The 110,700-nt window shown below is 40.8% G+C and overlaps 2 protein-coding genes across 4 annotated transcripts; one reads left to right on the forward strand and one right to left on the reverse strand.

Annotated features, from left to right (window-relative positions):
* Positions 1-11,607: 11,607 nt before the first annotated feature.
* Positions 11,608-51,508, forward strand: NINJ1 (ninjurin 1). 2 transcript variants are annotated; one of them, XM_081318637.1, is made up of 4 exons: positions 11,608-11,804; positions 26,847-27,078; positions 46,538-46,693; positions 48,423-51,508. In XM_081318637.1, exons 1-3 carry the CDS (start codon positions 11,718-11,720, stop codon positions 46,687-46,689), a joined length of 471 nt encoding a protein of 156 aa, XP_081174763.1. In that variant the 5' UTR covers positions 11,608-11,717; the 3' UTR covers positions 46,690-46,693; positions 48,423-51,508. The 2 variants fall into 2 exon arrangements, with proteins under 2 accessions (XP_081174763.1, XP_081174762.1); XM_081318636.1 differs by lacking the exon at positions 46,538-46,693.
* Positions 51,509-55,534: 4,026 nt separating this feature from the next.
* Positions 55,535-107,450, reverse strand: CARD19 (caspase recruitment domain family member 19). Of its 2 annotated transcripts, none has more exons than XM_081318634.1 (7): positions 101,474-103,556; positions 88,338-88,480; positions 78,827-78,980; positions 72,361-72,420; positions 70,869-70,940; positions 69,371-69,482; positions 55,535-55,769 (listed from the first exon to the last, which is right to left on the reverse strand). In XM_081318634.1, exons 1-7 carry the CDS (start codon positions 101,478-101,480, stop codon positions 55,721-55,723), a joined length of 597 nt encoding a protein of 198 aa, XP_081174760.1. In that variant the 5' UTR covers positions 101,481-103,556; the 3' UTR covers positions 55,535-55,720. The 2 variants fall into 2 exon arrangements, with proteins under 2 accessions (XP_081174760.1, XP_081174761.1); XM_081318635.1 differs by lacking the exons at positions 55,535-55,769; positions 101,474-103,556 and adding exons at positions 61,454-65,377; positions 107,351-107,450.
* Positions 107,451-110,700: the final 3,250 nt, after the last annotated feature.

Genomic DNA, 110,700 nt, shown 5'->3' on the forward strand with positions numbered 1-110,700 from the left:
AGAGATATGCCTACCATTTTTTCTCTTTTGCCAGCAAGGGGGGAAAAAAGAAGGGAGATGGAGGTTGATTTGTGCCACAGACAATCCTGGCTTAAATCCTTCCCCAAACCTGTTATTAACCAAAATGAAACATGTAGGGGAACACAACAGAACTACAGTACTTCTAAACTGGCTGCCACCTTCACTGTTCTAGTATTGTATACCTTACTGGCTTTGACCTAGAAGCTAAGCAGAGTGAGGCCTGTTAGTTCAATGGGGACAGGGGAGGAAATCCAAAGCTATATTATGTAGAGGACAACCCTGAAGGAAATATGCAGAAACAATTTAAGAAACAAAAACACATGTTAAGCTCAGGAAAAAAGAAAGCATTAGAAAGAATTACAAAGTCACTGGAATATAACAGTGGGTGTAGAGGAGTGAACCCACAGTCAGGCTTGCAAGATTCTGTATCAGAATCTTTATATCAATAAAGTATATTTTGGTCAAACTTGTAAGGTCTGATTTTTAACCTGGCCTACCTCAAGGAGGTGACATCAAGCTTAAAAGCCCCCTACTCTGTATTGAGAGAGGGAGAGAATCAGAGATGGCAACTGGCCCTCAGGGGTCTGCATTGTCTGCAGAATACCTTGCTGCAGCATTATTACAATACCACCACCAAGTGGATTTACAATTAACTAATCAGCAGAATGCCAGGATGGAGCCAACACTGTATTCAGTCAGCAGTGGTAAAGCAACCAGCAATTCAGCTGGCATTTCTACACTCTCATGGGACTCTGCCAGAAAAGTCTGACGAAAGGAAATTTCTGGCTATTACAACTTAGTGGCAATTGTTTATGGAGAATCAACTAGTGGCATTTCTTACATATTGCACCAAGGTGACTTTCGTGCTAAGTTTACTGAAAGAAGTGGCAGCCAAGTGGGCTGCACTGAAAGCAATGACTAAGTACTGGACGATTTCCAGAATTTCAAGCAAAGATTTAAAGCATCCTTCAAGGATCTAACTAGGAGAGCAACAGCTGATTGAGAAGTTCCCTCAAGGTCATCATAAGAGTATCTGATTTGGCTCTGACTGACCAATTTCGAGAAGGATTTGCTGATGAACTGAGAGTTGAATTGGCGAGACAAGGCACCTAGATAATTTCGAAGACATGTTCTAATGGCGTTTGGTAATAGATGGCTGATTGGAAGAGTTAAATCACAGAATAGCCAGAAAAGGGGGGGGGGTGTTACATATTCTCTGCAGGAAAAGTGAGGGGGGGGAATAGAAGAAGAAGGCAGTGGCCAATTTTCATAGTCTTGCCAAATAAGCTTCATGGATATGACCATGATGTTCCTTGTAGTTAAGTTCAACTCAAGGGAATTTTAATCTTTACAGCATTATATGCAATCAGGAAAAGCTGCCGTCCGCAGCATAAAAAATTGCATAAACATCACTCATAATCAGTGAAAATGCTCTGAATGTCTTAGTGGAACAAAACAGCAATATTTGGGGGGGGGGGTTGAAGCAAATAAACAGGCTGAAAGATGATCTGGCTATCACTGGTCAGGAGCAATGCTGTAGCATTGGCCTCTCCTTGCACTCACCCAAAGCTGGAAGGAAGTCTCATGATATATTCAATTGTTCAAGAGCTATTATAGCTACATTACAAACATTCAGATAACCACTAAACGTCAACCAAGTGATCCAGAAAACCCTAATCAAGTTATGACAGCCCTGTTTATTAATCTAATTTAATGAGTCTACTGTGTTGGTGTTAGCTGTGAAGTCGTGTCCGACTCAGTGCGACCCTATGGACAATGTTCCTCCAGGCCTTCCTGTCCTCTACCACAGTGTTTTTCAACCACTGTTCCGCGGCACACTAGTGTGCCGCGAGATGTTGCCTGGTGTGCCGTGGGAAAAATTGAAAAGTAATTATAAAATACTTTCTTTGTGTTTATTTGATTCCTATTCAAGAGAATTACTTTATATATAGTCAATATAGGCACAGAGTTAAATTTTTTAACATTTTCTAATGGTGGAGTGCCTCGTGATTTTTTTCATGAAACAAGTGTGCCTTTGCCCAAAAAAGGTTGAAAAACACTGCTCTACCAGAGTCTACTGTATCTCCACCTATTATTTTAATTGCATATTGTGACTGCTAGAGGGCGCTGTGTTCTTTATTAAAGCAACAAAAGAAAAAAACTTTTAGAAAAGAGTACTGTACTATTTAAAAGTAATATGTGTTGTATATTGAATTAGAACGAGAAATGTGCACACTCTACAGGTAGGCAGTTCATAAATTATGCAGGCTCTCCCATGAAACACCAGATTAATACTGAATCTACCTGGAGGGAGAACTGCTATACTGTAATTATCAAATGCAAATGAAATGTAGCCATATCTTATCCAAGTAGCAAAAGTCTGGATAATCACTAACGCTTTGCTGCCCTCCAGTGGGCATCTGGATTTTTACAGCTCAGGGTACAATCCTGAAGTAATGAGAAAGTTTTCACATTCCAAAGGCTTCTGCTTCAGACAGGCAATTATTAAGAAAAACTACAGGACAAGAGGAAAATATTGTGTATAATTAGAGAACAATCTCTAACAAAATGCCATATTTAATAACACTAAATTGCAGTGGAATTAACACTATGCTGAAAAAGGATCTGATGCTGCCATCAAGAATTGCTGCTGAGGGGTTATAGCAGGGGTCTTCAAACTTGGCCCTTTTATGACTTGTGGACTTCAACTCCCAGAATTCCTCAGCCAGGCAGGCAGGCTGGCTGAGGAATTCTGGGAGTTGAAGTCCACAAGTCATAAAAGGGCCCCCTGTGTTATAGGGTATGAAAAGTGGTCTCTTAATCAGCAGAAGGGAAAATACCAGTGACGTTGCTGCAGTCATTCCACCAATGTAGGCCTATCAGCTCAAGAGACAAAATCAGGCAAGTGGAACATAATGGATGGAACAAGGCAGAAGCAGCTTAGGGAGAGTCCTATACGGTACTTCTGTATCTTGACCTGCCAGCCGATGTTGTAAGGAGAAATTTCCTGACAGTTAGAAAAATTAATCAGTGGAATGGCCTCCATTGTGGGTGCTCCAACACTGGTGATTTAAAAAAACAACCACCAATTGGACAACTATGTGTCTGAAATGGTATAAGATTTGCTGCTTGAGCAAGGGGTTGGACTAGATACAGGGGTCTTCAAACTTGGCCCTTTTATGACTTGTGGACTTCAACTGCCAGAATTCCTCAGCCTGGCTGAAGAATTCTGGGAGTTGAAGCCCACAAGTCATAAAAGGGCCAAGTTTGAAGGACTATATCTCCAAGATTCATGAGGTACCTTTCATCCTATCTCTTCCCAGGAGTCCTTCAGTAGGATCCATGATCAAAGAACCCAAGCTTTCTTAGTAGGATCATCTATGTATTTACTTACCTATTTATTCTTCTTAAAACACCACCCTCACCAGGAAGACTTAAGAAAACACAACTTGTCTTCCCATTTCCTTTATTTTCCCATGGTTTTCATAGCATCTGAAAATCCAATCACAGTCTCTTCTAACTTTTCTGTCCATTCCCACATGAATCAGGAGCAAGAAAAATTATCAGGAGGTTTGACAAGTCCCAGCAGCCTGTCCCTCGTATCCTGGATATCAGTGCCTAAATGCAGCCCATGGTGTCATATCATGCTGGGTTCCCATCAGCAGGAAGAAAAACAAGTGTTTTTTACGTGAGTTCAAAATTCTTGCTTTCCTATGCCAAGCTAAAATAATTGGAGAGGACAAAGCATATGACCACAGGAAGTTAAGAGAAGCACCCAGATAATCAAGCTTATTGAAATTCCAAGATGCTCTGAAAGTGCCAGCTGTATGAAATGTTACGGGTCCCAGAGTTCATTTGAATAGATGAATTAGGCTTTTGGTCTTCAACGAACCACCAATTTTATCTTCAGAGCCAAGGAAGGATATCTAAAAGGCTTTTGTCACCTCTCTATTATTAATATCCAATTTCAAAAGGGAGCAGCAACGAAGGAGATAAGGTAACTTTCATTCCCTGACTGGAATCCTCTACAAATAGCTATGTTTTTTACCAGGATACTAGAAGCAAATCTTCCCAACTAGTACCCTCCACGTGAATTAGACAAACTCCTACTTTTCCTAGCCAGCATGAGAACTTTAGAAGAGTTACACATTACTGCCACTAAGTTGAAATAGTCATCAATCATATGCAACTTGAATGCACCTAATTATGATAGCTGAAGCCCCACATCTTCCCAGGATCAGCTTTGAGCTTCACGTTGTTAGAACTTCAAGGGAGCCATTTTCCCACTCTGCTAATTAAAAGATGAATTTAAAACCTATATTGTATTACACTTGATTTAGACGAAAAGTGCGAAAGCCCTTTCCCAACATATGTACAATATTAAGCACCAGAAACTACTGTTTCAGGCTTAGCAGATCTGTTCACTTCTCAGTTATGATACAGATTTTGTTTTAAAACTCATGTCATGAGTTCTTTTGTACTGTATTCTTCATTGGAATATAAGAAAGGAACCTATAAAACTCCTATTTTTAAGATTCCCAAGAAGAGATGAGTTAAGTCAGACTTCACCAACCTTTCTCAGTTGGTGGACCAGAGGGAAAGGGAGGGGAAAGCATTTTACAGGTGCACACATATGCACGCATGTGCATGGGGCTGCGAGCACACCCGTGATGCAAACGGGGTGGGTCTAGCACTTGTGTGACACTTGCTAGCTCTGTACCATTCTTGTGTGACACAGTGCTCCATTTCCGCACGTGGTGGTGCCCATTTTTGCACCCCAAGGTGTGGTGTCGTTTTTGCACCCTGTGGCCATGGCACCAGCGTAAGTGGAGGGGTGTGCACACACGTGCATGCACTGGCCAGCCTGTCCCATAGCTCAGTGGCCAGCAGGCCTTGGCCCACTACTGGTCCATGGCCCACAGGTTGGGGACCCCTGATTTAAGTTATTACTGTCTTGCAGCTGTGTGTTCTGATTTAATTAAACAATTTCAGTTATTTTATATAGCTAGTAAGACAAAAGCTCAAAAGCAACAGACTACATCAGGTTAATTTTATTTATTTTAATTGTTGTTGTTCTGGTATTTGGCCAGAAAATATAATAAGATTCATTCATTCATAAAATCATTCATTCAATCAGTACCTGATTTATACATATACAGAATAAGTCCAGGTGGAGGCCCAGCATAATAACTCCATCAAATAGCTAAAGGCATTTTCCCACAAGCCCATTAGAGCTGCTTGTACAGCAGTATTTCTCATGGACTGCTAAAAAAATAACATTGGAAAATATTGGGAAGTCCTATTAAGCTATGTAGGAAAGTAACAGCATTCCATGAGCCTCACATATAATCATGCTGGCCACATGACCATGGAAGCATCTTTGCACAATGCTGGCTCCCTTGGCTAAGAAAACGGTATGAGCAGCACCCCCTGGAGTTGGACATGTCTGAGCAGATGAAATCTTTGCCATTTACCTTTGAGCTTGTCGATCAGAAGGTCGGCAGTTTGGCGGGTCAAATCCCGAGTGCTGCGTAACAGAGTGAGCGCCTGTTACTCGTCCTAGCTTCTGCCAACCTAGCAGTTCAAAAGCACGTAAAAATGCAAGTAGAAAAATAGGGACCACCACGGTGGGAAGGTAACAGCATTCCATGCGCCTTTGGTGTCTAGTCATGCCGGCCACATGACCACGGAGACATCCTCGGACAAGCGCTGGCTCTTCGGCTTTGAAACGGAGATGAGCACCGGCCCCTAGAGTTGGAAACGACTAGCACGCATGTGCGGGGGAACCTTTACCTTTACACAATGTAAGGATTTATTTACCATTTCAGTAGAGACTGAAGCACGGTCTGGCCAGCTGACCATTCCCAAAGGTGGGAGAAGGTCATTGAGGCCATGAGTGGCTTTGGTTTGGCCAACTGATTTGCAGTGAGCAGAAGTCAAGCCCTGCAAGTCTGCCAAACTCGGGAACAAGAACCACTTGAATTTCTGAGGCAGTCTTTATTGCTGGTAGGGTCACAAAATAATTTAGCAGCCTCTGACCAATCAATGGACTCCAGAAGATGGTAGAGGATAGGAAGGCCTGGAGGAACGTTGTCCATAGGGTCGCGATGAGTCGGACACGACTTCGCAGCTAACAACAACCAATCAATGTGAGAGGCTGAGGTAAATCATCTTCTGGACGTCCTTACTCATCACAAGTAAAGTTTGAAAATCTCTGCTCTAGTCATTCAGTTATCACAATACAAAATCTGATTTATACATATATGTAATAAATAAATAAAAAATAAATATATATAATATAGCAATAAAGGACAGCCTTGTATTGCTTCAGTGATGATTGAGTGTCCCAAAGGTGCTTTTTCAAAAGGCAACTGGACATTGTTTTTCCTTTGCCAGAACTGAAGAAGCTTCTTGAATAAGAAGTGTAATGTCTGCAAAGGGGAAAAAAAACCACAAGTTCAGTTGCCTTTTGGAAAAGCACCATGACCTGGATGACTGAGGATCTCCACAGACATGATTATTGAGTGGTTACAAAAGGAAGCAAAACATAAAGATTTTTTAAAATGCAAGCTCTACATTCATTGTATCTTTGTTTCTGCATCTGTGGATTGTGTAATGTCCTCAACTGAAAAGTATCTTCAGAAAAAAGCAACTTGTATAAGCAGCTTTAACAAAGCAGGCTCCAAATCTTTGTGGAAACTGTTCAACTCCTTTTTGCATGTTAAAATGGTAAAAACTAGTACAGTATAATCCTATAGATGTTAGTCAGAAAAAAAGTTCCATTTACATTAAATATTATTTATTTTCAAGTAAAATAGAGAGACAGTTTGGTGAGTGATTAAGACAGGGCAAGGCAAGGCAAGGATTTCAAGTAAATAATGCAATTTTGGTTATTACAGCACAAACTTTCAGCAAGTATTTGTTTCAAAGATATGAAAAATATAGGGAAAAGAGACATTAACCACAATCTGAATTTTTGTTATATGTTATGCAAATTATTTAAGCTGTCCTTAACATCAGGATACATTTGTAGAATTTCAAAGCTTCCTAAGGAAGAAATGGCAGATGGAAGATAGATCCACAAAAAGCCAAGCTAATGACTCTAATGGAATGAAGACCAGCAAATACACAGGTTTTTTTATTCCTTTGATTCTCCTTTATTGGTCTTTGATTCCCCTCTGGACAAAGAGAAGATTTAAGATTGCCCACAAGCACTCCAGGTCTCTGGCAGGTTTCAATCCTGGGAGATGAGGGAATAGCCATCTTGTTCAAACTGTACTTGGTGCTTTTGAAAGGACATTACATACTTCCTTTTCTAAACACTTTCAGAAATTGTTTTTAACTATTGTTCAGTTATTAGAGCAATAAGGTTGATAGCATCAAGTGAGGGTTTTTTTTAACTTTTCTGTCTTTTTTCTTTAGTTTGTATTTGCTTTTACTGTTGGAATTGTAATTCTTAATAAAATTATTATAGAAAAAGATATGGATGTGGAATTTCAACTGTTCTTAACTCCCCTTTCTGACTTTCCTCCTCTGCATCTTAAGCTATGTGGATTAGTATCTCTCCAGACTACATTATGCATTTATAAAATAATAAAGTTCTTGAATATCAAGAACCAAAACAGGCCATAGCCAATTAACTGACTGACAGTCCTAAATAGGATATTAACTTTTTTTTGCCACAGGATTCTATTAGCATTCTGTGTTAAACACTGTTTAATTAAGGAAATCAAAGTTCACGTGTTAAAATTGGGTTTGGGGAGAAATTAAAACCTTTGTACCAGGCTATTTTTATGTTTCTCTGGTACAAGATACTTATGACAGAATGCCACAAGTCACACTGAATATTCTATCACATCTTGCCTGTCCAACTGAAACATTTTTTAGCCCTTATAGCCAGGACTTGTCTTTTTAGCAAAGGGAAAAAAATGTATCAAAGTTGCTTTGGAGTTTTCTATTCAAAGCCCCCAAATAGAGATCAAGCTTGTGCCAGTACTGAAACAGGGTGGTTGTGGAACTGAGCAGCATTGCACATAGCAATGCTCTTAGTGAGAAATTACCTTCTTAAACCAGTGGAGATAAATCTCTCTATATAACGAAGGAGTTTATTGGGAGAGAGGAAATGGATGGGGAACAAGAGCAAGCAATCGACAGAGATCTTTTAAACAAAATCAATACAGTCAGCCTAGCTAAGCTAGTTATTTATTACCTCTGAAAAAGTTGTTGATTTTCAGCACTTGCTCAGGATTATTTACAAAGATAGTTGAAGAGTCTCCTCCTCCCCCCCTTCCCTTTTCCCTCCCCCTCCTCCTTCTTTACTAATTCTGCCTTTGTACAAATAGGTTTCCATGGAAGAGGCTTTTTTTAGAAAATCAAAGCTGGATTCAAGCTATTAAGCATAGGGTCAATTTACCAACTGTTTTATGAAGTACAATTATACCACATTTAATTTAAGACTAATATGGTCACCAACTAATACCATAAGCCTGCATGGATCACAAAACAACAGTATGGAAAACTAAGTGTCTGTCACAACATGACTGAAAATGTTATTTTGTAATAATTGTGCTCTCAGCTTGAACAAACCGAACAATAGTTCTTGAAAAATATTTAGTTCCTAGCTCATTACAATTGTTCTAATTATCTCAATAGCACTTTTACTATATTTTATTGATCCAGCTAATTGTTTGGAAAAAAAACATTATCACACAAATACAACTACTCTTATATACCATTACAAGAAAACAGATAAAAGAACCAAAGAATTATACTTACTAAAAATGAAAAGAGGTGAATATGTCTTCTATTGGATAGAATTGTATATTCCTAATTTTAACCTTAAGTCATGAACATCTTTTAAGGTGAGGTCATATCTTATACTGACCCAGTAAATCAAACATGTCAAACTTGTGACATCATGTGACGTTGTGCAATATATCGGGATGATTTTGCCCACCCAATGGGGTGGGCATGGCTTCTGCATGATGCATCCAGCCCACAGGCCGGCAGTTTGACACCCCTGCAATAAATGATGGTTGAGCTAGAAATTGTGAGCACTGCAATGATACAAATTGATTAAATCTTTAAAGATAAGAAAAACATGTATTTGAATGTTAAATATGATTTCTAAAATGTAATGAACATAAGGATGCTTAAATTGTACAATTAACACTAAGTATGGCCCCTAGAGTCGGAAACGACTAGCACGCATGTGCGGGGGAACCTTTACCTTTACCTTTTTATGCCATTAATAAACTGTTACAAAATGCATTGAATTATTTTATAATATGAGAAAGGTTTCTAACTTTGAGCTTAATACTTAATACTAAACTCTCTTCTGCATTATTTGTTATTTATAAATGTTAAAAGAGAAAAAACAAAACAGGAAAAATGAAAAAGATACTGCTTGGAAAGAGTAAGTAAATATTTAATTTCTATTTTCCTCCTTTATACTCCAACTGATTTACAGTGTTTATAAATATTTAGACCTCTGTTTAGACATTTAGAAAAAAAAGGAAGGGCAAGGATGATGGGGTAGATTGTAATTCTTTCATGGCCTGCCCCCAGAAACCTCTATTTCTCAAGCAAGCAAAGGATTGCAATGTTATATTATACTAGCCTGAAGTTGCTTTGTATTCTGGAATGCATTGCAGTATTAATATTTAGATTAAAGGGGACAGGGGCAAAACTTTGTATCAAAGAATAAGTGGGCATTTTGCAGCATTTTAAACTTTTCTCTTTATGTTATAAACCCTTCTGAATTCATCTGGCAGTGTTGCCTTCAAACTCAGGCACCCAAGTTTGGTGTGGAGCTAGTAAAAACTTGATTCCTGAATTTGTGAGAGACTTTTACCCTTGCAAAGAGGCTTCTTTGCATACCTGAAACTATGAACCATCAAGTAATTCAGCCAAATCAAAAAGCATTTATTAAGGATGATCAAGTCTTTTTATAGAAAACAAAAACAAATGATACATACCAAGGACCCCTCAAATGATGCACACATTTGGTATAGATGATATGTCAGAAAGCAAGTGATCAAACAATAAAAGACACTGATTACACCTGAGAGCTGAATAATAGAAAACGTTGATTCTAGATAACATTCCACAAGTGGCAAATTTATGGGTTACATTATTTTCCCAGCTGGGTTTGTATCTTTTTTAAAATTTGCAAGTATATTGAAGGACTTTCAGAATACACTCTCTATTGTGTACAGTAGTTGCTGAGAAAGCAAGGTCTCACATACCAAAGAAGTGGCCTTCACTAAGAGAAAAACATGCACTCTTAAATTTAAACAAGAGGCTAAGACTGCCATGTTAAAAGTGCCAATAATGAAGCCTAAAAATTGAAGCAATAGTGGAAGAAAGTATTTTTCTCATTGCATGGAGAAATTGGATCCCAGCGACTAACATAAGTTTTTCTGAAATTCAAGTAAGTAAACTTAAAATGTGCAGGTAGAGGTTCAAAGGAACCTCTTGTTAACTCTGAGGGTTATCTCTCGTGAAAAAATGTTTGATAACATTTAACATTGCAATACGGAGAGTATATTATTATTTTATTATGTGAGAATAAATCACACCTTCATAGGAGTGAAACAGGCAGGTGTGGGGTGCATTACAAGGGTTGTCCACACAACAAACATGATCAGGATCATTGTGGAAGATCCAAGAGAAACCAGTTCTCAGACATTGTTACTCTCATTTTTCTTGACTAATTTGTTTCTACACAAAGAGCAGAAAGAAGGGAGCAAAACAAGATGGTTTTCTATGCCATCATCTCTAGATATTTTTTTCTTTCCTATCATACATGACTGAAGAGCTCTAGTTAAAAAAAATGAGAGTGAATGCAATTTTGAGTGACCAAAAGGCAGAAAAAAGTATGAATCGATTCCCAGAGTTACTGATGGACTGTGTAGGAATTTGACAAATGAAATAAATAAATTCTCTGATTCCCCACCACCTTCCACAGTAATTCTGAAATAAAAGTTATGTGTAAAAATTATACCTTGGCACCCAAAAAGGTACCAATAGATGAGAAGAAGCAGAATGCAATAGCTGAGTCGACATGCCCAATTTCGCCATCCAGAAGGCTACAGGTTAATTCGTAAATTCCCATCTTGTAGTGCATTTAGTGCCCCTCAGCCCTAGGGAAAGAAATTTTTTTTAAAAAATCCCGAGTGATGCACAATATTTACTCTGGTCCCTTGAGGACGGTAGGAAGAGGAAAACCCCAGAGCTTACTGAAAGCTGTAAAAATACAGATTGGGAGAGCATCAAAGGAAGGCAGTCTCCGTCTGCTGTATTTCCCATAGGGCTCAAGGCATCACTTGGTTGGCAAGGAGTGTTGGAACTCTTGACGTGGCCCAATTCCCACTTTCCTTGCGAGGAACAGAGGGGGAGTGCACCCACCACAATCTCTCCCCGCCAGATGTCACTCGTCCGGACAAATTCCTCAAGCAAGCTAGGCAAAAAACGTCGCCACAGCAACGCCTCAGTATCCGCAGCCGCGCCGAGCGCTTCTCTCGGCCTCTTGGCGCTGCCGAGTCAAGAGGGGAAACCCAGCGCTCGCCCAGCTCTCTTCCCCTGAGAACCGCGTAACCGCTAAAGCACAAGACCTCCTAACACGCGTCTCCGCTCCCCTGCGCGCCTCCTCCTGTCTCATTTTGCACCCCGTCACAGCAGCCACCGCAGCCACCATGGACCCGACCCCCGATAGCCACGAGATGAACGGGCTGACCACGCCAATGGGGAACGGCAACGCCGACGCGACGCCTCCAGACGAGGTAAGAGGCGCTCTCTTTCTCTCTCTCGGCGGGCAGGCCAAGAGGAGAAAAACTGCCCCGACCGGGCGCTGCTTCTGGGCTGGAAGCTGGGCTAAGGCGTCCCCGAGGGCATGGGATTCGTCAGCCGGCGGCGCGGAGACCTGTGTATCCCAAGGGCCTGGTTTCCCTGGCAGAGACAATCTTGGGCAGAGATCTCCAGTTGGCGGGAACACTTCCGAAGGGATGAGGGGCCGTTTTTCCCCGCTTATTCCCGGCGCGGAGATTTCCCGTAAATCGCGTCTCGCTTTGGAATTCCTCCAAAGGCGAAGTTGGATCTTCAATCTAGACCAGGGGTAGGCAACCTCGGCTCTTTTATGACTCATGGACTTCAACTCCCAGAATTCCTGAGCCAGCTATGCTGGCTCAGGAATTCTGGGAGTTGAAGTCCATGAGTCATAAAAGAGCCGAGGTTGCCTACCCCTGATCTAGACAGCGAGGGCGAGTTTCCGGCTTTTGAATTGGGAAGGGTTGAGAATGCGTGAGGGTGGGCCCGCTCGGCGAGAGGCTGCTTGTTTTCCCTAGCACTGATGCCACTGGGCAGTGTGGTGGAAAGGGACAGGGGAAAAAAAAGCGATGGGAGACAGCAGATTTGGGAAGACTTCTCACCAATTTACTGGAAGAGACAAAGAAGTGGACGGATGACACTATGGCATGCGAGGGAGAAGAAACGCGATTGGACCATAACAAATTCACAGCCTCAGGCTAGGGAGAAAATGGACTAAGTAAGGCTGTGTACCAGCTGGAATCTGGTTGGCCCCAAGTGATTTTTCCAGGAATCTCTTAAAACTGGATTCTGTCAGAAGGCTTGGGGATCTCATGGAAATGGGGAGCCGGTGAAATGACTGTAATGCATGTAAGACTTCAAATGCCCTCTCCCTGTAATGCATATAAGACTTTAAATGCGCTCTCCCATGGTTTTGTTTATTTTTGTTTTTTATTTGTTTTCAGGCTTTGTTTTTAATTGTTTTGTTTGAACTGTGTGCTGCCTAGAAACACATGTTGTGAAATGGACAGATATATATATATATATATGTGTGTGTGTGTGTGTGTGTATATATATATGTATATCTTTGGTCATTCGGGTTTTTCCCCACGTAGAATTGAAGGTGTAAGAGCAACGTTTCAACGAAATCCTCAGGCTGGTGGCTTCAGCTTCGTTCTTCTATATATGACAAAGAAATGATAAATCTTCCTCCTCCCATTCTGCAATTTGAGAAAAAGTGACTACACTGTCAACAGAATTTTGTTCTGAGGTGTCTAAATGTGTCCTAAAATGTAGAGAATTTCGTTTTCATTTGCTTTATTTTGGAAGCAAATAATTTTATGTATACCTTGACTGACTTCAGGCAAAGTATTTTTCATTACACAGGAATTTGTTATGCAAGAAAGGGCCACAATCACTCATGCTTCTGTGTTTTTTCAACTTTAACAAAATCATCTGCCTCCCAAATTAAGGGATTACAGGATCATAAAAAAGAGAGTTTATCTGCCTTCTGTGAAACTGCTTTAGAACTCCTTCAGCAGTTTCATAGAAATCACATGGTTGAATTGAAGTGGGTATCCTTTATGCTGGGAATTACCCTGGCTCCATCCTGTCATCTGTGAAAATGGGTGGGAGAAATAACAGCACTACGTATCACGTCTATAAAAATTCCCCTAGCTAGTCAATCTCTGGGAACAATATCAACTTTCTATGTCTTATCACATCAGTACAGCAAAAGGAAATTAGGGAGACAAAGATACAAACTTAGTGCGAGTGAAATCCTTTAAACTTGCCACCAAGACAGGTTTTTCTCTCATTTGCTTTCCAGTTTGGAGATGGAAAGGAATTCCATCCAAGTTTCAATAGGAAAGTTCTCTGGGAAGAAGATGTGCACTTCTCAGTGTAATTCTTTCAGAAACATCAAGAATGTATATGGGTTGGTGAATTAATTTCCACACATGTGGCAATGTCTCTGAGTAGGTACAGAATGCCATCCAGTTATTACAGAGAAACTGGCAACAGTTTCCCTCATGTTTTGAGATAATTCCCATCATCCCTTCTGTATGGTTGTGGTGTTTGGTATAATAAATTCTAGCAGGGCCTGTTCTGGATTCTAAATCATTACTATATTACTCCATTAAAAGGATGGCCTTCAGAAGGCATGTTTCCAGATAGACTTTTCTTTTTTTTCAGAATAACATGAATCCCTTATTAAGGGGAGATCAGAAATTATTTGCTATTAGCTCTTGGTGCTTCATAGACATTGTACTTTAAGAGGACAGCTATGTGGTGCTGTTGGGGAAACATTGTGGTAAAACATCAAGACAAGTCTAGTACACTACTTTTTCCCATTAACTAATTTTAATAAAATGCATTAGCTGAAAAAGGTGCTACCAGATTCCTTCCGACTTTTTTGCTTTTAAATGAGGAGGGAAATTACTGACTGATGACAATCTCTAATTCCCAACTGGTTCTCTCTTGATTACTGGGATTTGCAAGGTGGAGGCTGTGGGTGCCATGTTATCCACAACACCCCAATTTACAATCCATCTCTCTCTCTCTCTCTCTCTCTCTCTCTCTCTCTCTCTCTCTCTCTCTCTCTCTCTCTCTCTCTCTCTCTCTCTCTTTCACACAGAGAGAGAGAGAGAGAGACATTAAATTTTTTAAAAAGCCTAAATCTCACGTGATCTTAGTATACTTGCTTGAAATCTAATGTGATATGCATGGAGAAAGCCAAGAGGCCATGGGATCTTGGAATGAGCATGCTGAAATCTTGTGAGATTTGATTATCTTATAAGTTTTAGGCTTTAATTTCTGTGGTTTCCATGCTATCTTCGTTCTTCATCAAGAAGTTTGTTTATTTCAGTTTAGATCCATGCCTCATAATTGCACATTAAATAATTTCCTTTTTCAAATGGAGGTAATCTGGAAGCAGAGGTAGTCCTCAACTTACAACAGTAATGGAGCCAGTATTGGTCATTAAGCAAACATGGGGGTCATTAAAGATGGTTTCTCTTTATTTACGATTTACTTAGTGACCATTTGAAATTAAAATGGCACTGAAAAAAATGACTTACCACCAATTCTCACATTTATAACCATTGTAGCATCGCCACAGTCACATGATCAAAATTCAGGGGTGCTTGGCAACAGGCATGTACTTATAACAGTTGCAGCATCCTCCAGTTATGTGACCAACATTTGCCATCTTCCCAGCTGGTTTTTGACAAGCAAAGTCAATGGAGAAAGCCAGATTTACTTAATGATCCCCTGGTTCGTTTAACAATTGCAGTGATTTGCTTAACAACTGTGGCAAAAAAGGTCAAAAAATGAGACATAACGCACATAACAATCACCTTGCTTGCAACAGAAATTCTGGTACCAATTGTAATCATAAGTTGAGGACTACCTGTAAGTTGACATGCTCATGAAATCATCAAGAGTCAAGTTTGACATGATAAGACTTTACTAAAATATCAGCCGTATTGAATATTGTAGAGACATTGAAAATACATGTTTGTCTTATAGCATGTCAGAATTTAAATGGTTCCACAAGAAGAGTATAATTCAGGTATTTGTTGTTGTTGTTAGCTGCGAAGTCGTGTCCGACCCATCGCGACCCTATGGACAACATTCCTCCAGGCCTTCCTGTCTTCTACCATCTTCTGGAGTCCATTTAAGCTCACGCCTACTGCTTCAGTGACTCCATCCAGCCACCTCATTCTCTGTCGTCCCCTTCTTCTATTGCCCTCGATCTTTCCCAGCATTAGGCTCTTCTCCAGTGAGTCCTTCCTTCTCATTAGGTGGCCAAAGTATTTGAGTTTTAGCTTCAGGATCTGGCCTTCTAAAGAGCAGTCAGGATTGATCTCCTCTAGGACTGACCGGTTTGATCGCCTTGCAGTCCAAGGGACTCGCAGGAGTCTTCTCCAGCACCATAGTTCAAAGGCCTCAATTCTTTGGCGCTCAGCCTTTCTTATGGTCCAACTTTCACTGCCATACATTGCAACTGGGAAGACCATAGCCTTGACTATACGCACTTTTGTTGACAGGGTGATGTCTCTGCTTTTTAGTGTGCTGTCTAGATTTGCCATGGCTTTCCTCCCCAGGAGCAAGCGTCTTTTAATTTCTTGGCTACAGTCCCCATCTGCAGTGATCTTGGAGCCCAGGAAAACAAAATCTGTCACTACCTCCATTTCTTCCCCATCTATTTGCCAAGAATTGAGAGGGCCAGATGCCATGATCTTGGTTTTCTTAATGTTAAGTTTCAACCCAAGTTTTGCACTCTCCTTCTTCACCCGCAACAAGAGGCTCTTTAGTTCTTCTTCACTTTCTGCCATTAGAGTGGTATCATCTGCGTATCTTAGGTTGTTGATATTTCTTCCGGCAATCTTAATTCCAACTTTTGATTCATCTAGCCCTGCCTTTCTCATGATGTGCTCTGCATATAAGTTAAATAGGCAGGGCGACAGTATACAGCCTTGCCGGACTCCTTTCCCAATTTTGAACCAATCAGTGGTTCCGTGTCCAGTTCTCACTGTTGCTTCTTGACCCGCATATAGGTTTCTCAAGAGACAAATAAGATGGTCTGGTACTCCCATCTCTTTAAGAACTTGCCACAGTTTGTTATGATCCACACAATCAAAGGCTTTAGCATAGTCAATGAAGCAGAAGTAGATGTTTTTCTGGAACTCCCTAGCTTTCTCCATGATCCAGCGTATGTTGGCAATTTGATCTCTAGTTCCTCTGCCTCTTCGAAATCCTGCCTGTACTTCTGGTAGTTCTCGATCCACATACTGCTGAAGTCTAGCTTGTAGGATTTTAAGCATGACTTTACTAGCATGAGAAATGAGTGCAATGGTGCGATAGTTTGAACATTCTTTGGCACTGCCTTTCTTTGGAATTGGAATGTAAACTGATCTTTTCCAATCCTGTGGCCACTGTTGAGTTTTCCAAATTTGCTGGCAAATTGAGTGTAGCACTTTTACTGCACTGTCTTTTAAGATTTTGAATAGCTCAGCTGGAATACTGTCACCTCCACTAGCTTTGTTGTTGCTCAGCTTTTCTAAGGCCCACTTCACCTCACATTCTAGGATGTCTGGCTCGAGGTCAGTGACCACCTCATTGTGATTATCTGGGACGTTAAGCTCATTCTTGTATAGTTCTTCTGTGTAATTTTGCCACCTCTTCTTAATCTCTTCTGCCTCTGTTAGGTCCCTGCCATTTTGGTCCTTTATCATGCCCATTTTTGCATGAAATGTTCCCTTCATCTCTCCAATTTTCTTGAAAAGATCTCTTGTCCTCCCTATTCTATTGTTTTCTTCTATTTCTTTGCACTGTTCATTTAAGAAGGCATTCTTATCTCTTCTAGCTATTCTCTGGAATTCTGCATTCAATTGGGCATATCTATGTTTTTCTCCCTTGCCTTTCGCTTCCCTCCTTTCCTCAGCTATTTGCAAAGCTTCCTCAGACAGCCATTTTGCTTTCTTGCATTTCTTTTTCTTTGGGATGGTTTTGGTTGCTACCTGTTGTACAATGTCACGAACCTCTGTCCATAGTTCTTCAGGCACTCTGTCTATCAGATCTAATTCCTTAAATCTATTTGTCACCTCTACTGTATATTCAACAGGGATATGATTTAATTCATACCTGAGTGGCCTAGTGCTTTTCCCTACTTTCTTCAGTTTAAGCCTAAACTTTGCAAGGAGAAGCTCATGGTCTGAGCCACAGTCAGCTCCTGGTCTTGTTTTTACCGACTGTATAGAGCTTCTCCATCTTTGGCTGCAGAGCATATAGTCAATCTGATTTCTGTGTTGACCGTCTGGTGATGTCCATGTGTAGAGCCGTCTCTTGGGTTGTTGGAAAAGAGTGTTTGCTATGATCATCGTATTCTCTTGACAAAATTCTATCAGCCTGTGCCCTGCTTCATTTTGTACTCCAAGGCCAAACTTGCCTGTTATTCCAGTTATCTTTTGGCTTCCTACTTTAGCATTCCAATCCCCCATGATGATAAGGACATCATTTTTGGGTGTTACTTCTATAAGGTGCTGTAGGGCTTCATAGAACCGGTCAATTTCATCCTCTTCAGCACTGGTGGTTGGGGCATAGACTTGGACTACTGTGATATTGAATGGTTTGCCTTGGATTCGAACTGAGATCATTCTGTCATTTTGAGGATTGTATCCCAGTATTGATTTTCCTACTCTTTTATTGACTATGAAGGCTACTCCATTTCTTCTGAGGGATTCTTGCCCGCAGTAGTATACCTGATGGTCATCTGAATTAAATTCACCCATTCCTGTCCATTTTAGTTCGCTGATACCTAAGATGTCGATGTTCAGTCTTATCATCTCTTGTTTGACCACGTCCAGCTTTCCTTGATTCATGGATCTTACATTCCAGGTTCCTATGGAGAAAAAATCTTTACAGCATCGGACTTTCCTTTCACCACCAGACATATCCACAGCTGAGCGTCCTTTCGGCTTTGGCCCAGTCGCTTCATTCTTTCTGGCGCTACTAGTACTAGCCCTCTGCTCTTCCCCAGTAGCATATTGGACGCCTTCCGACCTGAGGGGCTCATCTTCCAGCGTCATATCGTTTTGCCTTTTGGTACTGTCCATAGGGTTTTCATGGCAAAGATACTGGAGTGGGTTGCCATTTCCTTCTCCAGTGGATCACGTTTTGTCAGAACTCTCGGCTATGACCTGTCCGTCTTGGGTGGCCCTGCACGGCATAGCTCATAGCTTCATTGAATTACGCAAGCCCCTTCGCCACGACAAGGCAGTAATCCATGAAGGGGAATTCAGGTATATCTGAAACCAAATGGATGTTATCTTGCAAGAAAAAAAAGATATTTGGATTGGATCATAGTTACAAGAATTCTACAAAAGGGTCTTCGTGTCCATCATCTCTGAAGCAAATTCCAATTTCAGAAAAAATATTACTTATTTCTTAGATTCAATCATTCACTCCATTTAGCTTGTGTCACTCACAAAATATCAAGCTCAAGCTGAGATGTTATAGGTTATATTTCTCCAAACACCTTATCTACATCCTCACAGGTTAAATTTATTGCCTATTTGGTATTGAATAGGAAATAATTTCTCAGAGGTTGTCAACAGATAGGATGTGCCAGATGTGTCTGAGCATTTGACAGAACTGTGACATCTGTAAAAAGTTTGTTTATGTACTGCTTTTTTAAATAACTGGCTGCTTCTTAGTTGGGTGATTTTGATTCTCAGTGAATTATGCCAGCCAGAAGAGAAATTAGAAAATGCACATGTCATAGCATTATTAATCCTATGAATCAGACTCTTGTTTACTTTCTCCACTTACCCAGCTGTTTCATGTTCAGGCAGAAGTGATATTGTAATAATTGGCAAGCCACAACAAGATTCTACAGAATTTTTGTAATGTCTCCCAAGAGAATTTAATGATTGGAACTGAGGTCTCCTAATATCTGAAACAACATTTTTGAATTACCATTCCAACAAGGTGGCTTCTCTTTTTAAAACTGAATTGCTTATATGTTGCATCATCTCCTTGCTTTGGGAGTTCTTTTGATCACATGAGCAAATGGCAAAGATAGAAAAGGGAAAACGGTCTCCCTCTCATCTGATCTATTGTCAAACTAGTTAAATTAGTTCCATTAAGAATGCTGTATCAGTATTCTTTAATAAGAAAATACCTTGCACCTAAGTATATTTTTTTCTGTTTTTGAAGAGGGTCCAGCTGCGTTGCCAGTTAATTAAGCAATATATGTAAATATGCCAAAGAGCACATTATCTAACAAGGGCTCCCATTGAATTCAAATTCCAAATTTATAAATAGTCCAATTCTCATACTACATGCATTCAGTTTAAATGCCTTTGGGCTGGTCTATTTTGCAGCTTTATGTTTTATTTCAGGAAGCTGCGAAGGCCAAACTTGGGGCTGGGGATTACCAGCCTTCTAGTAAAAGGAGGACATGTCCTCCTTCTGGTTCTCATGTCCTTTGTCTGGCAGGCTTAGTCTTAAAATCAAATGTTGTCCAGCTGTCTGAGTAGGTTTTCTTCAGGAAAGTTAACAAGCTCTGATACGTGACCTTAATCAGTTCATTAGTAGGAGCCAGCCTACTTGTCCCTCTGCCTGAAGGTGACAGGATCTTAAGCAGTTACAAACTGAAAGCTTTTGCCTCTTACCTGGTCTGGTAGATTCCTATGATTGAAAAGCCAGCCTTTCTAATGTTGGAGAATATAAATTCATATATATGTAGGCCTAAGTACATTTTCTCAGTTTTTCACTATAATTTAATACCATGAAAGTTAAATACCGGTAGTTAGTGTGTGCTCTTTTCTCTCCCCATTTATTCTCCTTTCCAATTGTTGATGTTTTCCTTTGCCTGTTCAGACAGCTGATAATCCTATCCAAAGAGTATCTCCACTGTAATAGCTTTAACAGCTGGAAACAGTCTCAGTGAGATGGATTCTTCATGGAATATGTACTGTCATATAATGGTGGAACTGTCCTGTTTCAGGATGAAATGACTTAGTTCAGGCATGAAAATTGTCTCTGCCATGTGGAAAAAATCATACAAAAGTGATGCTTCATCTGTGGTGGAATGAATAATCCATCTTCTGAGGGCTACTTTCAACTTCCTTTTTGTGATGAAGGAGTTGTGTAGACAAATTGCAGATTTGGCATTTTGTACTAGAAGAGCTTGGATGTCCTCATGTCTTATAAAGCAAATTCTGCAGAGAGGAAAACATTAAAAGGCATTTTCTTTTGCAGAGTAGAATTTGATTAAACATTTTAATGGGTTTTTATGTAAATGAAAATGTCTGCCTCACATTTAACTATGGTGTTGATAGTACTAATTCCTAGCAAGAACCTGTTCTGTACCAGCCTACTACCGGCCCTGCAGAAAAGGCAGGGACAACCCCTTTACAAAACGGCAAGAAGCTGGAACTAAGCCTGCCAAATTTATTGACATAAAACAGAGCAAACAGAGCAAAACAAAAACACGAACCATGAAACAGGAGCTATTCAAATGGTTGCCTTCAGCAAACCAGCCCTCCCACACATTCCCCTTTTAAACAGTTCAAGGCGTGGCTTCTCTCTGCCTCCTTCCGAGGTGCCCCATTGCCTTCCTCTGTTTACTCCTGATTGACTGCCTCCTGCGTCGGGCGTCCTTGAACAGGGCCAGCTGTGGGTCATCTTCATCCCTCTGTCAGGCTCACACAGCTGGGTCTGCGTCGTAACCAGATGGGAGGGGCCTGGCTAAGGGCTCTGTGAAGCCTCAGGGCTGTTCTCTGCAGGCTCTCCAACACCCCCCTCCTCCTCCTCTGAATCGTCTGACTCAACTGCCGAACCCACAGGCTGACCCTGAATCACAACATAACCCTTAATTGCTACCATAGCATGTTAAAATATCTAAATGAAAAGTAGATATGAATGGACTTAAATTCTGAGAAGCAGTTCATTGTGGTAATTAGACAATTGAGATTTCCCATGACATAAAATGACATTAAGGCACTTAAAGATGTTTTCATTTAATTTGTCTTTTTTGAGGTAAGAATAAAGGAAGTAACATATAAAATAAAGGTAAAGGTAAAGGTTCCCCAGCACATGCCTGCTAGTCGTTTCCGACTCTAGGGGCCGGTGCTCATCTCCGTTTCAAAGCCGAAGAGCCAGCGCTTGTCCGAAGACGTCTCCGTGGTCATGTGGCCGGCATGACTAGACGCCAAAGGCGCACGGAACGCTGTTACCTTCCCACCGTAGTGGTCCCTATTTTTCTACTTGCATTTTTACGTGCTTTCGAACTGCTAGGTTGGCAGAAGCTGGGACGAGTAACAGGCGCTCACTCTGTTATGCGGCACTCGGGATTTGACCCGCCAAACTGCCGACCTTCTGATCGACAAGCTCAGCGTCCTAACCCACTGAGCCACCGCGTCCCTTTTAACATATAAAATATATACGCCTAAATTCTACAACATTGTTTACAATGGATGCTTTGTCTTAAACCAAAGGCCACATTGAAAATAAGCATAAAAAAACATTTCACAGATCATACTAAGCCAGAAATGATGGAGTCAAAAAATGTGATCCTTTGGGAGGAAAGTTGGTAGTGGTAACTTGTGTCTTTCAGGTACTTAAAACTCCAATTTCATCCACCCAACCACCCTATTTTCAGTGTTGCCCTCAGACTAGAGTCTTCAAGGCAATGTAACATACTGTAGTACTACAGTGGGATGAATCCAAAGAGATTGCTTGGTGGCTTAGTGCAGGGGTCCCCAACCCCCGGTCAGTGGACCAGTACCGGGCTGCGGCATGCCAGCAACTGGTCTGCACAAACAAGCAAAGCCCCATCTGCAACATGCAGGCAGCACACAAAACTACACACCCTCCGGTCCACGAAAAAACCTCTCTCTACGGAACCAGTGCCTGGTGCCCAAAATGTTGGGGACCTCTGGTTTAGTGGAATATATGAATCCTCTTTTGATGCCATTGCTTTGAGTTAAAGCTTCTTTCATAGAAGATCAGTATTTCATTTTGTGGCTCTTATTCAGTGACACCCAGTCATTTTCATCTTAACCAACAAAGTTACTATTCATACAGGCTAGACCTGAGTTGTTGTATAAACACCTGTAGTCTAGGAAAAAAAGCATTAAATGATGCTTTTAATATTGAAAGGGCAGTATTTACATTAGCAATAGGCTAAATGATGAAATCTCTCACTGTGGTTTAACACTTAAACTCCACCTAACCTAAAATATTAAATAAACAAATCCTTTCCTCACTGTTGCTCTTTTCTTACACCTACACCTCTTTTCTGAAAAAAAATATTAGAAGGATTTTTTTTCTGAAATGCTGCAGAGTTGTGGAAGTTGGGGAAATACTCCACTGAAGCTACATCTTGTGCAATTCTAAATATGTATCTTAAATAGGGAAACTATTTTCTGCATGTTCTGAATCTTATCTTGATTGCAAAAGCAGTCTTGTGAATATATACACTTACTTTTTGTGCATAATTTCAATAATTGCACTCGTGTTAAATTTTGAATGCTAAAATGCTAATTTTCTCAGTTCAACATGATTTTAATTGTGTTCTCATTAAAAACATGTTTGATGGAAACAAGCCTGATACCAATTAGAACCATGTCCTCTTACAATGGACTTTATCATAATGAAACTTGTGAAGCTTTAGAAGTAAAATATGGAAAATATGGCAAATAACAATAGGAATACTTTGAAAGGCAATAAAATAGTTATATAAAGTTACTGTTTCAAAAATGTTGCTAGTGAACAAGTGTAACCCCCCCAAAGTGAAAGTGAATTTAACAGAATAATAGAATAACACAATTGGAAGGGACCTTGGAGGTCTTTGTGTCCAACCCCTTGCTCATTTTAGGATTAAACTGGGAATGTTAAAAGGTAAAAAAGGTAAAGGTAAAGGTTCCCCCGCACATGCGTGCTAGTCGTTTCCGACTCTAGGGGCCGGTGCTCATCTCCGTTTCAAAGCCGAAGAGCCAGCGCTTGTCCGAGGACGTCTCCGTGGTCATGTGGCCGGCATGACTAGACGCCAAAGGCGCACGGAACGCTGTTACCTTCCCACCATAGTGGTCCCTATTTTTCTACTTGCATTTTTACGTGCTTTCGAACTGCTAGGTGGGCAGAAGCTGGGACGAGTAACAGGCGCTCACTCTGCTACGCGGCACTCGGGATTCGACCCGCCAAACTGCCGACCTTCCGATCGACCAGCTCAGCGTTCTAACCCACTGAGCCACCGCGTCCCTGGGAATGTTAAAACAGAATGCCAAATTATAGTGCAGAAAAATGCATTGGAGGAAAAGGGAAAATCCAGTCATGATATATTCTCATCTTGTTGAAAAGATCACCATATTTTTTCTTGCTGCTTCGTCAGGTGTGCAGAGCTATGCAAAGATCTGGATTCAAAAGGCTAAATGTGATTTAGAGTGCAATGGGGGTACACATATTTTCTTTGTAAACTTGTTGAAGCAGATTTGTCCTTTTTTCTGTGCTAGCAAGGTTGTCGTGCACAACTGTCAGGATATCCTGGAAAAATGTATGTTGCATTTAATGTATGCCTAAATGACATTTAGCTCTTCAAAGCTGGTTCTCTGCAAAGTCTTACTCAATACAGAATAATAGAGTTGTAAGGGACTTAGAACTCTTCTAGTGCAACCCCCTGCTGATGTCTTAAAAATTAAAAGGGATATCCAAATAACAAACCAAGAGAGTGCCCTGAATAATTTTCCTATGTTGTAGTTATAAAAGAGACTTGTTAAAGCTTTGAAATTTTTGTGAGAAAAGACAAACAAAAAATAAATAAAAAGAAATCAAATTGTAGGGCATTTGAAGGGACTAAAAAAACAAGATTGTTAAAAGTAAAAAGAAGGAATATAAACTTGGTTTATTTGATCAAGTTTAAAATAGATATGTTGTTATCTCTGGTATGGACTATTGTTGACATCAGGACTGAATTAATGAGGCCTCACGAATAAGAGATGGGTTATGGAAAGAAAATGTCATTTGTTCTATTTTTTTAAAAAAGGTGATAAATTACTAAAGTTATTTATACCTATTGTAATGAAAGGGAGTTAGTTCTACATACAGTATATGTTTCTTCTTTACTATATTTTTATTTTTTTCTTTCCTATTTTTCTTTCTAAAGTTGCGTTTTCAAAAGGCAACCGGACTTTGTTTTCCTTGAAGACATTTCACTTCTCATCCAAGAAGCTTCCTCAGTTCAGAAGCTTCTTGGATGAGAAGCAAAACTTCTTCAAAGAAAACCAAGGAAGTCCAGTTGCCTTTTGAAAAGGCATCTTTGGGACAACCATGACCTGGATGAACGCGACTTTCCATAGATATTTTTCTTTCTACTTTTTCCTTTTCTGCGCTTTCTTTTTTTCTTCTTTTATTTTTTATTGTTGCAATTGAATTTTTAAATAAAATTTACTATTTAAAAGCCAATATTCTAAGCCAGGGGTGTCAAACTCAATTTTATTGAGGGCCGCATCAGCATTGCGGTTGCCCTCAGGGGGCCGGGTGGGTGTGGCCTGGGTGGGCGTGGCCTACTGGGTGGGCGTGGCTAAAGTGCGTATGACCTACTGGGTGGGCGTGGCCAGCTCTACATCGTTCTCATCAAGGGTGCCTATGGGGGCCTGGGCAGGAGTGGGACAGATCTGAGGGTCTCTGGCAGAAGGAGGGTCTCTGGGCCAGGGCCAAGGCAGTGGGGGCCGTTCCCTCACTGTTTCCAGGATGGCTTCGCGGGCCGCATGAAACCACTTCGTGGGCCGGATCTGGCCCCCGGGCCTTGTGTTTGACATGTCTGTTCTAAGCATATGTAGAGTGCAGGTCGCTTTGAAAAACAAATGTAAAAAGAAATGAAAATGGAAAAAAAAGAAAAATAGTATAACTTTCTTGAGTGCAGAGAACAGGCTTAACCCAGCTTTAATGAGTGCCAACAGTCCTCTCCCACCCACCACCCACCCCCGGGCCTTCAAGTGCTCTGCGTTGCAAGCTGCACATTTACCTTAATGACCACAACAGGGAGAGCCAGGATTGTGGTCATTAAGTGAAGCAATCACGTGGGTGCCTCACTATGACTTATGACTACATTTCTGGGCTCAATTGTGGCTGTAAGTCAAGGACTGTCTGTATCTGCCACCATTTGTTCTGTAGGACAATTGCACGCACTGGTAAGACCATACACTTGCACATTTTACTCCTAGTCCTATTTGGTGCCGGTATGCTTTACACTTAGAATAATCCTTTATTTTCATAGGTCCTATCTGTTTTAAATAGCAAACAGCAGAAACAAGAAGCTTGACAAAAGGATATTACAACATGTCTCTTTCCTCTATTTGACTGTGTGTGAAAGGAACAGATAATACGGGGATTTTTTTTTCACTCACTAATATTGCTATTGCGCTACATTGCTGACATTTCAATTATTTCTGTACTTTTTATGCCATGTCACTCTCGGGCAGATTTACTATAAATAAACACATGGAACAATTTGTAGCTTACATGGAAAATAAAATATGGAAGGAAGTATCACATGGGAGACAGGTTATTTCAACAAAACACTACCAGAAAAACATTAACTCGGCATCCCGTTTGGTTTTTTTTTTCTCTTTTCAAACGAGACCTGCTGCTATTTAAATATTTGATTTGATGCTCTTGTGTGACTTTTTTTATCTTAGTAAAATGATTAATTTAACAAAGTGAATCTGTAAAAATTCTACAGAAATTGAAGTTAAGGGGGGAAACTGGAAACATGTTTGTCTCCATAGAAAGTGCTTTCTGGCCTGACTTTTTGTGTGTGTTTAGTAGTGTGCTATTGCTTAGTGCTTGATGTTTACTGGCTAAGCCAGAAAAGAAACAGCTGCAATCTAAACTGTTCAAGAGAATGATCAGAAATATATTCTGATTTTATCAAAAAAAAGTGTTTAGAAAAGAAATATATTTTCCCCCAGTAATGGGACACTTAAAACTTTTATAAAATAGAGAAAAAGAAAAAAAATGCTAAAGCATGTTGAGTTGTTTCCTGTCATTTCGGAATATGGGTCACGATCAGACTCAGTTATATTCCTCGTTTGAATGCCAAATGTTTTTTCTTGTCTCATCTTCCATTTTAATATATTTTTAATTAAATGTTTTAAGGCAGCGGTCCTCCATAGACTGGGAGAGTAGGGGATGGTTGCATGCCTGCAACCTACCTCCTATGCGTGCCCAAATGAAGTTTCATGCACTTGCCTGCTGCTTGCGTGGCCCAGTTCCCAACAGGCTGTTGACCCCTGTTTTAAGATATTGTAATATAACGTGCAATGGCTGATGCTATGTCTCCTTAATTTGAACTGTCGAAGTCCATTTTGTGCCTTCAGTCCCTGTGGAAATTTGCTACAATTCCAAACAAACATGTAACTAATTTAACCAAGTTTTTTAATTTCCCACCCCTGTCATGTTTATAATGCTAAATCATTGCTGATAAATGGCTTGGAAATATTTTTGCCTTTCAGGGTCGACGACATTGGCTACGGACAAATAGACAAATTAACATGAACCATTATGCCAATAAGAAGAGCGCAGCCGAAAGTATGTTGGACATTGCTTTGCTCATGGCCAACGCATCCCAGCTGAAAGCTGTGATGGAGCAAGGACCCTCTTTCGAGTTTTATATGCCACTGATTGTTCTCATCAGCACCTCACTAGTACTCCAGATTGGAGTTGGCGTACTCCTAATATTCCTTGGTATGTATGGTGCCTAAATTGTTGCTTATTTTATGCCACAGCATAACTGCTTATGGTACTGTTTCCATTTTAATAAATACATTTTAAAAAGTATTTGATAGCCAACTCCTCTTTTGTAGCCTCAATTTTTAAGTTATAGTTATTTTTTGAGTTTTATATATAGTTATAACCAGTGCTTTTTTTCTAAAAAAAGAAAAGGTGCCAGAACTCAGAGGTGCTGTCACTGGGAGTGATGCCAGTGTCTTGCTATGGCATCGCCGCCCGTCCTTTGCACCCCCGTCCCTGCGGCTCGGAGCTACATGCCGCGGGGATTCCCCTCCCCGCAGTTGCCACACCACGGCCCATGCTGAGCCCCCACCCGGAGCTGCTCCGAACCCCAACCCAGAGCTGTGTTCCTCACGGCAGTGGTCTCCAGCGCCAGACAGCCTCTTTCCAACCACATCAGAAAAATTTGTAACAAACATTGGAATTCTCAAGGCCCTGTTTGGTATTTTCCAGCAATCTGTTACTGGAAGGAAAAAGCAATCCCTGCTGCGTTACTGATCCAAGAGAAGCATTTGCATGTATGCAGGTATCCTTAAGGTGCCATAGTTATGGATGAGAAATATTGATTGCAAAGTTGCCATTTCTGGATGTAATACAATATGTATATACTAGGTTAATTATTTAAAGACTGAAGTGCAACATAACTAGATTCTAAATAATCTATTTTTCAAAACACACAACAGTCCAAACAGTAAAAGTAAAGTCCAAATTAAGAATATTTCATTCTTAAGAATTGTTTAATATAAAGTAGTTTAGTTGTAATAGATAGTTATAGATTCAAAATAGTTTTCAAGAGTGTACAAAAGATACTATTTTTTTCTAGCATCAGCTAAATTAGACATTACATTGAGAAAAATGTTTCTCATTTCTTTCCTGTTACCTTTTTTTATTTCATTGCAGAGATGTTAACATAGGAAATAGATTATTTTGTTATCTAATTTTACCTTCCAAAAGACAGAAGCAGATGAAAAATGTGAGGTTCTTTCCTGTTGGTTTTTTTGAATTAGCTGTTTTAGATTCTAAAAGTTTAGTTCCTAAAGAAGTAACCTTGTAAATAATTTTAATGTCCTCCTCTAGTGCAGGGTAGGCAACCTTGGCTCTTTTATGACTCAAGGACTTCAACTCCCAGAATTCCTGAGCCAGCATGGCTCAGCTTGGAAACCTCTCTCTTCCCCCTCAGCGTGGCTGGCTCAGGATTTCTGGGAGTTGAAGTCCATGAGTCATAAAAAAGAGCCAAGATTACCTACTCCTAAAGCCAATAGAGGGAGCTTTTTTTTGCAAAAAAAAAAAAAGGTGCCGGAACACCGTTCTGAGCATTCTATGAGCCCTGGTTATAATTATTTTTAACTATTACATGCGGATGTAACTATGGAGATTATTTATTTATTTATTTAGCATATGGCATGCAATGTCAGGGGAATCTACACATGCTAGGAACAATGCAGTCCTGACAGCTTAGCTTGCTAGTTCATTCCGTTCAACGCGGGAGATAGACTACCCTTACACCAATTAGCAGCGCTTGGCTTGCTGGTTCTTCCAGACTCCTCCGCCAGTCACACCTTGCCTTGTGTTGCAATGCCTTGCGTCTGGCCAGGTCCAGTGCTGGCTTCCACTCTCCACACATACGAACACAGCTAAGAGGTGAAGTATAGGGACATACCCACTCGCCTCCCTAATCTAGGGAGGCTTTCATACCTAAGGGAGGACTAGAACTCACCACCTCCTGGTGATTGGTTCAAAGTCACTCAGCTGACTTTCATGCCTAAGGCGGAACTAGGACTCACAATTTCACATTAACAGAATCTGAAAGTATATCTCTCCCCCATGCTTTAGAGTCTAAGAGACTAGGGAGGATCTGAGGCATTTGCCAGTACCCTTTTCCTCCTCAGGGCTCAGCAGCCTCTTATCTATCCTTCCATCTAAGCTGCAGCTCTCCTTCCTATCTCCAATTCCCACATATCATTATAGTGTGGGGGGAAAGGTAGAGCTACTCTTTCTGGGCTGGCAAACTCTGGAGCACAATTCAGTGGACGATGAAATAGACAGATAGCGAGTTGTCCACCATCTGGTAGATGCCCAGAGTTTGGCAGCCCATATACGGAACCATAATGAAAGGAGAAGGTCTGGAAAGGAAATCGGCATGGATCGGGACCACATCTTCCAAGCTGGGGAAGAGACAATCGGTGGTTTTCTCTAGCTCGGTTCAGGAGTTCAATAGAGTCAGCAGTTCTGAGTTGCAAAGATCCAGACAATCGCCAGATCAAAGAGTTTGATGACATCTGTTGATTACAAGCAGTTCTTGACTTACAACTGAAATTGTGCCTGGTAATTATGGGTCCTGGGTGTGATAAAGTGAGTCATCTCATGACCGACCCAATTTTATTACCGTAATCTTTTTTCTGGCAGTTGTTAGGCGAATGCAGTGATAATTTAGCGAATGTGTTGGCTGTTAAATTAATCCATTGTTCACTTTGGGCCCTTTTTCTTCCAGAAACTAGAAGCAAATGTCAGTTTCTGGCAAAAATGTCCTAAATTGTGGTCATGTGAACTGGAATGCTACAAAGGGCCGTAAATGCGGGCCAGTTGCCGAGTCCTCACAATGCAGTTGCATGACTGCAGGGGTGGTGGTGATGAGGATGATCATCAGAACTTTGGAATTGGGTCCTAAGTAGTTTTGGGGGTAACTTCAAATAGTTGCTAAGTGATTGGTCGTAAATCGAGCACTTACTGTGAATTTTTGTAGCTCCAGATAACAGCTACTCTTCAAGGCAAATTTAAGAGTCCTGTTTAGAAGGGGACCACCATTATTTCATGAGATGAGCTCACTGCTTACAAGTAGTCCTTGATGTATGACCGCAATTAAGCCCGAAATTTCCATTGCTAAGCAAGTGAGTTTTGCCCTATTTTACAACCTTTCTTGCCACAGCTGTTAAGTGAATCAGTGCAATTGTTAAATTCATGACACAGTTACTAAATTAATCTGACTTCTCCATTGACTTTGCTTGTCAGAAGGTTGCAAAAAGTGATCACATGACCCCGGGACACAGAGACCATTCATAAATATGAGTCAGTTGCCAAGCACCTGAATTTTGATCACGTGACCATGGGGATGCTGCAACCGTCATTGTGGGGAAATGGTCATAAATCAATTTTTTCAGTGCTATTGTAACTTCGGTCACTAAACGAACGGTTGTAAGTTGAAGACTGCCTGCATTTCATTTGCTGATTGCCCCGGTTAGGGACTTTATAGTGCAACTGGGATAAATACATGCCAGTTGCCAAGCTTCTGAAATTTGGTCACATGATCACAAGGATGCTGCAATAGTCCTAAGCATGAAAACTGGTCATGTCACTATGCTGTTGTATCCACAAGTGGTCACTAAATGAATGGTTGTACATTGAGGACTATCTATATACGTTATAGCCTAAAAAAAAGCTTCCTATAAGGACGACTGGACCCAGAGTCTGAGTTTAACCCTGGCTCCAGTTTGTCTTCCAGTGAGACAATTGAAGCAGTCCTACCCTATAATGGAATCCACCAGAGGCATCTATAAAAATCCCATGCTTTGGTCATAATCATTTGTCTAATGAGCTAAACAAGCTGCAATTTAAGATTATCACAGTCTGAAGGGGCCCCTCAAATTTTAACTTTCCCCCCCATTGCTTACAGTTTTGTTATAATTCCCCATATGAAAGTAAATTAAGCCCTCCCATATGGCTCATATGGCGCTCATTAACTGGTTATGCTTATGCATCTTGGTAGCATTCCTGCTCAATGGTGGAAATCCCAATCTTTGTTTGTACATGTGACAAGGTCACTAATACTCACCATGGAAGAATGGATGGCAAACTTGATGGCTTTAATTAAAGAGAAGAATTTATCTATTACTGAATAACAGAGTTGGAAGGGACCTTGGAGGTCTTCTAGTCCAACCCCCGGCTCAAGCAGGAGACTCTATATCATTTCAGACAAATGGTTGTCTAATCTCTTACTAAAACCCTCCAGTATTGGAGCACTCACAATTCTGGAGGCAAGTCATTCTACTAATTGTCCTCACTGTCAGGAAATTTCTCCTTAGTTCTAGGTTGGTTCTCTACTTGATTAGTTTCCATCCATTGCTTCTTGCCCTGCCTTCTGGTGCTTTGGAGAATAGGTTGATCTCCTCTTCCTTGTGGCAGCCCCTTAGATATTGGAAGACTGCTATCATGTCACTCCTAGTCCTTTTCATTAAACTAGACCAGGGGTCAGCAACCTGAAACAGTGAAAGAGCCACTTGGAACCGGTTCCCTCAGAAAAGGAAAAACTGGGAGCCGCAAAAAAATGTGTCCACATGCGCGTACATGCGCACTTGTGCAGAACAGGGTTTGAAGAGTGGAGCCAAGGCGAGATATGCACCTACCCTGCATATTTGAATTGATTGGTTGAACTTTTTTAGTCCCACTTTTTTTTTGGGGGGGGGACTACACATAGCAGAGGACTGGGAGCCGCAGGAGACGGCTGAAAGAGCCGCATGTGGCCCCGGAGCCGCGGGTTGCAGACCTGTGAACTAGACATACTTAATTCCTGCAACCGTTCTTTATATAATTTAGCCTCTAATCCCGTAATCATCTTGGTTGCTTGTTTCTGCACTCTTTCTAGTCTCAACCTCTTTTAAATCTATAGTTTGTTTCCATTTGGAATCACTTCTGTACTTTATGCTCAAAATTGGAAAAAAAAAGTTTTATTTTAGGTTTTGATGGTCAGGATGACTTTATTGTTATAGAAATGACTTGAAAAATTTAGAAATGTAAAGTAAAAGGTTGAGGTTGCAACTTTGTTTTGTGTCCTGCTGTACTAAAAAAAATGAAAATCACTTTTTTCTTTTTTCTTTCTCTATAACTTTCCCATGGTTTGTTTTTATTTGTATGTTATCTTATAACAAATGGTAATGTTGAAAGAAAAATAAGGTCCACTTTCAAGCTGGGAGTAAGACACTGGAAATAAAATGAAGGCTAAGATGCTGGAAATAAAATTGAGGCTGTTTAGGAAAGAAGGTTTCTGTTTATTGATTAGCAGAATCAGCAACAGCATGCAGTTCTGGGACAGCTAACAAAATGGTGTTGAGAATAGGTGGGTTTTTATACCTTCTTTGGCTTTGTATTTGAGATGCCTATTCCTGTGCAAGAACATGTCCTTTAATATTCTAAAGGCTGTTGCCAGATTCCTATGGGGTCATGTAGGGGTCATGGCTGGCTCTATAGGCAAAAGGGGAAATATAAACCCTAGTGTTTGTCTGAGGTAATCTTGTCAACTTTTGGCTTGCCTAATTGTGTTGCTTATCTGGAATCTCTGCTCTTTGCTTATGAACAGAGCGACCCAATCTTTCTGAATGGAGTCAAAATCTCCATTTCTAAAGACTTCTAGCTTTTCAGGTTTCCTGTAGCAGGAAGAGTGTGGCAGCTTTCTGTCTTTGTTAAGATTTTTTTCCATTTCTCCTTTATCCATATTGCTGGCCTTTATCTATAGACCCCTCACATCCTGGACATAATTATTTCAACTTCTCCCCTCAATGTCTGCCCACTACAGGGCATTGCGTGCCAAAACCACTAGACACAAAAATAGCTTCTTCCCCTGCACCATCACTCTGCGAAACACCTAACTCCCCACCACTGTCTTATGCCTAAAGATATTTACCCATGTAGTAGTCTGTATTGCTATTATCCTTCTCATCTTGTTGTCTTTCTCATCTTCGCATCTCCCTCACCTCTCACCTTTCCTACTACCTTCTCCTACTGGTATATTATGATTTATCAATTGATGTTTGTATCTTATGATGTATGATTGTGTATGATCCATGACATCACTTTGTTGTTTGTATGTACACTGAGAGCTTATGTACAAATTCCTTGTGTGTCCAATCACACTTGGGCCAATAAAGAATTCTATTCTTTATTATTTGTATAAGTAACCCAAGGCCGAGAACATACATAATACTCCTTCCTCTTGCAATTTTCCCCACAACAACAACTCGGTGAGGTAGGCCCTCTACCATTCTGGACAGCCATTTGTCCAGAATGGTGTAGGCCTAGCCCTAGATGGTCACCCTGGGACTATAGAATTGTAATGTAATCATCAGCTCTATGGGATTGCAGGCTAAAACATAACCTGTTTTTTCAGGGATCATAGATTATTATTCATTTGCTCTGGGAAATTATACATTTGGTAGAAGATTATAGGTATTTACTTTTGTGTCCAAGAAGAATAGGAAGCTAAGGAATTGCATAGAAACCTAAGAATAACATTTTTATCCCAAAGTATAGACTGAATTATACTTGTCTTCTACCAGGAATATTGTAACAAGTATTTTAGTACACTGGCATTTTCTACATGCATACATAGTTTTCTTTGAGGCATATATTAAATAGTATTGTATTAAGAAATAAAAAGTAGTCATCCAGTGTTGGAAGCAGGCAATAATAAAGGTATAGTTTATATGCCAACAGTTCGTAATGATATAACTCAAGAACGTGTGCAAAATATCTTGCTGAATCGGTCTAAAGCAGGGGTGTCAAACTCAATTTCATTGAGGGCCACATCAGCATTGTGGTTGCCCTCGGGGGGGCGGGTGGGTATGGCCAGGGTGGGCGCAGCCTACTGGGTGGGCGCATCTGGAGTGCGTATGGCCTACTGGGTGGGCATGGCCAGCTCTACATCATTGGCATCAAGGGTGCCTATGGGGGCCTGGGCAGGAGTGGGACAGATCTGAGGGTCTCTGGCAGAAGGAGGGTCTCTGGACCAGGGCCAAGGCAGTGGGGACCGTTCCCTCACTGTTTCCAGGATGGCTTCGAGGGCCACATGAAACCACTTCGCGGGCCGGATCTGGCCCCCGGGCCTTGTGTTTGACATGTCTGGTCTAAAGGCTTTTCAGATCCAGCAATCTTGTCCCATATGAGCTCATCAGATGCCAATGGGAAACCACAAGAAGAGCATAAAAGTGATTGTCCTCTCCAACTCATACTTTTCCAGATTGGTATAAACTATTGAAGGAAAATCTAGACACCAGTTATTGGAAGTTTTTTTTCTCATTAATCCCATGCATATTTTCATACACACATATTTTCTCTTCTACCGACTTTTTAATCCTAAATTGAAATACCTTAAATGTTATACCCCTGTGGGATCTTGCTCCAGTCTGCTGAAAATTCTAATTGTCCTTTTGTGTAGAATATATTTTTTAAATGCGACAAACAAAACTATTCAGTTCATTTTACATCAGTTGATTTAGTGACAGTTCAAAGTTACAATGGCACTGAAAAAAAGGATTTATGATCAGTTTTCACACTTATGACCTTTGCAGCATCCACATGGTCACATGATCAAAATTCAGACGTTTGGCAATTGTCTTCTATTTTTGATAGTTGCAGTGTCCCGGGCTCACACGATCACCTTTTGTAACCTTATGACAAAAAAGTCATTGGAGAACCCAGATTCACTTAACAACTGTGTTACTGACTTACAAAATTGCAGTGATTCACTTAACTGTGGCAAGAAAGGTCATAAAATGGGGCAAAACTCACTTAACAAATGTTTCACTTAGCCACAGAAATTTTGGGCTCAGTTATGGTCTTAAGTTGAGGATTACCTGTACATACATTCCAAATATAGTCACAGTATAGATTTACATAAATAGAATGTGATTTTATCTTCAGAATCCCCTTTCTTATGAGAAATGCACTTTCCTCACATCCTTTTTGTTTATTATTGCACACTTACTTTTTTATTCCTAGTCTATCATTCATTGTTTAGATTTTATTAATGTATTGTAGTTGGGGTTTTTTAATTCAATATGCATTGAAACTTCCTGATAGCGATAATGCATAATCTAATGCATACTGGATTAAAAAAAACCCTCAACTACAGAAGAAACTTCCTGACAGTGAGAACAATCAACCAGTGGAATAGTTTGTCCCCAGAAATCGTGGGTACTCCATCACTGGAGATTTTAAAAAAGAAGCTAGACAGTCACTTGTCTGAGATGGTATAGCTTCTCCTGCTTGAGCAGGGGGCTGGACTAGAAGACCTCCAAGGTCCCTTCCAGCTTCACTTCTATCCTATCCTATCCTATCCTATCCTATCCTATCCTATCCTATCCTATCCTATCCTATCCTATCCTCTCTCTCTCTCTCTCTCTCTCTCTCTCTCTCTCTCTCTCTCTCTCTCTCTCTCTCTCTCTCTCTCTGTGTGTGTGTGTGTGTGTGTGTATCCAAATTACGCAGTTGTCCTGCATTTGGAAGAGTAGATACCCAGACCAGTGAGGTTTGAGCAATTTCTGCTAATGAAGTACATCATGAATTCATTTTTATTGCTTCAATGAATTGGGACATAACTATTTTTTTTTTCATACTGACAATGTCCAGATCTTTAATTGTGTGGAATGGTTCACGGTGGATGCAGTCTTGGAGGCAAAAAAAAGTAATATTGTCTACCATTATTTAGTTCCACCTGTGTTCCACCATATTTGCACTAAGTCTTCCAGCATCTATATTCTACCTCTCTCACCACTTTTCATTGCTGTGTCCTTCTCAGAAAACCATTAGCTCTGCTTTAAAGTGATACAGGACCTCTTAGAGAAGGATGGGCGTGTAAAATAATTTTTTAGCCCTCTTTGAAGAATTTGTAGGTCATCTGGAGATAAAATATTTAGGAATCACTTAGAGTTAAGATGTCAGCCAGTCAAATAATTTTGCCTTTCAAGGTTAGCTGGGATAAGTTTGAACATGTGAGTCCTGAGGACTAGTTTGTCCTGTTTAATGAAACTGTTCAGAGAAAGGTAGACCACAGCAGTAATGAATGCTTTCGTAGGAGAAGGGAATCTCCTGGTTCGAAAGAGGCAATGATGTACCTTTCCTTAAGAAGCCATCACTCCACACAGCTGCTTTGGAGAACAGAAGAGCCAATTTTCTACTTTCTCTTTTTGGGAAATGTTCTTAAGTAGATGACATAGCAATAGCAATAGCACTTAGATATATATACTGCTCCATAATGCTTTACAGCACTTTCTGGGCGGTTACAATGTCAGCTGCTGTCCCAAACTATTTGGGTCCTCATTTTACCGATCTTGGAAGGATGGAAGGCTGAGTCAACCTTGAACCCCATCAGGATTGAACTCCAGGCTGTGGGCAGCATTTGCCTGCAATACTGAACTTAACCACTGTGCCGCCAGGCTAAAAGGTGAAACTGCTGTTGCAGAGGGCTCTAGATAAAGTAAATGATCAGGAACACGGTAAAAAAGTGATGTTATATTGGCCAGTTGCCTAGTAAATAATATATATTATAATATATGTAAGATATTTTTCCTATTCTAGTATAGAAAATAATCTTAACATTACATATTTATGATGAAAGAACATCAACATCATATTTAAGTTGATTTAGAACTCTTTACAAGGAATATATGAAACCTCATGATTAGCATGGTTTCTGCTTCTCAGTATATCTAGTACCGGAGTACCTTAGGGAACACCTGCTGCCGGCGTCTACTTCCCTCCGCCCTGTGCGTTCCCACAGAGAGGGCCTCCTCAGGGTGCCACCGGTCAGAGAATGTCGACTGGTGGCCCCCAGGGGGAGATCCTTCTCTGTGGGCGCCCCGGAGCTATGGAACCAGTTACCGGTTGAGCTCTGGACGGCGCCCGATCTTCGCTCCTTTCGCCGCGATCTGAAAACATACTTGTTCGAGCAAGCCGGCCTGGCCTGAGGGGGGATTGGTGGGGTTTTTTACTATTTTTATTGGGGTTTTTTAATATGTATTACTGTATTTTTAATTGGGCATGTATTTAATTATCTTTTATCTTTTGTAAATCTCTGTGTTTTATTCTTGCCCTGTACACCGCCCTGAGTCCTTCGGGAGAAGGGCGGTATAGAAATATTAATAAATTAAATTAAATTAAATCTCAGTTGTCCTTTCTTCAGCCCTTTAGGCATTGCTTTTTCAGCATAAATGAACTTCTGTTATTCTGGTTCTGAGTAACTTCAATGCACCTTTGAAAGAACGCTCTCTGGTCTTATTCTTTCAACTTCTTTTTTGCCAAACTTCTCTTTATTTAAATATTTCACTTTCAAAATGAAATGTGACTGTTTTAAAGTTCATAGGTAACTACAGATCAAACAGCGCTGTGATTACCATTTCCAGTTGAACTATACTCACATCTTGTCTAAAATCTTGTGCGCCAAATCAGTTTGAATCGATAATTGCCTTCCCATTGATCAGTTCTATTACGGTTTATTCTTTATCAGATGTAGAGTATTTTAAAATATTACCTCTCTGAAGATGATTAAGACTAGCCCTCCTTTACCCACCTTGTAGATTTCGTTCACATTACAAAATTATCTTCAGACTTTTGGTCATTATATCCCATTATAAAAATTTTTTTGAGGCATGATATTGTCACAGAAGGAATCTCAGGAGTCATCTAGCCCAATTTCTTGCTTGGTGCATCATCTGCAATGATTATATGTGGGAACATTATCTTGAGGTTTCTAACTTATTAGTTCCAGTGCCTTCTTTGATGTAGAGGGCATTAAATTCCCTCATTGTCACAAATAACTCCACCTACCGATAGATATGGTGCAAAGGCCGGTTAAGCATGGAAGACTGATACAATTGACATAGTTATCTTTATGCTTTGGTCATACACTGATAGAAAGATCATATGAATGATGTTTGTTGCATTGACTGTGAAGTGGCTTCAGCAATAATGACCCTGAAGAGACAGCTGTGTGGAATCGGACAGACAGCAGTGTGGCGGTGTCGCTCTTTTATACACCAGCTGGCGGACCCTAGTCCAATCCGCATGGCGCATTTTTCCCGCTGCGGAAGCTTGGACCAATCAGCAACGCCTGGTTTGACAGCTTGGAGCTGTCAACGTGTTGCCGTGCCTGCGTAATACCGGCGGCTGCCTTGACAGCTGAGAGCTGTCAAGCTGCCGTGCATGCGTATTCGCTCTCGGCAGCTTTTGACAGCTGACAGCTGTCAAAAGCTGCCGCGTGTGTTCTGTCAGAGGTTTTACCTCACAACCATTACAACTTTAACATAGTATTATAACTTTAACATAGTATAACATTCAACACATAACACCACTTACCCCTCCCCTGAACTGGAGGGTTAACCTTTATTTGTTCGCTAGTTTGTTGTGGGACCACTCATCGTTAAGGTAAACTGGGGATTTTCTAGTACGACCAGAACACCGGAGAGGTGTCTCTGTCTTTGGCTCCCCCTCCCCCTGTCCTGGATGAGAAGGTAGATGCATAGGTTCGGGCCCTGGAAGCCTTTGCTTCGTCTCTTGCTGCATAGGCATTGGTGGGGTGATGTATTGGGGAGTGTCCCGTTCACTGGTAGGGTTAGGTAGTCCCAGTTTTTTGCTGTTTCCTTCAGCTGGGTTTTCTGCACTTCGTTTCCTTAGTTGGTCGATATGCCTTCGTATGTGGCAGCCTTTGCCAGTGTCTATAATATAGGATAAGGGTCCCATTTGTTCAATTACAACCCCCTGAATCCATTTGTTCCCTCCCCCGTAGTTCCTTGCCCAAACGCTCTGCCCATTCTCCAAGGTTCTTTGAGGGAGGGGTTGTTCTGGTTCTGCTGTCGCTCTATCCGGGTGCATTCTGTCTAGCCTGGTTACGAGGCGTCGCCCCCAACAAAGTTCCGCTGGTGACTCCCCTGTGGTCGTGCAGGGGGTGGCGTGTTGGGCCAACAGGAATTGGGCTAACCGGCGGTGCCAGTTACCCCTGCTAATCTTCCGAAGTGCGTCCTTGGTAGATTTCACCATAACCTCAGCCAAGCCATTAGACGAAGGATGGAACGGAGCCGAAGTGACATGCCTAATAGAGTTCTCCTTGGTGAAAATCTGGAATTCACGAGAAGTAAATTGGGGCCCGTTATCTGAGACCAAGGCATCAGGAAGGCCATGAGTGGCAAAAAAGCCCCCTAAGTACCTGCACAGTGGCAGCCGTAGTGGTGCTGCTAATGGGAACGGCCTCTAGCCACCTAGAATAGCTGTCTACAGCGATTAGGAATACCTGTCCCTGGAAGGGCCCCGTGAAATCTAAGTGTACCCGGGACCATGGGTTCCTGGTTGTTTCCCATTTATGGACTGGGGCGTGTGGTTGTGCTGGCCTTGCTTGTTGACAAAGGTAGCACCCTGCCACATGTGCTTCGATGTCTTTATCGATGCCAGGCCACCATACGTAGCTCCTGGCTAATGCTTTCATTTTTACCATCCCAGGGTGGCCCTCATGCAATGTGTGCAAAGCTTTGGGTCTGTGTTTGTCTGGGACAACAACTCTGTTGCCCCAAAGTACGCACCCTAGATGGGATGACAGTTCCTGTCTCCTGGTGACGTATGCCTGGAACTTAGGTCCCGGGCATTTGGCCTGCCACCCGGAGGTAACCCAGTTTAGTACCGTACTAATGATTCTATCTGTAGCCGAAGCTGTTGCAATGTCCTTTGCGGATAATGGGCATTCCGGTAACTCTACGATCGCTAGGATGTTACCTGCTGGGGCGGGGTCAGGGTCACTGCAAGGCAGGGGCAGTCTGCTTAATCCGTCGGCGTGACCCATTTCCTTCCCAGGCTTATGGACCAATTTGAATGTATAAGCAGATAAAAACGTAGACTACCTCAAGATTCTAGGAGACAGAATTTGGGGCATCTGCTTATCCCAAGTGAATATTCCCAAAAGGGGTTTGTGGTCCGTGAAGATTGTGAATTGCTGGCCATAAAGGTAGTCGTGAAACTTTTTCACACCAGCAACGATCGCCAAAGCCTCCCTGTCAATTTGTGCGTAATTGCACTCAGCTTTAGAAAGTGTTCTGGAGTAGAATGCAATAGGCTTTTGTATTCCATTTCCCAGTAAGTGACTTAGTACTGCCCCGATTCCGTATGGGGATGCATCGCATGCAATACATAGGGGCAGTTCTTCTCTGAAGAGGGTTACGGTGGAGTTATTGGAGAGGAGTTTTTTGAGGTGCTGGAAACTAGTGCCGTGCCGAGGAGACCAGGTCCAGGGGGTTCCTTTGTCTAGCAATCTATTCAGGGGTTCCGTGATAGTTGCCTTGTGGGGTAAGAATGTATGGTAAAAGTTTAGAAGCCCCCAAAAGGCTTGCAATTCCTGTTTGTTTTTTGGAGTGGGGGCGGATTTAATAGCACTAATTTTGGAGTCGATGGAGTGAATTCCTTGGGCATCAATCCTATACCCTAGGAATTTGGTGGAGGTTACCCCTATAGAGCACTTTTCCCTTTTTAGTTTGAGGCCGGCTGTTCTGAACCTACTTAGAACTGCCTGCAATCTTTCCGCTAAAATCTCTTCCGATTTGCCTGCTATCAGTATGTCATCAAAGTATGGGCAGACCCCGGGAATTCCTTTTAGGGTTTTTTCCATTATTTCTTGGAAGATGCCCGGGGCTGCTGAGATGCCAAATTGCAAGCGCTTCACTTTGAAAGGGTTACGATGGTCTGCGCATCCGCGGTTTCCTGGGTGACTGGGAACTGTAAGTACGCTTGCGCCAAGTCCAGCTTAGCAAAGATGGCACCAGATCGTATAGCCGAGAGGACGTCTTTTACTGCAGGGACTGGGTAAGCATGCGGATTTAATGCTCAGTTCAGGATGGCTTTATAGTCGGCACAAATCCTTATTTCCCCGTTAGGTTTTATCGGGGTGACAATAGGGGTTTCCCAATTTCTCCCCTCCACCGGTTCCAGAACTCCCAGTTTTACCAGCCGGTCCAGTTCGTTCTCAATTTTGTTTTTGAGAGCAAACGGGACCCTTCTAGCCTTAATCCTGACTGGTAAAACTTCAGGTCTTAATTTTAAGGAGACTGGGGGCCCTGTACATTTTCCTAGAGAGCCGTCGAAAATGTCTGCGAACTAGTTGCAGACAGCCTCGAGGCTTGCGGCCTGGGTTGCGTTGACTCCCGTTATTGTGATTCCTAAGGCCTCAAACCAGTTGAGGCCTATTAGGCTAGCTCGGTTTCCTCGGGTAACTAAGAAAGTTAAATTTCCCCGGAATTGCTTGAATTCCACCGGTATCTTGGCCTTCCCCTTTAGTTGGATTGGGCCTTTTTGGAAATCCGCTAGGTGGATTTGGGTGGGTTGTAAGGGAATTTGTTGCTTGCTGCGGCAGCATATTTCCCGGAAAGTTTTAAACGAAATGAGGGAGACCAAAGAACCCGAGTCAACCTCCATTTCGCAGGGAACCCCTTGTGGCCGGACTTCGATTTTAACCTTGGGTCTCAGCATTTGGTGGACCGCTGGTGACCCCCTATCCCTGTTTACGGCCTGTACTAGGGACCCAGGGGGCTTTTTGCTAGTGGCCGTTGTAGGTCTCATACCTGAGGATGTCGCCTCAAGTTCGTGCAGGTTCTCTCAGTTCCGGCTTTGGCATGCAGCACGGATGTGCCCGGTCCTACCGCACTCGTGGCACTTGGCGTTGCGGAAAAGGCAGGTGGCTCTGGGGTGGCTTCCTCCACAGCTGGCACATCTAGGTGGTGTTTCTTTAGGATTGCTGTTCGGGTAGTTGGCGTTTTTGCTGGCGGTTTTGTTGCTAGTTGGTCCCCCTCGACCGTAGTGGTGGCCTTGGAGTTTTTCGAACCTCCGTTGGATGGCATCTACGTTGGTCATGTCCTCGTTTTCCCAGTTGTCGCTGTGGGCTAAGTCGTCCTGGTGGACTGACCCATGACGTCCGTTGCCAGGTTGCACGGTGTTTTCGTGGTGGCTGTCTTCATACGCCATGATTTCCATGGTGACCTCAGCCAGACTCAATGAAGGCTTTGCGACTAACTTCCATTGAAGACGTTCGTCTTTGAGCCCTATGACGATCTGGTCATGGATCCAGTCCTCCAGGTTGGGGAAGCGGCACCTTCGGGCGGCATGACGGACCCCGGCGATGAAGTCGGTTGCTGATTCATCCGGGAGTTGGCACCGCCGCGTGAAGTTTACACGCCAGAATAGTTCGGACCTTGTAGGCATAAAATGCTTGCAGAGTCTGTCCGTGAGTTCCGCGTAGGGTACTGAGGTGACAGGTTCAGGGCTGAAAAGTCCAACGGCTATGTCATACACTGCCGGCCCGCTGAGGCACAAGAGTGCCGCTGCCTTGTGCCAGTCTTCCGTGATTTTGTTGACCACTAGGTAGCCCTCTACTTGCCCCCAGTGTGACTCCCAGTGCTCGGGATAACGGATGTCAAAGTCACGGATGTGTCCGAGGTTGGCCATGCTGTCATGGTCTGGAATACTGCTTCACGAGTGTGCGGTGGAAGTTGTGACTTCTGCCACCCAGTGACTTCAGCGAGTGACTAGCGCTAGGGCCGGTGGAAGAGGTTCTCTTTCCTCGGCTTCGTGACTTCAGCTCTGCAAAGCAATAAATCACATCCTCGTCGCCAGTGAAGTGGCTTCAGCAATAATGACCCTGAAGAGACAGCTGGCTCGCAGTAGCAACCTTTATTTAGTGTGGAATCGGACAGACAGCAGTGTGGCGGTGTCGCTCTTTTATACACCAGCTGACAGACCCTAGTCCAATCCGCATGGTGCATTTTTCCCGCTGCGGAAGCTTGGACCAATCAGCAACGCCCGGTTTGACAGCTTGGAGCTGTCAACGTGTTGCTGCGCCTGCGTAATACCGGCGGCCGCCTTGACAGCTGAGAGCTGTCAAGCTGCTGCGCATGCGTATTTGCTCTTGGCAGCTTTTGACAGCTGACAGCTGTCAAAAGCTGCCGCGTGTGTTCTGTCAGAGGTTTTACCTCACAACCATTACAACTTTAACAGTATTATAACTTTAACATAGTATAACATTCAACACATAACAGACTGTTCTACGGTATCATGTTGAGCGGGCTCCAATATACAGTGGTAGCTTCTTCTTTTGCTTTTTTTCTTGGTTACTTTTGTTTAGAAGACACTGGCTGTAAATTGTAGGGTAAAAAAGGGGAGGAAGGAAGCTGTCAGCTTAACTACCAGAGTGGTTTTTTTCTGCCTCTTTTGTTCCTCCTTCCACAGTGGCTTCCTTTGATCATGTTCCAAGCACTTGTTCTTGCAGTTGGGTTATATGTTTTTTCCCCCCTATTTTCTTCTGCCTTTTAAATTGTGAGGGCTGGGAACAGTTTATATCTCTCAGCTTTCCTATTTTACAGGCTGAGAAAAAACAGGAGGAGGACAGGAAAGGATTTTCTTTGCTGTCTTCATGAGATCAAATGAACTTTAAACCTGCTTGAAAATGTCAGGACTCCTTGCCCAGATTAATGTTTAAAGAAAGATAAGGAATAGCACAAATGAAAGATTTTCCATTTGAGTTGAGAATGTGTGGAAAGTTTCCTCTTGGATGCACTTATAAATCAGGGGCATTTGGGTGTGTGTGTGTGTCAGAAACATTTAGGATGGCAGCTGCGCCATTGATATCAAAGATCTGCCCCCTTTTTTATGTGCATTGTGACAGATGTGAAAATAAGGGATAGGATGTTATTAACTTGAATTTTTTTCATTCCCCCAGATGTCCCTGCAGAAAACCCTATATTAATTGGAAGAGCTTTCTTTTTGAAATGAAAGTGGAAATGAATAGTTTAAACGACACAAAATGAGAGGAATTGCTCTGATAAAAGCTTAACATTTCCCATATATAAGAACAGTTTCAAGTTCTGCATATTTGTAATTCCCTCTGAAATCTTAGAATTCAGCTTTGTTCAAACAGAAACTTGCATTAAAAAAAATTCCACATCTCCATTGCTATGGAGAAATCACTACATATCAGCTCTAAAACTGGACGAATTTCTTAATTTGAAAGCCTCTTACTGCACTGGCTGATATTCCTTTCCAAAAAAACCCTCAGTCTGAGAAAATACCTGAATGTGTTAATCTAACTGCAGTGCAAGCTCCTGGAAAATGCATTGTGTAAGAGTGGCGATTCTCTTATGTTTATGCTTCTGATTTCATGAAGCTTACTTCCACTTTTTAGTTCTTGTGGTTTCCAACAGGAAGAAGGCGTCATGGCTAGGCTAGGATTCACAGGGCTAGGTATGAACAGAATTCGTCCTTTACCTCAAAGTGGCCCTAGTTGCCATTGTTATTATATAAAATGCACTTTTGACCCTCAGGGATAACAGTGCTGGGACCTCTGTTGCTTAATGGAACAAAGAAAAGAAATTCCCAGCTTGAGGTAGAACTAAATTAGTTAATGGGGATTCCCGTCTGTATTTCCTATAAATGTTATTTTTAAAATAAAATACATTTTAATAAATAACCAAATTAAAATGTGGAATATTCATTGAATAGAGGCAGAGATTCTAAACATACTATCATAGCAATAATATTAACAAGAAAGTACGGCATACTGTAACAACATAGCAAATAGTCAAAAGAGGGGGAGGGGGAATTAACAAAACTCTTCAGAAGGAGGGAAACCGAGGCACTGTCTTGTGAAGAAGCTTTGAAAATCTGCCTAGTCCTGGGATTTGGGATTCACATCTGAAGTGAGGAAGTTACTTGGCGGAGGGAGGGGGTAGGAGAACTCATCATAAGCGCTGGCACCATTTTCTGGATTTGCTCCATGGTAGCACAGTCCCGGGGAAAATACAATCAAATAAAGGAGTTGATGATAGTACAGCCTGCCAGATTGCTTCCTTGAGTATCCACAAAGAAGTTCCTTTCTGAAATCAGAAAATAAGTGGAGGGAGGTTTGGTCCTTTAAAACAAATAAATTCATTTCAGGGTTGTCAGCAGTATATGGCCAAAGAATTCAAGATGTTGGCCTTGAAGGTGTGATTGATTTATTCCTTAAGTATTGCATGTAGACATCCTGGCATCTTTTCTTTATCCTTCTTTGAATAAGTCTGAGCAAGAAGGAGTGAAAAGAAAGTGGAGACAGTGCAATTTCATTGTTGGATTAGAGGGCTGACAAAGGGTTTTCCACTCCTGGATAGGAAAATAATGGTAGACTGAGTAAGTATACATATATATAATATTGTTTTTTTCAATTGTGTAAAGATATCATTCTGATTGATAAATGCAGTTCACATAATGGTGTTTTTTATGACTACTGAATTCAGTGTTTGTTGTATTTTATTTCAATCAGTAGGTTGATTGAAATATAACTATTACCATGTGATAATGGTATACCATAGTATAACATATACCAGGTATAACTATTACCATGTGGAAATGCACAGGTTTTTTTGAGGTTAAAAAGGATCCTCATACTCAGATTGCTTGGGAACCACTAAACTACAGGAAGTTAAAGGCCAACTTGGAATTCTAAGGAAAAAATGATACATACAAATATGATATAAATTTATAACATAAAAATATAAGATAAATTATAGGAAAGAAATAGGAGAAAAGAAGAACACCGCATCAAGATTTGGACACAGCCTATTTCAGAAAGTTGAACGGGATAATTATGAATATATTTTCACTTACTTTGTGAAATAATCCCTAATGTGGAATTTGTCTAATTCACAGACATATTGAAATTTGGATTCAGTGACCAAGCGGTGACTCTTGAGGTTAGACTACCTTGGTTGCTCCAGTCCCAGCAACTGGGATTTGAGAGAAAGCTTTAGGTTTTCTGTTTGCTCCACTTCATTGCCAGAGGTTCTTCTGACCAGTGTAATAGTGCTTTGTGTCCTATGTCAGCTAGATGTTTAGCTTTGCAGTTGATGACCGTTGTTTTATGAGAAACACCAGCAAAAAAATCTTATATTTCTGTTTCAGCCCTGACAAGAAATCTTTGGAAATTTGCAAATGGTTTTTTTATTATTTTTTTATTCCCTGAAATAGAAAAGATTTCTTCTCATTCACTTTCTAAACACAGCCTGTGGTTAATACAGGTAATCCTTAACTTACAACCATTCATTTAGTAACCATTTGAAGTTACATCACTGAAAAAAATGACTTAAGCCTTATTATGTAAGTCTTTGTGTCCTATCCTGTCATGGTCATGGTCATGTGATCAAAATTCAGATGCTTGGCAAGTGGCACTTAATTATGATGTGATCACCTTTTGCAACTTTCTGACAAAGTCAGTGGGGAAGCTAGATTCAGTTAACAACTGTGTTACTAACTTAACAACTGCAGTGATTCACTTAACAACTGTGGCAAGAGAGGTCATAAAATGGAACAAAACTCACTTAACAATTGTCTTGCTTAGCAATGAAAATTTTGAGCTCAGTTGTGGTTGTTGAGAACTACCTGTAATGCCTACTATGGGAGTCAGGGAAAAGCAGGATTTTTTTTTACGCTTCTGAATCATAATCATTTGTGCACATCTCTTTAATTACACAGAAATCTCTTTGGCATGCAATTTTGAAATGTTACTTCCTCAAGCTAACCTTTTCATCTCTAAAAGTAATTGTTCATTAGTGAGAATGTAATCTCTTTCACTGTTCTTTCCTTCTAGTTAAATATGACCTTAATAATCCTGCAAAACACGCCAAACTGGACTTTCTCAATAACCTTGCCACTGGACTGGTGTTTATTATAGTAGTTATCAATATATTTATCACTGCTTTTGGAGTTCAGAAGCCGTCTTCTCCAGACCAGAAGGCATAGGAAGGTAAGCTCCAGTTTAGAATAGAATATCATAAAACATGAGTACTTTTAATCTGAAAACAAATCTACTTCTCCTTCTAGAGAAACATTTTTATAAGTCCATATCATTTCTATGTATTACAGAGTACAAGTTATTATAGGTGGGTTCAGGAGTAATACTATTTTTATTTATTTCATATCTGTGCCCTAGCCACAGCAGAGATTGCTTTATTCTCCTTTGAAACTCCTCCTCAGAAAGATCAGGAAAATTTCCTTTTCATGTTCAATGAAGTCATTTTCCATTTTTAATTAATTATAGTTAATTTAATTGCACATGGTAAAACTGTGGAACAACTGGACCTTCTACAGTTAGTCTTTCAGAAAGTACATCTTCCTGTTTATATTAAGATACACAGAAAATACTTTTTATGTTCCATGTGAACTTAAAAAGGAAACAGGGCCTTCTTGGTTATGGCAGAGTGGTTATAGAAGCTATCCCACCAGGACACTGAGTTCGCACCTACATTGATCTTATTTCAGTTCCACATTTTTGAATCTAGTCTCAGAGGTTATGGGTGCTCTATCACTGGAGGTTTTCAAGAAGAGATTGGACAACCACTTGTCTGCAATGGTCTAGGGCTCCTTCCAACTCTATTATTCTGTCTCTGCTTTTTATCTAGATTTTAAATGAGTTTTGATGGATAAGTAGATAGGTTGATAACATTAAGAAGATTTATGTAAATAAGCCAGAATCATCTGAAATTGGCTAATTTCCCCAGACCACAACTAAGGCAAACCATTGTTGTTCAATGGTACAGATAACAACAAATCTCAGTTAGCTGAAAATGAATACTGATCGATCTCCACTAGACTGATGTACAAAAAGACGAGAAGGAACTTTATGAATCCAAAGTTTACTTGTGCTACCTTTCTAGCATTATATTGAAAATACAGTCAGATTGTAAAATCAGTTGGGAGTAGTAGTTTAGTTAGGCCACCAAGTGCAGCATTGCTTATGAGGTAGAAAAAGGTTTGGAACATGAAAAATAATCAACACCAAATACTCTTATGGATACTTCCATTGCTCTTCATGATTTTTGCTCCCTTACGAATACTGAGGGTTTCAGTTCATTTTTACTCAAAGACCCAAACTTAATTGCTCAAAGCCATGCATTTGTATCAAACAGTGATTCTGGGAATTAAGTATGTAAGAGGCAACTACGGGACAGTGTTATCTCTTGTTGTAGATTTATTTATATATTCTATACCAGGGGTGTCAAACTCAATTTCATTGAGGGCCGCATCAGCATTGCGGTTGCCCTCAAGGGGCCAGGTGGGTATGGCCTGGGTGGGCGTGGCCTACTGGGTGGGTGTGGCCAGAGTGCGTATGGCCTACTGGGTGGGCGTGGCCAGCTCTACATCGTTCACATCAAGGGTGCCTATGGGGGCCTGGGCAGGAGTGGGAGAGATCTGAGGGTCTCTGGCAGAAGGAGGGTCTCTGGGCCAGGGCCAAGGCAGTGGGGGCCGTTTCCTCACTGTTTCTTCGCGGGCCACATGAAACCACTTCGTGGGCCGGATCCGACCCCCGGGCCTTGTGTTTGACATGTCTGTTCTATACCTTCTCTATAGAAATTGGTCAGAGTATTCTGTGATGAAATGGGGAAAAGGAATTAAAGGGGTACTTTAAATGAACATAATCAAGCTGCATAGATCCTTTTAACTGGTTTTTCATTTTTTTTTCTTTTTAATACCAGAGACCAACATTCTGAAGACAGTTTCTGTACTTTGTGCCGGTTTCACTTGGATAAGAAACTCAACAAGCATGTCTTCCCTTTCAGTTGGATTATTTACCAGAAAGGCCATTTTATTTAACTTCTTGGAAGAAAAATTGAATTTAATTTGTAGTGTAAGACGTTGCAACCAAAGATGCTTGCACTGAACTTTCCACATAAACCTAATAGTATTGCTTGAGGAAAAACTGCAGTGTAAATCTCTGAGACTTTCATATGACTATTGAAGTTCAGTCCATGTGCCTTCAGAGAAATGCTGAACCAAGAAAGAGAGCACTTATATTTTGAAAGCATGGAGTTCACATAGGTACCTATGTACATTTCAACAATAATTTTGTCTACAAGACTTTCAAATCCCAATGTAGATTTAAAAAACCCAAATAGTTCATTATTTATATAATTTTATATGAATAATTATATCTGGTAGGGTGCTATGTATAAGAAGAAAGTGAATGCAATCGGTGTGATGGTAATGTTGAGACAACAAAGATTTGTTTTGCAAAGACCACTTCCCTTTAACCAATGTTCACTCATAGTCATTCCAAGTGTTCCAAAGAGGTGGGTATCCAGTAGAAATATATTGTAAAATTTTGTATTGTTTCATTGATAACATAATCTGCTTAGAACAACTGTGATGAATGAAGCCATGCCTTATAGCTTGTAAACCATGGTTTATGGCTGAGAACATGTTATTTGTTCAATAAACCATGGTTAATTCAACTGTAGTCTAGCATGAAGCATGTCCTGTGTGAACACATCACAGCTTTGTATAAAGGCATTATAATATATATGTATAATTTTGTTTATTTCTTTCTTCTGGAATTCATGTTTATTATAGCTTTTGATCAATTGTTTAGAGAGTTTATCTTTATATAGTACTTGATCAGAACAATTTGCTTGCCTGACTAAAACAGCAAAACTCCAAGCTGCATCTAAAATGTAATTTCACACAATTGCTAGGATTTTTTTGCATATGTGTTTGAGTTCCAAACTAAGGGATGATGTAAGGGAACAATCAAACACATGTGTTGTTGTATGTGACAGAACAGCAATTTTATTCTAAATTCTCCCTTTCTTCCATATGCTACACCATTCTGGTTCTCTTAAACATCTGCCAAATTTCCATGTTATCCACAAACAGAATACCTACCAGGATAATAGGGTCATTTTACCCTGACACTTGTGAAGAGCAGGGATATAAAAAGTCTCTCATTCCTTTTTTGTTCACTCATTCTGAATGGTGCTGCACCTTTTCTACTTCTTTTGCACACAGTGTCAGTGAGAAATATCTCTCTCTGCTCATTTTGCCCAGTCACAATAGATAGTGAGATGGGTGGCATATAAACTTAATGAATAAACACATTTCAAACATGGCTCGTCCATGGTTTATATTTTCTACTTTGGTAATGATTAGTAAGGATCACTGCAAAATCTTGATAGGTCTATCCAGTGCTTGTTTTCTAAAAGAAAAAGGTGCCGGAACTCACACATGTCATACAACCCGCCTTGCCTACCCTACAAGGTTCCATTCAAAAAAGGTGCTGGAACTCCGTTCTGGGCATTCAATGACAAAAAAGCCCTGGGTCTACCTTCTTTCTATTAAGGATGGCTTGTCAACACTTGAATAGGGAAATGCCAAGTTTTCCCCTATTTTTCCTGCTTTGTTGAAACAAAATCCATTCTAGAAGGCACCTCAGAGTGCATACCTCTTCATGGACCTTTCCAACACAATTCAAACGGCATGGAGCATTTTTCTCTGGCCTGAACTGCTAATTTTAGAACTGTTAAGTAGGAATAGAAAAGTCCATCCTATGCACAAGATGAGAATCAAATTTGATTATATGCAATTTTTCTCATTCTCATCATCTCATTTGTTCATGTCAATCTACATAGAAAACAATATTTTTTTGAAAAAGAAAGTATCTTTAATGCAATTGAGTCAGAATATGTTTTGAAACTATATATAATACAATTTTCTCCTTTAAAAAACATAGTGAACATTTTTCCTAATTTATCATTTGTGAGCACAAACTGCACTCTGTTTTTAGTTTCCTACAGATCTGATGCTACGTTTTATTTTTTTATTTTGATTCATTAACTATATAGATTTTAAATATATATAGTATATAGCACATTAGTATAGATACAGGATAGAAGCCATTTCCTTTATCATTTCAGATGCTGTGTTTTTCTACTAATAAAAATCATAATCATAAGATTCTAAAGAGTAAGATAATTTTTCTAGCAAAGAAAATAGAGAACAAAAAGGACATAATTTTATTTGGAAATCTGTTTTATTTTCAGTGAAAATAATTGGACTTTATTATTAATAAAAAAAGGGTTGTGGGTTGTTGTTTTTTGTTCAGATGCCAAAATTGATCAGAAGTTTGCAGAATGTTGGTTCACAGCTACTGCCTTTATAAATTGTGTGAACAGGATTGCTTCTTCTGCATAAGAGCTGACTGTAATTCTGTAGGTTCTTTCCAGGAAGGGAATCATGGATTGAATTAAATAGGGCTTGCTTCAGCAAGAACAGATATTTTTCATAGATTATATTTTTAATAAATTATATTAAAGTGCAGTATAATTAAATAATGTTTTTCATAGTTAATTGTGATAAAATCAGAGTTTTTCCTAAACAGGACAATGGTTTAGGCATTACAAGTGAGGAGTGTTCTAAAACAGAATATCAATTAATGTTACAGATTTTTGCAAAATATTTTTTACAGCGTACTATTTTGTTTTCTTGATGTCAGTAATGAGGTAAACTAGGGACAGCTGTGAAGGTGGATAAAGAAAGGAATCCAGGACTATGCAATCCAAGCCCTGTTATTGAAACATCAATCTAAGCTAGCTGGTCTCAATCTGGTATTCTCTGCATGGTTTGGATTACATGAGACAGTACATGATAGGTATTTTATTAAAAAATGTACTAGAGGCATAGCTTGTCATGATTCTGATTTCCTATTCGCATTAGAATCCTGTACTTAGATTGTTACTGTATTGCATTGTATTAATTTTCTTTTCATTGCTGGTCAATAAACAGTTTTGATAAAGTGCACAGCATTTTTTATTTAGGCACCACTGATTATGATTTATTTGGAGCCTTTAAAACAAAACCTGGTGTGCATGGTAAGGATAACATCAGGCGTGTTAGCTATATTAGTTTTAGTGGCGCATGTCTAAAGGTAAAGGTAAAGGTTCCCCCGCACATGCGTGCTAGTCATTTCCGACTCTAGGGGCCGGTGCTCATCTCCGTTTCATAGCCGAAGAGCCAGCGTTTGTCCGAGGACGTCTCCGTGGTCATGTGGCCGGCATGACTAGACGCCAAAGGCGCACGGAACGCCAAAGACGCCAAAGGCGCACGGAACGCGCATGTCTAGGCACCACTAAAACTGATTCTAATTGGATAGTTCTAGTTTTTTTTAATTTTTTTTAATTTTAATTCCATTTATATCCCGCCCTTCTCCGAAGACTCAGGGCGGCTTACAAGCTTAGCAGTAGCCTTCATTCTATGTATATGCCTGCTTATTAGGGCTTTCACACACACCCCAAGCGGCATTATTACAAAGTCAGCTTAATTGCCCCCAACAATCTGGGTCCTAGTTGGCTTCCTCCCTAAGGAAAAGGTTTGTAACATAGGAACATACTTATTGGAAAGGCAAGGTTTAAACACAACATGTACAACAGACTTATGCTTCCATGTTTTATCTTTTAGAGTTACTTTACATGTACCTCTTCATTTCATCATTCCCCAGCAATTCTCTGAGGGTTGTTGTGAAGCAAGACTAGGGGAAGATTATGACATGTTGCAACACTGAGTGGTTGGACTACATGTTTTTCTGTTCATGTTTATTTTGGATTCTATAATGTGGACGTGGTGGCTCAGTGGGTTAGGACGCTGAGCTTGTCGATCAGAAGGTCGGCAGTTTGGCGGGTCGAATCCCGAGTTCCGCGTAACAGAGTGAGTGCCTGTTACTCGTCCCAGCTTCTGCCAACCTAGCAGTTCGAAAGCATGTAAAAAATGCAAGTAGAAAAATAGGGACCACTACGGTGGGAAGCTAACAGCGTTCCGTGCGCCTTTGGCGTCTAGTCATGCCAGCCACATGACCACGGAGACGTCCTTGGACAAATGCTGGCTCTTCGGCTTTGAAACGGAGATGAGCACCGGCCCCTAGAGTCGGAAACGACTAGCACGCATGTGCAGGGGAACCTTTACCTTTAATGTGGTTTAGTCAGGCATGATTGGTCCTTCCTTCCTTCTTTCCTTCCTTCCTTCCTTCCTTCCTTCCTTCCTTCCTTCCTTCCTTCCTCCCTCCCTCCCTCCCTCCCTCCCTTCCTTGTACATATATTTTGCCTTTCCTGCAGGAGCTCAAGCTGTGAGATAGATAATGGGGGTGGGGAGAAGAGTCTGGCCCAAAGTTACCCAGTGTTCTTTCATGGCTGAGGGTGAATTTGCATATAGATTTCTCTCTGGTCCTCAAATAACATACAGCACACTATCTCTGTAGCACTTGAATCACATTCACGCACTCCTTTGTGCATTTAGACAGAGGTCCCATTTGCCCAGGTGAACTTCACTCCAAGATAAGATTGTAAGAGAATTGCAATTTGAGGGCCTCTAAGCCTCTAGGGCTGGCAGAGCAAGCCTCTTGTTTTCTTGTACATCCTTTGTTTTTATTTTCCTTACGAGCATTTTAATTACTTGGGTCTTTTAACCTGGGATTGTGTTCACTCCCTTCTCTTTCCCTCTGCCTATCTCACATGTTCAGATTTTCCACTTTGAAGCAAAGTTTCCCATTAAGCAACTTTCATTTCCCTTTCCTTGGCCATTTCACGCCAGTAGCACTCACAGTTTGAATAGCAGGAAAGACTTGAAGAGTACAGCATAGCCATTCTGTCTTTGTGCCTTGCAACAGGGTATATAACCTCTGTTCCATTTCCCACAAGAAGATTTCATAATTTTAAAAAATTATGATTTTTTTTAGAAGCGTGCATTCTTCTGCTCATTAGGAAGAAGCACACTCAGGATTGTTAACAGCTTTTCAGTAAATTGAAAGTGTCCCACAGTTCAAGTCCCCCTCCATCCCCAGAGAATATAACTGATGTGTGCCTTTCAGGGTGGGGACCAACTGAAGTTTCAAGAACCAGGGGGTCTGCAAGAAGGGTGGTGGTCAAAAACACCCAGAATGATGGTCACAAATAGATGGCAGTTGAATCCCCATGCAAGGTTGTGGGTGCCATCTCTCCCTTTTCAACTCACCTTCCCTCCCCCAGATCTACCTGAAATAGGGAAAGTTATATTTCAAGCAGACTTTAGATGCAACAAGAGTTAAAGGGGGGGGGGAAATTAGCTGAGTTGTCAGTGCAATCAACCATTGCATCCTGGGAAAATCAGTTGCCAAAGAGCAGATCATGAATGTGAGTTCTCCCAACCAAAAAGGGCTTTTGCAAAGAGGAGGGGGCCCTCTACATTTTTTTTCTGTTGTTCCCTTTGGAATGATTTTCTAAGAGTGGCCAAAAGCCAAATAAGAAGGAATAAAAATTCTGGTTGGAATTTGGGGAATCAAGCTAGGAACTACATGAAATACAGACTTGATTAGATTTCATGAACAGTGAACCATACTAGGATGTTGTTCTCTCTGTGTTGCAGAGACCGCATGTATCAAGGAAGCTCATATGGTCATAGGAATCTAATAGGTCCACCCCCCAATCATTCAGGATTTCATAGGACAAACCCATTGCTCTGACTTTGAAAATAGTTTAGAATCCATTCAAATGCCAGGGTTTTTGTTCCTGGAGCAGCACATGAAAGGATAGACTGAATTTCATGCCATTGCTTTAAATCTCCTACTATCAGGCCTTTACAACTAAATGTCAGACTAACAAATGTGTTTAGACAATTGCATTTCCTGATACACATTAAATTTTACTCCATGCTGACAGAAGTTTCAGTAGAGAACAAGTCATGAATAATAAAATACCCTAAGCTTTTATTAGGCATCTTGGGACCACACTCATTATAATGCTTACTCGGCTCTTTATAAGTGGGTGAATTAAAATGACAACTGCTATCTTTATTAGCCCAAACTCTCAAGTACTGTTTTATAGTGTTAGTCTTCCATGAGCTGGTTTTAAGTCCCTGAAGCACATGACCTACTAGAATTTACTGGAAGAAAAACCCATTGTATGGGCAAAGGTATTTAAATTATGCTATTAGCTTGGAACTAAATGCACTCTAAAAATGACTAGGCCAAGAAATCTTGATTTTTTTTGACAAAAGCGTTTTTTGCTTAGAAAAGAGCAATAATTAAAATCATACCCTTGAACAACTCACTTGCAAATGTCTGCTTTACTATGTTGATGCTCACATCTTAAGCAACATTTTTCATGGGTTATGTTGAAAAAAATATTCTGTGCTTCTGGAATTAAATGCTATTTGTTGTGGGCTCTGTGCTTCACACATAGGAGTTTTGGGATTAGGAATTTTTTTTATTTTTTATTTATTTATTTTAATTCCATTTATATCCCGCCCTTCTCCGAAGACTCAGGGCGGCTTACAAGCCCTGTTCCAAATCTTTGGGAGCATAATTAATGACTCCCATCAGTCAGAGCTAATCTTGAGATTGAAAATTCTTCAAGATGCTTCTACATGTCTGGCAGGCTTGCTAATTAGGAGATCTCTATACTATATGCAATTATGCTGCCTGCAATTATTGCAGGTTCGCATCTCACCAGGCTCAAGGTTGACTCAGCCTTCCATCCTTCCGAGGTAGGTAAAATGAGGACCCAGATTGTTGGGGGCAATAAGCTGACTTTGTAATAATGCCGCTTGGGGTGGGGGCGAAAGCCCTAATAAGCAGGCATATACATAGAATGAAGGCTACTGCTAAGCTTGTAAGCTGCCCTGAGTCTTCGGAGAAGGGCGGGATATAAATGGGACTAAAATAAATTAAATAAATAAATATAAAAAATGTCATGATACTGCCTTTAAAAGAGGGTTGATTGGTAGAAACACACATTTCACCAAAGCCAGACAGGTTCAGAGCCAAAGTCATTTTTGCTTTATTGCTTTATTCAAAGAATGAATTTTGGTGCAGATTCTTCCAAACGAGGGACCGGGCTGGTACCATTGAGAAAGGACCTGAAGAACCTCTGTTTGGTCAGATAAGCCTGGCTGCCATCTCATCATTTGCATTAATCCATGTGCAGAAGACCAGGGGTGATGTTGGAGGAACAGTTTAGGCTGCTTGTCCCTGCTGTCAGTTTTGTTTTGTAGCAAGAAAAGTCTTCATCATGGTTCCATCCAAGCTGGGGATAAACAACATGGCAACTGCTTTAGGAAGAAGGTTACAGTTTATTGCAGAGGAAGGCCAGACAGACGGATACAGCAGAAAAAGGACTGATCACATGTAGGGAGTGGGTTTTATACCCCCTCAAGTCTTTTGTTTGGAGTTATTTCCTGTTTCAGGCTTTGTATTTCCTGTGTCACATATTCTGACCTGAATCTGGGTGTGCCTTTCTGGTATTCTTGATGGTTGTGGGTCAATTCTATTATGCGTTTCTATTATGCGTTCCTATTATGCGTTTCTAAAGCCACAGGAACCTTGGGGGGAAGTGATAATGCAATATTGGAATTCAACATTATGGAAGCACAAGCAATAGAATACAGCCAAACTAGAGTCTTGGACTTTAAAAGAGCTAATTTCAATAAACTTAGAGAGACCATGGGAAGAATTCCATGGATGAGAATCCTAAAGGGGAAAACAACTCAAGAAGCTTGGGAAATTTTGAAAAGTGAGATAATAAAGGCCCAGTCTAGCGCAATACCAACAAAGAAGAAAAATAGCAGCTTTCAAAAGAAATCAGCATGGCTGCATAAAGAACTCTCTGATAAACTGAAAGATAAAAGGGACAAGTATAAGAAGTGGAAAGAGGGGCACATAACTAAGGCAGAATATCAGCAAACAGCCCGTGCCTGCAAAGATGAAGTGAGGGAAGCTAAGGCTCAAAATGAACTAAGGCTTGTGACCAAAGTCAAAAATAACAAAAAAGCTTCTTTCAACATATAAGAAACAAGAAAAAAGTTAAGGAAATGATTGGTCCATTAGTGGGGGAAAGTGGCAAGAAGGTGACAAGCAACAGGGAGAAAGCAGAACTATTTAACTCATTTTTTGCATCTGGGAAAAAACAGCCCAACCTACCAAAACCAGTGCCATAAAAAACAGAATAGAAATGCAAGTTAAGATAGGCAAGAAAATGGAAAGTGAGCACCTGTCCAGCCTAGACAAGTTCAAATCACCGGGACCAGATGGATTACACCCCAAGGTACTCAAGGAACTGGCAGACGTGATCTCAGAATTACTGAACTATATTTTTCAAAGATCCTGGAGCACTGGGGAACTACCAGAGGACTGGAAGAGAGCTGATGTAGTTCCCATCTTCAAAAAAGGGGAAAAATAGATCCAGGAAACTACAAACCTATCAGCCTGACCTCAATACCTGGGAAGATTCTGGAAAAGATAATCAAACAACAAATCAGCGAACACCTTGATGCGAACAAAGTTATCACTAAAAGCCAACATGGGTTTGTCAAAAACAGATCATGCCAGACAAATCTTATTGCATTCTTTGACCAAGTGACAAAACTAGTGGACCAGAGGAATGCTGTAGATATAATTTACTTGGACTTCAGTAAGGCATTTGATAAAGTAGATCACAACCTACTACTTGATAAGATAGAAAAATGTGGGTTAGATAGCATCACCACCAGATGGATTCGTAGCTGGCTGACAGGCCGTACTCAGCGTGTGGTCCTCAATGGAACTGCATCTACATGGAAGGAAGTGTGTAGTGGGGTGCCCCAGGGCTCTGTTCTGGGCCCAGTGCTCTTCAACATCTTCATCAACGATTTGGATGAGGGGATAGATAGGGAACTCATCAAATTTGCAGATGACACCAAGCTGGCAGGAATAGCCAATACTCCAGAAGATAGGCTTAAGATACAGGAGGAGCTGGACAGACTCAAACACTGGGTGCTATCTAACAAAATGAAATTCAATTGTGAAAAAAGTAAGGTTCTACATTTAGGCAGGAAAAATCAAATGCACAGGTATAGTAGGTGGTACCTTGCTTGATAGCAGTAACTGTGAGAGAGATCTCGGAGTCCTAGGGGACAATCACTTCAAAATGAGCCAGCAGTGTGCTGCAGCTGCCAAAAAAGCCAACACAGTGCTAGGCTGCATTAACAGAGGGATAGAATCAAGATCACGTGAAGTACTAATACCACTTTACAATGCCTTGGTAAGGCCACATCTGGAATACTGCATCCAGTTTCGGTCACCACGATGTAAAAAAGATGTCGAGACTCTAGAAAGAGTACAGAGAAGAGCAACAAAGATGATTGGGGGACTGAAGGCTAAAACATATAGGGCACGGTTGCTGGAATTGGGTATGTGTAGTTTAATGAAGAGAAGGGTGAGGGGTGACATAATAGCAGTGTTCCAATATCTCAGGGGCTGCCACAAAGAAGAGGAAGCCAAGCTATTCTCCAAAGCACCTGAAAGCAGGACAAGAAGCAACGGATGGAAACTAGTCAAGGAGAGAAGCAACCTAGAACTAAGGAGAAACTTCCTGACAGTTAGAACAACTAACCAGTAGAACAACCTGCCTCCAGAAGTGGTGAATACTCCAACACTGGAAGTTTTTAAGAAGAGACTGGATAGCCATTTGTCTGAAATGGTATAGGGTTTCCTGCCTTAGCAGGGGGTTGGACTAGATGACCTCCAAGGTCCCTTCCAACTTCTTCTTCTTCTTCTTCTTCTTCTTCTTCTTCTTCTTCTTCTTCTTCTTCTTCTTCTTCTTCTTCTTCTTCTTCTTCTTCTTCTTCTTCTTCTTCTTCTTCTTCTTCTTCTTCTTCTTCTTCTTCTTCTTCTTCTTCTTCTTCTTCTTCTTCTTCTTCTTCTTCTTCTTCTTCTGATGTCCAAGGGTCATATCCTGCTTTCCTGGGGCTGAGGTATGTAGATTTTAGGCCTTTGTCTTCCTAAGCTTCTAGCTCCCAGCTTCTTGATGGCTTACATTTGCATATCTATAGAACTGGTTTTCTGCTTGGGGGAAGGAGACCTGGGCTATTAAGAAGAGTGGGCATGTTTTTCTGGTTCTTCAATATCTTTTTAGGAAATATATTTTTCTGCCCTTTTAATATTTCCTTCCCTCAGTTTGAAGCAGGAGAAATTTAGCAGTATTACAAAAAAAGAGGAGGGAAATACCTATCCAATCCTTTCTTAGGAACCTCCAGTGGTGGAGCACCCACAATTTATGGAGGCAAGACGTTCCACTGATTAATTATTCTCACTGTCAGGAAATTTTTCCTTAGTTCTAGGTTGGTTCTCTGCTTGATTAGTTTCCATCCATTGCTTCTTGTCCTTCCCTAAGGTGCTTTGGAGAATAAGTTGACCCTCTCTTCTGATTGACAGCCCCTCAAATATTTGAAGACTGCTTTCAAGTCACCCTAGTCCTTCTCTTTGTTAGTCTAGACCAGGGATCAGCAACCTGAAACAGTGAAAGAGCCACTCGGAACCGGTTCCCTCACAAAAGGAAAAACTGGGAGCCGCAAAAAATGTGTGCACATGAGCGTACATGTGCGCATGCTCAGAACAGGGTTTGACTGAAGAGTGGAGCCAAGGTGAGATATGCACCTACCCTGCATATTTGAATTGATTAGTTGAACTTTTTTAGTCCCACTTTTTTTTTTGGACTGCACATGTCAGAGGACTGGGAGCTGCAGGAGACGGCTGAAAGAACCGCATGCGGCTCCAGAGCCACGGGTTGCAGACCTGTGGTCTAGACATATCTATTCCCACAACTGCTCATCATGTATTAGCTCCAGTCCCCAATCATCTTAGTTGCTCCTCTCTGCACTCATTTTAGTCTTAACAAATGTTTTATATCGTGCTGGCCAAAATTGGACAAAATATTCCAAATGTGGTTTTACCAAACCACTATAAAGCAGTACTAACACTTCACATGACTTTGATACTATCCCTCTGTTTATGCAGCCTAAGACTGCATTTTTGGCAGCTGCAGCAAAGTGCTGGCTTATATTTAAGTGGTTGCCCCTTAGGACTCATAGATCCCTATCATAGTTACTGCTGTTGAGCCACATACCACCTATTCTATACTGTGCATTTGGTTTTTTACTTTTTTACCACTGAATTGCATTCAATTAAGACCTTCAGTTTCTTCATCAGGACCTTTTATCACCTAAGCTTCGGTGCCCCATGATGTTCTTCCTAAATGAAAAGGTAAAGGTAAAGGTTCCCCTGCACATGCGTGCTAGTTGTTTCCAACTCTAGGGGCCAGTGCTCATCTCCGTTTCAAAGCCGAAGAGCCAGCGCTTGTCCGAGGACGTCTCCGTGGTCATGTGGCCGGCATGACTAGATGCCAAAGGCACACAGAACGCTGTTACCTTCCCACCGTACTGGTCCCTATTTTTCTACTTGCATTTTTTACGTGCTTTCGAACTGCTAGTTTGGCAGAAGCTGGGACGAGTAACAGGCGCTCACTCTGCTATGCGGCACTCGGGATTCGACCCGCCAAACTGCCAATCTTCTGATCGACCAGCTCAGCGTCCCAATCCACTGAGCCACCGCGTCCCTTTCTTCCTAAATACAGAGTCATAAATTTAGGGACCTCTCAGCTGCTGAAAAGTATTGTTTCTGTTCCTAAGGTTCAGATCAAAGACACTTAAGAGAGTCATGCTTAGCCATAAATTTTTGTGAAGTCATTGTGTACAGTGATGTCAACATATACTTCATGTTATTGTGCTTATCAGGAAAAAAAATGGAAGAAATGTCTCAAAAGCTCTAGCTGTCTCTATCAAATAACCCACTGGATTATCTTGCTTCATACATATTTTCTAGAGAATAAGCCACAAACCACAGTGACATGTTCACTTCCTCAAAAAGCCAGCAAGTTCATACAGCATTCCTCCAAAGTCTTTTATATTTTTTGCAAGATGTATCTTTTATATTGTTTTTATATTTTAAAAAGAAGATAACAGGCAGACCTGCGTTTGCCAGTTGGGACTATCCGGCAGTTGTCAATTGTGAAAGTTTCAGAAGAAAACTCTTCTAAGGAGGCAATTGCAGCTAATATGAAAATAGTGCTCCTTTCCACAATGGATGGGCTCTTATTTACCTTTGCAAGAATTAGAGCCCAGATAGTAATTGTCATCTTGCTGTTGTGCTCAGTTGACAATATCAAAGTGAAAGAAATGAAGAGGGCAACGTGAGGACTTTGTGTATCCGTGGTAGGTAGATAGGTAGATGATACATAGATGATGATAGATAGATAACAGGGATAGATAGATAGATAGCTAGATGAAAAGCAATACATAGATGATACAGTACATAGATATTTTCATCAGAACTATATTGAATGCCTCTGAAATTTACTGACTGGTCTTGGCTCTTATTCATTCGACAGTATTGAAACACATTGCATGAAGGATTGATCTAACTCAATAGTCAAGATTCCGGCAATTAAACAACCATGTATGTCAGGCCCATGCAAACATATATGAGCTGCCAGTCTTGTGGAACCCATTGGCATCACCTCAACAAATCCGTCTCCAGTGCTTGGTATATTTTGCTGCCATGACTCTCTGAAAGGACATATTGTGACGACCTTCAGGCCTCACCAACACCACCAGCACCACTTCACTGATGCCCTTCTGCTACTTGCCAAACAGCTGATTGATATTCTTTGTGGCCAGCTATTATTTTTAATTTATCAATGCCCCCCCCCCGCTTTATAACCCCTGTTCTTGAGATACACTGTAGTCAAACATTATCTGAAGGACAGTGTTCATTGTGGGATTGTATTTGTGTTGCCTTTCCATCTAAAACCTTTTATTTCTAGGTCACTCCCTTGTGGGAGTTGCAGTACAGTTGGCCTCCCAAATAACAGTTCTCTTATTTCAGTTCTCCAATAAAACACAAAAAATGAGCTAATGGCTTTTCTGTTAAAGAAGTGTCACGAGATTGTGTTTAATTTGGTTTTAAAATTTTAATTTTATACACACATAATTTTTAATTACATACAACCAGGTACATTAAACACTCATTATAAATAAGAATGGAAGTATTTTATGCATGTTACAGCCTGAGAAAAACTTTCCCCTGAAACTGTATTGATACTGGACATTTATTGAGAAGAACCTTGTATGTACATTTATTTTAACAGGCACATTTCGTTTTTAATTTTTGTTGTTTCTATTTTACTTCATTTGGTCTTTCCCCCTTCCATTTATAGATTGAAAGGAAAATAAATAATAATATAACAAAAACAAAGTTCCCAAATCCAATGCTGATTGACACCCACTCAATACGTATTTATGTAAATTTATTTATTTATTTATGTGGCTTCCTTGTTATAAAATCCTGGGAATCAGGGCATAAAAAAGTAAAAGGCTGCCTTTAATGCAACATATTCCTATTACCTATTTTAAAACTGAATCTCTCCTGTAACCAACCCATTACGTTTTAACATTTTACCTGATTCACTGAGATGGAGACTCTAAAGGGGAAAAAGAGCAATTTTGCAAATTTCAAAGACTACTACAATATTTATTGGCTGGACTTTGAAAGGCTAACATCAGTTTTCCCATTCAAATCCAGAACACCACAGAGCCCTAATAGATATCTATTCTTTTATTGCAAAATCATCCTTGTAGACCAATTGGAAACCTCTTTTCATCTTAGAATTGTCATCTCTTTTAGCATATCTCTCATTAACATTTGTTAAATCTATAGCAGCAGTTTCCAACATTTGTTTTTTTAATGCAAATGAATATATTCTCATCAAAGTATTTGAAAACCACACTGGGTCATCAGGTCAGCCCCTGTGAGCAGCAGCTTTTCTTCTCTCCCTCAAAACTGTATCCCTAAACCACATTTAAAAGATAATTTTAAAAAATGACAAAAACATCTAATGCTGCATGACTATCACCTGAAATATGGTAAAAAAATATGGAACAAACGGGTTTCAAGATACCATGTACATTATATTTATGTGGACTGAATGGGGGGGGGGGAATTGGAATTAGTCCAAAAACATTTTAAGGCCAACATTGGATTATTTGCATATTTAAGCTAAACATAGAGCAATTTCCACAACATATTGCGCAGCTATCTTATTTACTCTTATTTATGAGCAGTATTCAGGCAGTATAGGGAATATGGCTGGCATCATCAGCAGATACGATATCAAGCCACCTGAAAGGTACTGTTTTTTTTCTTTTTCAAAACAGATGGATCACTTCTAAGAGTCTTCTATGCCTAAGCCAAATTAGACATAACAATGCATGGCACTGAAATAGTGCGTTCAAATAAACCTTATTCAATAAGTAAATAGAAGTGGCCAGGATATTAGGGCTATGCAATGGTCCAGTCTGTATTGGAAGAAAAATATTGGAAAGGACAGCAGTACCAAACACAGTTCTTACCTGTGATTCATTAAAGCACAGACACAGCTGTGTTCACAAATCACTGCCAGCTTCCTGCATATTTTGAAGCAGCTCTTTCAAATCAGATCCAATTGATACAACAGTGTTTTCTTCTATTGTCCAGAATGCTTTTAATTGCTTAAACCTTTTTTTGCCCTTTCTGGGCAGATGAACACACTTTAAATAAAACAGTCTCGTGTTTTGGTTTCAGCACCAACCACAAAGTTTTACTTTTTAAAATGTTTAAAATACACTTTAACAATGTCAGCTTTTAACTTCCAACTTTTAATTTAAAGCTTCCAACCAGATGCCAGCTTCTTGTTTATTATTTAATTTAAAGAATCTAAAAAAATAATAATCATAAGGTGAAGTATGAGGCTCTAAGGGCATTGTCAGTGGTGGGAGTGAAGGCTATAGGCATGTGAACTATTCCTGGAAAATAGGGATGAACCCCTCCCAATCTTATTGTTAAATAATAAAATAACAAATTAGATATTTTTCTAATCACCGAAAGAAAAAATTCTGGACCTCTTTGGTCTAATGTTATTGCCTCCTAAGAATTTCTTTAAGGGTAATGGAAAATGTCTGGGCATTTCTTGTTTCACATTGGACCAGTAACATAATGACATTCATTATGCAGCTAAGCGACATCCTCAGTGCTAGTAAATGTGGCATTTGCTTCCTTTGGGGTATTTTAATCAAATTTTTGGAAGCCAGAATAGGAGATTAATGATGCCATTTCAGGGTAGAATACAACCTGAACTTGGCTCTTCCATCATCAAATGTAATATTAGGAATACCTTTGTGGTGCAGATGCTATCAGGATCTCATTAAACATCATCCAAAGAAGAGGAACTATGTATAGAAATAACATGTTAAATAAACTTTAATGTCATGTGTATATGGACTGTATATAACTGAGCACCAGAATATTCTAGACGGGATTTTTTTTTTTACCAATAGAGAATATTTGTAGTAGCTCAGGGTTGAAATGAGTGCTCTTTGAGCTTGTTTTCTCGCAAACATTTCATTACCCAAACTAGGTAACATCATCAGTGCTTGACTGTCTGTTGATGTTACCTAGTTTAGATAATGAAATGTCTGAAAGAAAACAACCAACTCAGAGAACACCAAGGACTCCTCATGGGATGTTTTTCTCTTTACCCTGTGGATAACTGGACTATTACTTTTTTGAATATTGGCTAAAGTGAGAGGATAGGCATGTTATTATTTTAAAAGCTATGTGAATGATGGTCTGTACATTTTAAGGTTTCTTTTTATAGAGTTGGTCATATAACCAGCCTACAAGTTCAAAAATACTTTTATACTCACTGACTCAAGGCCTCTTATGGATTTTTTTGCATAAAAATTGAAAACAACAACAACTTGGACTTATGGTGTTGATTAGACAGAAAAGATTATAAAAAGAAGAAGAATATGATGAAGTTAAAATATATTTGTACTCATAACTGCTATGAAGAATGTTGAAAGCTGCCTCCTTATATCTTTTTTCTTTCTTACATCTTTTGCTTTTCTTTGATTAGTAGCTTTTTTCTTTTTCCCCCTTTTTTCTATTAGTTTGTGTTAGATGTTACTTTCTGGTTTAAAAGTTTTAATAAAGTACATATTAAAAGCTTTTTAAATTTGACTGGACGAATAATTTAAGCTTCAAAATTGAATTTTAGTTTGAGCTTTGATGCTACAAAGGGTTCCATAAATTTTCACGTGTATAATTCATGTGTCAACGCTGCAAGGAACTTGGCTGGAGCCATTTTTGCTTCGTTTTCGATTGCCACAGTAATGGGAGGGGGTGAATGAGTGGTTCTAAAGTTAGACTAAACAATAAATTGTCCTGTGGGAACTAAGGTCGTTGCTGCCTGGGTTTTGGCCGGCTGAGCTTTCCGTTAGAAAGCCCGCCAAAGTAGTTTATTGGGGAATGTAATTTATGACATAGCAATGGTGTGGGAAGTCCAACTTTATAACATTGTAACCTTTGGTTTCACTTTTGACTGTACCGATACTTTGTAGCCAATAAATATGTTCTTTAAGGAAACCTCTTGCCTTGGAATTCTGTTTTTACTGGTCTCATCTATCGGAACCATGACATCATGCTTCTACTACAACCAACTTTGAAACCAAAACAAGCTGTATTTCTTTTCTAAATCAAGCCCGTACTTTAAAATGGCAATTGGCCAGAGATCATTATTCTTTTAAAATTGATGGGGTCCGACTGAGCAGTGCTACAGCATTCTTTCTCCTATTATGCAGAAAATAAGTAGCTGACACATCAGTTTTTAAGAATCCTGCACATGAATGCAAAGTTAGTCATGTGTCTCCTGCAGTGCTCTCTCCCCATCCTGTGGTGACTCAAGGAAATACATTAGGAGGTTTCTTGCCAGGTACAATTTTTTAGCTATGAGGATAGGAAGAAAAGGTTTTAAAGGGCTAAACAACTCACCCAGAACAAGAGGCACATGCAAAACACAACAGGATAACTGATGAAGGTATAGCGCAAGCATCTTCAATCACCACTATAGCATCATTTTATTTTATTTTCTCTTCAGAAAGTGCCTCTAAAATTGTGAATAGTCAAATTCCATGACTAAACCAGTTTCTGTTGTTTTGGCAAGGAAGCACAATCTATTTCAAGTCCAGGAGAGAAGAGCATCGGGGTTCCTCTCTTTGGCTATGGCTATGCAATGAATGTATGCATTCACTGACATTTTTAATTAAACTGTAGCTTGTGATTGCATTTTGAACCTGCCCAGCTAGATGGCTGATCTCACAACATGCTTAAAAAGACTAGAACTGGATAGTTCTTGGATGTCAGATTAGCAAGAAAGTCCAGGATTGTTACCAGACTGAGAAATTTACAAATTATGCCGGAATAAAACATCAGCAAAAAAATATCTGTCTTGTTGCCAAGAAAAAAAAAAGAGTCCATAAGGTTGAATTCAGTTCAACTTTCAGTTCAAAAACAAGCCAACTTTAAGCTGTGACAATAACATGTGGGCAAGTGAAAATATGAAACTAAAAGCTTGACACACTCCACATGGCCATGCCAGAAATGGAGAGGTGTATGGGACCCCAACATTTGAATATATAACGACACTAAGCGATAGTTCAACATTTCACCTGAACCAGGCCTCTGCTCGATCACCAAACAATGAAAAGTCTTTTGGTCATATAAAGACTAAGACTGTGTTTAGATGTGAATCTTTTGCATACTGTTGCTTTTCAACATTGCTGCTGTTGCTTGAAAATCTGCAGTGCAGTTCCTGTTCAATTCATTTCCAGTGAATGGTTACTGGAAAGAAGTTTACTGTAAAACAACTTCCTTCTGTGTGCAGACTAGAGTGGAATATACTCCAGCTCCTACCTGCTATTTCTGTTCATTTCAACCCTCTTTTTCACCCTTCTGTTTCTTCTTCAGTTCTCCAAAGAAAGTAGCCTTCATGATCAGGCACGCAAGTGTTTTATACAATTGTGCAGCACCTTTTCCTTCTTTAAAAAAGTGGATCTGAGGAATTTTAAAATACCGTATATACTTGAGTATAAGCCGACTCGAGTATAAGCCGAGACCCCCAATTTCACCCCCAAAAACTGGAAAAAGTTGGTGACTTGAGTATAAGCCGATCCGCCGTTCTGCAAGCCTCCGCCGCCGGCTGCTTCGTTCCGCAGCGGAAAGAAGCAGGCAGGCTGCTTCGTTCCGCAGTGGAAAGAAGCAGCCTGCTTCGTTCAGGCTGCTTCGTTCCACAGCGGAAAGAAGCAGGCAGGCAGGGGGCGGAGGAACGGAGACCCGGCGACGTTTGGGGAGGTTTGGGCGCCTCTCCAAATATCCCCAAACGTCGCCGGGTCTCCGTTCCTCTGTGCCCTGCCTGCCTGCTTCTTTCCACAGCGGAAAGAAGCAGGCAGGCAGGGGGCGGAGGAACGGAGACCCGGCGACGTTTGGGGAGGTTTGGGCGCCTCTCCAAATATCCTCTGTGCCCTGCCTGCCTGCTTCTTTCCACAGCGGAAAGAAGCAGGCAGGCAGGGGGCGGAGGAACGGAGACCCGGCGACGTTTGGGGATATTTGGAGAGGCGCCCAAACCTCCCCAAACGTCGCCGGGTCTCCGTTCCTCCGCCCCCTGCCTGCCTGCTTCTTTCCGCTGTGGAAAGAAGCAGGCAGGCAGGGCACAGAGGAACGGAGACCCGGCGACGTTTGGGGATATTTGGAGAGGCGCCCAAACCTCCCCAAACGTCGCCGGGTCTCCGTTCCTCCGCCCCCTGCCTGCCTGCTTCTTTCCGCTGTGGAAAGAAGCAGGCAGGCAGGGCACAGAGGAACGGAGACCCGGCGACGTTTGGGGATATTTGGAGAGGCGCCCAAACCTCCCCAAACGTCGCCGGGTCTCCGTTCCTCCGCCCCCTGCCTGCCTGCTTCTTTCCGCTGTGGAAAGAAGCAGGCAGGCAGGGCGCAGAGGAACGGAGACCCGGCTTCGTTTGGGGAGGTTTGGGGAGGTGCGCGCGCACCTCCCCAAACCTCCCCAAACTTCGGCAGGTCTCCGGACGGCGGTGGCTTGGGAGAGGTGAGCGCGATCCCGGAAGCTCCAAAGCCTCGGCCGCGCACAAGTCCTCGGTAAGTTTTTTTGTTGACTGGAGTATAAGCCGAAGTGGAATTTTTCAGCCCAAAAAGTGGGCTGAAAAATTCGGCTTATACTCAAGTATATACGGTACTTAAAGCAAGCCAGCACCTTCCACTTAATCCCCCATAGAGTTGTCATGCTTTAAACAACAACTTAATCCCTTAAGAATGGCCTACATTCACCTAAGAAAAAAATCCACTTATTCGGAGTATCAAAGGTGAAAATCAGGGAAAGGCAGGATGTGGCATAAATTTTAAGTGTACAAACCTTCCGAATTCCAATATAAGAAAAAAAAATGATGCACGTACAAATCCAGTGTGCATTCTCACAGCTGAGGAATTCATGGAAATAGGTAGAGGAAGCGCACAGATCATTATCACCAGTGTAGCAGTCCTGAGTTTTAAAGATATGTAGTCTCCTATATTATACCACACCTTTGAAGCTTCATGTGCTTAAGTCTTTCCAGCTACACAGATTGCCCTTGTTAAGAGAGGTGAAAAAAGACAAGGCAAAAGGGCAAAAGGGTGATGAAATAGTCTAGATCAGGGGTAGGCAACCTCGGCTCTTTTATGACTCATGGACTTCAACTCCCAGAATTCCTGAGCCAGCTTGGCTCAGGAGCTTGGCTGGCTTCCTGAGCTTGGCTGGCTCAGCTTGGCTTCCTGAGCTTGGCTGGCTCAGGAATTCTGGGAGTTGAAGTCCATGAGTCATAAAAGAGCCGAGGTTGCCTACCCCTGGTCTAGATGCTCCATGAAATGGCTATACAGAATGTGCACGTAAAATGAGCTTCTGAGAAATGAACTTTTTCAAGCAACAGAACCCTTCAGATGTATGAGGCAGTTTACGGTCCTCAAAAGCAGATGACATTACAAAGTGGGTAGTTATGTTTAGTTGCATAGACTGACTCGGTTATCCTTTTGAAGGCATTAATTAGCTTTGCTAAATTCTTGGCCACAGACTTAAGGTTCTGTCTGGACCATAACACCAAATCTTATACTGTTGGACTAAGAAGCAAATGCTGACAAATGCTTATTTTTGTCTAGGTTATTCATATCAGTGATCGCCCAGAGTCTATTAAACACAAAGAATACAGCATTCTTTTAACATTTAAAAATAATACTATACACTCCATGTTTCATTAAGGCTTTTGATTGATTTGCACCTAGCATCTGCTTATAACTGCTTATACATTTTGGGTGTTGTTTCAAACATTATTTCTTGTCTAATAGAATTACATTTGCTATTTACAAAGAGAATCCCCAACAATTGATAACGGATTAGCTCATACACAAAACTTGATGGGTTTTATCATCACCACTCAAGGTTGTCACTCATATGAGGTGGGAATCTTCCACTTGTTCTCAATGAAGCAGAGCATTCAGAACAGCTTTCATACAGAGGTCATTATCCTCTTCATAATGAGACACACCAACCATGGACACACAAGGCAGGGCTCCATCATTCAGTACTAGCCTAAGCAGGAACTTTCAGTTAATCTCGAAACAGAAAATGGCAAAATGCAATATATGACTCTCAAGACTTTGCAATGAATTAGGGCATGTTAAAATGCTTAGTTGCATTAAAATATCAAGGTGATAAATATTTTTTTAAAAAAGCTTGTACAAAAATAAAATATCTGCTCCACAAGTAAAAGGCAAGTACAAGTGATCTTCTGAAAGCCCTTTGAAGCAGCAAAGACTGCTAAAGCAACTGAGTTATAGCTTTGGTATAAAAAAATGTAATTGCTTGCGAAGCATCCATGCTATTGGCATGTTTATTCTTACTGTCTTCCTGATGAATCTTCCATGTATAGCATACAGATGTTGCTAACATGTCTTCCTATGATAATTGGGGAAAATCCCAGCACCTTCTTGGCTTTTCCCAGGACTCTGGAGTCTAAAATGAAACAATAATATGAATGGAATAATAATATTAATGGAAAGGTGGAAAAAAGTGAATCAGGTATGTAAAGCATAATGGATTTTCTTTCAACAAATATTTCACAAAAATATCTTGCTAAAGTTTTACTCAGGGAGAATCAATTATAAATATAATGACAACTGACTTCTACAGAAGGATATTTAAGCCAATTCTGAATGATGGATTGTTTGATCTAAACAGACAAACCTGTAAATCAAGTTACAACTTTAACATATGTGTTAAAATGTTAAAGTGTCTAAAGATATGCAAAACACTCTCATGTGTTCAATAATCTTATCTTTTCAATTATGGACAGAAAAACATTTCTGTTTACCAAAACTGAAAAGAAAGATAATTCCCAAGAATGCTAATGTCTATAGAATAGAATAGAATAGAATAGAATAGAATAGAATAGAATAGAATAGAATAGAATAGAATAGAATAGAATAGAACTTTGGAGGTCTTCTAGTCCAGCCCCCTGCTCCAAGCAGGAGAACCTATACCATCTCAGACAGCTGAATGTCTAGCCTCTTCTTGAAAATCACCAGTGATGGAGCGCCCACGATTTCTGGGGGTAAGCTGATTGTCCTCACTGTCAGGAAGTTTCTCCTTAATTTCAGGTTGCTTCTCTCTTGGATCAGTTTCCAACCATTGTTTCTCATCCTTCCCTCTGGTGCTTTGGTGAACAACCTGGCCCCCTCTGCCTTGTGGCAGCCCCTCAGATACTGGAACACTGCTATCATGTCTCCCCTATTTCTTCTTTTCTTTAGACTAGCCAGGGGTAGGCAACCTTGGCTCTTTTATGACTTGTGGACTTCAGCTATGCTGGCTCAGGAATTCTGGGAGTTTAAGTCCACGAGTCATAAAAGAGTCAAGGTTGCCTACCCCTGGACTAGCCAAACCCAAGTCCCACAGCCGTTTTTCGTATGTTTTAGTTTCCAGGCCTTTGATCATCTTAGTTGCTCTTCTCTGATTTTTTCCCATACTCTCAACATCTTTTTTGTGATATGGTGACCAAAATTGGCTGCAGTATTCCAGGTGTGGTCTTACAATAATATACCAAATTAACAACTGAACTGCAGACTATCAAAAATAAAACTTTGAATTCTGATGACAAGGGAATGTCAATATAAAATAAGGAAAAGTGAATGAGACAGAGAAATCAACCTATGACAAAAGCAAATAAGAGTTTAAGAAAATGACGGATTTTACTGGGACACGCTTTGTGCTTTAATTGCATGCATTCCCCTCCTTGCTCAGCCCACACCCACCAAGGTTAGAGCTGCGCTAAAATGTGTTTGACAGAAAGCTAACAGAGCCCTCTTTTAAACTGGCTCAAGTCAAATATCAAAGTTTTATTACCTGGATTCCAGCAATACATGAAGAATGCTAACCCTGCAGCAACACTGAAGCAGGCAAGAAAGAACGCAGGACCTAGAAAAGGAAAGAAATAAAAGCAGCGGGTACTGTGTTTTCTCCTTCACACTTCACAATATATTACCATTTTTTTCCTAATGTAATTAGAATTATGGATGTCTTTATTCCTTGTAACTCTTTTTATCATCAGCCTTTTTAAAAGCTTGCAAAAAGAAAATCTCTTCAGGGATTTAAATTATACGTTCATAAAATAAGTTTGGCTTCCCTGGGCCGTTTAAACTGTAAAATAATACCGTCTAATAGAAACTATGTGGTTATAGATGCCTTTCCTATGGGCTATCCATGTTCACCTTCCCAGGCACAGAGCTGAATAAGATACAGGGGGATATGATAGGACTAATGATAAATATATCCTCCTACAATCTCCCTGCCAACTGTATGCTTTTCACATCTACACATGTTAGGTGTAAAAATCTGCCAAGGGTTATGTAACCAAACACAATTGGTAAACTGGTTTAAATATGCAAAAATATTTTTTCAGAGCTTCAGAAATTTAGAAGCTTGCATTATTAGAGCTGAAAGCAAATGTACGTGTCCCAGGCTAATGTTGCAGGATCCAATTTGGGTCGGTCACCGGGACCCAGAGGTTTTGACTCACGCTGGAGCCCATCCTCAGGTAAACGTCTTGTCCTAGTGACTAACCCAGATTGAATCCTTGGTTACAGGACCCTAAAGCCAGAGGTACATTTCTTTCCCCCATCCAATTTGTGCCCACATAGTAAAAGCTATGGATGCTGAGCCTTTTTCAGACTAGATGATATACAGGTATAGGCCAATTCCTATCTCATTTAATTACAAATGATGACCACTGGTAACCCAAGGCTGATCTCCAGGGGTTCAAATATGGTATTTGTGTATTATTATTATTATTCTATAAAGGGCAGGGCCTCAGCCATTTGGGAGATGAGTATCACTCATAGTAGCCATTAGGATGAAGTCAACGGGCACAGCCCTAATGGCACAGTATTGAACGTCTTTTTAAAAAGAAAAAAGAGAGAGAGAGAAACCTGACATACTTTTGACTGGGGGATAGAAAAGGAGCTGGGTGTGTAGTTTTTCACATTATAATAAGCTCCTTAACAAAGTGCTGGATTTGGTACAGCATTAACAACCTCTACCTGCCGAGTTGCTTTCCTGCCTTCTGGCTTCAAAGGAAGAACGGAAGAAAAGAAAAAAGGAGTCAGGAGCCAGAGGGCAGCTAAAGGGAACGTTCCTTTTAAAAATTATATGCGGAGGTATCATAAGAGGAAGTAATGCACATATCTGAACACTCAGGAGCCTGCCAGGAAACCCAGCCAACAGGTAAATTTAAGTTTAAAACAAAGTGTCATTGTTTAAAATTAATTGCATCAAGGTAATACTTTTGTTAACCTTATTATTCATATGCAGCCAACAATATTTTACACATGTTATTTACCCCTGTCATTTAGAATATATTTCTCCTTCTCAGGGTTTATCCCTGTGGAATCTGAGGTTTCTAGAAACAAAAGCAATACACCGAGTTAGTGCTATATACAGTCCAACAAATTTCGGAAACAAATAATAAAAAAGTGAAAATAATTTCCAAAGTAATATAATCAAGACAACATGGCCCCTAACCCTCGTGTGGACATTATCTTCCATATTTAGCCTATTTCATACTTGTGTTTTGCTGATTTGCTGCTGCATATAAAGAGAAGGTTCTGTCATAAAAGCATGTTGGTATAAATAACATAAGGGACGCGGTGGCTCAGTGGGTTAGACGCTGAGCTGGTCGATCAGAAGGTCGGCAGTTTGGTGGGTCGAATCCCGAGTGCCGCGTAACAGAGTGAGCGCCTGTTACTCGTCCCAGCTTCTGCCAACCTAGCAGTTCGAAAGCACGTAAAAATGCAAGTAGAAAAATAGGGACCACTCCAGTGGGAAGGTAACAGCGTTCCGTGCGCCTTTGGCATCTAGTCATGACGGCCACATGACCACGGAGACGTCCTTGGACAAATGCTGGCTCTTTGGCTTTGAAACGGAGATGAGCACCGGCCCCTAGAGTTGGAAATGACTAGCACGCATGTGTGGGGGAACCTTTACCTTTTATAAATGACATTAAATGTTTCAATGCTTGACTGGCAATTTCAGGATATTTTTTGTAAAAGCTCCATCCAGAAATTCATACATTCTACATAAGAAAATGCAGTTTGTAATGTGAAATCAGTTGAATTTAATTTGTGCCATTAAAAAAAAGCAGCATTACCAGTAGATTGCAATTTGATATGCGTTTTCTGTATGTCTGCAATTGTAGCCAGCAAACCATATCTGGTAAAAAGTTCAAATTAAATAAATAGTGATTATATACATGCAAAAGTACACATACTAAAGGGTATAGAATTGGTGTTGAAAGCATTTTTCCCCCAAACATCCTTCTTCCTCTTTCTTCGCCTGGCTTGAAAAGCCTTGTTCCTATGGAGATTTTTTTTAAAGTTGTTTCACAGCAAGACAAACTAACCAATTTTCCTTCTCACTCCAAAAGGATTTAATTGTGGAAGATATTTTCAATTATAGCTATAGCTTCCTGTAGTCACTTATTTCTCTGTGATATTTATATCTCATTCATAACTTTTGGTATTTGTTTGGATTTTTTTTATCCCCAAATGCACGATCAATAACCTATTTTCCAGATGTGTTGTGATTTACTTCTCCCTCTCCGAAACTAATTTCAGGAAGTCCTCGATTTACGACCAGTCATTTAATGACAGTTCAAAGTTACAATGGACTTGGAAAAAGTTACTTACAACCCATCCTTGAAGTTACGACTGCTGTACCTGGTTGGAGTATCCCATAGTCACATAACATTTTCTGACATTTTTTTGCCATTTTCTAGCACCCATTAGCTAAAATGGGCTCATGTTTATGACCATGTGGTTCTCTCTTAGCAACAATGGTTTGTTTAATTATCATGGTGACTTGCTTAACAACCACTATAAAAACGGTCCTAAATTTGAGTCCAATCACATGGTGCCTTGACTTACAATCGCTACACAACTTAAGACCAAAATTCCAGTCCCAATTGTGTCTTAGTCAAGGATTACCTGTAAGACCTCTAGATGTGGTTAGCTTTGAGTCACGATTGTGTTCAATCACTATTAGCAGTAAGTAGAACATACAGTACTTAGCATGTCAAACTTTAACTTAGTTGCCATAAGAAAAAATGAACTATTTTAATCCCACTTTCGAAACCTTCCGCACAGTATGTCTGCCATAGATACTTGCATTCTGGAATATTGAAGCAGTATGATAATAAAAGCCATCTGAGAATTTGGACTAAATCTGGATACTCCATAATATGTAATTTTAACTGCCATGTTGTCACAATGTCTCCTAATATTGGTTTGCATATAGCTGGAACGTGCCCTTGGTGCAATTCTCAGACATTTCTTTAAAAGCCAGCTGTTTTCTATCTGAAAGTGCTCTTCATCCCTCACAGACCAAGCTCAGTGCTGTTTCTACCAGCGGGTATTCAAAATCAATGTTTGAACACTAAGAATGGGTCTCAGAAACCAGCACTTACAGGAGGGAAAAGCTCCAGCTGACAGAAGTGGTAGAAAACCTATGCTTCCAGTCTCTTTTCTCATGTACACTGCAAACCCACGGGACTTGTACAATTGACAGCAAGGCCTCAGGGTATCATTATACACAGCTGCAACATGTAATTTGCACCGGAAATCCATGCAAAAGTCTAGCTCTTTATTATTAAAAAAAAGGGAAAAGCTCAAGTCCAAAATCGTAAGACAAAAATAAATGTGGCTGACTGATCCCCTTACTTTGTTCCTGGAACATGTTGAACTAAATCTACAAAAGGAGCTGATTAACTTTTGCGCTTTCACAGAGGCTAAAAAGCAGAGGAGTGGGGGGGGTGTTTTGCCTTCTTAACAACAAAATACGTTTGGAAAGCTTTTGAAAGTATAAGCCCTTATATTTGCCACTTTCAGGAATAGGAAAATTGTGAAACAGTTACTAGAGAGGCAATATGCCCCGTTGGTTATAGCCTTTCCACAGCAAGATACAGTGGAACAATGTTGTATTAAATTAAAAGATTCAAATCACTTAACACCAGACAATCCATATGTCTAATAAAGGCCTTTAAAATGAAGCATGTTCCTAATTCCCATCATTGCTGTGACACAGACAATGGCAATTGGGTATTTTATTGCTATCACTATATAAGCTAATAATGATTTTTCCAAACAATACTACAGTATAATTTTATGCACTGCCTTCCAAGGAGTAAATTGTATTAAGTTCAATGGAACGGGTTACAATTTTTTGTCAGCTCATATTTTGTTCCACAGCTGTGTTTGCAACTTATTGCCCATAAAACTTAGTTGAGCTCCCTTCCTGCTTCTGTCAGAAGCAGTTGGTGGTCTCAATTCCTTGGGAAAAATATAGGATACAAGTATGATTACTAAACCTGTCCTTCAAGACAGTCAAGTATATTGCAATAGGTCAGAGATGCTCTTTGCTAGTCTATTGCTCAAGCCTCACGTGCTTGCTATAGCCTGGACTGCAAAAAGAATTATTTAAAGCACAGGTGCCCAAAAGGCTGGGGTACCAGTTCCGTGGAGGGAGGTTTTTCCATGGACCAGAGGGTGCATGGTTTTGTGTGCTACTTGCGGATGGGGCTTTGCTTGTTTGTGCGGATCGGTTGCTGGCATGCTGTGGTACTGGTTCACGGACCAGGGATTGGAGACCCCTGATTTAAAGGAACATAAATCAACCACTCAAATTTTTTATTCCAGGGGTCCCCAATCCCTGGTCCATGGACTGGCACTGAGCCACGGCGTGTCTGAAACCGGTCCATGCAAATAAGCAAAGCCCCATCCATGGGAAGCATGCAGTACATGAAACCACGCCCCCTCCGGTCCATAGAAAAACCTCTCTCAATGGAACTGATCCCTGGTGCTCAAAAGGTTGGGGACCTCTGTTTTATTCTATTACTTCAATAGCAGATATCAGATATTACAGTTCTTGACACTATTTTAACTAGGAGAGCAATACAACATAATAACAACTAAGTCCAGGCAACTAATAGATAAATTATAAAGAAAAGTCAAGGCTGTCTGGGGGAGGCAAGGATGAAACATGCATTGCCTTGCAAACTCTAACCTTTATGTACTTGTATGCCATGTAATCATACAAGTGCAAAAGAGCAGAGTCATGTCGTGTTATGTCACAGTGCAAGCTTCATTACTTTGGTATTATTATGGACAGGAGCAGAAAACCACATCGATACATCTGGTTTTCAATGAAGCTTCTCCTGTCCATTGTACAAATAGTTTACTATGAACTGAGAAACCTGACAAATGATGTACAGTGCTAAAAAGTAACCCCATCTTAAAGCTTAACAACAGTCAAACTAAGCAATATTATTCTGATTCCAGACTGTTGGAAGGAAGTCATAGAAATAACATTTGAAATGAACATAATTTGATAATCAAGAAATTTTCCTTCCCTTACAATTCAGAAAAAAGTAATCAGGAACTGCAGTTCTTGACACTGTTTTAGATAAGCTGGTGTGCCAGAAACAGTGCAATGCCTGTTTTTTACAGCAACCACAAAAGAGAAGCTTGCATACCAAATCAATTGAACTGAAAATGAAAATAGTATGTAAATGATCTCAAGGACTTAAAAATCAAAGAACACAGTGAAAAGCTAGAGTAAATACAACAAAGGTCAAAGTCATGACAATGGCTACAAAAAACAGCCTCTGACCTGGGAATGAAAGTATTGTATTGTAGTTAGGTTTACCTTCTAAAATCAACTATTGACAGGAAAAGAACCAGCAGCCAAAAAATGCTGCAGAATAGCACTTGGTAGAAGAGCTACAAAGGCCCTAGAAAGGTAGTCAGTTACCAGAATATGTCTATACCTACAAAGATCAGTGTTATGTAGTAGGCAATGGTTTCCCCTGTGACGCTCTACGGAAGAAGCAGGACAGGAAGAATATTGATTCTTTTAAACTCTGGCGTTGGCAAAGACTGTTATAGGTGGTCCAGAAAACAAACAAACGAACCCTCCAGAATTCTCATTTGGAAGCTCAAAAGACCAGGCTCAATCATCGTATTCTGGACACAATATGTGAAGTGTCAGCTCCCTTGAGAAGTCCATAATGTTGGGAAAGGTGGAAGGAATGAGAAAAAAGACAACTAGCAATAAGGTGGATGGATTCAATTACAGTGGCAATGGATATACCACAAGAAGACCTGAAGGACTAAGCTGGGGACAGATCATCCTGGAGAAGGTTGTTGAGAGTCAACATTGTTCTGATGGCATATAAACAAGCATGGCACATAATTAAGCAGAAATGAAAGATTTACAGTCTGGACAAAAATTTGGGTTGCACCCAGAGTTATGGCTTCTTAGTTTTCAAATCCTGCTATAACTCACACTGAAGCTAGGCCTAAGCACATATCTCAAGTTTCCCCTCCTTTAACTAATATTTACCACGTTGAATTTTGCTTTGTGGGCTACATTGAGTTATATGCACATTTTTATGAAATTAACAACTGTGACAATATCAGAACTTGAATTGGTACTGATGTATGATCAGTTCTTGCCATGATTTGCAATTTTCTTGCCAATTAGAAACTCACATACAAATCTGGTTGAACGTTATCTGTTTCAAAATTCTCCATTGTTTTCATATTTTAACATACTGTATGTGTCATAGAGACCAAAACATGGTGTTGCTTTTTTCACTATAGAACAACACATGTTTTTGTCCTTAAATAGTATATGCATATTATTTTTTTACAATAGTAATTACTGATTGTTGTAGGATCCTCAAGATCCTACCCTATAAGATGGGCAGATATACAAATTTTATGAACAAATATATAGTAATGAAATACATTGGCATAGAAAAAAATCACGCAGAAGCAGAACAAGTCCATGCAATTTTGCGGGAAATGGTTTGCCATGTTCTTTTTCCTAGGGCTGAGAGAAACTGACTAGTCCTATCTTATCCAGCTGACTTGGTGCCCAACATGAAACTAAAAGTCTTAGTCTTTCAATTTTCTACCTGGTATCTTTAACCACTGTACTAAATTGGTTCTCACCAAAGAACTACAAGCACAAAAATGGAAGAGTTTAGTAATGCAGAATCTGGACAGAGATATAAACTAATTCATAATCAATTTTGGGGTGAATTGCAAAAAAGAAGTTAAATAACTGAAGCAAAGTTTAGGCTTGATCCTGAGTCTTTTCTAGAAAATCTGCAAATATTCTAGATATAGCTTTAGAGCCAAATACACATTTGGCATCATCCCTTCTCTTGATTAAATTAAATCTGAATCCAGTTTCTCTATATGTTAGCCTATGTTACAGCCACACAGCAGAAGCAGTTATTTCAAGTGAGGTAGCTCTTGCACAATAAAGGCCATAATGTTGGAAATTCTCCTAACAGAATGCATACAATTCACTCTGAAAATGACCTTAACCTTCTAGGCCAAGAGACAGCTGTCCAAACACAGATGGTTACCATCTAATCAAAGCACAACTGAGTCCTGCCTGTCTGTAGCCTTTAACATTTTTGCCAGAAGCAATAGCACTTTCCTGTGTTTTTAACAAACAGCTTGAGAACTCAAAATTATGCAGAAATATATATTTAAATATATATTGGGGTATTGCCAATGACAGCTAGTGATTGTAAATAGATATCAAATTTAATCACAAAAATCTCAAATAGGAACGGAGAACAAACTTTTAATTGCCAGAGCACTTGGGCAGGTCTGAGTATTTATACGAAACAGAATAGCACAAGTTTCACTTAAGTTTCTGAACAGACACAAATCGAACACAGGAATTTGGAAGAATTAAAACACAACGCCTGAAGAAAGCTGTAACATCCAACTTACTTAGAGTTTTCCTGCTCGGCAAGTCGTTATAGAGATGCTCCGCATTGATCTGTAAAGCTCGGTAAAATTCTTGACAGGGTTTGTCCCCTTTCTTTTTCAAGTGAGCTATAAGGTTTGATAGCCGACTATGAAGAGGAGCTTTGGGATTCCGAAACTGTCGAGAAAAAAGTACTGTTTAGATTGCAAGAACTAGATTTCAGCACCAAAAACTACTGTACAATGTTAAAACAGTTCCCCATCTCATTTCTGCAGCCCACGAAAGAGTACATACAATACCAGATTTGTAGCTTATTCAAACTTACCAGTAGAATAAATGAGTCGACATAACCTGATGATGTTGCTTCTCTAACAGGGTAGGAATAAAACATTTTCTATGAGATGAAATATTCATTGCTGAGCAGAAATATTCATCCTTTAAATGCTTAAATAAATAAGGAACTAATATGCTATACATTCGAGATCTCTGCAGTGCTCTTAGGAATGTACAATGGCATAGATAGCCCTTGTTATGCATCATTACAGGAACTGTAGTTTTGTGTATTTGCAACTGATAAATTAGAGATCTTGGCTTTCACATAGCTACAGTTCTGGCCTTGTTTTTTTGTTTCTTAACACACATGCAAAATAGCAGAGGGATTCTGCTATTTGCTAGTTTGTCTGTGCAATGTAGCTGTATTTGATCACTGGCAATTCTTGCCGTATTAACCTGGTTGCCAGGTTTCATGTGATTTCGTTGCAAATCCAGAGTAAGAATTCATGAGTAAGCTACATAGATCTTTGTGACTGGGCTTACCCAGTGATATCCATCATGGCTGAGCAAGCAAGAGGAGAGAGAGAGAAATAGCCATTATGGAAAGGAGAAGCCAACCACCGGAACTTGATGACAATTCTCATAGACTCAAAAGCTCATTTTTTCAGTTTTGTTATCCATGACATCACAGAATCCCTTTGAATAATATCAGCCACCTGCATAGCATTATTATGGGTGGCGTTTAACATATGGTACAAAATAGTTTCTTTTTTTAAAAAAAGACACTTCAAGGCTCCACTGCCTGCTTTAGATAATGAAAAAAGTCTCAGAAATTTAAAGTCTCAGGTATTTAAGACATATGTCTTAAGACAGTTAATCTTCTTTTGTCAACTTCTTTTTATCCTTCACTGCAAATTTTTTACCAGATACCCAGTCACATAATTATAGATTTCCAAATGAGCATTTTCAGCTATAAGCACTATTTGTGACAGTCTCATTTCAAATATTTTAATTAAAGTGAAGATATTTATGCTAACATACATAAACCTTTATAATAAAGTCCTCAGAATTAAACTGGTATGGCCAACTTTCTTGCCAGATTCTGCCAATTCCACAAAAGTCATTAGGACACTGTAATGATTGAACTGACATCTGATCAGGCATTCACCCTGAATATCTCCTGACCTATTATGTGCAAAATGTCCCAAGTACATTTTTTAAAATTGTCCATTGAACTAGTGGGAGGGAGCGAAATTGGTATAGCTGTAATGTGATTTTACTTAAGGGCCGTCATGCCTCTTTCAGAGCCTGAATCTGCTGAGGACAATGAGCTGGAACGGGACCCTATGGAGGTCTAGGGAGAGGGGTCTGTGGCGTCAGAGGAATGTGGGGAAGAGCAGGCCGAGGCAGGCCAGAGCCTTTCAGGATTGGGACAGGATGAACAGGAGAGACAGAGCTCAGGCGATGAGCAAGGGCCACCCCCTCTTGATCCTAGACACGGAAAGTGGAGAGGAGGAGGGAACAATGCAAGCAGGCTCAACTACTCGGGAGGAGAGCGCCCCACCCCTCTCCACAAGGTACACCTGGAGAGTGAGACTTAAGGAGACACTGTGGGGAGGAGCATTTGTTGGAAACAAACGCTGATTTCTTGGAGTTTTGTGTGCTGTTGCTGATCTTGGAAACCACTCTCTGATTTCTTGTGCAGTGTTGTGATTTCTGCTTGGAAACCCTGAAACTCTGACCATTGGACTGGCTGACAAACTTGATTTGTTTTCAAAGACCTCGGATTGTATTTTGGCTTCTCTTCAGGCAAGCTTGTATTTCCACAGACTCGTTAGATTTTGGATGTATATTTCATTCCTTGTTATCTACATGGCCTTGAATAAATTACTCTTCTAATCTAACTGTATGTGAAACTACTTGCAGCCAGAAGCTGCTGAAGGTGTGTGTGTGTTACTTTGTTCTGGGGCTTGCCAGAAACGTGGGAGCATTTGGGGAAAATTTGGAGCAATTAAAGGGTGATTTGAATTGCCAGCTAACTGCATTGCCTCTGTGCCATGCCCTAGGTCATCACAAGGGCAGAGGCAGTTCCAGATAATGGTTGGAGTCTGTATTTTCAAAATTGCTGGATTACCTGTTTATTTATGAGTTATATCTTAAGGGGCAAATTCAAATCATCATACCGAACTTGATATAGCCCAACTTAATTATCTATATAAATTGTTGTTGTTGTTAGTTGCGAATTGATGTCTGACCCATCGCGACCCCATGGACAACGTTCCTCCAGGCCTTCCTGTCCTCTACCATCTTCTGGAGTCCATTTAAGCTCACTTCTACTGCTTCAGTGACTCCATCCAGCCACCTCATTCTCTGTTGTCCCCTTCTTCTCTTGCCCTCAACCTTTCCCGGCATTAGGCTCTTCTCCAGTGATTCCTTCCTTCTCATTAGAGGGCCAAAGTATTTGAGTTTCAATTTGAGGATCTGGCCTTCTAAAGAGCAGTCAGGGTTGATCTCCTCTAGGACTGACCGGTTTAATCAACTTGCAGTCCAAGGGACTCGCAGGAGTCTTCTCCAGCACCAGAGTTCAAAGGCCTCAATTCTTTGGCGCTCAGCCTTTCTTATGGTCCAACTTTCACTGCCATACATTGCAACTGGGAAGACCATAGCCTTGACTATATGCACTTTTGTTGGCAGGGTGATGTCTCTGCTTTTTAGTGTGCTATCTAGATTTGCCATGGCTTTCCTCCCCAGGAGCAAGCGTCTTTTAATTTCTTGCCTGCAGTCCCCGTCTGCAGTGATCTTGGAGCCCAGGAAAATGAAATCTGTCACTACCTCCATTTCTTCCCCATCTATTTGCCAGTAATTGAGAGGGCCGGATGCCATGATCTTGGTTTCCTTAATGTTAAGTTTCAGGCTAACTTTTGCACTCTCCTTCTTCACCCACAACAAGAGGCTCTTTAGTTCCTCTTCACTTTCTGCCATTAGAGTGGTATCATCTACATATCTTAGGTTGTTGATATTTCTCCCAGCAATTTTAATTAAAATTTTTGATTCATCTAGCCCTGCCTTTCTCATGATGTGCTCTGCATATAAGTTAAACAGGCAGGCCAACAGTATCCAGCCTTGCCAGATTCCTTTCCCAATTTTGAACCAATCAGTGGTTCCGTGTCCACTTCCACTGTTGCTTCTTGACCCGCATATAGGTTTCTCAAGAGGCAAATAAGATGGTCTGGTACTCCCATCTCTTTAAGAACTTGCCACAGTTTGTTGTGATCCACACAATCAAAGGCTTTAGCATAGTCAATGAAGCAGAAGTAGATGTTTTTCTGGAACTCCCTAGCTTTCTCCATGATCCAGTGTATGTTGGCAATTTGATCTCTAGTTCCTCTGTCTCTTTGAAATCCTGCCTGTACTTCTGGTAGTTCTTGATCCACATACTGCTGGAGTCTAGCTTGTAGGATTTTAAGCATAACTTTACTAGCATGTGAAATGAGTGCAATGGTGCGATAATATGAACATTCTTTGGCACTGCCTTTCTTTGGAATTGGAATGTAAACTGATCTTTTCCAATCCTGTGGCCACTGTTGAGTTTTACAAATTTGGTAGCAAAGTGAGTGTAGCACTTTTACTGCATCGTCTTTTAAGATTTTGAATAGCTCATCTGGAATACTGTCACCTCCACTAGCTTTGTTGTTGCTCAACTTTCCTAAGACCCACTTCACTTCACATTCTAGGATGTCTGGCTTGAGGTCAGTCACCACCTCATTGTGATTATCAGGGACGTTAAGCTCATTCTTGTATAGTTCTTCTGTGTAATTTTGCCACCTCTTCTTAATCTCTTCTGCCTCTGTTAGGTCCCTGCCATTTTGGTCCTTTATCATGCCCATTTTTGCATGAAATGTTCCCTACATCTCTCCAATTTTCTTGAAGAGATCTCTGGTCCTCCCTATTCTATTTTCTTCTATTTCTTTGCACTGTTCATTTAAGAAGGCATTCTTATCTCTTCTAGTTATTCTCTGGAATTCTGCATTCAATTGGGCATATCTTTCTTTTTCTCCCTTGCCTTTCGCTTCCCTCCTTTCCTCAGCTATTTGCAAAGCTTCCTCAGACAGCCATTTTGCTTTCTTGCATTTCTTTTTCTTTGGGATGGTTTTGGATGCTACCTGTTGTACAATGTTGCGAACCTCTGTCCATAGTTCTTCAGGCACCCTGTCTATCAAATCTAATTCCTTAAATCTATTTGTCACCTCTATTGTATATTCATCAGGGATATGATTTAGTTCATACCTGAGTGGCCTAGTGCTTTTCCCTACTTTCTTCAGTTTAAGCCTAAATTTTGCAACAAGAAGCTCATGGTCTGAGCCACAGTCAGCTCCTGGTCTTGTTTTTACTGACTATATAGAGCTTCTCCATCTTTGGCTGCAGAGCATATAGTCAATCTGATTTCTGTGTTGACCGTCTGGTGATGTCCATGTGTAGAGCCATCTCTTGGGTTGTTGGAAAAGAGTGTTTGCTATGACCATCGTATTCTCTTGACAAAATTCTATCAGCCTGTGCCCTGCTTCATTTTGTACTCCACGGCCAAACTTGCCTGTTATTCCAGTTATCTTTTGGCTTCCTACTTTAGCATTCCAATCCCCCATGATTAAGGACATCATTTTTTGGTGTTAGTTCTATAAGGTGTTGTAGGGCTTCATAGAACCGGTCAATTTCATCCTCTTCAGCCACTGGTGGTTGGGGCATAAGACTTGTACTACTGTGATATTGAATGGTTTGCCTTGGATTCGAACTGAGATCATTCTGTCATTTTGGGGATCGTATCCCAGTATTGCTTTTCCTACTCTTTTATTGACTATGAAGGATACTCATTTCATTTCATTTCATTTATTTGATTTCTATACCGCCCTTCTCCCTAGGGACTCAGGGCGGTTCACAGGGCATATATAAATAGCTATACAAAAATTAAAAGAGAATTAAACCATGCCCAATTAAAATACAACAATAATAGAATAATACAAAACCAATTAAAAACCCATATTCCCCATCAGGCCAGACCAGCTAACTCAAATAAGTGGGTCTTCAACCCGCGATGGAAGGATCGGAGGTCCGATGCCATCCGGAGCTCAACCGGCAGTTGGTTCCATAATGCCGGAGCACCCACAGAGAAGGCCCTCCCCCTGGGGGCCACCAGTCGACATTCCCTGACCGGAGGCACCCTGAGGAGGCCCTCTCTGTGGGCACGCACAGGGCGGAGGGGAGTTGACGCCGGCAGCAGGTGGTCCTCGAGGTATCCCGGACCCATGCCATGTAAGGACTTAAAGATCATAACCAAGACCTTGAACCTCACCCGGAAGACAACCTTGCCCGCAGTAGTATACCTGATGGTCATCTGAATTAAATTCACCCGTTCCTGTCCATTTTAGTTTGCTGATACCTAAGATATCGATGTTCAGTCTTGTATCTTGTTTGACCACATCCAGCTTTCCTTGATTCATGGATCTTACATTCCAGGTTCCTATGGAGAAAAAATCTTTACAGCATCGAACTTTCCTTTCACCACCAGATACATCCACAGCTGAGGGTCCTTTCAGCTTTGGCTCAGTCGCTTCATTCTTTCTGGCACTAGTACTAGCCCTCTGCTCTTCCCCAGTAGCATATTGGATGCCTTCTGACCTGAGGGGCTCATCTTCCAGCGTCATATCTTTTTGCCTTTTGGTACTGTCCATAGGGTTTTCATGGCAAAGATACTGGAGTGGGTTGCCATTTCCTTCTCCAGTGGATCATGTTTTGTCAGAACTCTCTGCTATGACCTGTCTGTCTTGGGTGGCCCTGCACGGCATAGCTCATAGCTTCATTGAATTACACAAGCCCCTTCGCCACGACAAGGCAGTAATCCATGAAGGGGTCTGTATAAATGTACCATATTTTCCAGCGTATAAGACGACTTTTTAACCCATGAAAATCGTCTCAAAAGTTGGGGGTCATCTTATATGCTGGGTCGTCTTATACGCCGGAAAATACTATTCACCTCTCTGATCTTTTCTGCTGGACGGCAGGATCGCTGGGTGAATGGAGGTAGGTGATGGCGACCCGTGGTTAAGCGGCCGATGGCGAACGGGTGATGGAGAGCAAACTCTCGTCAGCTCCTGGGGCGGCTACTGCAGCCGCCGCCGTTGCTTTCTGTAGGACTGGCCATGCTGGCGCTTCCAATGCTAGCTGTCAGGTCTCTGAAAAGAGGAGGGGCAGGCGGTCCCCAGAGGCGTGCTGCTCGACAGTGGGAAGGGAGCACCTTTGCTCCTGCTGAGGCAACGCCTCACCCGCGCCGACCGGAAGAATCGCTTGCCCGGTCACGGAGTGCGGAACAGTGGTACTTGGTGCCCCTCTTGCCCGCAGACCATGCAGCGGCCCTCGCCATCCGGCCTCGGCATGGCCGCCCCAAGCCCGGCTCTCTAGCGTGTCTTCCGGGCCCGCCTGGCCAACTGTCTCCTGGGCGGGGCTTGGCTCCAGATGCGGCGGCTGCTCCGTCTGCAAATGCTATCTCAAAGCCGAATCGCGCTTGGCTGTGCAGGCTGCCGAAAGGCGGGGACTCAGTTCCCGCGGTGGTTGCGGCTTCTGGCATGCTGTTTGCAGAGTCTGGCCTGGAAGAGCGCGTGGCTTTGCACCATTTGCATCAGACGGGGCTGAATCTGAATCGGGCTTGTGTCGGACACTTGGCAACTGGCATGTAAGTATTTTCCGGCGTATAAGACGAAAAATCTTGAAAATCTTCTCAAAAGTCAGGGTTCGTCTTATACGCCCAGTTGTCTTATACGCCCAGTTGTCTTATACGCCGGAAAATATGGTATAAGCCGATATTCACACTTTGATACTACTGTGAATTGAATTGAAAAACCGTAGCCTATGTATTAGTTGGAAGCATTCAGCCCTTGGAAGTGCATCTGCATGTAAATTACTCATTCCTATTTTACACAGTAATGCAATTGTGATGTCCTTTGTTGGAGAACAGGTATGTGTGCAGGTGCAAACAGGAGACAATTACACTAGGAGTGCACTAGGGAAGATTTTGTTTCAGATTGGATGTTCTGACTGCAAACAGAGGGCAATCCCACTCAGAGCTCTACATGAATATTAACAAACACATGGATACATCTCCTGCAGCAAGAGTATAAAAATCCAAATAGTGTGGGCATATGTTCATACGATTTGGGGGTTTGATGCCATTTAGATAAGTGCTATCTCATTAAAAGAGCTTTACTTGAAGGAGCTTATGCAACATTCTACAACTCAAAAATAATTTTTTATCTTCTACATATGTTTTCCTGATATATCATTGAGTATTACCACTTTTGAACTTGGAGTAAAAATTATAGCAACTCTCACATGTTCTTCTAAAAGAAGTGTGCAGTGTAATACAAATAACCCCTAACCTCTCTTTTACAATTTTATCCAGGGCAGAGAAGGACTAATTTTGTTCAAGTAGTGTAACAGATTTTGGGGGAATCCTAGATTCCTGGATAAACAAGGCTTCCTGTACCACCTTTGCCTTAGTGGGTCTAATTAGCAGAGGAAGGAAGGAAGGAAGGAAGGAAGGAAGGAAGGAAGGAAGGAAGGAAGGAAGGAAGGAAGGAAGGAAGGAAGGAAGGAAGGAAGGAAAGAAAGAAAGAAAGACTGGGGCTTGTTAGTTTAATCTTTTTTTAACATTTGTATTATTGTGTTTTATTGTTGTTAGCCACCCTGAGTCCTTCGGGGGATAGGGCGGCATATAAGTCCCAATAATAAATAATAAATAAATAAATTAGCAAGTTTTCCAGTCTGTATATATGCAAGAAAATACTTATTCTTTGTAACAGTGATCAAATATGCTGACTTTCTATTCATAATTAGTCTACCTTGTGTTTTTTCTGGTGGCACCACTCTGGAAACCTCGGTTCAAGAATCCATTTTGTTCCATTCAAAATGGAAGGACAGTTGGTGAAGATGACAAAACTCGCTCAGATGGCCAAACTGACTTCTCCAGTCAGAGAAAAGACAATTGCTTTTTTTTGCACACTGAAAAACCCTCATGCATTTGTGTGTGTGTGTGTAAAACAGAAAAAAATAAACTTATGTATGGTTTTGATTATTAGGCAGGGGAGATTACAGAAACAGAGAGTCATTGTGTAACTTTAGAGGAATGTACAATTGTACTTATAATGGCTGTAAAGAAAGATCAGAAGTCACTTCTTTGTATCCTTCTTTTTTTGTTTACTTTTATTTTTCTTTCTCCCTTGCACTTTTAGGTTTCTCACTGATTTTTCTTTCTTTCTTATTTTCTATAGTTTGCATTAGTTTTTGCCTTTTGTTTCTAAAACTTCTAATGCAATTTAAAAAAAGAATTCATTTTGTTCAGGACAAGGCCTTGGGAGCATGCCAGGAAGAAAAATGATACACACACAGAATCAAAGTCTCATGTACTGAAGTGCCTCATTCACTAAGAAAAGTAGTGTCAGTTTAATCTCTGGGTCCTGATTTTTCTTTACATCAGAAACAAAATAATATTCTAGCTCATCTGCAAAAACATGGGCTGTGCTATTCTCATTCATAGCATTTATGTCCTTTAAATAAAAATGAAAGAAATCCTGCAGCTGTGACTTAAATAGCCTAGCTTCTCTTCTAATAAATTATGCTCTGTGTACTGCACCTTTGACAAACACCACTTATACTTGAGTCCATGCTGCAGGTATGAACTAAAAATATCCATTAACAATGTATATATGAGGAATATTACTATCCGTTCTTGGAATTATCTTCATGCTTATTATCAGACTTATGACTGGTATAAGGAGATGCTAACACTACAATCCCCTGCACTTCTGTTTACAGACTTGAATGGAATTGAGCTACATAAATAATAAAGAAGGGGAGTTGGATATTTAAGATTCTATGTCGTGACTTCATTAGTTACATAGGGAACAAGTTTCAGCTTTCGAAATCTCCATCTATAAATTCAATGTCTTCTACATGTATTGTTCAAGTTTTTTAAATCAAATGCTATAAATGTGGCTATGAGAACCACATTCCTACACTGGAAGGTTTTAATTTTGGTCTCTTATTCTTGGACTACTAGAAATTATTGCTTTCTGGGTCTTATTCATTCTCAGTCACATCCAGATATTAGAGCTTTAGAATTCAAAAAAAGAATTCAAGAATGCAATTCTAACTGCATAAAATGAGCACAGAAAAATTAACATGTATCTGGAGACACTATTTTCTCTTGATTACCTTTTCAGCTTCTTTAATGGTGAGGATTTGGGGATAAACTCGATTTAGCTGAAGAATAATTTTATCAACCAGCTGCTCACTCAGTCTGCCATTGCTGGTTAGAAAAGCTGTGTCCTGTTGCAAACGATCACAGTAAGTCTGATCTATAAAACAGAAACAACACACACAAAAAAACAGGTGATTTATCTTAAGCATGGCTGAAATGAAAATGATACATATTTCACACTGACCATGTCCTCACATAGCTAATAAATTTCAGACATACCTTGAAAGTATTTTATATGCTGCCATGAAGCTTTAGTCCTTCTTAGATATATACATTTAAAGGGGCAGGCCTTGGATTGCAATGCTACAGAGGCCATCTTGCCTGGTTTGACCCCTGGAGGCTCCACTTAAGCTACTTATGCCATCAAACTTAAGAATGATGCTTTGCCTGAGTAGGTTGTGTATATGAGCCACTTTAGTGATAGAATTGCTACTCAGTTCAACATAGGATAAGGAATGCTGTGTTATCTGTGTGGTGTTTGCATTACAAACATTATGACCATTATAACGGGGAAGAAGTAGGAAATGAGAAGGCACTTAACAGCACTGGCATTTAAGTTTCTTCTTTTAAATCCATTTTTTGAAAACATATACAGGTTCAGGCTTTGTTGTAGCTTTGTTTCTATATATCTGACATAATTAACAAAAGAGAATTTCTTGCCTATCATCAATTGTCTTGAAAGAAACAAAATTTCCTCATCTTTCCTTAATCAAATCAAATGCATTTCACAAATTAATGTTATCAGCCTACATACCTTAATAAAGGGCTTTTCAACCTTTTCACAGATTGTATTATTTTTAGGACATGACAATATTTGAATACCACCGGTGCTTAGCAAGGTGTCAAAAACTTGATGACTAAAAAAAAGCGGGGGGTGGGTGGGTTTGGGTTTTACTGATTAGATTCATTTGTTGTTATAGAAATAGCTAGTTTATACTATTATAGAAAAGTAAAAAAAAGTTGAGGTTTGATGTTAAGGCTTCCTTCTACTGCAGCAGAGGAAGTTGGAAGTCAATGCCTTTTCTTTTTCCCATCTCCCCCTCAATTTTTCCCCCCACTTCTTGCTCCCCACTGTGTCCTATTATTTGCTTTTGTATTTTTGTATTTTATTCCATCATCTAATAAAATGTTACAAACCGTAAAAATAAAAAAGGAAAAAAGTACTGGTTTTAATTTCTTCGGTGACGGTTCCTTTGCTCTCAGGCCACATGGAGGACCCCCGCAGTGCAGGCTGCCCAGAGCCCTGGGGCGTGGAGGGCAAGCACCCAGCTCAGCCCAGCCTTCCCAAGGGGGCGCCTGGCTGCGCTTATCGTCTCGAGTTTGCTGCTGCTTGGGTCACTCTCCTTGGCCAGGTTGCTCATGGTGTGTGCAGGAGGGCAAAATGTGTGGGTCAGAGGGAGGCCCAATTCCTCTCCTTGTGAGGAGACCCAGCTTTGTAAACCAAAGCATCCTCAGCGATAGGATGGGAGACCACCAGGAAAAGGATGGGACAAGGGGATGACAAAAGGGAAGCAGGGCTGGTTGTGGCCAAGTGCTAAGGCAGGACTTCCCTCAGACACTCCTTCCCTCTCATTATAATCTCTCTCCTTCCTTCCTTCCTTCCTTCCTTCCAATTCCTTCCCTTTTTTCTTTCTCCTTCCCTCTTCATTTTCCTTTCCTTTTTCTTCCTTCCGTTCTTCTCTTCTTTTTCCTTCCTTGCTCTCTTCTCCTCTTTCCTTCTTTTTCTTTGTCTTTCCTCTTTCCCTTTCTCCTTTCTTGGATGCTCAAATGCAAAAGGGAAAACTTTTCTCGGTGCCTCCTTGCCTTGTGATCAAATGCCACTTTTGAAAGTAGTCTGCGGCCACTTAAAAGATTGAGAACAAAGCAGGCTCAGTTTATCAGTTTACCCCGTGCTTGCATTTAGTGGGGGCAAAACTGTCAAAATGGTGGCTGTGATAGTTGATCAGAGCTCCTCCATTTTTTATGTGCAACAACTTTAGTGTTTAGGAACAGAGGTAACTTAATTGCTTTTCTATTAATACATAATCCTTAAAAGGGCTCTCTTGTAGGGACCCTGCTTTGGTCTAAGTCAGACTGGAAAAATAGCAAAGGAAAATATTTTTCCTCACTCTGCTTTGTCCTGTTTTCCCCACTGGAAATGGCTGTTAGCATCACACAAGGAGGGGATACTTTCCTAACAGCTCACAATTCAAGAATACCAATGTTAACTTTGATTGATTCTGTCTGTGACAAAACAAAACACAAAATTGCTTTCTCCTTCGAACTGGGGCATTTCCAACCAAGTTGCCTCTCCTCCCTCCCTCCTGTTTTTTTTTTAAACTGCCAGATGTTCCGGGCAGAGGTGGCAATAGGCAGGCAGCGGTGGGCAGAGGCTTCACATTTTAACCCCTCCCCCCTGCCGTTGCCTCTACATGGCTCTCAGCTCAACTCTCCCAGACCTGCGCACATGTTTGTGTATGTGTATGTGTGTGATTGTGTATGTGTGGGTCTCACCGCTTGCAGCCCTGCACCCTCAACAGAGACCTTCTGTGATGTCAGGCTGCAAACTAATGAAAGCTGTTTTTTTGGGAGTACCTGTTTCTTTTTCTCAACATGCTGCCGATCGCATCGCGCCCTGCCCCCCTCAGTTCCTGCCCCCAGTCCCATGGAAGGCTGCAAGACGCTCCCATCGCAGCTTTTCTTGTCTCTCCTGTTCTTTTCCTCCCCAATGTCACAGCATGGGGCTGCAAGAGGTGAGACTCCCCTCCCGCCACGCACGCACACACACAAATACACACACAAACATGCGCACAGGTCTGGGATTGGTGAGCTGAGAGCCATGCAGAGGCCCTTCAGGCACAGAGGCAATGATGGGGAGGAGGAGTCAAAATGGGAAGCCTCCTGCTCAGAGCCTGGGGCAGCTTAAAAAAATAAACCTGCAAAGTGATCAGAACGCATCTCCCAGGGACGCTGGGCCCCACATGCTCGCCACCACTTCCTATGCATGCGCCCACGGGGTGGAGTAGAAGCAGGGCTGAGGCAGTGAGCAGGCCCATCACTAGTTCCAGGGCTGCCCTGTGGATCTAAGGCTGAGCGTGTTCTGGCTTTGGTTGTAAATCAGCACCCGGTCGGCCTGGGCTGGCCTCTTCTCTTTCAGCAGGGACAGTCAGCAGAGAGGCCAGGCACTCGCCGGCTCCTGTGCATGTGTCCAAGGGGTAGGGCAGGAGCAGCCCCTTGCTGGCCCTTTCCCACCAAAACTTCCTCTTTTAATATCCCTTCCTCTCTCCCCCTTACTTCGGGATTCTGCGATGCTGCCGCCACTTCAGCTCATTCCTCTCCCCTCCGCTACCACTTCTCTAGGACGGTCGTGTACCACCAGCCAGGTGCCAAAGTACCACCACTGGTACGTGTACCACCAGTTGAAAGGCCCTGCCTTAATATATAAGCTGATAAAATCAATTTGTGAAATACATTTGAGTAGATGGTTTAATGAAAGGGTCCCCAGCCCCCAGTCTGAGACCTGTTGGGGGGTCCATGCAAGCGACAGGCACGTGTGTAAAACCATCCCCTCCCCCCTGTGTGGTTGGAAAACCACCGGCTTAATCTATTCTAGTTACAAGTAGTCCTCAATTTATAACCATTCATTTAGTGACCATTCAAAGATCAACAGCATTGAAAAAGTGACTTATGGCTATTCCTTGCAGTTAAATTCATAGCAGATCCTCAGGGCCATGTGATCTGAAAACCAGCATGCATTTATGATGGTTGCAATGTTCTAAGGTCATGGGATTGCCCTTTGTGACCTTTTCAGCTGGCTTCTGATAAGAAAAGTCAATGGGGGGGGAGCCAAATTCGCTTTAAAACCAGATGTTTCTCTTAACAGCTGCAGTGACTGACCATATCAACTATGGTAAAAACAAGGTTGTAAAATCAGACACGACTCACTTAAGAACTGTCATTGTTGCTGACTACTCTAGTCCTAGGTCTATTCTCTCAACATATCACAAACTCTGAAATTACTAGACGTTTAAATCAATTAAATAATTGCCAGGAAGGACATATTTTTTTAAAAGCAATGATTCTTTATCAAACATGTTAACTTAAATAAAGCAAAATAAAAAATTGAATGTTCTGGATGTTTTCCTAGAACTGAAAAAGGCATGAAGCTTACTAGGTTCCATGTATGCAAATATAACATTAGCAACAAACCCAGGTTTTATGTCTGCAATTATGATGCATTAAAGAATATTTTGCTTTTTATTTATTTACTTTATGCTTCCCATTAGTTCAATTAATGAAAGGCAAGAAAATAAACACTACTGTACTCAGACCGTGTAATTGGAAAGTATGGTTTAATATTATACTGTAGTATAGACTATGCTACTGTGCTCAATAGCCTCATTTTGTTTAGTATCAGAAGGTTATCTCTAGTTATGCCAAAATATACACATCTCGCTCACAAACATACAGTATTACATATTTGATTGATATTAACAAACCATAAAATGCATAAATATATTGCTTAAAATGGTTTAAAAGCCATATGCAAAAGATACAACCAACATTTCATCAACCATATTTTCACAAAAAGAAAACAAACCCTACAAAAACCTCATTTTTCTTCAAAGGAAGAAACACTAATTTAACTCTTTTACTGTATTCTTGTAAAATCTCAGATCTCATGAAGTCTATGAAATCTAAGATCTCATAAAGTCTATGAAATCTAAGCTCTCACAAAAATCTAAGAATATTGTAGATAGCAGCAGTCCCCAACTGTTTGGAACCGGGTCACAGAAGCAGCAGGCAAGCGCGTGCATCCCCACTTGCGTGAGCAGGGGGGAACGTATGCATTCCATTTGCGTGAGCAGTGGGTGTGAACCATTCCCTCTCCCCCACCTGCTGGTCCACAAAGGTTGTGGAATTCTGCTATATAACACCTAAATTACAATAAAATAATTGTATTTAAAACTATTAGTGACAATGAAATAATAATATCTAACATTTAAATGAATTATGACACAGGTCTGCAACCCGCAGCTCCGGAGCCGCATGCGGCTCTTTCAGCCATCTCCTGCAGCTCCCAGTCCTCTGCCATGTGCAGTCCAAAAAAAAAAGTGGGACTAAAAAAGTTCAACCAATCAATTCAATATATGCAGGGTAGGTGCATATCTCGCCTTGGCTCCACTCTTCAAACCCTGTTCTGCGCATGCGCGCATGTATGCGCATGTGCACACATTTTTTGCGGCTCCCAGTTTTTCCTTTTGTGAGGGAACCGGTTACGAGTGGCTCTTTCACTGTTTCAGGTTGCTGACCCCTGAATTATGATTACTATGAATGTATTGTGTGAGAGTGGCCCATCAGAGGTTGACAGATCTTCTGTGCTAAAATATAGCGTCTAGAAACTATTACACTCCCAGACATACAACTAAAAGCATGGCTCTGATATGTAGACATTTGTCATAATAAAAAAAGGAACAACTAGAGAAGACACATGAAACAAACACTTCTTCAAAGAAATAAAATTCACAAAGGAAGAAGGTAACAACATACTACCAGCCACACTAATCAAGTGCTCCCCTACCAAAGTAACAACTCAACCTCCTACAAGAAGAGCTGTGTAAGAACATTATTCATACAAGCACAAATGCATTTCAGTAACTCAAGTGCGCCAGAAAAAGGAAACAGACTGTCTATACATCTTCTTTTAACAAAATGTATACCCACACAACTTTATCAAATAGTGCCTTATCACCCCACCCACTACAACACAGCCAGGACAAGCTATGAAAAGGAAAACAGTACCATACATAAAAAAAAATCTCAGAAACAACATCAGACTATTACAACCACAGTGCATCCCTGTAGCACAGCAACAAACTAAAACTCTCCAAAAGATCTTAAGAGAAACAAAAGATGAAAAAACAAGAGTCATCTACAACAGTGTTTTTCAACCACTGTTCCGCGGCACACTAGTGTGCCGCGAGATGTTGCCTGGTGTGCCGTGGGAAAAATTGAAAAGTAATTATAAAATACTTTCTTTGTGTTTATTTGATTCCTATTCAAGAGAATTACTTTATATATAGTCAATATAGGCACAGAGTTAAATTTTTTAACATTTTCTAATGGTGGAGTGCCTCGTGATTTTTTTCATGAAACAAGTGTGCCTTTGCCCAAAAAAGGTTGAAAAACACTGATCTACAACTTACAGTGTAAGGATTGCAATAGCCATTATGTAGGACAGACAGGCAGAAGACTAGTATAGCCCATCTATGAATTAGGAGGCAGAAGACACAATGAAAACTCCTTAGTCTCATAACATATGAACCGATTCAACCATAGTTTTAACTGGAAAACTGAGCATCCTAGACCAAGCTAAATCAAAAAACACCAGGGAATTCCCAGGAACTTGGCATTCAGATGAGTCAATTTATTAATCAGAGGCTTTATCAATCAGCCATCAATAAAATCAGCTATCAGTAGACATGAAGAGATAAACCACATATACTGTATACACCAGGGGTCTTCAAACTCGGCCCTTTTATGACCGAGTTTGAAGACCCCTGGTATACACCATTCAAAGAGGCAGTAAAAAACGCTAAGGAGGAAACAAATCCTCTCCAGCACCCTATACCCAGATAAGCGGGGAGTAACACTAGATAAAACAAGCACAAAACAATACCCTAATGAAGGAACTACCAGTACCAAGGAGAAACCATACCACTCACCAAAACCGGCAAGGCAAACTACTGTATATAAACAAGACGCAAACCCTAAAACCATTAGCAGTGATTTGGTAATGAGACATCTGCAGGCAAAACAACCATGCTCAGAGAGCCTGGATTCCATTTAACAGAAAATAAACTGGAGAAAAAAATTAATATATTTTCAAGTAAATACAGTGTTATCACTAAGTACCATTTCACTAAGTAACCCAAATGAAAAAATAATTCAGCTATTTTTGTTTGTGGAACAAGAGGAAAGCTAACAAAGGGAAATGCTCCTTATTTTGGCTTTGGCACAGATGATAAACTGAGCCTTTACACAAAACAGGCCATTATGGAATTTAGAATGACCAGGTCATTATGATAACTCTAGGTGTTTGGGGCCTAATCCACTTCCTTCTTTCCTTGTTTCTTTGAAAGAATCAGACAATCCACACAAATGGAGAATTTGATTGCTGCTGGCACCAAAACTCTAAGGTATTATTATATAAGCCCTCATTATTTGAAAGGATGTAGTTACAAAACTGTTAAAACGTAGGCAACTTTTCAGACCCAGATTTGGAGGCAAGAAAGGCTCCTGATTTCTGATTGTTGAGACTTCTGCAGTCTCTGATCCCCACAGGGGAAACAAGCAATAAGAACAAGCTATTTTCTTGCTTTTTGCAAGGCCCTCAGTTTGGCAAAGTTGGAATTGGGCTACTGAATTAAATTGGCACATGCAGTTATCCAGTATGAGCAACTCTTATTTCACAGAAACTAGAAATTTATTAGTAAAGGAAAAGAAAATGGACTTGGGTAGCCAACAAATTTAAATAATAATAAATTTAAATAATAAATAAAACTTTATTCTGCTAAGGGGCAATGTGAATCCATAATACCCTAGAAACTGAAAAATTTCAATTTGATCATAAGATTGTTTAGATTAGATATAAAAAGTGTATGAAAAAAGGATGGCAAATCTGAAAAAAAAATGTATATGGAAACAACCCTGGGTTTTGCCTGCTTGGTGTTATACAAAGGAAAAAGGAAAAAAAAAGCTATTGCTGATTGCAGTTAATAGAACTAGCAATTAAAGTAAGCAGTTTTTGGATTGTGCTCCCTGAGGCTGGAGCCTACAGTTTCCTGCAGATATTCCAATAAATAAATAATTTTAAGTAAGACCCACTCTACTTTTTTGTTTTATCATACTACAGACAAAAGTCTAATATTAAGCAATTGAGGGAACATATAACAATTCAGAACTGCTTCTCCAATTTCACTGCCTCTTTCCTCAATGACTTGTTTAAAAAAATCAATCAATCAATCAGAATAGAGTTGGAAGGGGCCTTGGATGTGTTCTAGTCCAACCCCCTGCTCAAGCAGGAGACACTATACCCTTTCAGACAAGTCTCTTCTTAAAAACCTCCGGTGATGAAGCACCCATAACTTCTGATGGCAAGCTGTTCCACTGGTTAATTGTCCTCATGCTTAGGAAGTTTCTCCTTGTTCCAGGTTGCTTCTCTGCTTGATTAATTTCCATCCCTTGTTCTTTGTCCTGCCCTCTGGTGCTTTGGAAAATAAGTTGACCCCCTCCTCTTCGTGGCAACCTCCTTGTGCTGCAAGGAGCGTTAGGAGCAGCTCCTCGCGTTCCTGTTCAGTCATCTGGTCCATGCGACGCTTGTCTTGGGCCCAGGCCGCTTCCGCTGCGTCTGGGCAGTCTTGGGTGGACTGTAAGCCTTCCATGCTTCCCTCTGTGGCTTGCAGCTGTAGGGAGGCATGCGAAGGGGTCCCTCCCCTAGTCCTTCTTTTTTCTAGACAAGCCAAACCCAAATCCTGAAACTGTTTTTTCATGTTTTAGTCTCCAGGCCTTTAATCATCTTAGTTGCTCCCTTTTCACTTTTTCCCAAAGTTTCAACATCTTTTTTGTAATGTGGTGACCAAAACCGGATGCAATATTCCAAGTGTGGCCTTACTAAGACTTTATAAAACAGTACTAATACTTCATTTGATTTTGATTCTATGCCTCTGTTTATACAACCAAGGATTGTACCGGTATCAGCTCTTTTGGCTGCTGGCGCACATTGCTGGCTCATATTTAAGTGATCGTCCACTAAGGTCCTTCTCACAGTTACTGTTTGTGAGCCAGGTTTCGCCTAATCTGTACTCGTACCTTTGTTTTTTCCTGCTTAAGTGTAAAACCTTGCTTTTCTCCACATTAAATTTCATGTTGCTGGATAGGAGCCAATGCTCTATCAAAAAAGTCTGCCAAGATCTTTTTAGATCCTGAACTTATCTTCTGCGGTGTTGGCTATTCTTGCCAGCTTAGTGTCATCTGCAAATTTGATAAGTTCCCTTCTATTCCCTCATCTAAGTCAGAGATCTCCAACCTTTCTGGGCTTGTGGCTCGGAGGGAAGGAGAACAGCTTCCAAATTGGTGCACGCAAATGAGGCAGCATGCACCATCACAGCTCTAGTGGCCCCGTTCGCGCCCATGCACAAACCGGGCTGTGGGTGCTGGCCAGCCATTTCTATGGCCTGCTGGCCAAGAGACCGCAGCCCATGGGTTGGGGACTCCTGATCTAAGGCACTTATGGAAATATTGAAGAGTACAGGCATGTGTTCTTAGAAATAGAACACTCAGTCGCAAAATCAATTCTGATTAAGAAACAGCTTCAGATTTTTAATAATGCTAGACTCCAATAAACTAATCTAAATGTAGCTCTCAAGGGCAGCACTGAGAAGTAAAAAAAATTAAAATGCTAAATGGGCAATTTGTAGACATGTTTAAAAGCAGCCATTCACTTCAGAATAAAATCAAGCCTTCATAAAAGTGTTAAAAACACTATCTGAAATGTCCCTGCATGGGTGACTGAATTGTTATACTTATTTTTGGAACACTGTTAAACCATCTGATGGGAAAGCTATTTGGTGCCGCTTATTATAGATACTTCAGCACAGGACATACATATAATTTTGGCTTTCAAAGGACCACAATAAATGCATCATGTGATTTCCTTCAGTGTCTTCTTACCTAGACCATCTAAAAGGATTATTGTTTGCCATCAATCAAATGACAACGTGCATCTCAGGCACTTACTGTACTACTGCAGCACATCCTGCTTCAACTCTGCTTTAAAAGTCCCGTAGGACTTTCAAGTTCATTCTGCCCTTCCTAGGGCACAAGCATTTCACATCTCATTTTTCCTCCTCGGATCAGTCACAGAATGTAGGTTAGTCCAGAGGTCCCCAACCTTTTGGGCACCAGGGACCGGTTACAGGGAGAGAGGTTTTTCCATGGACCGGAGAATGCGTGGTTTTGTGTGCTGCCTGCATCCTGTGGATTGGGCTTTCCTTGTTTGTGCAGACCGGTTGCTGGCATGCCGTGGACCAGTACTTGTCCACAGCACAGGGGTTGGGGACCCCTGGCTTAATCCAATGGGTCCGAAGTTATTCAGTGAGTTTGGTTGCAAGCAGATCTGAACCTGAGCCACCCATGTCCTAAGTGAGCCTGCTACAAAACAGCTCAGAAAGACCCATACAGCTGTGGATTTACAACTGCCTGTGCGTATGTACTACTATAGGTAGTCCTTAACTTATGTCCACAATTGAGCCCAAAATTTCCATTGCTAAGCAAGACAGTTGTGAGTTTTGCCCCATGTTATGATCTTTCTTGCCATGGTTGTTAAGTGAATCACTGAGGTTGTTAAGTTAGTAATATGGTTGTTAAGTGAATCTGACTTTGACTTTGCTTGTCAGTGGGCTGCAAAAGGTAATCACATGACCCTGGGACACTGTAACTGTCATAAATATGAGCCTGTTGCCAAGCATCTGAATTTTGATCGTGTGACCATAAGAATGCTATAAGGGTTGTGTGAAAATGGTCACTTTTTTCAATGCCACTTTGAACTTTGAACTGCTACTAAACAAATGGTTGTAAGTCAAGAACTACCTGTATTAAAAATGTATAAACTCTCTTCTATTTTAACACTACAGAAGTTATTAGGAGAATTGTACAGCATTTCCAGTTCAATCCCGAACTGGTGTTTCAACAGAGCAGATTTTTTTAAACCTGTTCAATGACAAACAGATGGGTTCTCAAGAGAGATTAAGAGTCAAAAAGAAGACAATTCACACATATTCAAATGCAGCCAATTTTCCATCACTAGAGTTTTGCCTCTTGATCAGGCGTTCCAGACAGGTGTCTTTTTTTAGACTAGGAGGTCCTGCAGCCTGAAGATTTTGAAACCCCCTGCATTGCAGACAACTTATTAAAGCAGCCCTTTCTTTTCCTGGGATCACACATTGTAGTTGTTTTACTGAGTCAGAGGCATACTATACGCTCAGTGCCACAGGACAACCAAGCACTGCAACTAAGCTCTTAATTCTTCTTTTACTGTATCATCATTGCCCTAGCTTCTAAAAAAATGGGATTCTGACAAGAGTTAGAAGAAAGAACTTAGCATTTTCTCTGCCTCCTTTCTCTAAAAGGAGTCATATTGCAGTGGTTTCCACATTACAAAGCATAATAACCCACTTCAACCTTCTGGAAGACCATGAAATGTGGTCTATCAAGCATTGAACTAGGATGGGGGCTGAGCCAGGAAATTGACAGCACCAGGTGGGAAGGAATGTTTTATTCTCTGATTATTGACTATTGATAACTGCCTAGGTTCACTCTATGAGAGGGGTGTCAAACTCGCAATGTCACGTGACGTGTCGTGAAAGTGGTACCAACTTAACCAGCCCACTTCTGTCACTTAACCAAGTTAGCAACCAATTTTGCTGCTTAAGACACAAAACAAAATAAAATAGCATCAACCATTCTACTTACAAATGTCTGCTGGAATTTTACAGGATAAGTGAGACTTGTCTTGATGATAATAAGACAGAGATGGTGCTCAGGTTCAAAGAGATATGCAGATGATCAGAAAAAGAGTAACATCTAGGGAGCAGACAAGAAGGAAGCAAATGCTCTGGAACAGTTTTTCCTCAACCTTAGCAACTTTAAGATGTCTGGACTTCAATTCCCAGCATGCTGGCTAGGGAATTCTGGGAGTCCATCCATCTTAATAATCTTGCCAAGGATGAGAAAGACGGCTCTAAAGATTGAAAAGGCAGGGAGAACAAGCTGATTCAGCACCTGTGCTTATGAAGAACGCAGAGATTATATATGTTATGCTGGGAGACAAGGAAAAGACGGAAACTCTGCTGAAGATGTTACGTAGCCTGGTACCGAAACCAACCCACAAGCTCGGAGAAGGAACCTCCACCCTCATCCTAAATCCGAGCTACAGATATTCGCCACCATCACAAAGGGAGGAGTGATTCAGTGGCAACTACAAGGAACCCAGAGCAGCCTTTTCAAATGTGCAGGCCTCCAGGATTACAGGGGGTGGGTGGGTGGGGGAGGGAGTTTTGTTGGAATTGTAGCAACCTTGATTTCCAAGTCTCCTAAGGCAGCAACGTCAAGAATCGCCCTTGAAGCAACTCAAGAGCCCTTGAAAAGTTTTGCTGAAACTCCCACGTAGTGGAACATGTGGTGTTTACCTATTAATACTAAAACACCAATGGCTGGGATACATTTGAATCTTCTGCATGTTAAATAGTGTTTGGTATAATAGGGTTAACTATGATTCCTGTAGTAAAAGTTTCTGGGAGGGACTTTGCGAAAAGTATAAGGCTGCATGGAAGTAGTGACTCTGCTACCATGTCAGTGACTCATGCGAACACAATGACTCACTTGACAATACAGCCACTTTTAAAAATACTAACTGGATTATTTCATTACTATCCATGTAACGCTTATTGTTACAGTATGCGCGTACAATAACAACACTGCTATTAAATGGATCCAAAGGATAAACTGAATATACAGAGACTGCATGCAAATCGTACAAAACGCAACCCTGAAAACTTGGACCAGACTTGGATCGGCACTTTAATACAATCTTCTTATGCTTACTTCACACTCACTTAAAAACACGCACCGAACACGACCCGGCATGTGTACAACGCTCCAAAGCGCCTCGGAGTAATCCCCAAGGTGCTTTTTCAAAAGGAACTGAAAAACAAAGTCCAGTTGCCTTTGGGGACAACCGCGATTGAGGATCTCCACAATATACACGCCCCGGAGTAACTTCTACGGAATTCCGCCAACGCTTTCCCGCCAGGAAGCGGTGCGAACTTGGAATCCCGAGCGTGGAACTTGCAAGCGCTCGGAACACTCTCGCGCTCCGCGAAACCCCCAAAGGGGAGACCGAGCTTTGGAAGCCGGAAGGGGACGGCGGCCTCACAAAGTGGGTTTCCCCGACTCAAGCGGGTCCTGCCCTTCTGCGCCCCCTGCAGCCGAGAGTCGGCGCGGCCGGCCGTCTCTTCTCTCCGCTCGACTCGCTGGGAAAGGAGCTACTGACCTGGCATTATGGCGGCAAGGCGAGCCGGTCTGGCGAGGCAGGAAGCGTCTTTGTCCCGCGGCTGGCGAGCCCTCCCTTACGCGCTTCCCCGGCGGCGTCTTGCTTTTTCCCCAGAGGCAGGAGGCCCTCCAGCTGCGCGGCTCTGATTACAGGCCGGCCTCTTGTCCCCGCGGTTTTCCTGCAAGCCAGCCAGAAGCTGCGGAGGAGGAAGTGGGCTTGGTGGTAGCCGCCGCCGCCCGGCCGGCAAGAGCGGTGGCGAGAAGTATCTTTCCTCCCCGCCTGCCTTCCGAAGACTTGGCCAGCGGATTGGAAAAGCCGAGTCGAAACTCTCGCATTCCGCCTCGCGGCTGGCTCTGAATCGCCTTGCTGCTGGGAACTTTGGAGAGAGAGAAAGAAAGAAGGGGAAATCTGCTCTTTGGCCGGAGCTTGTTTAAGCCTCTGAAGGAGACAAAATATATATAGCAGAATCCATGGAAATGGCAGACGATTGAGATAACCTTCTGTCCTGTAATGAACGGGCAACTGCGGCTGGATTTGGGGGTCAGTCTTAGAGCCTACATTGTAAGAAGTGCCACCTTCCATAAGAAGCCATAGAGAGGGCATCCGGGTCTGAATACAAAACCAGCAGCTCTTAGGCCTGTGTTCAAATGTTACAGTGAATTTGCAAGAACAGAGCAGAAGTGCCCATAGAATGACCCTTACTATGTTCGTGGAACATAAAAAGCTGCCGTACACTGACCATTCCGCCTTTTGCTGACTGAGAAGCATCTATCTGAGTTGAGGGTTATGCCAAGGACTGGACTGGGGGCCCCTTGAATCAGAAGACTGGTTGAGTTCAATGGGGCACTAGTGGTTGGAATGATACAGATGTTGCTTTGCATGTGGATGTTGGGAGTTCTTGAGTCTGATCAAACTTGGAACCTCTAATTGCAATTATATGAATTTTTATTTTTTCTCTCCACCCATTCAATTGTATCTAATTCTTGGACCCTGCCTGGACAAAAGCCCCTGCAGTTTTTTTTAGCAAGGCTTTTCAGAAATGGTTTGCCATTGCTTCCTTTGTAGGGCTGAGAGAAAGTGACTGGCCTAGGGTCACCTACATCGTGCCCAAGGCAAGACTAAACCTCACCAGCTCAGTTTCTAGCCTGATGACTTATGCACTGCACTAAACTGGCTTTCATGAATTGTTACTTACTGAAACTGAAACAGTGAGGTTTACCTTGGGCACGATGATCCTAGGCCACTCACTTTTTCTAAGCCCTATGAAGAAAACAATGGCAAACCACTTCTAAAAAGCCTTGCCAAAAAAACCTGCAGGGTCTTCTCCAGGCAGTGTCCAAGAATTGAATGGATGGAGGGGAAAAAAAGAATTCACACAATTGCAATTAGAGGTTCTAAGTTTGATTCTGTTTAAACAGGGCTAATGCTGAATTAACATTAACATTCCATTACTGTTGTTGCTTTAATTTTGACCAAGATGTACGTAAAGAAACAAAACAATGGTAAAGGAATCAGTTGAGATGAGCACTCTTAGTAAAGGACTCCTGGTCTTCTCTTCACGTGAGGTGATGATAATGCCTGAAATGGAAGATTTGTGGGCAGATTACAACATTGTTTAATTAAATGTTTCTAAATGTCAGGGGAATTAATAGCTAAACAGCTTATGTAATGATGTAATGGAATATAAGGTGGATGATGCAATGATAGGAATGACAGCAGGGTCTGTGTCCCTTTAAGAGCCTGAGTATAAAAGGGAAGGCTTTTGCTGGAGTGTCTCTCATCTGTTTCCTGCTGTAACTGCTGTGTGTTGGAGTTTGCTGTATTAACACATGTATGTATATTGTTTCTGGTGTATGATATTGTAGATAGTGTAAGACAAGCCACCATTTAATATAGACCACTGTTTACTGTATTTACTCCTGTGTTATCTCAGCCCAATAAGACTGTGCATGCTCTGACACTAAACCATAAGGAGGGGGTGGGGAAGAGAATTATACACTGCAGTTAATAGCAGAGAATACAAGTCAATATTCTGGAGTTGAGTAGGCATTTAAAATCAAACAGAATACAAAAGTATGAATTCTTGGGGAAAATTTAAAGTCTTTGAATAAAATATATTAATACAAGTGTCCTGCATGCCTTGTTTGTATATGTGTGGGGGAGCATTCTGCAATCCAAAAACTCCTTATGATGATGTGGTCACCCCTCTCATTTCCTTTATGAGAGATACTAGAAAAGGGCCTCTGAAGGCAACTGTGGCCTCAAGCTGTTCAAGTAAATATTGAAAAATATAAGGATTTTAATTTGGACAAGTTCTTCTCTGTGAGATATTTAAAACTGATTTATAATAACTTTCTCCCAGCTTATTCATTTCCTTTTTCCTGCAAACTTTCCAATTCACCAGTCATCATAAAACCTTTGTCTGAAGATACAATGAAGATTACAGTGGGTCAGATTTGTGTTTGCAAATCTGGCCCATTCATCCAAATTGAATATGTATAGATTGTTTTCTAATATGAAATACTGTAATGTTTTCTTCTTGCCAAGGCAATCCCATAGAATTCAGTGGAAATCTTTTAAAATAAAATGAACCCTTTTGCACAGTTTGAATTGAATATTGCACAAATGGAACTGCGAGCGAGAGCACCCCATTGCTCGCACAAGTTGAACTGGGCACTTGCACGACCCGGTTCCAAATGGGCCATGCCCCAGTATGGGCCACGGGAAGGAGTTGGGAATCCCTGCTCTAGAAGAAAATTCCAAGTTCCAGAATTTCCAATCAATGTGTAACTAGGTAACAATTTGTTCTTCACATTTTAAATCAGCTTACATTAGCTGATTGTATAAACAGTGCCAAATTTAGAACTGTGCACATGGCAATGTACAATTGGAAATAAAGGCAAGATATTCATAGCTGGCTGACCGGCCGTACTCAGCGTGTGGTCCTCAATGGAACTGCATCTACCTGGAGGGAAGTGTGTAGTGGGGTGCCCCAGGGCTCTGTTCTGGGCCCAGTGCTCTTCAACATCTTCATCAACGATTTGGATGAGGGGATAGATGGGGAACTCATCAGACTTGCAGACGACACTAAGCTGGCAGGAATAGCCAACAGTCCAGAAGATAGGCTTAAAATACAGGAGGATCTTGACAGACTTGAACACTGGGCACTATCTAACAAAATGAAATTCAGTGGTGAAAAAGTAAGGTTCTGCATTTAGGCAAGAAAAACCAAATGTATAGGTATAGTACAGGTGGTACCTTGTTCAAAAGTAGTAACTGTGAGAGGGATCTTGGAATCCTAGTGGACAATCACTTAAATATGAGCCAGCATTGTGCTGCAGCTGCCAAAAAAAGCCAACACACTGCTAGGCTGCATGAACAGAAGGATAGAATCAAGATCAGGTGAAGTATTAATACCACTTTACAATGTCTTGGTAAGGCCACACTTGGAATAAGGCATCCAGATTTGGTCTCCACGATGTAAAAAAGATGTTGAGATTCTAGAAAGGATACAGAGAAAAGCAACTGGAGGCTAAATCATATAAGGAATGGTTGCTGGAATTGGGTATGTGTAGTTTAATGAAGAGAAGGGCGAGGGGGTGACATGATAGCAATGTTCCAATACCTCAGGGGCTGCCACAAAGAAGAGGGAGTCAAGCTATTCTCCAAAGTGCCTGAAGGCAGGACAAGAAGCAACGGATGGAAACTAATCAAGGAGAGAAGAAACCTAGAACTAAGGAGAAATTTCCTGACAGTTAGAACAATTAACCAGTGGAACAACCTGCCTCCAGAAGTGGTGAATGCTCCAACACTGGAAGTTTTTAAGAAGAGACTGAACAGCCATTTGTCTGAAATGGTATAAGGTTTCCTGCCTGAGCAGCGGGTTGGACTAGATGACCTCCAAGGTGCCTTCCAACTTCTTCTTCTTCTTCTTCTTCTTCTTCTTCTTATTATTATTATTATTATTATTATTATTATTATTATTACTACTACTACTACTACTACTACTACTACTACTACTACTACTACTATATGATCCAGCCAAAGTTCTAAGAAGAAATGGCTCTCTGGTTCAGTAACCCTCTAATCAACATGTTAGGACCTTGTGAAATATGTACACTCAGTTCTTAATCTCACTGATATGCAAGCAAAAATATGGAGAAGTGTGATTCATCTGGGGAGTGGTTAATACACCTGATGCTACAGGCAAATATCCCAGTCACTAGGAAGTACTGCAAATTATTGAAGAGCTACCATGGAGCTCTTAGTTTGCCAACTAATCACAGGATTCCAAGTTCTAGAAACATATAATAAGGTTGGTCATTTGGAGTCACAGTTGTGACTTAATTGGAAACCTTTTTCTATAACCTTGGTTGTAAAATCCACTTCTGATATTAATAATAATAATAATAATAATTTTATTTGTATACCGCCCTTCTCCCGAAGGACTCAGGGCAGTGAACAGGGCAAACATATAAAAATGCAAGAATACAAACATTAAAAGAGATTAAACAAGGTGCCCAGAAACTAACAACAATGAATTAAAATACATTAAAACAATATTAAAATCCAAACCCATCACCCATCAGGCCAGGCCGGCTTGTTCGAACAAGTAGGTCTTCAGATTGCGTCGGAAGGAGCGAAGGTCGGGCGCCATCCAGAGCTCAACTGGCAGATGGTTCCACAATTCCTGTGCGCTTCCACAGAGAGGGCCTCCTCAGGGTGCCACCGGTCAGAGAATGTTGTCTGGTGGCCCCCAGGGGAGGTCCTTCTCTGTGGGCGCGCCGGAATTGTGGAACCATCTGCCAGTTGAGCTCCGGATGGCGCCCGACCTTCGCTCCTTCCGACGCGATCTGAAGACCTACTTGTTCGAACAAGCCGGCCTGGCCTGATGGGTGATGGGTTTGGATTTTAATATTGTTTTAATGTATTTTAATTCATTGTTGTTAGTTTCTGGGCACCTTGTTTAATCTCTTTTAATGTTTGTATTCTTGCATTTTTATATGTTTGCCCTGTTCACCGCCCTGAGTCCTTCGGGAGAAGGGCGGTATACAAATAAAATTATTATTATTATTATTATTAATATCGGAAGTGGATTTTACAACCAAGGTTATAGAAAAAGGTTTCCAATTGTTGCCTATATATGGCATGCTGTTCTTGAAAAGCCCTCAGACTTAACCTTCACTAATATTAGTGCCAGTGTTGGTGGAAACAAGCCAAGGTCCCTCCTTGAACTCCTGGTTTAAGTTCTAAACTTGGGAGGAATATGCATCATTCAAAAAGATCCTTGGAGCTCCTTCTCTCCATATCCCTATCCTTTACAAATCACAATCACACTTCTGAAGATACACCTATTTTTGATTAGCAGATCTAAAACCTAACAATCAAGCATATTGTCTCAGTATATGTACTGTAATTGGCTCCATGATAAACTGCTACATTGACATGTCCAGAAATAATATCAGAAATATTTCCCACAGAAGAATAAATTCAGTCCAAAATAAGATTATTTGCAGTTGCTAGTGCTGAAAAACTATACAGCTTTTCCCCCTGAATATTCTTGCATACAATAGATTTTACACGGTTAAAAGTTATAAATAGAAAGACTGAAATATCCCAGCAAAAAAATAAGCAGAATAGATACACACACACACACACACACACACACACACACACACACACACACACACACACACACAAAAAGGAAGTTGAGATTAAGCAGGCGCTCCCTTTTCCCCCTAAAACTGTCCACATCTTCTCTTATCCCTTAAGCAAAGCTTCCGTTGTCTTTAAAAAACAAGAATGCAATTCTCTCAGCCGCCCGCTTGGAAAAGACATCCCGGGTGGGGGGGGGGGGAGGGGAATCTTGTCACTTACATTTTCTGAAGATCATTGTCCATGGGTTTGACAATTTTTCCAGCTATGATTGAAGCCCATTAAATCCGGCAAACTGAAAAATTGTCTCCTTCAATTGCTGCCAGGAACGGAAGTTTAATGACGAATTTATGGAAAAGCGAAAGTAAAACCCGAATGCCACCTTACTAAAGCTTTGGCCACCAGGGGTCTTTTTTCGCCCTTGGAAAAATATGTTGCTCTGGGAAGGCAAGGTGAGTGTGACCCACTGATATTTCTTTGCCCTCGGTTTTCATTCATTACGGCTTATGCAGGTTTAAAAAAATCCTAAGTGTAGTTATTTTTATTGAAAGTTATCCAGCCTGACTGTGTACTCTTTTTGTTCCATCATCATAGAATAACTGCTTAAAATGAGGTCAGCTGAAGGGTTACTGGCAAAACAATGATACACGCACAGCAAACCTTTTCTTTTCTGGAATAATGTTTTAAGAGATACTATTATATATATATATATATATATATATATATATATATATATATATATATATATATATATATATATATATATATATATATATATATATATATATATATATATATATATATATATATATATATATATATATATATATATATATATATATATATATATATATATATATATATATATATATATATATATATATATATATATATATATATATATATATATTGAAAGTAATCTCTCTACGGTACAATCCTTTCCATTAGAGGGAGATCTGCAATGTTTAATTATCCAGTTATATTACCCAGTTAAAATCACTTAATCAACTAAAAAGGAAGTTGCAGTTAATAATTGAATAGCAATACTTGTTTTAAAAATCTAAATTACTAAGGTACAAAAAAAACTGGAACACGCCCACTTTGATATACCTAGGTATCATTTCAAAATAAACAGTATCTTTCTGTTTTCATTTGCATAGAAATTTAACTACAATAATAACCAACTAAAATTGTATGATTTGTAGGTAGATCATGCTACAAACCTGCTAAAAGCCAGTAAATGAAAGTTAGATGTGGAGGAATCTACTGCTTCATGAGCAAAATGATTCTTAGATCCTGGAAGTACTCTGGAAAATTGGGTACCTGTAAACAACCCATGAACAGACTCAAACATAGGACTGATTAATGCCCCCCTTCAGATTCCTGGAATTTAAAGATGATTCCTCCAAAGTATCTCTGGGCAGGTATTATATTGGTAAGGTAAGTAAGGTACAGGAAGTAAGAACAACTTTCACTTATCTGGGAAGAGGACCTATTAAACCCACCTGATTTTCCAGGTCAAAAGACAGGAGGCACCACTGAAGACATACTAGTGTTTCAATTGAAGGTGGAAGCAGAACAGGGACCACATAACTACCGTCAGTGCTTTTTTTCTAAAAAAAAAAAGGTGCCGGAACTCTCATCTTGGCGGGTGCAGGAGGCGGGGGTGGGTGGGTGGGGGTCCTGCTGCAGTCACAGGTGCGAAGGGTGTTGGCGGCAGGCTCCCCTCCCTGGGGCCGGAGCCAGTGCGGCTGGTGCTGTGGGAGCAGCAGAGCCCACTCTATATGGTGGGGCTGCGCAATACTGGCAGCGGAGGCGGTGCGGGCCAGGCAATGTTTTAATCTTATGATTTTAAACATATATTTTTTCTATTGTAAGTTTCCCCAAACCTCGCTATGTGGATTGCATACAAATATTATATAATTTGTAAATAAAGGTAGAACATATGTTAAATATACATCAAATGATAATATGCTTCCCTACAAAGTCAATTCTTGCTCAATGACAGACCAAGGAGTTAACTCGGAAAGGCAAGAGGAAAATCTAGAAGAGGTCTGTGCAGCTCTTCAACATCTTCATCAACGATTTGGATGAGGGGATAGATGGGGAACTCATCAAATTTGCAGACACACCAAACTGGGAGGAATAGCCAATACTCCAGAAGATAGGCTTAAGATACAGGAGGATCTGGACAGACTCGAACACTGGGCACTATCTAACAAAATGAAATTCAATGGTGAAAAAAGTAAGGTTCTACATTTAGGCAGGAAAAATCAAATGCACAGGTATAGTATAGGTGGTACCTTGCTCAATAGTAGTAACTGTGAGAGAGATCTCGGAGTCCTAGTGGACTTAAATATGAGCCAGCAGTGTGCTGCAGCTGCCAAAAAAGCCAACACAGTGCTAGGCTGCATTAACAGAGGGATAGAATCAAGATCACGTAAAGTACTAATACCACTTTACAATGCCTTGGTAAGGCCACACCTGGAATACTGCATCCAGTTTTGGTCACCACAATGTAAAAAAGATGTCGAGACTCTAGAAAGAGTACAGAGAAGAGCAACAAAGATGATTGGGGGACTGCAGGCTAAAACATATAGGGAACGGTTGCTGGAATTGGGTATGTGTAGTTTAATGAAGAGAAGGGTGAGGGGTGACATGATAGCAGTGTTCCAATATCTCAGGGGCTGCCACAAAGAAGAGGGACTCAAGCTATTCTCCAAAGCACCTGAAAGCAGGTCAAGAAGCAACGGATGGAAACTAGTCAAGGAGAGAAGCAACCTAGAACTAAGGAGAAATTTCCTGACAGTTAGAACAACTAACCAATGGAACAACCTGCCTCCAGAAGTGGTGAATGCTCCAACACTGGAAATTTTTAAGAAGAGACTGGCCAGCCATTTGTCTGAAATGGTATAGGGTTTCCTGCCTGAGCAGGAGGTTGGACTAGATGACCTCCAAGGTGCCTTCCAACTACTACTACTTCTTCTTCTTCTTCTTCTTCTTCTTATTATTATTATTATTATTATTATTATTATTATTATTATTATTATTATTATTATTAATTATTATTAATTATTTATTATTATTATTATTATTATTATTATTATTATTATTATTATTATTATTATTATTATTATTATTATTATTATTATTATTATTATTATTATTATTATTATGTAGAAAGGAAAAGCCCACACTGATAAATTAAAAATCTTTGTGGTCTGCAAAGGAATGCTGGTGGGCTAATCAATGATTTGGTGACTAGAGGAGCATCTACAGTGTTGGAGCTTGTGGTCATGGTAAGCCATGGAGGCACTAGGCAACATGACTTTCAGGGCAGTGGTGGTGATTTTATTACTTTTTTTTTTTTAAAAAAAAGTCTGTGCTCTGTCCAAGGGTGCTTGGTAGGCTGCATGTACAGGCCTGGTCTAGAATTTATTTTGGAGCATTCAGCTATCTAGAGCAGGCATGTCAAACTCATTTTGTTTGAGGCAACTTTTTATAAAAGAATTGCCATTTGTTTTAATAAAATAATTTAAATCAATTTTTTACTTGATTTCAAATTACCGTAT

This window comes from Vipera berus, assembly GCF_964194415.1.
Source record: "Vipera berus genome assembly, chromosome: 2".
NCBI classification, from domain to species: Eukaryota; Metazoa; Chordata; class Lepidosauria; order Squamata; family Viperidae; genus Vipera; species Vipera berus.

What these genes read in the sequence shown, in the direction of transcription:
- NINJ1 (XM_081318636.1), top strand. Translation starts at nt 11,718, where the DNA reads ATGGACCCGACCCCCGATAGCCACGAGATGAACGGGCTGACCACGCCA. An exon ending in ACGCGACGCCTCCAGACGAG is followed by an intron (nt 11,805 to 26,846) that starts GTAAGAGGCGCT and finishes TTTGCCTTTCAG; the next exon opens with GGTCGACGACATTGGCTACG. An exon ending in CGTACTCCTAATATTCCTTG is followed by an intron (nt 27,079 to 48,422) that starts GTATGTATGGTG and finishes TTTTAATACCAG; the next exon opens with AGACCAACATTCTGAAGACA.
- CARD19 (XM_081318634.1), bottom strand. An exon ending in CATGTATTGCTGGAATCCAG is followed by an intron (nt 69,483 to 70,868) that starts GTAATAAAACTT and finishes GTTTCATTTTAG; the next exon opens with ACTCCAGAGTCCTGGGAAAA. An exon ending in GAAGATTCATCAGGAAGACA is followed by an intron (nt 55,770 to 69,370) that starts GTAAGAATAAAC and finishes GTTTATCCCCAG; the next exon opens with CTTGGATGGAACCATGATGA.